The sequence below is a fragment of the Bos mutus genome, chromosome 11, assembly GCF_027580195.1.
Source record: "Bos mutus isolate GX-2022 chromosome 11, NWIPB_WYAK_1.1, whole genome shotgun sequence".
Taxonomy (NCBI): domain Eukaryota; kingdom Metazoa; phylum Chordata; class Mammalia; order Artiodactyla; family Bovidae; genus Bos; species Bos mutus.
The window spans coordinates 104,249,200-104,390,836 of NC_091627.1; the positions used below are offsets into that span (position 1 = coordinate 104,249,200).

At 51.2% G+C, this 141,637-nt stretch overlaps 3 protein-coding genes across 6 annotated transcripts; 1 reads left to right on the plus strand and 2 right to left on the minus strand.

The window, feature by feature from the left end:
* The first annotated feature begins 20,287 nt into the window (after positions 1–20,287).
* On the plus strand, positions 20,288–30,229 carry LOC102281971 (glycerol-3-phosphate acyltransferase 2, mitochondrial). Its single transcript, XM_070380038.1, is given in 21 exon segments — positions 20,288–20,350; positions 20,479–20,592; positions 21,271–21,344; positions 21,747–21,851; positions 22,097–22,225; positions 24,549–24,648; positions 25,044–25,177; positions 25,489–25,588; positions 26,245–26,364; positions 26,532–26,614; positions 26,959–27,077; positions 27,760–27,830; positions 27,903–28,161; positions 28,248–28,396; positions 28,483–28,560; positions 29,005–29,136; positions 29,210–29,276; positions 29,279–29,329; positions 29,430–29,495; positions 29,712–29,767; positions 30,095–30,229. Coding segments are annotated over 21 exon segments (2,187 nt in total). The 3' UTR covers positions 30,212–30,229.
* A 249-nt stretch (positions 30,230–30,478) lies between these two features.
* LOC102281686 (oxaloacetate tautomerase FAHD2A, mitochondrial) lies at positions 30,479–41,149 on the minus strand. Of its 3 annotated transcripts, none has more exons than XM_070380039.1 (9): positions 40,976–41,149; positions 39,723–39,788; positions 37,657–37,907; positions 36,125–36,341; positions 32,501–32,560; positions 32,134–32,296; positions 30,995–31,103; positions 30,802–30,889; positions 30,479–30,687 (listed from the first exon to the last, which is right to left on the minus strand). In XM_070380039.1, the coding sequence occupies exons 3-9, from the start codon at positions 37,899–37,901 to the stop codon at positions 30,625–30,627; spliced, it is 945 nt and encodes a 314-aa protein (XP_070236140.1). In that variant the 5' UTR covers positions 37,902–37,907; positions 39,723–39,788; positions 40,976–41,149; the 3' UTR covers positions 30,479–30,624. The 3 variants fall into 3 exon arrangements, with proteins under 3 accessions (XP_070236140.1, XP_070236141.1, XP_005891664.1); XM_070380040.1 differs by lacking the exon at positions 39,723–39,788 and adding an exon at positions 40,150–40,193; XM_005891602.3 differs by lacking the exon at positions 39,723–39,788 and having other exon boundaries at positions 40,976–41,147.
* A 12,936-nt stretch (positions 41,150–54,085) lies between these two features.
* Positions 54,086–86,505, minus strand: KCNIP3 (potassium voltage-gated channel interacting protein 3). 2 transcript variants are annotated; one of them, XM_005891601.3, is made up of 8 exons: positions 85,956–86,505; positions 69,810–69,934; positions 69,303–69,372; positions 68,969–69,039; positions 60,605–60,712; positions 59,814–59,918; positions 59,121–59,183; positions 54,086–58,554 (listed from the first exon to the last, which is right to left on the minus strand). In XM_005891601.3, exons 1-8 carry the CDS (start codon positions 86,056–86,058, stop codon positions 58,507–58,509), a joined length of 693 nt encoding a protein of 230 aa, XP_005891663.1. In that variant the 5' UTR covers positions 86,059–86,505; the 3' UTR covers positions 54,086–58,506. The 2 variants fall into 2 exon arrangements, with proteins under 2 accessions (XP_005891663.1, XP_070236142.1); XM_070380041.1 differs by lacking the exon at positions 85,956–86,505 and adding an exon at positions 72,218–72,377.
* Between the last annotated feature and the right edge of the window lie 55,132 nt (positions 86,506–141,637).

The window sequence follows — 141,637 nt, forward strand, 5'->3', positions numbered from 1 at the left end:
AGGGAGAAATCAGGAGCCCGAAGACTGAGAACCAAGGGCCCTGGGGGGCATGGAAAGGGCCCAGAAGAAACCCAGACAAAACGGAGACAGCCAGGAGGTAGGCAAGCAATTAAAGGAGGGGGCTGAGTTTTCAATTAACAGGCACCTCCGCTAGCAGTAGATAATTAACAGATTAGCAAGGCTGTTAGCGAGGCTGCTGCCAGGGAGGAGGAGTGGGCAGGTGCCTGGGCCTGGCGGGGGAGGGGGGCTGGAGGTGGGGCTCCAGGTTTCACTGGAATGACAAGGTGACTTAAGCTTCAGGAGCCCGAGGGCAGCTGGAGGGTGGGAGGGCAGAACCAGGAGGGCAGAACCGGAAGGGCAGGGGAGGGGCCATCCAACTGTCCCCCGGCCTGCAAGGGCCCTAGGTTTGCAGAAATGTCTGCCTGGGGATGGGCTAAGGAGGGGGTGGATGAGAATGTCTGGGGGTCACGATGTTGACACCCCCTTGAATTTGCACGTGGCCATGCGGCTCACAACAAGCTTGCACAGTCATCCAGGGCTTCATGATGTGGGGGTGAGAGCACAGACTGACATTAGACTCTCCTGGGTTCATCTTGCTCCCGCTTCCTAACTGAGGTGGCCTATCCGACATCCCAGCTGCTCTCCCGGACTCCTCAGCTCCTTTCTAGTTAGACAGTGTCGCACCAAAGCATCAAAGAGCCGGTGTGTGGGCCCTCTGGCCACGTCTTCCCCTGCTGGAGAGTTTGAGAAGGACTCTTCTCCAGAGGAGGCTTCCCCTGTGGCTCAGTGGTAAAGAATCTGCCTGCCAAGCAGGAGACACAAGTTCAGTCCCTGGGTTGGGAAGATCCCCTAGAGAAGGGAATGGCAACCTACTCCAGTACTCTTGCCTGGGGAACCCCCTGGACAGAGGAGCCTGGCAGGCTACAGTCCATAGGGTCCCAAAAGAGTCGGATACAACTTAGCGTCTAAGCACACATGCACGGGCTGCTCCGGAGAACAGACCCTTTATCAGCCTGAATCCCTAAGTGGCCTGTGTGGAGCAGATCCCTTGCCAGCCTCCAGGATACATCTAGTGGGAATGAGAAGCATTCTGTTACAGTATGAGATTTTACAGCTGTTTGTTACAGCAGCATAACCAAGCCTATCCTGGCTATTACACAGGGTGACCCTTACCTCCATGAGCCTCTGTTTCCTAATCCATAAAGTGAGTAAGAATGATGCTCACCATGAATGATTGTTGGGAAGTTAAGTGAGATGATATACAAGTTGGCTGAAGGATCTTCTCCATTCCTGGGTCCCTGCTGCCGCCATTTAGTCGCTAAGTCATGTCTGACTCATCTGCAACCCTATGGACTGTAGCCTGCCAGCCTCCTCTGTCCATGGGGTTCCCGAGGCAAGAATACTGGAGCAGGTTGCCATTTCCTTTTCCAGGGGATCTTCCCGACCCAGGGATCGAACCTATGTCTCCCACTTGGCAGGTGGATTTTTACCACTGAGCCGCTAGGGAAGGCCCCACACCTCCTCTGAAAAAGAGGAACATTGCCATGCACCAAGGTCAAAGGCCAGGGGCATTTGCTTGGCCCTTGCTAATGGTTGGAACTTTTCTAGTGCTGAGCAAAGAGTTTAAAGGTTGAGCCCCAGGGTGATGGGCAAGGTCCATGGGATGCAGGAGGCCTGGGGGGACCCTACCACGGGGGATCCAAGCCAGCTCCCTCCCTCTCGGCCTTCTCCAGCTCTCTTTTTTCGACAGTGTGGGGAGAGACGCTGAGGGCTGCTGCCCTTGTCCATACCTTGGGAGGGCTGGCTGGACCAGCAAGTGCTCCTGCCTGAGAGTCTAGGACCCAGACAGGCTTCCCTTGGTTCTTGAAGTCCTCAAGCCACACGTGACGCTAGTGGCCTGTCAGTAGCACAGGCTTTCCCTTTGACCCCTCTCCCACGACATCCACAGCTTCACTTCCTCTCCCAGCCATCCCCTTACTCTGCCTCTGCTCCAACAATCCCTTCAGCCTGTTTCTGAACCGGCTCCACTGTCCTCCATAGAAGAGGAGGAGGCTTGCAGTCATAGAAGCGGCTGACTGTTCACTCCGTTTATTGGCCTGTTCGCACTGTTCCTTTTTGATCTACAAGATCAAACCCATTTTTTCCCCCAATTGATCTCATTCCTCCTGGGGTTTCTGATGCTTTGTGTCCAAAACCTGAGTAACCATTTCTTCCAAATATGAAGGCTTCTCGCCCTCTCTCTGTAGTTGGCTCCATGCTCTGAGTTCATCAGATTTTTTTAAAGGCAGCTTTCCAGGCACAGGCCCTTTTAAAGTTTCCTTCCTAACCTGTGTGTGTTCCCTTGGAACTCCTCCCCCTGCCCTTAACCCAAGGAACTGTCATCCGCCCCAACAAGCAGTCACAGTCCCTCTTCTCTAGGGACTTCCTGCTCACATGACTGAGCCTACAGCTCTGGACTCTGAGATGCATAAACATAATCAGGGGGACTTTGTGTTCATGAAACATCCCCCATCAGGAGAGAACTCGCCTCTCAGTTGTCTTTCTCACAGCCATAGATCAGCAGGGGCTGGCAGTTTCCCTCTTGTCTCTCTAACAAATGAATCCCTGTGATTTGAGAGAATAGCATTGAAACATGTAGATTATCATATGTGAAATGAACTGCCAGTCCAGGTTCGGTGCATGAGACAGGGTGCTCAGGGCTGGTGCACTGGGATGACCCTGAGGGATGGGATGGGGAGGGAGGTGGGAGGGGGATTCAGGGTGGGGACACATGTACACCCATGGCTTATTCACGACAATGTATGGCAAATCCACTACAGTATTGTAAAGTAATTAGCCTCCAATTAAAATAAATTAATTAATTAAAAAAAATGAATCCCTGTTCCGGTTAATGCCCCCCACTGCCAGCCTAACAACCAGAGGAAATCCACCAGGCCTGCGTTGTCCACCACAGTAGCCACTGACCTGTGGCTTTGGGCACTTGAAATGTGGCCCCCTTCCTCTGCGTCAGGCAGGGGAGACTGCTGAGGCTAAAGTATGAGCTGAGCACCAGGGCCGGAGGGTGACAGGAAGCAGTGCTGGCCTGAGTTCCAGGTCTCCTGACCCCAAACCTGGTGGCTCCGTGGCTAGCTGTCTGCCTACCAGCCACTCTCCCCTTCCTCTCCCTCAAAGCAGAGGACGTCTGCACAACTCAGGAAGCCTGATGACAGGCGTCTCCTCTTAGCGGGGTTTCCAGGATGGCTGCTGCTTTCCTGTCAGACCCAGTGGCTCTTCAACTTTGTCCTTCACCCACCACTTAACCTTCTATATACACATATATATTTACTGTTGTTCAGTTGCCGAATTGTGTCCAACTCTTTGCAACCCCATGGACTGCAACACACCAGGCTTCGCCATCCATCACCATCTCCTGGAGTTTGCGGTGACCACCTGTGGCTTCCTGGCCTCTGGATTTCTTATTACTGCAGGAGAGAGCTCCCGAGCCCTCTTTGCTTCAGACACTGCCGTCAGGTTTCTGTTTTTCTTATGTGCAATTTGAACTGATGCTCACCCTTGTCCTCTGGGAATTTGGGTGGTGGGTGGAGATTCCCAGTAGGAAAGGATAGGGCTCAGGGACTCTCCAATCACATGGTTTTGTCCTCTCAAGTTCACAGGTGCAGATGGAGAGTTAAGGGGAACCTGGTTTTACTCAGTGCCCTGACGAGTGAGCTCTAGGATGATCCCCTCATCACAGAACATGAGAGCCCAAAGGAGGGTGGCCACCCTCAGAACCATCCGCTTCACTTTACTGATGAAGAAACTGAGCTCCATGTCAGTTCAGATATGCCTGGTTATAAGTAATTAAAGCTCAAGTAATGCAGGCTTAACTAAACAGGAGTCTATTTTACTCACATAACAAATTGATGTGGTTGCAGGACTGTCCCACAGCCCCCAAAAGTCGAAGCATGAGGATGGCAAGTCTGAGATTTTCTTAGTATTTCCCTCATGGCTGCAAGATGGCTGCCAAAGCGCCAACCATCACATTCTCATTTAATGGCAAACAAAACTGGAAAGAAGGGAGGATAGACGAGAGAAAAATGAAGGAGGCTTTTCTTACAGAAAAAAATCTCCCAGAAAGACTCTAGCAGAGTCCTCATTCTTTCTCTTTGCCTGGGAGTTGGTCATGTGGTTACTCCAGGCAAGTAGTTAACAAAGTGCAGAAACTGTGAAAATGAGTGTTAGTCGCTCAGTCGTGTTTTACTCTTTGTGACCCCATGGACTGTAGCCGACCCAGGCTCCTCTGTTTACAGAATTCTCTAGGTAAGAATACTGGACTGAGTTGCCATTCGCTTCTCCAGGAGATCTTCCTGACCCAGGGATCAAACCCAGGTCTCCTGCATTGCAGGCAGATTCTTTACCATCGGAGCCCCCAGGGAAGCCCCATAAGAGGCAAAGGTGCTCCACAACTGTTTTCACAGTCATGAGCCATCCCCTGGTTGGGCACTTTGCCACCAAGTAATATCAGAGTAGTGTCGACAGGAGAGGATGCCTGTGGATGGAGGATCAATGGGAGACCTGATGTATCCAGGGTCACAGTGACTGGTGTAGAAAACAAGACTGGAATTCCAATCTCCTTTCTACTGCTCTCTGAGTGGGAAGAACCTCTGTGTCCTGGTGCAGCAGATGCTGCTGGGGCATTAGAATTCTGTGCTACTGGGGGGAGTCCATGTAAGCCAGTTGTGGTTTTCCTGTGCCCTTTGCTGGAGACCGACCAAGAATAGGTGTGTAATGTAATTCTGGTCACTTAAGCTATAACAGAAAAGCTGCTTAGGGGATTCTGGGGAAGGTTCCCTCACTCTTAAAAAAGACATATCCAGAAAGAGGTGATCTCCTCTCCTGAATGCCATCCCCTGCTGGATGTGATGGCTGGAACTGAGGCAGCCACCTTGGGATCATGAGGGAAGCTGGTTTGAGGAGAGAGGCAGGAAGCACGAAAGGTGGGCTTGGGTCTCTGTTGCTGCCACTGCAGCACTGAGTTAAACAGCCCCAGGCTGTCCTACCTTGGGGCTTCTTTGCACAGAAGGCCCATCTCCCTTATTGTTTAAGCCCCTTTAAGGTGGGCCTTCTGTTCCTTGCAGGTGAAATCCTTCTAAAGAACCTACATGTTTCCTTCTGCTCTGTGTCCTGCCCTGGAGGAAGGTGCAGACTAGCACCAACCAGCCCCTCTGGGAAAAAGCAACGCTACCCGTTATGGGCCCACGTGGCTGGAGCTCAGCCTCTTGCATTTAGTTGCTCACCACAGCCAGAAAGAGGCTGAGAACTGCATTCAAAATCCCAGGCAGTGGGGAGGAGTGGTTTTGAAAGGGATGTTGTGGGGGCTGCATAAAAGAAGGCCGTTCCTGCCCCTCAGAACCCCCATGCTGCCCCCCACCATGCCCTGCCCAACCCAGTGTGGCCCCCAGTGACCCTGGAGACAATGCCATCAGCCACCCTCCCAGCTGCTCGTAGGCTAGGTGGGGTAGAAGGGCTGTTGGTTAAGTGCTGAAGAATTCCCAGAGTTTGGGGCTGGCCCAGAATGGGTTTTTGTAGCTAGAGTGTGACCATTCTGTCCTCGCAGCTTGCCTGGTGCAGAATGAATACAGGCCAGTTAAGTATTTTTCAGGTGACTGATTATAAAGATTTGCTTCCATGTGGACTCTCTCTTGCAATGATCCAGGACCCCATGAGGGCCACTTGTGTTGAAGTACTGAACAGGCTACCTTCTTTGGTAGAAAGAAGGGCCTAGAGGAAGGTCTCTTTCCTTCTTCCCCTCACTGTGTTGGGTCATAGTTGCAGCACGCAGGACCTTTATTGTGTCACGTCGGGCCTTCATTGCAGGATGCACGGACTCTCTAGTCATGGCTCACCATCTTAGTTGCTCCGTAGCATATGGGATCTTATTTTCCCAGCCAAGGATTGAACCTGCATCCCCTGCACCGCAAGGCGGATTCTTTCTTTTTGGCTGCCCTGGGTCTTGGTGCGCGGGCTTTTCTCTAGTTTGGCAAGTGGGGGCTACTCTAGTTGTGGCGCACTGGCTTCTCATTGCTGTGGCTTCTCTTGTTGCAGAGCATGGGCTGTAGAGCACATGGGCTTCGGTAGTTATGGCTCTTGAGCTCTAGAGCACAGGCTCAACAGTTGTGGTGAAAGAGCTTAGCTGCTCCACGGCATGTGGGATCTTTCCAAATTAGGGATCGAACCCATGTCTCCTGCATTGACAGGCGGATTCTTTACGACCGACCCACCATGGAAGCCTGCAAGGTGGATTCTTAACCACTAGACCACCATGAAAGTCCTTAGAGGAAGGTATTTCTTTCATTTATTTATTTTTTTGGAAGGTTATTTCTTGAGGCACTTTCTTTCTTGGGGGAAATGCTAGCGGGCCTGAATGTCTCTGCTCCTCTAGGACATCCACCACCAGCTGCAAATTACAGATATGATCAAACCTTCCCATGCCCAGAAACTCTGATGGTGCCCACTGCCCTGGAATGGCTGGGGAGTAGGGAACTTAATGGGGTTCTGTGAAAAGAAGAGAAGCGAAAAGCAAAGAGAAAAGGAAACATATAAACATCTGAATGCAGAGTTCCAAAGAATAGCAAGAAGAGATAAGAAAGCCTTCTTCAGCGATCAATGCAAAGAAATAGAGGAAAACAACAGAATGGGAAAGACTAGGGATCTCTTCAAGAAAATCAGGGATACCAAAGGAACATTTCATGCAAAGATGGGCTCGATAAAGGACAGAAATGGTATGGACCTAACAGAAGCAGAAGATATTAAGAAGAGATGGCAAGAATACACAGAAGAACTGTACAAAAAAGATCTTCACAACCCAGATAATCACGATGGTGTGATCACTGACCTAGAGCCAGACATCCTGGAATGTGAAGTCAAGTGGGCCTTAGAAAGCATCACTACAAACAAAGCTAGTGGAGGTGATGGAATTCCAGTTGAGCTATTCCAAATCCTGAAAGATGATGCTGTGAAAGTGCTGCACTCAATATGCCAGCAAATTTGGAAAACTCAGCAGTGGCCACAGGACTGGAAAAGGTCAGTTTTCATTCCAATCCCAAAGAAAGGCAATGCCAAAGAATGCTCAGACTACCACACAATTGCACTCATCTCACATGCTAGTAAAGTAATGCTCAAAATTCTCCAAGCCAGGCTTCAGCAATATGTGAACCATGAACTTCCTGATGTTCAAGCTGGTTTTAGAAAAGGCAGAGGAACCAGAGATCAAATTGCCAACATCCGCTGGATCATGGAAAAAGCAAGAGAGTTCCAGAAAAACATCTATTTCTGCCTTATTGACTATGCCAAAGCCTTTGACTGTGTGCATCACAATAAACTGTGGAAAATTCTGAAAGAGATGGGAATACCAGACCACCTGATCTGCCTCTTGAGAAATCTGTATGCAGGTCAGGAAGCAACAGTTAGAACTGGACATGGAACAACAGACTGGTTCCAAATAGGAAAAGGAGTATGTCAAGGCTGTATATTGTCACCCTGTTTATTTAACTTATATGCATACATCATGAGAAACGCTGGACTGGAAGAAACACAAGCTGGAATCAAGATTGCCGGGAGAAATATCAATAACCTCAGATATGCAGATGACACCACCCTTATGGCAGAAAGTGAAGAGGAACTAAAAAGCCTCTTGATGAAAGTGAAAGTGGAGAGTGAAAAAGTTGGCTTAAAGCTCAACATTCAGAAAATGAAGGTCATGGCATCCGGTCCCATCACTTCATGGCAAATAGATGGGGAAAGAGTGGAAACAGTGTCAGACTTTATTTTTCTGGGCTCCAAAATCACTGCAGATGATGACTGCAGCCATGAAATTAAAAGGCGCTTACCCCTTGGAAGGAAAGTTATGACCAACCTAGATAGCATATTCAAAAGCAGAGACATTACTTTGCCAACAAAGGTTCATCTAGTCAAGGCTATGGTTTTTCCTGTGGTCATGTATGGATGTGAGAGTTGGACTGTGAAGAAGGCTGAGTGCCAAAGAATTGATGCTTTTGAACTGTGGTGTTGGAGAAGACTCTTGAGAGTCCCTTGGACTGCAAGGCGATCCAACCAGTCCATTCTGAAGGAGATCAGCCCTGGGTGTTCTTTGGAAGGAATGATGCTAAAGCTGAAACTCCAGTACTTTGGCCACCGGATGCGAAGAGTTGACTCATTGGAAAAGACTCTGATGCTGGGAGGGATTGGGGGCAGGAGGAGAAGGGGACGACAGAGGATGAGATGGCTGGATGGCATCACCGACTCGATGGACATGAGTTTGGGTGAACTCCGGGAGTTGGTGATGGACAGGGAGGCCTGGCGTGCTGCGACTCATGGGGTGGCAAAGAGTCGGACACGACTGAGCGACTGATCTGATCTGATCTGATCTGAGGGAACTTCATGTTTTGCTGGTCCAGCTTCATGGTGCTGGGCTTTTTGCTTATGCCATTCCCCATGCCAGAATCCCCTTACTGATCCTAGACAGTTGTGCCTCTCCAGTGTGGCCATCAGAATCGTATGAATTGGTTCAGGCTTGGGCACATGATTCCTTCTGGGCCCAAGAGCATCAGCTTTGGGGATTCTGTGGGAACCTATAGGAAAAGGACACCCACACCGCTGGGTTCGTTAGCTGGAGAATATACAGCTGGTACTGCCAGGGACCATCTTTGTCCCCCAAGGGGCTCAGCCCAAAAATGAAACCAACCCAGAGGGAAGCAGATTGGAAAGGCATTAGGGGACATCCTGATGACATGATTACGGCACCTGAATCCATCTATGCCTGAAAGTTACCTCTGAACTTCTCAGTCATTTGAGTCAAGAAATTCCCTTTGTTCAAAGAAAACAAACAAACAAACAAGCAAACCCTGAAAATAAAAAAACAATTCGAGCAGGACTTTCAGGCATTCACATTGAAAGTCATTCACTGCAAATAGAAAGCCAGTGCTCCCAATCAGGCAGGTTTAACTTCTCCTTTATCACTCTCCATATGCTGCTCGCACAGCACTTACCCACTTGGGTAGCATTGGCTGTTTCTTTCTCTGCCTGCCCAACAGAACCATCCCCTTTGAAGGAGTGGACATTGCTGCTGCCTCAGCTGCCACTGGACCTCAGGGGCAGCTCATTATGCTCTCAAGTTGAGTTGAATTCCTTGGCACAACTTCATCTTTGGTCCCATAAAGCCCCTCTCTTGTTTTATTCATTCTCTTGTATCTATCGCTCTCTCATTCCCTTCCTCTGCACAGGCAGCATGCTAATGGACCTTTTTCCCCCTACTGGAACAGATCAGATCAGATCAGGTCAGTTGCTCAGTTGTGTCCAACTCTTTGAACCCCATGAATTGCAGCACGCCAGGCCTCCCTGTCCATCACCAACTCCTGGAGTTCACTCACACTCACGTCCACCAACTCAGTGATGCCATCCAGCCATCTCATCCTCTGTCGTCCCCTTCTCCTCTTGCCCTCAATCCTTCCCAGCATCAGAGTCTTTTCCAATGAGTCAACTCTTCGCATCAGGTGGCCAAAGTACTGGAGTTTCAGCTTTAGCATCATTCCTTCCAAAGAAATCCCAGGGCTAATCTCCTTCAGAATGGACTGGTTGGATCTCCTTGCAGGCCAAGGGACTCTCAAGAGTCTTCTCCAACACCACAGTTCAAAAGCATCAATTCTTCGGGCTCAGCCTTCTTCACAGTCCAACTCTCACATCCATACATGACCACAGGAAAAACCATAGCCTTGACTAGACGAACCTTTGTTGGCAAAGTAATGTCTCTGCTTTTGAATATGCTATCTAGGTTGGTCATAACTTTCCTTCCAAGGAGTAAGCGTCTTTTAATTTCATGGCTGCAGTCACCATCTGCAGTGATTTTGGAGCCCAGAAAAATAAAGTCTGACACTGTTTCCACTGTTTCCCCATCTATTTCCCATGAAGTGATGGGACTGGATGCCATGATCTTCGTTTTCTAAATTAAGCCAACTTTTTCACTCTCCTCTTTCACTTTCATCAAGAGGCCTTTTAGTTCCTCTTCACTTTCTGCCATAAGGGTGGTGTCATCTACATATCTGAGATTATTGATATTTCTCCTGGCAATCTTGATTCCAGCTTGTGTTTCTTCCAGTCCAGCATTTCTCATGATGTACTCTGCATATAAGTTAAATAAACAGGGTGACAATATACAGCCTTGACGTACTCCTTTTCCTATTTGGAACCAGTCTGTTGTTCCATGTCCAGTTCTAACTGTTGCTTCCTGACCTGCATACAGATTTCTCAAGAGGCAGATCAGGTGGTCTGGTATTCCCATCTCTTTCAGAATTTTCCACAGTTTATTGTGATCCACACAGTCAAAGGCTTTGGCATAGTCAATAAAGCAGAAATAGATGTTTTTTCGGAACTCTCTTGCTTTTTCCATGATCCAGCGGATGTTGGCAATTTGATCTCTGGTTCCTCTGCCTTTTCTAAAACCAGCTTGAACATCAGGAAGTTCATGGTTCACATATTGCTGAAGCCTGGCTTGGAGAATTTTGAGCATTACTTTGCTAGCATGTGAGATGAGCGCAATTGTGCGGTAGTTTGAGCATTCTTTGGCATTGCCTTTCTTTGGGATTGGAATGAAAACTGACCTTTTCCAGTCCTGTGGCCACTGCTGAGTTTTCCAAATTTGCTGGCATATTGAGTGCAGCACTTTCACAGCATCATCTTTCAGGATTTGGAATAGCTCAACTGGAATTCCATCACCTCCACTAGCTTTGTTCGTAGTGATGCTTTCTAAGGCCCACTTGACTTCACATTCCAGGATGTCTGGCTCTAGGTCAGTGATCACACCATCGTGATTATCTGGGTCGTGAAGATCTTTTTTGTACAGTTCTTCTGTGTATTCTTGCCATCTCTTCTTAATATCTTCTGCTTCTGTTAGGTCCATACCATTTCTGTCCTTTATCAAGCCCATCTTTGCATGAAATGTTCCTTTGGTATCTCTGATTTTCTTGAAGAGATCTCTAGTCTTTCCCATTCTGTTGTTTTCCTCTATTTCTTTGCATTGATCGCTGAAGAAGGCTTTCTTATCTCTTCTTGCTATTCTTTGAAACTCTGCATTCAGATGTTTATATCTTTCCTTTTCTCCTTTGCTTTTTGCTTCTCTTCTTTCCACAGCTATTTGTAAGACCTCCCCAGACAGTCATTCTGCTTTTTTGCATTTCTTTTCCATGGGGATGGTCTTGATCCCTGTCTCCTGTACAATGTCACGAACCTCATTCCATAGTTCATCAGGCACTCTATCTATCAGATCTAGGCCCTTAAATCTATTTCTTACTTCCACTGTAAAATCATAAGGGATTTGATTTAGGTCATACCTGAATGGTCTAGTGGTTTTCCCTACTTTCTTCCATTTAAGTCTGAATTTGGCAATAAGGAGTTCATGGTCTGAGCCACAGTCAGCTCCTGGTCTTGTTTTTGCTGACTGTATAGAGCTTCTCCATCTTTGGCTGCAAAGAATATAATCAATCTGATTTCAGTGTTGACCATCTGGTGATGTCCATGTGTAGGGTCTTCTCTTGTGTTGTTGGAAGAGGGTGTTTGTTATGACCAGTGCATTTTCTTGGCAAAACTGTGTTAGTCTTTGCCCTGCTTCATTCTGTATTCCAAGGCCAAATTTGCCTGTTACTCCAGGTGTTTCTTGACTTCCTACTTTTGCATTCCAGTCCCCTATAATGAAAAGGACATCTTTTTTGGGTGTTAGTTCCAAAAGGTCTTGTAGGTCTTCATAGAACCGTTCAACTTGAGCTTCTTCAGCGTTACTGGTTGGGGCATAGACTTGGATTACTGTGATATTGAATGGTTTGCCTTGGAAACGAACAGAGATCATTCTGTTGTTTTTGAGATTGCATCCAAGTACTGCATTTCAGACTCTTTTGTTGACCATGATGGCTACTCCATTTCTTCTGAGGGATTCCTGCCTGCAGTAGTAGATATAATGGTCATTTCAGTTTAATTCACCCATTCCAGTCCATTTTAGTTCGCTGATTTCTAGAATGTCGACATTCACTCTTGCCATCTCTTGTTTGACCACTTCCAATTTGCCTTGATTCATGGACCTGACATTCCAGGTTCCTATGCAATATTGCTCTTTACAGCATCGGACCTTGCTTCTATCACCAGTCACATCCACAGCTGGGTATTGTTTTTGCTTTGGCTCCATCCCTTCATTCTTTCTGGAGTTATTTCTCTACTCATCTCCAGTAGCATATTGGGCACCTACTGACCTGGGGAGTTCCTCTTTCAGTATCCTATCATTTTGCCTTTTTATACTGTTCATGGGGTTCTCAAGGCAAGAATACTGAAGTGGCTTGCCATTCCCTTCTCCGGTGGTATATGTTCGTGCAAAATGACTATTGTCTTTATGTGTTTTTAAATTTATGCCAATGGCAGTGTTTTGATTCTCATGTTGCTTCTTACTTTACAAACTCAGCATTGTTTTAAGGCCCATCCATGTTGCTCTGTGTGCATTTACTCTCTTCTAGCTGCCGCAGAGTTCTCCATGCTGTGAATCACTCTCATTTTTCTTTCCATTCTCCCTGAGGTGGACACCTAGTTTGCCTCCAACAACCTTTGCCTGCCCACTCCCGATCCCTGCCAAAGAACTCTGCAGTGAACATCATGACATGCATGTGTTCTGGACCTGTGTCAATTTCTTTTTCATCTATACCTGGAAATGAAATTGCATGTTGTAGGGGAGATGTACTGGGCTTCCCTGGTAGCTCAGCTTGTAAAGAATCTGCCTGCAATGCAGGAGACCCCGGTTTGACTCCTGGGTTGGAAAGATCCCCTGGAGAAGGGATAGGCTACTTACTCCAGTATTCTTGGGCTTCCCTGGTGGCTCAGATGGTAAATAATCTGCCTGCAATGCAGGTGACCTTGGTTCGATTCCTGGGTTGGGAAGATTCCCTGTAGGAGGGCATGACAACCCACTCCAGTACTCTTGCTGGAGAATCCCTGTGGACAGAGGAGCCAAATGGGCTACAGTCCATGGTGTTGCAAAGAGTTGGACACGACAGAGTGACTAAGCACAGCACAGGGGAGATGTGCTATTAACCAAAATACTTCCACAGTAGCTTCTCTCTCCAACCGTGATGAATAGCCATCCCCACATGCCCACCCGACACCACCAGTAGACTTTATGCAGCTGTGTTTGACCTGGTGTTACAGATTGCATCAGTTCTCTGCTGCCATGTAACATGTTACCACAAACTTGGTGGTTTAAAATAACATACATTTTTAATCTTGCGTTTTCTGTGGTCCATGACTTTGCTGGGTCTTCTGCTCGAGCTGCAATCAAGATAATAACCAGGCTATGTTCTCATCAGAGGCTTAACTAGAGAAAGACCTGCTTCCAGGCTGCCTCAGGTAGTGAGCAGAAACCATCAACTTGTGGTCACAGAAATCAAGGAAACTTGCTTCTTCAAGGTCAGCAGGAGAGAGAGTCTTTGATCTTTATTTCCCTCTTAAAAGAGCTTACCAGACTAGGTTCTATCCACCTAGGATAATCTCCCTGTTGGTGAACTGAAAATCAACTTATTAGGGACTTTAATTACATCAGCAAATTCCCTTCACTCTTTTCTTCCAGAGTAACCTAATCAGGGGTTGACAGTCCAACACCTTCTTTGCTATATTCTCTTAGTTAGAAGCAAGTTATGGGCCCTGACCATGCTCAAGGGAAGAGGCTCATAAACGGGCTTGGCCACTGGGGCTCATCTTAGAATTCTGCCTGCCACACAGGTATGGTGTGAGATATATATTTTTAAAAAATATTTATTTGGCTGCATCAGCTCTTAGTCGAGGCCTGCAGGATCTTTTTTTTATACAGAGATACTCTTATTTTTAAAATTTAACTAAGTAACTTATGGTTGCACTGGGTCTTTGTTGCTGCATGCAGGCTTTCCCAAGCTGTTGTGAGCGGGGGCTACTGTTCGCTGTGGTCCACGGGCTTCTCGTTTCGGTGGCTTCTCTTGTTGCGGAGCACAGGCTCTAGGGTGTGCGGGCTTCAGTAGTTGTGGTGCTTGGGCTTGTCAGTTGTGGTGCACGGGCTTAGTTGCTCCTTGGCATACGGGATCTTAGTTCCTGGATCAGGGATCAAACCCGTGTCCCCTGCATTAGTAGGCAAATTCTTAACCACTGGGCCATCAAGGAAGAACCTTCTCTCATGGCTGAGATGATAAAGAATCTGCCTGCAATGCAGGAGGCCCAGGTTTGATCCCTAGGTCAGGAAGATTCCCTGGAGAAGGGTATGGCAACCCACTCCAGTATTCTTACCTGGAAAATCCCATAGACAGGGGAGCCCCGTGGGCTATACAGTCCAGGGATCAAAAAGAGTAGGACTCCACTTAGAGACTAAAACAACAACAAATCCTTTGTCCATTTATTTTTCTTGTTAATTTGCAGGAGTTCCTTGAATATTGAGCCTCCTCCAACAGGACAAATTAATGGACAAAGGATTCGTTGTTCTTTTAGACTTAGCACATGTCTTCTCTCATTGTGTAACATATCATTTGGAACAGATGTTTTTAATTGTGACACAATATATTCCTCTCTTTATTTTTCTTTATGGACTGTGCTTTGAAGTTTTGTCTAATAAATCCTTTCTTCCCTCTGGGTCTCAAAGATGTTCCATTCATGTATTTTTTATCAATGCTATAATTTGTCTGTTCACACTGATTCTTTAATCCACCATCTTTTACGGGATAACATCATTTTTCTCTATAACGTGAGTCAGCGTTTTCCCAATAAGAACAATTCTTTCTCCACTTGCTTGAGGTGCACCTCTTATCACATACAAAGCTCCCCAATAACCGGGGATCCAACTCTGAGCTCTCCATCGTGTTCCAGTGAGTTGTCCATTCTTTCACTGAAACCATATTGGTTTTTCATTTGTTTTTAAAACAATGTCACTGTCATACATCTGAATATCTGTATAAGACAGTTTCCTGCCCAACCCGTTTCACTTAGACATCTAGAGACCTTTAATCTCTCCTCACAGATTTCAGAGCAAGTTTACACAGCTGGAATTTTCATTGCGATTATAGTGGAGTTAGAAATTAATTTAGGGAGAACTGACACAGTCGTATATTGGGCCACCCCTCCCAAGAGCATGAGCTGACTACTTGAGGGGGTGTCTTCATCCTGACTTTGTGCTCATCCAGCAATGAGCAGGCATTCAGTCCTTTGAAAAGTAAATGCTAGGGAGGAAATCCAAGGGGAGATGAGGAGTGGGCCTGGAATGTTCCTCAGCACCATGCCCTCCAGTGCTCGCCAAGTCTGACAACAGAGAGGACACGCCTGGTGACCCCACAGAGAGGCCGAGAGCCCTCCTGCCCAGACGAGTGCCGGCCTAAGTCCTCTTCTCCAGATGACGTGCAGCAGAGAAGCCCGTCTAATTCAGGGGACACTGGCCCCCAACCGTAGGGAGGCTCTTCATCCCTCTGGGTCCAGAGGCTCAGTTACATGCATCAGGATGTTCTGGGTGATGCTATCTGGCCTGAGCCTGGGGTGGGGCTCCTGAAGTCCAGTTCAGGTTGGGTGGGGCCAAGAAGACCCAAGGAGTTTCTCTGTTTCTCCCAAGGTCCCAGTCAGCCAGTCAGTCTGCACAGCAGCTGGCCCACAGGTCTCATGGCATGGGAGTTCCACATCTTTTGTGCACTGCTTGATGAGTACACTGAATTCTCGGTATCCCAGCTAAAATCCAGGCCTGAGAAGTATGCTTCTTTTAAAATGTCCAAATTGCAGCAAACTACATGAGCAAAAAACACTTCTTCCAAAGAAGCAAAATGACTGAGGAGAGACACTCTGCTGGATGACAGATCTGGTCTCTACCATCATAATCCATGCAATTTTTGGGTGTGAAGTATCTGTTCTGGGCTACTTCTGAGCATTAATTCTTCCTAAGAAGGAATGGTGGGGGCCTACTGACAACTGTGAAATTCAACTGCATAGACAGATGGTGTTCCCAGAACAAAGGGATGTTAGGGTTGAGACAGGAGTTGGATATTTACCAAACAACCACACCAATAAGCATACCAGTCACAGGGCTAGCTGACACTCAGGCACCCGATGACTGCGGTATATTCCTAATTGTGGTCTAGCATTCTAACCAACAAAGGAAAGGACACCGAGGAGGCCTGACTTGTTTTTCATGATCCAAAACTGGCTTCTGGGGATTTCTTTTCCAAGTGTCCCTAATCTGGGATTTTGCTAAAGCCTTCACGTCGATTTGGCAGCATGTGTACCCTGGGAAGGGCTTCCCAGGTGGCCCAGTAATAACTTGCCTGTTAATGCTGGAGCAGCAGGAAATGCAGGTTCAATCCCTGTGTTGGGAAGATCCCCTGGAGTAGGAAAAGGCAATCAGCTCCAGTATTCTTGCTGGGATAATCCCATGGACAGAGGACCCTCAGTCCATGGGCTCTCAAAGAGTCACACACAACTCACCACGCACTCACAAACCCTGGGAACCGTTTTCATTAGAACTTGGCAGCCCATGCATCCCCATTCTTCAAGTACCCTGGGTCTCACGGACATCTCATGCACCCGTGGAGCTCGCCTGGGAAAGTGAGCAGCACATGACCAGTACTTATTTAACTTATATGCAGAGTACATCATGAGAAATGCTGGGCTGGCAGAAGCACAAGCTGGAATCAAGATTGCCGGGAGAAATATCATTAACCTCAGATATGCAGATGACACCACCCTTATGGCAGAAAGTGAAGAGGAACTAAAAAGCCTCTTGATGAAAGTGAAAGAGGAGGGTGAAAAAGTTGGCTTAAAGCTCAACGTTCAGAAAACGAAGATCATGGCATCCGGTCCCATCACTTCATGGGAAATAGATGGGGAAACAGTGGAAACAGTGTCAGACTTTATTTTTTTAGGCTCCAAAATCACTGCAGATGGTGACTGCAGCCATGAAATTAAAAGACGCTTACTCCTTGGAAGGAAAGTTATGACCAACCTAGACAGCATATTCAAAAGCAGAGACATTACTTTGCCAACAAAAGTCCGTCTACTCAAGGCTATGGTGTTTCCAGTGGTCATGTATGGATGTGAGAGTTGGACTGTGAAGAAAGCTGAGCGCCGAAGAATTGATGCTTTTGAACTGTGGTGTTGGAGAAGACTCTTGAGAGTCCCTTGGACTGCAAGGAGATCCAACCAGTCCATTCTAAAGGAGATCAGCCCTGGGTGTTCTTTGGAAGGAACGATGCTAAAGCTGAAACTCCAGTACTTTGGCCACCTGATGCGAAGAGTTGACTCACTGGAAAAGACTCTGATGCTGGGAGGGATTGGGGGCAGGAGGAGAAGGGGACGACAGAGGATGAGATGGCTGGATGGCATCACTGACTCGATGGACGTGAGTCTGAGTGAACTCCGGGAGTTGGTGATGGACAGGGAGGCCTGGCATGCTGCGATTCATGGGGTCGCAAAGAGTCGGACACGACTGAGCGACTGAACTGAACTGAACTGAACACTCCACGGCCAGACAACCCCACACCCTAACCCACACAAGCAGCTCCGCCCACCCATATTCAGGGCCGCGAGGCCACGCAGCGTGCGTCGCGGCAGGGCGCCAGGGGCGGGGCTTCGGCCCCTGCGCGCTTTCCAATTGGCTCTCAGAGGTGCCTTTCAGACGGCGCGCAGAGGCTGCCGGCGTGCACTTCCGGCTGCTACTTTGGCGGGAGTTGGCGCCGGGTGTGAGGTAGGATTCGAGGGAGTTGCTCCCGGGCTGGGCTGGGTCGGGCCAGGCTCAGGACCGCTCAGGGGCCTTCCCGCTTTGGGTGCCAACCCGGAAGGCCTTTTTGGGGATTGGTGAGGGTTGGACAGGGGGCCGGCCCTGTGCGCCCACTGTGGGGTACGTGGTCTAAAGGGCAGCCCCTCAGAGAGCCTAGCTAAGTGTGGTCCTCCGCTTCTCGTCACCCTGGACGCAGAACCAGTGTGGCAGGACCCCTTCCTTCCGTCTAAGGGCAGCTCGGGGGACGCTCGCTGTGGGTCTGCGAGGGGCTGAGTTGAGTCCCTTCTCCTCCAACTCCAGGTGCGGGATGCAGGGTGAAGAGGTCGTGTTCAGCATGTTCTTTGTAGGGAACAGGCATACCAGGCAGGGGAACGGGTTTGGATGAGATCTTTTGATCAGGGACGCAAACTCAGATGCGCACAGGGGCCGGGCGTCAGGTGTGCCTGAGGTGGTGGTGGACGGGAGGGCGCGTGCGGCCGGGCGAGGGGCATGGGGACAGTGGCGCTGGGCTCTGGCCAGCCGAGGCCCTGTGGGGTGCGTGCCAGAGACGCCAGGTCGCTGGTTTGTGTTTGTTTTTTTTTTAACAACAGCCGCTGGAGACGCGGGTTTTGTTTTGTTTTCTTTTCTTTCTTTCTTTGTTTTGTTGTTGTTGTTTTAAAGTAACAAGCTCTCTGGCTTTTAAAAAGTGTTTATTTATTTTTAATTGATTTATGATTGACAAGCTCTCTAGTTTTAAATGTTGAGGTTAATCCGCCAAGTTGTAGAAGACTGCAGGGCCAAAGAAAGTACATCTGTGAACTGCATTTGGCCCTCTAGTGGCCAGTTTGCCGCCTCTGCTGTTGGGGTCCTGCGGGGAGGGGTGTCCAGGCGGGGAGTTGCAGACTGACAGAGAAGTCCCCATTTGGGGGGCTGGGGTGCTAGAAAGATCTATCCCCAAACTGAGCCCTGGATTGTGTGAGCTGAGTAGCTGACTTGGTTGGTGACTGGGAGTTATCCCTTGCCTTGCCTTAACATATCCTTCCCTTCCTCTGTCCCTGTAGCATTAGCCCAGATCTAGGGGGTTTAGGTTGGAGAGTGGGGGTGTTCTGAAGCTGGGGTGAAGACACCCTCCTTGCCAAGCAGGCAGGACTCCACAGACTGGAGCCTGGTCTTGGGGACTTCCTGTGCCAAGTGTTAGTGAATTGGGCTGGGAGAACATTTTCAAAGGAGGAGGTACGTTCCAGATGAGTCTAGCAGAGCTGTTCACTGGGGAATTGTGATCCTGGTACCACTTGGTCTTGTGGTTCTAAACTGCTAACTGAGGAGAAGAGGAGAGATGCAGAGGAATTCTGGGAGACGAAGTTACAGTCAGTTAACTAGCATCTCCTGGGTCCCCCCTCTGGGCAGGGCAGAAGGCTGGGCATACGAAGATGAGTGCATTGTAGCTCTTGCCTTCAGGATACTTTCAGATGATATGGGCTAACTCTGGAGGAGGCTTCTTTCCTGGCAGGCTTGGGCTGGGGGAACCAAGGAAGGGAGGAAAAACCTGGAAGGTGATGCAGAAGCATCATGGACTTAGAGCCGTGGACTTAGAATTTGGGGAGGTGATGGGAAGGGAGAATGCATTCCCAGGTAGGAGTAGGAACTGTGTAGTGAGGGTAGAGATGGTAGCAATAATTGGATCAGCCTATCCATCAGGGACATGGAGAGAGATCAGGGGAGAAGGGTTTTTAGGGCCCAGTTTCTGGACTAGGAGGGGTTTGGTGCTGTCTTATGGAAGATGGATGTTATACTGTGGTAGAAAGGAGGAGGCCGAGGCAATACCAAGTGGGATCTTCCATAGAGAGTGCTGTGTGAAAGGATACCAGTTGTGGAAAAGTGTCTTATCCCCAACCAGAAGACCATTCCTTGGGGACAGGTCTGTGTGGCATTTCTTTGAGTTCTGACCCAGAGAACGATCACCCATCCAGTACCCTCAGCCCTCATTCTTGTAATGATTGAGGGGAAAGGGGCTGTCTTCTGGTGCTGAGCAGGCCGTGGTGGCCTCGGGACAGTGGTCCTGTTCCTATTTGGCAGCCTAATGCCTCCTTCCTGCCAGTCCAGGCTTGTTCCTTCCTAGTGCACAAAAAGTGTCAGAGTCTCTAATACAGCCCCATCTGTGCTGTGAGAAGGCAGAGTGGATATCGACGATGAGACAACCCATTTTCTGAGTGCTAGCCTGAGGTAGCCCTGATCTGGACACTGTGAGATCTTTTGAGGATAGTTGGCTTCTTGGTGGGATCGGTTGGGTATTGAGGGGAAAGGCTTTGATCTGAGCCAGCCCCCAGATTCCAGCCCTGGATCAAATGACTGCTGGCTTGCATGCTGTCTGTCTGTTTTGGGGTGGGGCGTGGGGGTCACTCCAGTAACCTCTGGTTGTGGCCCAGATTCCAGTACCTCCTCCATCCTGTTTCCTCTTCCCAGGTCAGGTTCTTCTGGAGAGAGAGGAGGGGCGCAGAGGTGGCTGGTTCCCAGATGCTGTAGACCCCCATGAACACCATGGCAGAAGCCAGACTCCAAACCCAGAAGAAAAGCAGCCAGGATGGTCAGGAGGTAGCATTCCCATTCCCAGAACACCCTCTACCCTCCTGCCTCCCGTCCTGTGCCCTCACTCCTGGAGCCCACCTCCCTCTGTCAAGGACTTTTGAGTCCCCTCATCTCTCCCTGTGGCCCTTTTCCAGACCAGCCTGTGGTCCTCAGGCTTTGGGATGAAGCTGGAGGCTGTCACCCCATTCTTGGGGAAATACCGCCCCTTTGTGGGTCGCTGCTGCCAGACCTGTACCCCTAAGAGCTGGGTGAGTGACGGTCAAGCCAGGCCCTACCTTGGGAAGCTTGGTTCTGGGAGCCACAGCTGCCGCAGCCCCGGGAAACAGTTTCCTTCATGTCTTCAAGCCCAGCCCTTCCCTAGCCTGTTGTCTCAGGGGAGTGGGTGCACTAGTGCTTGTTGGTTGGTGGTTTGGGCCTGCTCCTGGCTTCTGGCTCCCAGGCCTGGGAGAGTTGGGTGGGGAGGTACAGAGGGATCTGAGAGGCCAGAGGGCTGGGGTCTGAGCATGCCTGCACTCAGAGCGGAGGGCCTGGAGACACTGTCCACTCAGAGTCGGCGAGCACTCGGCACATGCCTGGGGCCTTTGTAGGTCCGTGCTGGGGCTGGTGGGACTCAGGGTTCTTGTGGAGATCCAGGCTACATGTTCCCTGCTGTTGGTGAGAGAACTTCTCAGAGATGATATGCTACTCTCCAAGAGGGTGATTCTGTAGAGGATGCAGCCCTTTCCTTTTGACCATGGAGCCCTCTCTCCTAAGTGAACTTCAGGATCTGAGGTCAGACATCTTTTGGGAACTGCAGTGCTATAATCCATCTCTCGGTAGACTGTAGAGCCCATCAGGGAAAGACTGCAGAAGACAGAGCAGGAGCTTTCCTTTGCCGGTTTGCAAAGGCCGCCCCCAAGCACATGCTCTCTACCCCTTTCCGGCAGGAGTCCCTCTTCCACAGAAGCATAATGGACCTCGGCTTCTGCAATGTGATCCTGGTGAAGGAGGAGAACACCAGGTAGTCCGAGCTGGGGGTGGTGCCGGGTGGTGCGTAGGGCCCTTGGGTACAGGGCTGCTGGGGCCCTGCTTTGTGTTATCATTTTCTTCTTTTGATGGGACAAGAATGGACTGTGCCCTCTGCTCCAGACCCACAGGTGAGGACAGGCAGGCTTGGAGTTTCCCTCAGCTCCTTTTGTGAGCTTTCAAGCCCCGAACCTGTACCCTGTTCCCTGGGGAGAGGGGATAGGAATGGGCCACAGGTGGGCAGGTGCTTCCTCTTCCTGCTCCATAAGCCAAGCTCAGGTGTTCCCAGTCCACAGGACTAGGATGTGATCCCTTCCTGATGGAATACCCTCTGTGGGCCCTAGTTGGGGTGGGGGCCTCTGAGACATCTACCCCCTGTTCTGGGGGCTGTGCCCAGGTTTCGGGGCTGGCTGGTTCGGAGGCTCTGCTATTTCTTGTGGTCACTGGAGCAGCACATACCACCCTGCCAGGATGCCTCACAGAAGATCATGGAAAGCACTGGGTGAGGAGGCAGGGACTGGGATCTGGTTGGTACTTCTGGGATCCTTAAAGGGATGACAAAGGCTCTAGGCGGGGCTGGTTGAAAGGACTGGTTTCGAGAGTGTTAGCTTGGTCAGGGACCCTTTTTTAAAGAGGGAGGGTGAAGGCTGGAGGCTGTGCCCTGGGGACTACGGGGCTGAGGGAAGTGACCTTAGGCCTGCTTCAGCCCTATACTGCAACCACCACCTCCCCTGCCCTCCACCACAGGGTGCAGAATGTCATCTCAGGGAGGGCCCCGGGAGGGGCTGGGGAAGGCCAGGTGCCCAGCCACGTGAGGAAAGAGGTACAGCGCATCTTGGGCCACATCCAGGCCCCGCCCCGCCCCTTCCTGCTCAGGTAACTCTGCTGAAGGGCGCCCTGAGCTGGGGCCTCTGCTCTTAGGGAGAGAGCATTGGCTGGGCTTGGGGAAAGACTAGACTCCCCTCCTGGGGGAGCTGGGTGGTGTATTTACCAGACAGCCTGGAAGAGCCCTGATCTGGACACTAAGAATTTTGAACACAGCTGGCTCCTTCAGGGGACCAGTTGGGGAAGGGGGAGGGGCTTTGATCTGAGCCAGCTCCCAGATTCCAGTCCGTGTTCTCACCACTGCTGGCCTGTGTGTATCTGTCCTGAGAGGGTGGGGGCTTAGGGGGATCATCTCAGGAATGCCTGGTTGTGACCTGGACTTCAGTGCCTCCTCTGCCCCTCCACCTTCCCCCAGGTCAGGCTCCGGTGGAGAGAGGAGACCGGGGTCCCCATCTGTAGGCCTGCCCACTCACTCACACATACCCACCACTGTCACCACCTGCTTCCTTCCACACATGTCCTGCACAGGGTGCAGCTCCTCTTAGATGCAGAGCAAGCCTCTGGGGAAGTGGAGGTGGCACATGCTTGCAAGAAGGACAGAACAAGGGCTAGGACTGAGAAAACCTGAAGGCGGGGAAGAGACCTGTAAGCCAGGGACAGAAGGGGGAATTGAGCCAGCCTCAGGGAAGTGAGGATGTCAGGGAGCAGTTCTCCCAGAGGGAACAGCATGAGCTGTGGCTGCAGGAAAAGGCCAGGTTTGTTCAAGAAGCTGATGTGGTTGGAAGCTGGCAAGTGAGGGAGTGAGTTGTTGGAAACAAAATCGAGAAGTAGAAGGGAGCAGATATGCAGAGCGGTATACAAGATGTTTGGATTTGATTTCTAAGTGCAATGAAAACCAATGGAAAGGTTTTAGACAGAGAGTGACAGCAAGGTTAATTGAGGTCAAGAATAGAGAACAGGTCCTCTGGGGAGGCTGGTTTGTTAGTCTAGGTGAGATGATGGGGGGTGGGGATGGCAGTAGAACTTGGGAAAATGGATGGAGAAACCAAAGTGAAATGAACAGGACTCACTGATGTAGAGGAGGGTTGGAATGGGGCCAGTGGAGGGAAAGGGGGCGCTGCAGGGGGCTGGGCATCTGGCTGAGCGCCTGGCGGTGTGGTTGGAGGGGAGGAGGCAGGCTTGGGGGGGGGTGAGTTTGGCCCACAAAAGGTGTTTTGGACATAAAAGTTTTCTGACACCTGACATAGTGGTGGAGACACTGAGGCAGCTGCTTATATATTAATATATGAATTCGGAGCACAGAAAACAGGTTGAGACCAGGAATGTGCATTTGCAGATCTTTAGCACATAGGCGATACTTAGAGCCAGGGAGGAGTGAGTCACTGAGGGAAAAGGGTACAGGGCAGCACATGCGAGGCTCAGCCGTCCTGAAAGTGCTGAAGGGTCAAGTGAACAGGAACAGGAAGTAGGGGTTGTTGGTGACCTGTGACCAGCCTTCCACGTGACCATTCTTTGGCTTTGTCACGACTTCCAGTTCCTTGACCTGAGCACCTTACACCAGCCATCAGCCCACCTCCTGTCTTTCCTGCCCTCCAGGCCTAGCTTAGATTCCAGGGCCCCGGGTGACAGAAGTGTCCTTGGGAGGGAGTCACTGGGCACAACCCAGTTGTGTTTAAACCTAGCCACCTGCCTTCTCTGCATCGAAGCAGCCGAATGTCCCTGGAGAGACGCACAGTGGGTAGATGTGCTTCCTTTTTAAGTGTGAGTCTCAGAGGGGCACAGCGCGCTCTCCAAGGCTCTGATCTGGACTGCTGCTTCTCTGACTCGCGCGCTGTGTCCTGATCGCACCTCGTGGAGAAACAGGAGCCATCTGATGAGGACATGCCACGTGTCCTCCGTGTCTCCATGCTGCCTGCATCTATGCCCTCTCCCGCTTAAAGCCAGTCCTCTCATCAGGCTCTGGACGTCCCCTCCCCAGACTTTGCCCCTTCGTTGTCCCCTCTCCTTCTTACATCACTAACCCCTCCCTTTTAGTCCACTTGCCTCAGCAGTTTGCAAAGACAAGGCTGGTTATGCCTGGAGAGAGTCTTGGCTCTCTGATCTCCTTTGGGATGCATGGGGGCACAGACGTGCTCTGAGGCAGTGGCCCATGACGTCTTCCTAGGGGAGTATCAGCACCTTGCAGGTGTGTGCTCTGCTGTCAGGCCCACCTTCCAGTCCCAGCACCCCCACTTCTTAGCTTTCTCTCCTACCCAGCAGCTTCTGCAACCAGTCTGAACCTCACTTTCCTTTTCTGTAAAATGAGGACAGTAGTAGTGCCTGCTTTAGAGGAGTTCTGGGCGGCCCATACCTCAGACTGGGCACTGCTCTGCAGGCTGTTTAGCTGGGCACTGCTGCGGTTCCTGAACTGCCTCTTCCTGAACGTGCAGCTGTACAGGGGCCAGATGAAGATGGTCCAGAAGGCCTCCCAGGCAGTAAGGCCCGCCTTCACTGGGATGGGGATGGGGTGGGATGGTGGGGACAGGAGCAGAGGCTAGGCCAAGCCCTAAGTCGGGACCAGCCCTGTCAGCTGGGTGGGAAAAATGCACTGCTCTTTGATGACCTTGTCTTCGTGTCTCACGGTCCTGCTCCCTAGAGGCTTCCTCTAACGGCTTTTCATCATGTCTTAACAACCATTACGTCAATGCATTACCTTAAAAGTTGTTGACAGAGCTCCTCCGCTTTTGGGAAATGTGCTCAGAAAGCCTGCTCAGCCGAACCCTCCCTCCCTCTGGGACTGCCCTGGGTCTGGAGGTGCTAGGTTTCGGCTGCCTGCATCTTCAGGGCGGGGGTGTGGCTTGGCACTTCCCTCTGGCTCTCCCTGGAGCAGGGCTCGCCGCTCGTCTTCCTCTCTACCCACAAGTCAGTCCTGGATGGCATCCTGCTGCCCTTTGTGCTGCTCTCCCAGGGCGTGGGCGTGCTCCGTGTGGCTTGGGACCCCCGCACCTGTTCCCCCCTCCTCAGGTAAAAGGCTTGTGCCCTTGGATGTACAGCGGCGAGGTCCCCAGACTGGGATAGAGGTGTGGGGGAGGGAGGTGGTGTTGCCAGCATCAGCTCCCCAGAGGGTCTCTTCCTGGCCCCTCTGCTCTCAGCATATTGTGCAGCCCAGCCTGTGGGGCTCAGATGGAGGGTCAGCTGTGGGCTCTAGGGCCATGCCTGGCCTCAGGGTGTTGAGGCAGGACCCAGGCTGGCCCTGAGGGGGCCACGGCTCTCACTAGCCTCCTGCTTGGTCCCATCTCCTGAGCACCTTACCACCTCTGCCCTGTGCCCCACAGAGCTCTGCTGAAGAAACTTGGGGGGCTTTTTCTGCCCCCAGAGGCCAACCTCTCCCCGGACAGCCCTGAGGGGGTTCTTGCAAGGGCTGTGGTCCATGCGGTGAGTGCTGTGCCCCCAGTGGTGGTTTATGGGGCCAGGCAAGGGAACAGGGGCCTTAGCTGTTCTGGTTTTGACACCTGCCTCCCTCCACCCACTTGCAGACTGTGGAGCAGCTGCTGGCCAGCAGGCAGCCCCTGCTCATCTTCCTGGAGGAGCCCCCTGGGGTTCGGGGGCCTCGGCTGTCAGCCCTGGGCCTGTCCTGGCTGGGCCTGGTGGTGCAGGGGGTCCAGGCAGGCATCGTCCCAGACACTCTGCTTGTGCCGGTGGCTGTCACCTATGACCTGGTTCCAGAGGCACCCCATGATACATGCCACGTAAGACCTTCCTGCCCTGGGTCCCCAAGTGGATACCATCTCCAGAGAGGAGGCACAGTTTTGTATCCTGTGACTGAGGCCCCTCGGGGCTGGGGTTCAGGGGGGAGTGCAAAGCAATTCTACCCCTATGGTCATTATCCTGTGGCACCCACCAAGGCTGTAACAGTCATCTTCTCATTTCATTCCCAAAAGACCTTGCTAGGGAAGGATTTCTCCTGTTTCACAGACAAGAACAAGCCTGGAGAGGTCACGGTCATGTGCCAGGTTGAGCCTAAGATGAAGTAGAGCAGAAAGCATGCCCCAGGCAAGCCAGCTCCCTCATTGCCTTCCTCCTCCCTGCAGGCCTTGGCCCCACTGGGGCTGTGGACAGGTGTTCTGGCTGTTCTGCGGAGCCTGCGACGCTGGGGCTGTGGCCGCCGAGTCTGTGTCCGTGTGCATTTGGCCCAGCCCTTCTCCCTGCAGGTGTGAGCCCTGTTGGGCAAGGCTGGGCATACCTGTGGTCCATTCTAGGGCTTCTGGCAGCCTGGCCCTCAGGCCACTGCAAGGACAGCCTGGCATACTTCAGATGGGCTGTATGTAGGCTTCCAGGTGGGCCAGGGAAGACCACCTGACAGCCTTGTCCTGGGCAGGAATACATCATCAATGCCAGAAGCTGCTGGGGCAGCAGGCAGACCCTGGAGCAGCTGCTGCAGCCCATCGTGCTGGGCCAGTGGTAAGGGCAGAGGAGTATGAGGGTTTTGGGCAAGGAAGGCAGCTCTCAGACCCCGGCTGAGTGTGAGCTGGCACCCCCTCCTCTCCTGACCACAGACACATCAGCAGCCCCAGCCTTCCCTCACCAGCTAATCTTTGTCATCTCAAACCATCCAGGTGCCCCCCACCCCGCCTGTAAGTTGGGTGTGGGTTATGGCACACCAGCCTGGAAAGCACTAAGGGTACACGGGCCCGCTCTTGCAGGGACGGGAAACACCCTCACCTTTGTATTTGGAAAGCTCTGGGTGCCCCGTGGTTGTCTGTACGCTTGGTCCCCTCATCCTGTGGCCTATGTCTCTATTCTAGTACGGCTGTCCCCGACACTGAGAAGGAGCAGGAGTGGACACCTGTGACCGGACCCCTTCTGGCCCTCAGGGAGGAGGACCAGCTGTTGGTCAGGAGGCTGAGCTGGCACGTCCTGAATGGTGAGGGGCCCTCGGTCTGGCCTCTGGGGGAGGCTCCTGAGCATTGTGTTCTCCAAGTTGGCCAGTGGGTCAGGGCCCTCCGTTCCAGGTGGGTTTCTGCACCTGCCCCCTCCTGTGGGCCCACTTGGGGCACATGAAGAGTGGAGCCTGTCCCTGTCTTTGCCCCTGAGGAGGGGGCAGCCAGGGGGAACATGAGCCACTAGGTCAGAGCACACAAGCAAGCAGCTGCCCGGCCCACTGCACTTTGAGGTGACATTCGCTGAACTGAATAATGTATGTCAGGGGCTTAACAGGTACCTGGAACAGAGGGGGCTTTTAACAGCATAGTTACCATCTTCTCAAGTGTGTCTGCCGTGGCAGAGACTGTGGGTTCGTGGGTAGCACCATGGGGTTGCAAAGAGACATGACTGAGCGACTAAGCACAGCACAGGCCTACAGGAGGCAGGGAGGGTCTCGGAGCTCCCAGCCTGGGTTGCAGCATATATTTGATGTCAATTCTCCACCAGGGAGAGTGGCATGCAGGGACCAGGCCTGCTGTGCCCTTCCCAGGGTGGAGTTGTGTGGGAGTGTGTATGTGGCTGCTGGCAGGGACGTGTGTTCTTGGCTGGGAAGACTTGCCCAGTGACAGGGACGGGGCTGCTGGGCCTCGGCCCTGACCAGCATCCCCAACCTCTGGCTCCAGCCAGCGTGGCGAGCTCCGCGGTGATGAGCACGGCCATCATGGCGACGCTGCTGCTGTTCAAGCACCAGAAGGTAGGGCCCAGGGTGCTAAGGGCCCAGGGGAGGAGCCCCGGCCCTTGGCTCAGTCCCCCTCTGCCCACCCAGGGCGTGTTCCTGTCGCAGCTCCTGGGGGAGTTCTCCTGGCTGACAGAGGAGACACTGCTGCGTGGCTTTGACGTGGGCTTCTCGGGGCAGCTGCGGTGCCTGGTGCAGCACACGCTGAGCCTGCTGCGGCCACACGTGGCCCTGCTGCGCATCCAGCAGGGGGACTTGCTGGTGGTTCCGCGCCCTGGCCCAGGCCTCACGTCCCTGGCACGCCTGAGCGCCGAGCTGCTGCCCACTTTCCTGAGCGAGGCTGTGGGTGGTGAGTCCCCAGGGCTTGCGGTGGGTGGAACACGTAAGGGTGAGGGGCACTGCACGCCTCCTCATGTCCGCCGCCTCCTCCCCCAGCCTGTGCTGTGCGAGGGCTGCTGGCAGGCAGGGTGCCGCCCGAGGGCCCCTGGGAACTGCAGGGCGTCGAGCTGCTGAGCCAGAAGGAGCTGTACTGCCAGATCCTGCTGCTGCTACACTTGCTGCCACAGGACCTGCTGCTGCTGCAGGTCAGGCCTCCCCGCCTGCCCCAGCCCTGTGGCAGCAGGTCTGGTCAGGCTTGCCTGAGCTCACACTGGTGCCTGTCGCCCCTCAGCCCTGCCAGTCTTGCTACTGCTACTGTCAGGAGGTGCTGGACCGTCTCATCCAGTGTGGGCTCCTCGTGGCTGAGGAGGTAGGAAGGGGGCTGCAGACAGAAGGCCCTGCCTGGAGCCCGGCTCCTCTGCCCTGTGTGGGGGTGGGGGAGGGCAGCCCGGCCCCAGCTGAATAGACGCCTGGGTCCTGCCGCCGCCACACTCCACCTTGGGGTGTCACCACGCCTGCACTGGACCCGTGCGTGCCTGTACTGGCAGAACTTGACAGGCGCACCTCTGGGGGCTTCTGCAGACCCCCTGCCCTCCACATCTCTTGTCCACAGGGGCTGTGGCCCCTGTGGTAGGTGCTCCTGTCCTCTCAGCAGCTGTCACCGTCTGGCGTGGCCTGGGGCATCCTCCTCGGCCCCCCAGGTCTGCGTCTGGTTTCACCTCCCGGCATCTGGATGGCCATGTACCCCGTTGGGGGGCCTCGAGACTGGCCCTTGGCCAGCCTGACAGGGCCCCGTGGTTCTCCCGGCCCTCAGACCCCGGGCTCCCAGCCAGCCTGTGACACAGGGAGGCAGCGTTTGAGTGCGAGACTGCTGTGGAAACTGAGCGGGGACTTCACCGACAGCGACAGCGACGACTTCGAGGAGGCGGAGGGCCGCTACTTCAGGGTGCGTGGGGCGCCACTGGGGAGGGCGGGGGAGGCGGTGGGAGCCGCCCTCACCCTGGCCTGTCCCCTTACAGCTCAGCCAGCAGTCGCGCTGCCCCGACTTCTTTCTCTTCCTCTGCCGCCTGCTCAGCCCAGTGCTGAAGGCTTTGCGCAGGCTGCCGCCTTCCTCCACCGAGGACGGCTCCCGGATACGGGTGAGGCCCGCACACCGTGCCATCCTAAGGAGAGGCCGAATACGGTGCGGGGTGAGCTCTGCCTGCGTGGGGCCCAGGTCTCAGACTCTCTCCCTCACAGAGTCCGGCTACACGGAGCAGTTGTTCCAGTTCTTACGGGCCACAGCCCAGGAGGAAGGGCTCTTCGGTGAGTCCCAGCAGCCAGCCCAGGCCCCGGGAGGCAGGCTGCTGGCTGCTGCCCCCTAGTGGGCAATGAAAGCCCAAGGTCAGGAGTACTGGCTGCAGTGTAGAGGCCTTTGGGTCCAGCTTGAGTCCTCTCCTTGGGTTGTTCCCTCTTTAAAGAGAAGAGAAGCTGTGCCAGGGGACTGTCGCCACCTACAGCCTTCACTTCTCTTTCATCCAGAGTGTGCGGACCCAAATCTTGCCATCAGTGCCATCTGGACCTTCAGAGACTTGGGGGTGAGAGGGGCCAGTCTCTCCATCCTCCTGTCCCCCTGCCTCCCACCCCCATACCCTGACAGAGCTGCTGAGGGGAGCTGGCTGTACCCACTCGGGGATTTACCCAGGGTTTCCCAAGAGCAGGCGTGCAGACAGTAGCTGGGGAAGGTAGGACAGTTTTCCTGCTCCTCTGTCTCCCTGACCACTGGCTCATCCTGCTCCCAGGTGGGGTATCAGGATGTTTGAGAGGCAGCATTTGACCTCAGACACTAAGGCTTAGGGGGTCAGTTTTCCAGGGGAGGGGCCCAGCGCCCATGTGAGCACTCAGAGCCCTTCTCTGCGGCTCAGGTGCTGCAGCAGACGCCCGGCCCCACAGGCCCCATGCTCCACCTGTCCCCTGCCTTCGCCAGCCGGGATAGCCAGGAAAAGCTGGGACAGTTCATCCGGCAGTTCATCTGTAGCTAGAACGGTGGGGAGGAGCCCATGTCGAGACTTTTCAGCCCTGGACCGCAGCCCTGCCCTGAGGCAGAAGACTTATTAGCTGGACTGTCAAATTTTTGCGGTTTGACTATGCCTTGTTTTCTGCATCTTTTGCTGCAATAAACTAGAGGACTGGATGAGTCCCCTGTGCCCAGGCTCAGCACTGTTTCTCTGGTGTGATCATGTGTATGTATCTGCTCTCCTTCCCCACTGGGTGGGAATGCCCTCTCACTCCTGGAAACACATCCTAAAGGAAGATAAAAAGAAGTTTATTGAGGAGGTGAGCACCATCTCCTCTCCCTCTACCTGAAGAGAAGTCTCGAAGGGGCTGGCACCGGGCCTCTTGCCATGTTGGGCTCCGTGGGAACAAATGCCCCTTCTGCTTGCAGCAGAAGGCATCACACCACCTTGTTGATGATGACACCCAGTTCTTCAATCTCACACTGGACTTCATCGCCTTTCTGCAATAGAGTGGGCCATGAGGCTGTCAGGCCTGAGGTGTGGCGTGCACATGTCTGCACATAGTCTGAGCCAACGCCACCAGGCCTCTGCCTTTCCTCACTCAGCCAACCTACCTTGAGGAAGACAGGAGGCTTCCTGAACACACCCACACCTGGGGGCGTCCCGGTCAGGATGATGTCCCCTGGGTAAAGAGTGACGAACCTAGAGGCAGAAGGGCCAGGTGAGGTCAGGGGCTGGGGTGCCACAGCCTGGCATGGGGGGTAAAGCCCCCAGGTGGTGGTTGGGGCCAGGCTCCGCCCCACTTACTGGGAGACCCAGGCTATCAGCTCTTCTGTCTTAAACACCATCTGGTTGGTATTGCTGCTCTGCATCACTTCCCCATTCACTCGGCAGCAGATCTTTAGGTTGTGTGGGTCTGAAACGCAAAAACGACATATTTGGGATTCTCCCTTCCGACCCCCAACCCCCTCCTGACAACCAGGAAACGAGAGCACAGGTGGCCTTGTAACTTGCCAGGCAGAGGCTTGTCTGCTGGCTCCCCACCCTGGAGTCTGTGTGGACTCTGGCCTGCCCAGGCCTCCCTGTGCCCACCACCCAGCAGAGCGCCCACCAGTGGTCACTGGGTGGGTTAATGAGGGGGTGTTCCAGACTCCAGGGGCTGAGAACAGTGGCTGGGTTTTGCCTTAAAAAACAGATTCTATCTGCAGCAGAGGCTGACTGGGTGATATAAAGCCACAGGGTAACAGCCTGAGCAGTAGTGAAGACTCCTGCACCTGATGGCTGACCTGTAAATGTGTCCTGGGTAACCAGCACTTTCGTCCTAACTTCCTGGTGTTTCACACATTCACAAGCGCGCCCCCAGGAGCACAGTGTACTTTCACTGATGACTGACTACCCAGGGCGCCGTGAGGCTGAATTACACAGACAACTCCTGCCCGGGGCTGTGCTGTCCTCTTCACCCCCGTCTTTTCTCCAGGCTCCCACTGTGCCCTTGCTGCTTGAAGCTGCTGCCACCAGGCTACACGGTGGCTGGGTGAGGCCCTGGGGGTTAGCTCCCATCTCCTTCACTAAAGAAAGGGCCGGGGACTCGGGAACAGCTGTTCTCTGTGATGCTCCAAGGCCATCTCTGCTTCCTTCCAACGTAAGGACTCTCCCAGATGGTGGCAGCCAGAGGAAGCCTGACCCAGCCGTCAGGAGAGAGCCCTACCCTGTAATTCACGTCCTGAGTGCACAGTCACCGCCTCTGCTGCTGTAGGCCTCTACAGTGGGGACGGGGAGGGAGGCCAGTGGAGAGATCTGCTCTAATCCAACCGTCAACGAAAGGGCAGCTGGGGACGGGCCCTCGGCGGGCCACGCCCCTCACTCCCCTACTGGAAAGTGGCTTCGCTGACATATCTATGCAGGAGGAAGGAGAGAAGCTGCCCAGCGGGCCGTCAGAGACCTACCTGCCACGCTGTCCTTGGTCACCAAGGCAGGGCCCAGAGGGCAGAAGGTGTCAAAGGTTTTCCCCAGCAACCACTGCTTTCCATTGCGTCTCATCTGCCAGTCACGGGCACTCACGTCGTGTGCCACAGTGAAGCCAGCCACATGGGCCATGGCATCTGTAGCCTGTTGGGGGCAGGGGATTTGGCCAGATTGGAGGTTAGCTCATGGTGACACCAAGCCCTATCACAAAGGGTCTCAAAGCCTTGATCCCATGTTAGTGGCTGGAGGTAGCCAGAGGTGGTGGTGGGTGAGGGGCAAGGCAGTGTCAGGAGCGGGTAGATGCCAACCACTTCGCAGTGCCAGGATAGCCGGCCCTCTCTCCCTCACCTTGATGTACTTGCCTCTCTTTCCGATGACCACGGCCAGCTCCACTTCCCAGTCCACCTCCTGTGGGCGGGAAAAGGGCAGTAAGCTGCCTGGCTCCGGGCCCCGTTATTCCGCTAAGGGGCTCCTGCCACGGGGCCAGGCCTCTGAACGGTGGGGTGGCTGCCGGGCCGTGTGTGGAAGACCACAACCCTAGGGGAGGGCCCGCAGGGGAGGTGTTGCGTGTGGACCGTAGCCTCGGGGCAGTGGAGGCAGCACCGCTGCAGGCAGGCAGAGTGGCTCCAGTGACTGCAGAGGAGCAATCTGGTGGGGGTGGGGGGTTTACCAAAATCACTCTTGATACTTCCAAAAAAGGATAAATACCGAGTAACAATAGCGAACCCTACTTGTTTGCCAGACACTATTCTAAGTGCTTTAATGCACTAACTCACTCAAATAAGATCAACATGCCAAAATAAATGTGGGCCAAAGGTTGAATAAGCAGTTTACAAAAATAAATACACAGGGCCACAAAAAGGAAAACATGCTCAGCCCGTTCCATAATCAGCAAAGCGCAAATATATAGTAGATACAAGTTAGCCATGCAAACTGACTTTTCTAATAGTAACAACCGTGAACACAAAAAAGAACTGGATTCCTCGGGAAACGGCCAAGTCCATGTCGGTGATGAGAGTACGAGACAAGCATGGAACTGCTTCGCCGTAGGAAGGAAGTGCTCAGAAAGTGCTGTGGGTGGGGGCCATCCGAAAGCCGCCCCCTGACCAAACAGATCCTCTGAGTATCAGAAAGAATGTCCATGATGGACTATGGACTATGACATATTGGATAAAAGTAAAAGTCAGGAATTTACAGTGATAACGGGACAGGGGTAAAACAAAGAGCCAAGCAGTGTTTCTCCACAGAATACCAGCTAATAAAAGTAGAAGGCATGACAGAAAGAAAAAGTCACCTTTTTCTAACCCTTACTGCAGTAATGGATTCAGGGAAGGGTGACCAGATGATCCCTGGAAGAGAACTTGTGGGGCAAATAAGATAGTCATGTGGCTTCAGTGACTCTTCTGCAGACTGTTTACCAGTTACCACAGTGAAAGGCACCTTACCACGGAGAGGTCACGTGAGCATCAAGGAAACTAGGCGATCAAACTTCAGGACCACCCGACACTGGACGTGATGCAAGCACGCGCCTGCTGCCTCAGCAATGTCGGTGTCCTGCCCCATCCCCCGCTCTCAGACTGAAACCTAAACCCCAGTGTGAGGGCATGAGGTGTGAGGGCACGAGAGGTGCTTAGGTGACGAGGGCAGAGCCCCCATGAGGAAAGCGGTGTTAGAGAGCTCACTTCCATAACCCAAGACACGGTGAAGAGACACTCACCTGTGGACAGAAAGGGAGCCCTCACCAGGCACATAATCTGTTGGTGCCCTGATCTTGGACTTCCCAGCCTCCAGAATTTCAAGAACTCAAGTGTTGTTTTATAAGTCACCCATTCTACAGTATTTTGTTACAGCAGCCTGAACAGATTAAGCTGTGTAGAACTCTACAAAAATGTTTAACCTGAATCTAATCATGACGAACTGACCAGACAAATCCAGAGTGTGAGACACGCTATGAGACAATGTGCCTGATTTCTTCAAAAAGTCTGTCATGAAAGGTAAAAAAGGGTAGGGAGAAAAACTGCTGAGATCAGGGGTCAGCAAGCTGAGGCCCACAGGCCAAATCCTTGCTTGTCTGCTGTCTGTGTTCCTGTAAATGACGTTTTCCTGGACACAGCCATGTTCCTCCATGGACCATCCAGGCTGCTTCCACACAGCAGCGGCCAAGCTGAGCTGCCACTACAGACACTGCTGGGCGCTCAGAGCCGAGCACTCACTATTAACTGGCCCTCTGAGAAAAAGTCTGTGAATCCCTGTTCTAGACAAAAGGCACTAAGAGATACAACCAAAAACAATGTGTGACCCTGACTGATCCTGGACCAACTCCAAAAATCAAAACGGGACCCAAGTTAAAAGTCACCTTTGGAGGCAACGGGTAATATTCCCAGTTGGACTATGTATTAGCTATGGTTAATATTAACTTTCTTAGCTGTGGTAATGGTATTGTGGTCATGTAGGACACTGTCCTTATTCCCAGGAGACGTATGCTGAAGTTTCTATGAGTGAACTTTCTTTTTTGCTGACAAAGCAACAGACTTTACTGGGAAGGGGCGCCTGGGTGGAGAGCCGGAGGGTAAGGAAACCAGGGGCAGGACTGCTCTGCTACATGACTTGCAATTATGAGTGAACCGGCTCAACGTCTACAATTTACTTTGTAAAGTTCCTTCTACTAACCCCCCTTTAAACAGTGTGTGTGGCTGTGGGGCAGGAGGGAAGGAAAGCAGCAGAGAAGCGGGAAAGCAGGGCGGGAAGGCAGAGAGAGAAAAGCAAAGACGGCAAAATGCACGTGGTGACTCCAGGTCAAGACTCTGGGCAGTCGCTGCGTGTTTTTCCCCCAACTTTTCTATAATTTTCAAAGTATTTCTAAACTAAAAATTTTAAAGTACTAGTACGGGTACATACACTGCTGGTGGATATGTAAACTGCTTTTGCAGCCGAAGGTCACTCTGGCTAATTTTTGAAACCCTGCCTATACTCTGACAAAGACACTCACATTCTAAGAGTTAATTTAAAGGAAATAACCACACATTGATGGATGTGCAAAGTCTCTTCTATAATGATATTCACTGCAACATTATAAAAGCTAAAAACTGGAAACAACCTATTTAGCAATATGAGGACTATTGAATGAATTATCGCCACTGACACAAGAGAAAACTAAGCAGTGACCTAAAAACCATTGGGGAGAATATTTAATGGCATGAAAAATGTCCTTGATGGGGAACTTAAGTAAATGGTAGGCATATGCGCAGTATAAAGAGACAGAAACAGAAAAACCCTAGGGATTATGAGTGGAATAATAAAGGGAAGTGATACAAATGAACTTAATTACAAAACAGAGACTCACTGGCTAGAATGAATTGACGGTTGCTGGGACGGGGGGAAGGGATGGTTAGGGAGTTCGGGATGAACATGTACACACTGCTGTATTTAAGATGGATAACCACCAAGGTCAGACCTTTTGTACAGCACAGGGAACTCTGCCCAATGTCATGTGAGCCTGGATGGGAGGGGCATTTGCAGGAGAATGGACACGTGTATGTGTACGGCTGAGTCCCTCTGCTGCTCACCTGAAACCATCACAACATGGTTAATTGGCTATTCCCCCAAAACACAAGTTCAAAAGGAAAAAAAATTCTGGGAAGATATATAGTAAAACAAATGTTGCAAGCCCTGCACAGTGGGGACATGTGTAGCTTTTCATTTCTTTATGTATTTATGTAATTTTGAAAATTATGAAATTTATAATTTCTTTACATATTTTATTTTCTATAAAGCAAGTATATTACTTTTATAATCAAACAGGAAAACAATTAATGTCTTTTTCTCCCCCAGGAGCTGTCTTATCACTGTATAACACCCTGGAGTTTCTGTTTAATGCGCTACTGAGCAGCAGGTGGTTCCCTCAGGCTGGACGCTGAGCACCTGTGATGGCCCCAGGGACTCGGGGTGGGGGACTGGAGGGCGGGCACCCACCTGGCTCTCAGGCGGAAGGATGATGTTGTCATAGGGCCCCACAATCGCGCTGGCGAACTTGCTGAAGATGATGGGCTCCTTGGGCACAGGCACGTTCTGTTCTCTGCAGTGGTCTGCATAGTTCATGCCCACGCACACCACCTTGTCTGGCCGAGTGACTGGGGCCAGGAACGTCACCTCTGACCGTGGGAGGACTGGCAACTGGGTGGCCAGTGCTCTGCAAAGACCAGAACAGGAGAGAGGGGTTTTCTGGGGATATCCTGCAGCTGCTACCACGCTTTGCTTTTTAAAACATACTTTCTAGATCAACCATCAGAGTCAGCATTGAAAATCAAGCCCAGCTATTGCCCCTTGATATGAGAGCACTGCTTATGCTCATCCAGTGTTGATTTCCGATCCCCCATGAGGTAATACGGGCTTTCGCAGGTGCCTCAGTGGTAAAGAATCCACCTGCCAATGCAGGAGACGAGGGTTCAATCCCTGGGTTGGGAAGATCCCCTGGAGAAGGAAATGGCAACCCACTCTGGTATTCTTGCCTGAAAATCCCATGGACAGAGGGGCCTGGTGAGCTACAGTCTGTGGGGTCGCAAAAAATCTGATACTACTTAGCGACTAAATAACAACATAATACAGAAATACATAATAATTTCCATGTAAGTGAATTCAAAGGGTGCAAATGGGGGTAAGGGAAAGCTCTGTCTTCCACCCCTTCTCCTAGTCACCCCACTCCCTCCCCATAGACAAGTGCTGTGTCCTGTATGGATCTTCACAGTCACTCTGTGTATACTCTTCTCCCATCTTTTTTACGCCAATGACAGCATGTTATATACATCTTTTAAAAAATATGTATTTTAGAGATCTTACCATATAAAGTCTACTAGCTTCCTCTTTTTTGTACAGTTGTATATTACTGCACAGTAGATACACCCAATTCTCTAATAAAGGACAGGGAAGGAGTTTCTAATCTTGCAAGAATATGAAAGTAGGGGGAAAATACTGTTACCAACACTGTGTGCTGTCAAACATCCGTATTTATATAAGCTTAACAGGCGAAAATGACATCTCAGAGTGTTTTTAGCTTTTTAACTTAGTTTTTAATTTCCTGTGTGTCAGCGTCTTTAGACCAGATACCATAGGGCTCCTGGGTTCAGGGAGGCACCTACCTAATCCAACTCAAACCCAAGAACTGTCTTTAAGAACATCTTTTCAGTCCTCTTAGGGCCCCAGGTGCCAACCCCTCCAGCAAGCAGGCCTTAGCCCCCTCGGGAAGGCAGTGGGGCAGAGTAGAATCCTGCCCCCTCACCAAGTATGTGGCCTTGGGAAGGCCAGTCATCCTCCCTGGGGCCCCTGTAAACTGAGGCTATTGACACACAAGACTCCTAAGGCTCTTTGCTAAGAGAGAGGAAGCCTGCATTACCCTGATCCTTTGCAAAAGAATTACCCAGGTTCTGTTTCCCAGGGCGGGGACGGGGTGGTGAGGAGCGAGGGAGAACGGGGCAGCTAAGGCAGGGTCGTGCTGCCTGCTGACTTACCTTCTCACCGCTGACAGAGTGGCTTCTCCCTGCTCCAGGAACTCCACCATCGTCTTGGGCAGTGTGGGCTCAAAGGCGTTGAGGTCGATGACACCCCTGCCATTCCCTGACTCCAGGCCCAGGTGGGGTCCCGCTAGGTGGGGTGCCTGGAACTGCACCAATCTCATGTTTCTGGAGGGCTGAAAGGGCCACCTCTGCGCCTGCAGCACAGTCGTGAGCAACCTCCTGCCACTGGACCCCAGCATCAGCTCCTATGGGGAGAAAGTGGGTCCTGAGGACAGAGGGCCTGAGACCATCGCTGGGGCTCCCAAAGCTTCTCGAGCTGCAGCCCAAGGCTTTTCGCCCCATCAGCTTTTCCCGGCACACGGCATGGGAAGTGGTCCAGATTTTAAGTTATTTCACCGTGTATTGCTCACCATGTATTGGTCATGTTTTGCTCAATTCTGGGCCTGTAATGAAACGCTGAGACAGTGAAGGACCAGGAAGCCTGGCATGCTGCAGTTCATGGGGTCTCAGAGAGTCAGGCACGACTTAGCAACTGATCAACAACAATGAAACACTTCTAGAGAGGCAACTCCTGCATGCCAGCCACTAAGCCAGGTCCCCAGGATTCCAGTCTTCCTTCACCCAGTGCCCCTCACAGCTTAGGCTGTACCTGGCACCGCTGAGGCAAACCATGCAGGTCAGACGCGCTCAGCCCTGCCGTCCTGCCTGCAGGGAAGGCTGATGTTAGCAACTGATGTGGTCAAGTAGGATTCAGCAATTGAGACCACTTCTGGGAAGACTGCGGAAAAGGCAATGGCACCCCACTCCAGTACTTTTGCCTGGAAAATCCCATGGACAGAGAAGCCTGGTAGGCTGCAGTCCATGGGGTAGCTAGAGTCAGACACGACTGAGCAACTTCACTTTCACGTATTAGCAAAGGAAATGGCAACCCATTCCAGTGTTCTTGCCTGGAGAATCCCAGGGATAGGGGAGCCTGGTGGGCTGCCGTCTATGGGGTCGCACAGAGTCGGACACGACTGAAGTGACTTAGCAGCAGCAGCTGGGAAGATTGAGGGCCCTGCCTTTGTCGAGTTTCTTGAGGAAGTGTGGGCTAGGCTAAAATGAATAGGTCTAGGAATTCATTAAAGGGGGGCCCACCATGAGCAAGAGACCGCAGGTGAAACAGGCTCCACTCAAAGACAAGCTGACAGAAGCAATTTTTTTTTAATGTCAATTTGATCCTGTTACCCTCCTATTTGGGCTTCCCAGATGGTGCTATGGTAAAGAATCCGCCTGCCAATGCAGGAGACGCAAGAGACACAGGTTTGATTCCTGAGTCAGGAAAATCCCCTAGAGTAGGAAATGGCAACCCGCTTCAGTATTCTTGCCTGGGAAATCCCATGGCTAGAGGAGCCTGGCAGGCTACAGTCCATGGGGTCGCAATGAGTTGGATATGACTGAGCAAATAAGCACGCATGCATGGGGGAGAGTACAGGCTGCCTGGGGAGAGACTGCAGGCAGAGTTCAGGGGCCAAGCCTGACAGGGGCCCTCTCCTCTCTGGGTCCCTGGGCCATGACTATCTCTTTCACTACTGGGTGCGTGATGCCTAGTACTGTGCCTGCCACGCAGCAGGCTCTCAGCTAGTCTCAGCTGAAAGAAGGAATGTCAGAGCAGGGAAAGCTGCTCTACTTGGGAAAGCTTGGTGATTATCCATCTCAGGAGGAGGTGCCATCCCTCCTCAAATCACTGAGAAAGTATCAACAAGGCTCAGGTCCCATCTTGAGTTCTAGGCTCCACTCAAAGACAAAACCTGTTCTCTTCTTTTTTTGTTTCTAAGTCTGGCCTCTGTTCCCAAAGTCCCTCCTCTTCATGGCTCCTTGCTTTCAAAAGCAGCCCTTTATGCCTGGGCTTCCCAGGTGGTAACCCGGTAAAGAACCTGCCTGCCAATGCAGGGAATGCAGGAGACACGGGTTCAATCCCTGGGTCAGGAAAATACCTTGGAGGGGGGCATGGCATGGTGGTGACCCGGTAAAGAACCTGTCTGCAAATGCAGGGGAAGAAAGAGACATGGGTTCAATACCTGAGTCACCAAGATCTCCTGGAGGAAGGCATGGCAACCCACTCCAGTATTCTTGCCTGGAGAATCCTATGGACAGAGGAGCCTGGTGGGCTACAGCCCATGGGATCACAAAGAGTCAGATACAACTGAAGAGACTTAGCATGCATTATGCTCAGGCACTTGGAGGTAATCCCAGACTCCTGGTTCTCTGATGATTCGGTCTGCCTTGATAAGTTAGAGACTGATTAGATCCAGGTCACTTGTTCTGATTGCTCACTGTGCTGGCTGATGAGTTTAGCCAGAAAACCAGGAGTTTAAAACCTCCTACCCTCCTACCTTACACAAGCACCAACCATGCCACGGGCAAGGGCTGTTCAAGCTACAGTGTTAGCACTGAGATACTTCACACACTAAGATTAAACCGATCCCACTGAATGCCAGGTCTTACCTTAAGTGCTTTACCTGCAATGTCTGATTTAATTCTCCTGACAACTGTGGAAGGCAGGGTCTGTTGGTCTCATTTCACAGATAAAAAATCTACAGTAAAGTGCTGGGACTTGAATCCAGGTCCAGGTGACACTGGAGTTCTTGATTTGGGTTAACGTGTCCTCGTGTCCTCGGGGTGTTAAGCACGGGACACTTTAGCCCAGGGGTATTGATGAGAAATAGGAACCTCCAACAGGAGATCGGGAGGCTCAGGGACGCCCTGCAAGCCTTCAGCCATGCTCCGGGAAATTTGATCTGCTGGCTACTGCCTCGGGGAGAGGGCTTGTCACCTGCTCTCCCAGATAACCACAGGCTGACCTTCCCACGCGACAGACCCTTGCAGGTTCTCATTTCGTTCTATAGCAATCCCTCCAGGCAGAGAGCCTCATTTCACAGAAGAGGGGTTGAGGCTTAAGGTGAAGTCACCAGCCAAGGTACCAGAAAGTGGCCCCGCTGCTTCTGTGGGAATCAATGAGCCACAGTGCCTGAGCTCAATCCAGCTCCGTAAAAGGGTCCTTAAGCAAAAAGGCTGGGACCTGGGGCGTCATAAGCCTGCGAAACAAAGGTTTGCGCCCGGGATCGCGTGCTACTATTCACTCGTCTGGGCCCCTGCGTGGGTCTCCCAGTTTCCCTGTATGCCTAGCTCAGTGGGCGCTCAGAAAGGCCCGCCCACCCCACCAGAGTGCTCGGAGAGGCGGGGCAGCAGCGTTCAGTCCTGCCCATCCCGGGAGGCCGGGAGGGAGGCTGAGGCCCAGCGTGCCCCGCCATCCGGCCCAGATCTAACCTACCTGGAGCCCTGCGCTGTCGGGATAGGACTCGCGGGCCCGAGACCACGACCACCCGGCGCCTGAGCGCAGGTACTGAGCTCGTGAGACAGCTACCAGCCTAGAGTTCTAACAAGGGGGTGAGCCGAGGGGCTCCCCTAAATAAGACGTCAGCGGAGGCGGGCGCGCTCTCGTGGCGTCACGGGGACAACGGCCAATAGCAGGGCGTCTAGTTCGATGCCGGAAGCACGTTGCGGAGGGGGCGGGCCCAGCGCTGACGGGTAGGTGGTCTCTTACTTGCTTCTGCAGGCCTGCTGGCGCAGACTCTATACGCCGGGCGCTACGTTCCCGGAGGCACTCGCTCTTGGGACGCCCTGCGCTTGCAGGAACCTGAAAGTGGGTGCTTCCTGAAATTTTGCGCCCTGGGCCCGCCTGAGGCCCTGCATCTGGACCAGCCCTGCTCTGATCTTTGAGCAAAACGCGGTGGAGACCAAATTATGGCGCGCTGGTTGACAAAGACAAGCCTTCCGATTGTGCAAGATCAGTGAAGAGAGGAGGGATGTTTGTACCCATTTCACATCTGGGCAACCTGAGGCCGGAAGTGTTTTACTCAAGATGTCATATTGACCCCAAGTGCAGCCTTTTACATCTTTTTACAGCCCTGTCTTCATATGGGCTGCACACAGGGTAGTGGGAGGCATAACCTCCATTATTAGAAAACAGGTATTCTAGTGGAGAGGTGGTTTAATTAAACAAACAATCTTACTTTCCAGGCCTCTGGCATATGGAGACATAGGAGAGGGTCTGGGCTAGAGTCCCAGCACTTAATCAAGGAGCCATCACGGGCTTTATTTGCCCTAGGAAGGAGTTTGACCCTTATCTAATCTCACAGGAGGCCACTGGAATGTCCTCAGAGGGAGTGGGTTGCATTTGAGAAGTTTTGTTCAGGCCACTCCTGAACAAGGAAAGGTGTCTGGGTAAGAGTGATGCAGCCGAGAACAGTGGTGACTTGGTGTGCGGCAGAGATAGTGAAAGTTCTGAGATGTTGAGAAGGCAGAACTGACAGCCCTCAATGATGACAGGAGGTGGGATTAAAGGGGAAAGAAGTGTAAGGCTGACTCCTAGGTCTCTGGCCTGGTAGATGGCAGTGCCATTCACCAAGACACGGGTTCCAGGGAAGCAATGTGTCTGGGGAGAGGATGGTGAGCTCAGTTTTGGGTGGGTTGTATTTAATGTGTCTGTCTATGGGGTCTCACAGAGTTGGACATGACTGAGGCGACTTAGCAGCAGCAGCAGCAGGGTATTAAAGGGGGTCTGGAGCTTCAGCTTTTGTCTGGCTTGAAGATGCAGGTCAGCATGCATGCATGCTAAGTCACTTCAGTCGTGTCCGACTCTGTGCGACCCCATGGACAGCAGCCCATATAAATGGAACATGGCGAGTGAGTGTCATGGGTGGGGGGTGGGGGTGGGGGGATGTGCTAAAGAGAACCTAGCATAACCCCCAGTCAGGAGACCCACCATGTAAGGATGAGCCAGAGAGATGGAACGGAAACAGTGAGACATGGGAACTCGTAACTTCAAAAGTTAAGTAGAAAAAGGGAATGTAATTCTACTAATGTAAACTGCAATGTCTGAGATGACAAATACCCTACAAGGCAGAGTCAACGTTGCAGAAAAGAAGATTGGTGAATTTGAAAACAGCACTAGCTTTTGGGCTGGTGCCTCCATCTTCTGGTAATTCGCCAAAATGACCAACACAAAGGGAATGAGGAGAAACTAATGTTCTAGGCCTTTTAGAAAACACGGCCACATGCGTGTGAATCTACAAGAAAGGGCACTGCTCAAAAAGGGAAGCCCCCGACTGCGCCCACAGCAGAACTGAGTCTGCAGTGTATCCCTGCATGCTGCCAGCATTGTAGGAAACAAACAAAGGCAAGATTCTTGCCAAGAAAATTAATGTACATATTGAGGATGTTCAGCACTCTAGGAGCTGAGATAGCTTCCTGAAAAACGTATGAAGGAAAAAAATAGAAGCACAAAGTCAGTGGGACTTCCCTGGCAGTTCACTATTTAAAACTCTGCTCTTCTACTGCAGAGGGTTTGATTCTTGGTTGAGTAATGAAAATCCTGCATGCTGCCCGATGCAACCAAAAAATATTAAAATTATTTTTTAAAATATGCCAGCAGATCTTAGGTCTAGTGAGGTGTTTTTTTTTTTTTTTTTTTAAGACCATTAGGAAAGACCATTTCTCTGGGAGAAATCCAAACAGCTTAATATATGTGTAATTGGACCCAAAGTAGAGGAGAGGGAAGGGGGAACAGAAAGAAAATATTTGAAGACGTAATGACCAAGACTTTTCTAAACGTGATGAAAACTGTAAACCCACTATACAAGAACTCAACAACCCTCAAACACAAGACACACGAGGAAAATGACGTCATGGCAGAGCATAAGCAAGTTAGTCCATATTAGTGAGAAACAGAAAAATTGAAAAGCAGCCAGAGGACTTCTATGTCCAGAAAAATGGAGAAGCATTTGTCTTTATTCCTCCTGCTAAGTACAACTAAAAACCTACACAAAGCAATCATAAGACTCTGAAAAAAGATGAACAGGCAGGCCGGCGCGGGGTCTGCAGAGCCATGAGGTGATACAGCAGTGAATTCTCTGGGCTGTTTTTTCTCATATATCCATTCTTGGTGCTGAGAAAGCTGGCAACTGGAAATGCCAACTGGTGCAGACACAAAAATCCCCAAGAAAATCCTGCTCTCTTTAGTCAAAGGACCCGGAAAGGGACAGTCTTGCAAAACAGAAAATTTAGACAATAACTGTTGTGGTCCCATGCCCACTAGCACAGGCGGAGTAGGAAGCCTGGATTTTCACCCTTGCCAGCCTGTAATGAAGTGCCTCAGCCCTTCCCCCATGTCAGAGTGGTGAGCAGGGTGGGTCAGAGAAGGGCAGGTGGGGAGCCTGAACTGTCCTCCCTGCTGGGTAGTAACAAGGTCACCCTCCACAGTGGAGGCCATGTGAGGAGCTGGACTTCCCACTATAACAATGATCCTTGGGTGTCATGGAGGCTGACTTAATGAAAATGAAAAATAACATATCAAAATTTGTGGGACTCTGCTAAGACAGTATTCGGAAGGAAATGTATAACTCTAAATTCTTATTTTAGAAAAGAAAATTCTCAAACCAGTAAGCTTAGCTCCTCCTGGGGGTATGTGTTAAGCCTCTTTAGCCATGTCTGACTCTTTGTGACCCCGTGGACTGTAGCCCACCAGACTTCTCTGTCCTTGGAATTCTCCAGGGAAGAATACTGGGGTGGGTTGCCATGTCCTTCTCCAGGGGATCTTCCAAACCCAGGGATCGAACCTAGGTCTCCCACATTGCAGGTGGATTCTTTACCATCTGAGCCACAAGGGAAGCCCATCTGCCATGACTAAATGGGCCTTATCCAAGAATGCAAAGCTAATTCAATAACCTTGGTAAAAGTTTCATAGACATTCCACCAAACGCATAATAAAAGAAAAGAAAAAGATCGATGAAATGGGCTTAAAAGCTTCTGCTCTGCAAAAGGATGCTATAAGTATGAAAGAAAAAGCAACCAATTGGGAAAAAAGATTTGCAAACTACATATCTGACAAAGAACTCAGACCTAGGATATACAAAGAATGCTCAAAAGTCAACAGAGAGAGGCCTCCCTAGTGGTCCAGTCGTTAAGAATCAACTTGGCAATATAAAGGACACAGGAAGCACCCACATGCCACGGCGTGTGCCACAGCTACTGAGGCTGAGCTCTAGAGCTTGTGAGCCTCAACTGTTGAGCCTGTGTGCTGCAACCACTGAAGCCCACGGGCCTAGAGCCTGTGGTCGGCAGCAAGAGAAGTCACTGCAGGGACTTGCACGCCGCAAGGAAGGGTAGCCCCTGCTCGCTGCAGCGAGAGAGAGTCCATGTGCAGCGATGGAGACCCAGCCCAGCTAAAAAGTAAACTACATGTATTTAAAAAAAGATCTAAAAAGAAATCAACAGAGAAGAAGGCCGATATAAGTAGAACATGAGTAAATGACATGAAGAGATGTCTCACTGAAGCAGCTATCCGATGGCACATGATCACGTGAAACATGTCTGGCATCGCAGGAGGTTCCGGGATTCACACTGAGACCAGAATGAGACGTCACTGCAAAATTATTAGAGCCGCTAAAATAAAAAATAGTGACAATCTCACAAGCTGGAGAGGATGTAGATAACTGGATCTCTTATACATTGTTGGCGGGAATGTAAAATGTCAGAGCCAGTCTAGAAAATTGTTTGACTATTTCTTAAAAAAAATAGAGAGGCAGTTATGGTGTAGCCCAGCAACTGTACTGTGGGCCTTATGCCTGTACATGGTTATTCATGGAAGTGGTATTTGTAGCAGCTGAAAGCATAGAAACAAACAAAATGCTTCACAGTGGGTCAGACACAATGTGGTACATCCATGTGGAATCCCATATCTCAATAAAAAGGAGGTCTTTATTTATCAATGTATGTGCATTGCTTTTATAGGGCTTCCCAGGTGGCTCAGTGGTAAAAAAGAATCTGCCTGCCAGTGCAGGAGACACAGGAGACCTGAGTTTGATCCCTGGATTGGGAAGATCCTCTGGAGAAGGAAATGGCAACCCACTCCAGGATTCTTGCCTGGAGAATCCCATGAACAGAGGAGCTGGGCGGACTACCATCCATGAAGTCACAAAAGAGTCAGACACGACTGAGCAACTGAGTCAGCACAGTTTTTAGACAGTGCTCCTGCACACTTTCTAGACTACAGTGCAATGTAGCGACTTTACGTGTGCTGGGAAGACAAGAAATTTACGTGCCGTGGCCCACGATTCCAGGCTCTGGCTGCATCCGCCTGGCCCCTAATTCTGGGCAGGAGTGTCTCCCGCCCCACAGCCCTTTACCTGACTCACTCCTACTCATCTATCAGAGAAAAAATAATCAGTCGATCTAAGAAAGAGATGGAAGTTTTTATTTGAGCCAAACTGAGAATTATAACCTGGGATCAGCATCTCAGGAGAAAATGCCTTTCCATTCCTTACACCCTCCTTCCACTGAAAATGCACTTCCCATTTTCCTTGCATATTGAAATGTTTCCCTGATTATTTTAGTAATTTTAGTTACATACATTATAATTCTTAACCTTTAATCTCTAGTAACAAACCAAGAAGTAATGGTGAACCAGATGTCATATTAGGATTTCCTGCTTGGTGCTTATGAATATGTTTTATAACCTCTGGAAACATACACCTTCTCATAGAATTTCTTTCCTCACTGTGATACAATGAGTGGTGGGCTTTGCATTATTTCTAGAGCTACACCTCTTGTTCTATAAAGACTAGACTTGTAAGACAAGGACAGTTGTTTTTATTTCTTTTTTTAATTATGAAATGATATTTCTTTTTGGCCATGCCATGCAGCATGTGGGATCTTAGTTCCCTGGCAAGGGATCAAACCCGTGCCCCCTGCAGTGGAAGCTGCCTCAGTTCAGTTCAGTCAGTTGCGACTCTCTGCGACCCCATGGACTGCAGCATGCCAGGCCTCCGTGTTCATCGCCAGCTCCCGGAGTTTATGGCCTCCTCAATGACAGCAAATTCACCTGTGTTGGGATGTTTTACTTACCCTCATTTAGCCTAAGGGAAAACCCGCCCCTACTCCCCCCAAAATTCCTATCAGGCTCCAAACATCACATGTGGTCAGTTTATTCAGATCAGTGGCCTCTCATTTGGGTAATCCATTTACAAACACTTTTGAGGATCCTCCCTGAGTTTAAGAATTCCTTTAACTGTGGTCCTCAGTTGGCCTTTATCTGAACAGCCTTGCTTACAATCTCAGGTGGTTCCATTTCTAAAGGTAATCATTTAATAGTGTCTTCTGAGTGGAAAGGAGATTCAGACTGAAGATGACTGGAGCGAGTGCTCTAATAAAGGAAGACAGAGGGGAGCAGTAGAGAGTTTTGTTGTTCCCGTTTAGTTGCTAAGTCCTGCCTGACTTCTTGCGACCCCGTGGACGGAGCCCTGGCTCCTCTGTCCATGTGATTTCCCAGGCAAGAATACTGGAGTGAATTGCCATTTCCTTCTCCAGGGGATCTTCCTGACCCAGGAATCAAACCCGAGTCTCCTGCATTGCGGGCAGATTCTTTACCGCTGAGCCATCAGGGAAGCCCCAGATAATGTTGTAAGTACCTTTTAGACCATTGCTCTTTCATTAGCCTCCTACAGAAACCTTTCAGTGAGGCTATTTTGGAATTTTGAAGGTTTTTCGGGCTTCTGAATACCAGTTGTAAAAGGTGCCAAAAGAAAAGGTACAATAGTTTAAGATGAGAGCTCTCTAAAAAACTGTACCAATTTAGATATTTCTCCACTTCAAAGGATCCAAGGAGCTAGCCCTAAAGTATTTGTCCTTGCAACCTGCTCCAGTATTCTTGCCTAGGAAATCCCATGGACAGAGGAGTCTGGTGGGCCGCTGTCCATGGGGTCACAGAGTCGGACACACACAAAACCTAATTTTAGAAAAATGAAAAACGCTTACCACTGCTGTTTCCAGTAGACCCTGCAGGCACAGATCCAGAAGACTGCTGGCTTTAACTGTGAACTCAAAACTGTTTTGGGGCGCCCAAAACAATTGGCAATTTTAGGGCCCAGTTTCCTGTAGTTTCCAATTAAGTTCTTGCAAGCATATATAAACCCAGCGACCCTCCCAGAGGTGGTGGTTTACACAGGAGCTGTCTGCCCTTTGAGGCACAATTTCCCAGTATGAATTCTGTGGCCTAATTCGGAAGAGAGTTATGATCCGAACAACTTTCTGAGGGCAGTTCCTGTGCTGCTTCTGAGCCTAGCTCCCCAAGGAGTTACTCTTCAGCTCGACTCTTTCCCATGGCATGCCATGGCCTATTGTTGCCAGAGCTGCTCCAGGTCTTTGCTCAGACCCGCCAACCCCTGCCTTTAGCAGGAGTTCATGTAAATATTTGGAAAAATATTTATTTATGTGGCTGCACCGGGTCTTGGTTGCGGCATGTAGGATCTCGTTTCCTGACCAGATATTAAACCCAGGCCCCCTGCATTGGAGGCTCAGAGCCTTAGCCATCAGACCACCAGAGAAGTCCCTAAAGTAAATCTTTAAAGGATCCAGAGAGAAGAAAGGAAGATAGATACAAACAAACAAAAACCCAGATGGAACCAGCTGCAACCAAAATGGTGATGAATCCGACCTCCAGCAGACCTCGAGTCTCATTATATGCTGATTTTGTGCTGTGCTGTGCTGTGCTTAGTCGCTCAGTCATGTCCGAATCTTTGGGACTGCGTGGACTGTAGCCCACCAGGCCCCTCTGTCTGTGGGATGGATTCTCTTGGCAAGAATACTGGAGTGGATTGCCATGCCCTCCTCCAGGGGATCCTCCCAACCCAGGGATTGAACCCAGGTCTCCCACATTGCAGGCAGATTCTTCACCATCTGAGCCACCAGGGAAGCCCAAGAATACTGGAGTGGGTAGCCTATCCCTTCCCCAGGGGATCTTCCCGACCCAGGAATTGAACCAGGGTCTCCTGCATTGCAGGCAGATTCTTTACCAGCTGAGCTACCAGGGAAGCCCATGTGTTGATTTTACTACATGTTAAGTGATACACCTGCTGGTGGCCGAGACCTGACATTAAGGATCAAAAAAGGATAAAACGTGTTTCCCACTCCCTCGGGAAAACCGCCTCTTCCTGGTGTAGACTAATGCATACACCTCCCCATCGTAGGCCTCATTCCTCCTCCCTTTGTTTTTACTTTTTAAAATCAAATCCCGAGAAGTTATCAGTGAGCTCGTTCCCGTTTCTGCAGTCACTGGCCATCGCGTGCAGCTTGTGCTGTGTAAATCTCCACTATGTGTATGTGCTCGGTTGTGTCAGACTCTTTTCGACCCCACAGACTGTAGCTGCCAGGCTCCATGGAATTTTCCAGGCAAGAATACTGGAGTGGGTTGCCATTTCCTATTCCAGGGGATCTTCCCAACCCAGGGATCAAAACTGTGTCTCCTGTATTGCAGGTGGATTCTTTACCACTGAGCCACTTGGGAAGCCCAGATCTTAGCTTAGATTTCGTTATTCATCTACTTAAACCCTAAGGGGAAAAGAACCCTCCCCCACAGCTCCTTGCAAAAGCAGAGAGCCTTGGCTGGGCTAGGGTGTGGGCAGAGCCCCTGTGGCTTACTTCAATGACTCCGTGACAGCCTAAAACCATCATGGCTGCTCAGAACGCTAGGTTACCAGCCCTTCTCTCCTCCCTGGATGAGCAGCATTTACTTAACGATTGTACTGCTGCTAAGTCACTTCAGTCGTGTCTGACTCTGTGCGACCCCACAGACAGCAGCCCACCAGGCTCCTCCGTCCCTGGGATCCTCCAGGCAAGAACACTGGAGTGGGTCGCCATTTCCTTCTCCAATGCATAAAAGTCAAAAGTGAAAGTGAAGTTGCTCAGTTGTGTCTGACTCTTAGCGACCCCATGGACTGCAGCCCACCAGGCTCCTCCATCCATAGGATTTTCCAGGCAAGAGTACTGGAGTGGGGTGCCATTGCCTTCTCCAAACGATTGTACTGGGTCTCCCTCATTCTTCAGAGTTGAATAATTCAGCTTCTCGTTTCACTAGCACAAGTTTTGTTCAGATGTTTTATCAACTCATTTTTTTGTGATTTAAGTCAGTTTTAACAAAAATCCAGCCACCCGTGTTTCCCGGGGCATCTTACCCAACCACCCTAGGTCCTGCTGAAGAAATGTACTGGTGTCCCTTGAGACTCCAAGTCTTGAGTGAGGCAGCTCAAAATGTTCAGGATTCTCACTCAAACAGTGAAATCCATATATCAGGAGAACTCTCGGGAACACCTGAAGAGTACCGAGAAGCTGGTGGGGATCTCTGGGCTGTGCTGGTTCCCTTCTGGGTGGACTCCAGGGGGCCCTCTGGATGGCCAATATCCTGCTGGTTATATCACGCATGTCAATGAAAACATTCCTCAGCCCAGCCAAGAAAGAAAATGGAAAGTTTTATTCAGGCCAAATGGAGAATTATAACCTGGGAACAGCTCCTCAGAAAGTTCTGAGAACCATTCCACTCATTACAAGGCAAGGCACAGTTATGCAAGTTTTTTGAGTCAGAGGGCTGGACATTAAATGATATATTATTGACAGTTTACACCGTCCAGACCTAAGTGTCACTGTGGCCCCTTACAAGATCAAAAATTCATGCTTTCGAACTGTGGTGTTGGAGAAGGCTCTTGAGAGGCCCTTGGACTGCAAGGAGATCCAACCAGTCCATCCTAAAGGAAATCAGTCTTGAATATTCATTGGAAAAACTGATGCTTTGGCCACCTGATGCGAAGAACTGACTCATTGGAAGGGCCCCTGATGCTGGGAAAGATTGAGGGCAGGAAAAGAAGGGGGCAGTGGAGGATGAGATGGGACGGCATCACCGACTCAAGTGACATGAGTCTGAGCAAGATCTGGGAGATGGTGAAGAACATGGAAGCCTGGTACGCTGCAGTCCATCGGGTCACAAAGAGTGGGGACATGAGTTAGCAGCTAAACAACAGCAATATCAGGAAGGAATGCTATCTTTTGAGAAGTTGTCTTGGGGTTAGGAAAGTGTGGCTCAGCCCGGCTGAGATGCCCTAAGGCTGCCGGCCAGCAGAAGTGTTTCAAAGAGACTTTGACCCTGGTGCCGGGAGAGCTGGCCCCTGACCCTGCAGGCTCGGGGCCTGAGACCTGCCACCCCGCCCACCCGGGCTCTCTGCCATGGCCTCCTTCCCTGTGCCGCTGGGTGCAGTGGTTTTACTGGCTGATCCCCACCCCCTGTGCCTCCCGCAGTGCCAGTGCTGGGCGGGGCTCCAGGCCTAAACGCTTGCAAGGTGGCAGGCAGCCTGGCAGGGGAGACAGGGCTGGGCATGTTGGCTCCAGGGCCCACTGGAGTTTTGGAAGCACCTTCACCACCCGCAGCTGAGCCTGACATGAGGGGCTGTAGCAGTGGAGAACTTTTCAGCTGAAAGTGCCTGTCAACCCACTTTTTTTTTTTTTAACTGGCTTTGTGGGGAGGCTGGAGCTCTTACGAGTGAAGGGTCTAGAGACTGAGGGGGGCACTTGCTTAAGGTGCAGTTTGCTTTTGAGCTCAAGGGCTGACCCGTCCCCCTAACCCTGCAATCTTCTCCTCTTCACCCCTCCCTTCCACGCCCTCCATTCCCGCCTCCATTCCCGCAGCTCCTAACAGTGGCAAAATGGCCGCCACAGCCCTAGGGCTCACCTCCCGGCTTCGGTGAGGGAACAGTGTCTTTCCCAAGCATTCCCAGCAGCAGAGGTCTCACTGGGGCCTTGTCAGCTTTCCCTTGGAAGGGGTGCCCCCCACTCCCGCCCCAGAGTTGTGGGGGTAGCTAATGCACCAGCTGGCTTGGGCTGGCCTTGGAGGTCAGGTGAACTCCAAGACTGCACAGATAGAGAGCGGAGGGGGGTCCCCAGGCAAGACTGAGGGGCGTGGCCAGGAGAAGAGGGCGTGTCTGCGGAGGCTGAAGACTGATGTCCAATCGGCTGGTCTTCACTGCCCCCAGACACCCACGTCAGCAGGAGGGAAGTTCCCAAAGGCGTTTTCTTGCCAGGGGAACAGAGGGGTCATGTCGGGGAGGGATGGATGGGCAAAGATCATGCATCCACAGGGGTTCAAGAGAGGTGAACCCTGTGCCTAGGACGAGGTGTAAGAGCAAAGGCAGGTAGGGCAGTGGCAGGCGAGTTAGAGGGAAGCTGGGCTTTCCTGCTGGAGGAACAGACAGAATAAAAAGGCGTACAGTGAGACTTGCAGGGTGGTCCAGTGGCCAAGACGTCATGCTTCCAATGCTGGGGACATGGGTTCGATCTCTGGTCAGGGAATTAAGATCCTGCATGCCACACGGCTAGGCCAAAAAAAAAAAAAAAAAAAAAAGGCACATAGCAGTTGGCAAGGAGCCCAGTTCTAAGACTGGCAGCCCTTCCTAGTCAGGGCAGCTGTCAAGGGGACAGTTTTAGGTTGGATGGAGCCCTGACTGGTGTCATCACCACCCAAGAGAGGGCTGTGCTTGAGAGGCCCTGAATATCTTCTAGGGCCACACTGGGCCTTCCTGCCCGGCCCACTCCCCTTACACTGTCCCTCCTCTGGGACCTCTCAGCTCTGGTTTACCACTAGGTCATGTCTGGCTCTTGTGACCCGATGTGGACTGTAGCCCGCGAGGCTCCTCTGTCCATGGGATTTCCCAGGCAAGAATACTGGAGTGGGTAGCCATTCCCTTCTCCAGGGATCTTCCGGACCCAGGGATCATACCCTTGTCTCCTGCACTGCAGGCAGATTTTTTACCCACTGAGCCACTCAAGAAGCACGGGCTAAGCTCTGGCCACAAGCTAAGCGGTTTCTCCCAGGCCCCCTCATCTTGGCCAGGATGACTTCCGTTCTGGCCACAAGCACCACTCCTGATGCATCGGGCCCCACCTATACCCCACTCTCCTCTCCAGTTTCTGAACCCCGAAAAGCTCATCCTGCAGGCAGCTCGAGCCTGTACTTTCTCTGTGCGCCCAGCGGCTTCAGACAAAGTCCTGTGCTCTGAGCTGACCACGTGACATCAGAGCTGGCTGGGCCTGCCGCTCCCCTCACCCAAAGGGCCAGGGCCCCTGTGAGTCGGCCGGAGGGCTGGCAGCTGTGTCCATGGCCTTGGGGGCTTGCCTAAGGTGGAAATTTGATGGGGGCAGTGAAAAGAACAGGGACCATGTTAGGATGACAAAACCTGGCTCAGGGAGGGCCTATATGAAGTCTCAGAGTCCTCCTGACTCAGTGGCATGGCTCTGGTCTGGACTGTGTTCATGAGGGAAGATGGACAGACGAGGGAATAAAGGTTTCCAAGCACTGTGAGCAGACGGTCCGAATACCGCACTGATGAGTGCATGCTCAGTTGCTCAGTCATGTCCAACTCTTTGCAACCCCACCAGGCTCCTCTGTCCATGGGATTCTCCAGGCAGGAATACTGGAGTGGGTTGCCATTTCCTCCTCCAGGGGATCTTCCCGACCCAGGGATTGAACCTGTGTCTCCTGTGGCTCCTGCACAGCAGGTGTTTTTTCTTACTGCTGAGCCATCGGGGATGCCCCATTACTCTGTGGCAGGCTCCTCAACTTCTCGCCTGGAATCTGTTTCCTCTTGTTTTATTCACAGGTCTATGGGAGGCCCCAGCGCCCTGCAGTCCTCTGCGGCAAGCTTGGTTCCCAGCCTATAGCTTCCCTCATGGCCCGAATCACTGCCTTGGGCATTTCTGCCTTCGGTGACCCCACAGACTCGAGTTTCCTGAAGGCAGAGCCTGTGGCTTGTCCACTGTGGTCTCCTCACAACACGGCCCACACCCGGTGTGTGGATAGCATTGACTAGAGGGAGGATAATGCCTCCTTTTGTGTGGACCTGGGAACTTGGAACTTGGAAGGAGCAGGGAAGAAGGTCACAGGGACCTCCCTGCCTGGTGGACAGGAATCCCACCCGAACAGACACTTGGGGTCTCAGACAGCCCAGTGTTTCTCCTGCAGTGCTATCTCCTGCTCAGCCTTCTAGACTTCCCCTGGGACGGGAGTGAGTGCGCTCTTCAAGCTTCTTTTCAGGATTTTCAAAAGCCTTGGGACTTCCTTGGCTGGCCCAGTGGTTAAGACCCTGAATTTCCATTGCAGGAGGCATGGGTTTGATCCCTGTTGGAGAACTAAGATCCTTCATGCCGGGCAGCCAAAAAAAAAAAAAAAAAAAAAGAGAGAGAGAGAGAGAGGAGAGAAAAGGGGAGGTGGGGAGCCTAATAGGTTAAGTCTAGCCTGACTAATCCAAATGTACACTGTGCTTTGGGTTGGAACGAAGTCAGCTCTGTGTGGTAACAGTTATGCAGTCTCATGAGAGTTATGTGTCCTAGTTAATAAAATAGGGCCGATAGTATGTCTTGCTCCCAGCACCCAGTGGAGAAAGGCTGGCATATGAAACTGTCTTCAGGATCTTAAAAGAAATGACAAGTAGCTTCCCTTCCAAGAAGCTTCCCAGGGGACCTGAGAGCAGGAAATCAGTGGAGGCAGGTGTGTGGTGCTGTCGCCCCCTGGTGGTAGATTGGAAGCATAGCACTTGGAACCAGAGGTGATGGACAGAAGCAGGGGAAGGGGGCCACAGAGGATGAGATGGTTGGATGGCATCACCAACTCAATGGACATGAGTTTGAGCAGCTCTGGGAGATGGTAAGAGACAGGGAAGCCTGGCATGCTGCAGTCCATGGGGTCGCAAAGAGTCAAACTCCACAGCGACTGAACAAATGGACAGAGAAGGACTTGGCTCAGTGGTAAAGAATCCGCCTGCCAAAGCAGGAGACTTGGTTTCAATCGCTGGGTTGGGAAGATCACCAGGAGAAGGAAATGGCAACTCCCTCCAGTATTCTTGCCTGGAGAATCCCATGGACAAAGGAGCCTGGGGGGCTGCAATCCATGGGTCGCAAAGAGTCGGACACGACTGAGCAAATAAACGCATTCACACACAAAACCACAGATGGAGGAGGAAGAGGAACCACAGACCTTCTAAATCACAGACTGGTCATTGCCCTGGAAAGTTGTGCTGCAGAGCTGGGTGGAGGAAGGGTATGGGTGCCTTACTCAATGCCTGTGGCCCTTTCCCCTCCCATTCTATAAAGGTTTGTGAGTCAAGCAGGGACATGGGATGCTAAGTGCTGGCTCAGGACCCTGGGCAGGTCAGCATGGCCACGCAGTGAGTGGTGGCAGAAGGGGGGGACACTGATGGCTCTGTCTGCCTGCCCTTCCTTAGCTGGCTGACTCCTAAATGGGCCTTGGGGTTACCAGGGAAACTGAGGACCATCACAGATTCATTTGCAGCCCCTGGAAACTTCTGAAATGTCTGTACTTCCTCTGGTGGTTTATTGGTATGAGTCACTCTCTGATAGAAAGGGAAAAAAATGCATGAAAACTTCATTTTCATGAAAACTTTTTCGGTAGGACAAGAAGGAAGGATGCTCATGTTTATAACTGTGTGTGTGTGCTCAGTTGTGTACAACTCTCTGCCACCCCAGGCTCCTCTGTCCATGGGATTCTCCAGGCATGAAGACTGGAGCAGGTTGCCATTTCCTTCTCCAGGGGATCTTCCCGACCCAGGGACTGAACCCGAGTGTCCTGTGGCTTCTGCACTGGAAGGTAAAGTCTTAACCGCTGGGCCACCAGGGAAGTTCCAGAGGATTGTTTTTCTGCTCATTTTACAGATAATGTAACTGAGGCTCAGCCAGGTAAACTGACAGGCTTAAGAGAGAATAGAAAGCCCCAGAATCAAAGCGTGGGCCGCGTGCTTTAGAGACGTGGGCCTTGGAGACACGGCACAGCTCGCTGAGCTCTGTGGGCGACCATGAAGTGGGCACCTCAGTGCTTACACCTGGCCTGGAGCCCCCTGCCTGGGTCCAAGCCCGGGCTCCACTCTTCAATGGCTGAGGGTTGTCTTAACAGCTTCCCCATCTGTGCCCAAAAGGCTGTGGCCAGGGCAGGTGCACTCAGTGCAGGGACCAGCCTGTGCAGCAGCAAGACAGCCCATCCTAGGCAGCAAGGTCAGGGCTCCCCTGCCTGGATGGTATCCGGACCCTGGGAGTCCGGTAGCCTGCAGCCTTTGGTGTGTCTGGTGGTAGGACGGGGCTCCTACCAAATCGAGTCAGCCAAATCGGGTGACTCATGGAGGATGAGGTCTGTGTTCACAGTGGAGGTGACGTCACATGGCTTGGGGTCTGGCCCTTGAAGCGCTGCCAGACGCTCAGAACCTCCATCCCTGAGTTGGGGCTTCCCTGGTGGCTCAGACAGTAAAGAATCTGCCTCCAATGCAGGAGACCTGGCTTTGATCCCTGGAGAAGGGCATGGCAACCCACTCCAGTATTCTTGCCTGGAGAATCCCATGGACAGAGGAGTCTGGTGGGCCATAGTCCGTGGGGTTGCAGAGAGTTGGATACAACTGAGCGACTCACACTTGCATTTTTGACTTCTTTCACTTTTCCTCCCCGAAGCTTCTCATTGCCCTTCTCCTGGCATAATCCGCACTGAGTTTAGATTTTTGAAACTAAAACCAAGAAAGGGAGATGTCTTCAGGCAAATTCTGGTTCTGCCCTGTGACCTGCACCCTCTAGCCAAGGGGATATGCAGAAATGACTTCTTGGAGCTGGAAGAAAAAAACCTGTGAACGAAACACAATGGCACCTCAAGGAGTTACGCTACCCCACGGCTCTGTATATAGGCTGGAGGGCTGGAGCATCTCACAGAGGCTTCCGAACCGTGGGCCTTTCTTCCTGACTCTGCTTTCAGTGACCGTACGCTGGGATCTTGGACAATTCAGGGAATGTTAAACATTTACCAGCTCATCTCTGGGCAGCAGCCTTGGCTAACAGCAGCAGGGATGGGAGAGGCTGGACGAAGAGTCAGGATAAAGCCACCAAGAATCGCTCTCCTTTGTCAGGTTTATTTTATTAAAATATACAGGACTGAATACTGGTGGGCGCTGAGAACAGGCACCACTCTCCTCGGCCGCGCCAAAGGGAGACACTTCTGCCATGCAGACATGCGGCCAGCCCGCGTCCCAGCATGGGAGGCAGACCCCTCCGGGGGCATGTGCAGCCCAAGGCCAAGGTGGGGAGGGCAGAGCGTGGCGGCGGTGACCCTCTGCTTTGGCCTCAGGCCCTCAGAAGCAAAGCCTCGCCAGCGGGGAGGGCTGGGCTGAGGGCCGGGAGTGGGGGCTGAGAGAAGATCCCTGAGCCAGGGAACGCTGATGCCCTCCTCCCTGGGGAGGGGGAGGGCCCCAGTCAGACTGGAGGTGGGGTGTCAGTGCAACTCCAAGGGGGTCGCCCATGTGTGGCGCCCAGGGGTCCCCGTGGCTGAGCCAGCCCATCTCCACGGCCTCGGCCGCCCGGTCCCCGCTCATCTTCAGGCCAGGTCCGGGCAGAGACCGGGGGCAGCAGCCGATGGAATGTATGACCGGGAATGTTCTGGGACTGCCGTGCTGCCTGAGGCTGCGCCCCTCCCGGGCGGCCTGGGCCAGAGGGAGCAGCCCCGCTCCCGCTCCCGCCGGCTTCTGGTGACCTGCCCCTCGGCCCCGCGCCCCTTAGCGGCGCTGGGCTCCGGCCGACGTCTGCCTCTGTCCTCAGGGCAGTACCCGGCCAAGCAGAATCCCTGGGGTTTGTGCTTTTGAATGTTGGTGAGCTGGGCTGGGCTCGGAGAGTTGGGGGTGGGGTGGGGGGGGCCTCAAGCCACCCCCACACACACACTGCTCAGAGGCACAGAACTGACTCCCCACAGAACCCCGGGGGCCTCCTGATGCGGGCTGGTGGGGCCCAAGCCTCAGCCCACCTGGAGGGCCTTGCCTTGGAAAGCAGACAGTCTCTGGCTCTCCTCATGGGCTGCAGCCTGAGCTTCTGGGGGCACTTGTGCTTTGCGCATGGGGTTGGGTGAGCCTGTGTGTGGAGGGGCGGCCACATGGCTCCAGGACCCTAACCACGAAGAGGGGAGCTCATCCAAGCTGGGGGCGGGGAGGCAAGGGAGATGGGGGCCAACAGGAGAGAGAAGCCCCTTCCCAGGCCTGCTTGGCCCCCCTGGGCTCCCTGGCTGCTAGGCCCTGAGCCCTGGGACCTCTTCTCAGGACCCCTGAATGACGACCTGGGTGGCTGAGGGCTGTGGGCAGCTCCTCCTGTTGTGCCCTCACTGAGCCAGCTGGAGCGAGGGAGGCGGCCTTGGCAGAGAGGTCCCGTCAGATTCCCACCAAGAACCCCAGTCCCTAGACTGGAAGCCCCCTTACTGGGTGGAGAACAGTGCCCGCTGGTGTGTCCCCACTGGGGCTCACACAAGCTCAGTGGACGGTGGGTGTCCTGACACCAGGGAAGCGTTTTCAGGAGCAGCAGGCTCTAAGTGCCACCTCTTTCCTGGTCCGAATTCCCTTGACCCTGCGCTGCCCCTCTGGGGTCCTGAGCTGAGGGCCATTCTGGAAGGGTCGTCGGTGGGCAGGGAGTAGCTGGGGGACAAGCAGGTCAGCACAGCCCCCGGGGCCTGACATGTGAGTGTAGTGGAAAAGAGGGGTGGCAGAAGGGAGGGGCGGGCAAGTGGGCTCACAGGGCTGGGGCCTTAGCTTTGCAGGCTGGACCCTCATCTGTGGATGACCCAGCAGCCAGCGGCCTGAAGATGCCTCTCTTTCAGCTGTCCACCCAAGAGGCCTGGGAGTGGGGTGCTGGGAGCTGTGTGGCACGTGTTCCCTGGACTCAGCTCCCAGCCAGACCCAGCCCCTCTCTCATCTCTGTCCCCCCACCTGCCAGCCCAGATGAAGGGTGTGTGTGTGTGGGGGGGTGTTTGTGTGTGTGTGGAGCAAACTATTCACTTTGTGCAAATATATTAGAAAAAAGTTTCTCATGGAGGTTGCTCCCGGCAGGACTGAGGTTTCTTTGGGGGCAGAGGTGGCGACAGCCACTCAGGGATCCCCCCACCTTCCCCATGCACAAGTCCTAGATGACGTTCTCGAACAGCTGCATGGAGCTCATGATGTTCTCGTCCTGCGTGGAGAGAGAGGACCAGAGGCCTGGTCAGCCCTGGGCGGCGCCCATCTCCAGCCTCACCGTGCTCAAAGTCTCATTAGGGACCTGCGACCCTCCGAGGACTCTGCCCATCTCATTGGATGAAGGAGGAGCTGGTGATGTAGAGCTTGTGTCCAGCTCCAGGGTCTGATGGCCAGTCCGTCTGGGAGATGTTAACCCACTGATAGACAACTGCCACCCACCCAGATGCAGCCAGGGCAGCTGAGGGGAGGGAGGCAGGTGGAGGCCCAGCGTCCTGTCCCCTGAAAGCGCTCTGCAGAGGATGTTTAGCCGCGATGCCAGGGGGGGACTCCAGGCTCCTTCCCACTGCGTGACCCGGTCCTCAGGGCCCCGTGTCTGTCCCCTCTGACGGGGGCCACTGAGGGGGGCTGCGGAACGTGGCCTGGCTAGGCTGTGGGCTGGCAGGAGCGGGCAGGGCAGGAGTGAGCACTGGTGAAACAGTGCAAGTGGACGTCGGAAGTCTGCGCTGAGGAGGGGACTGGCTGGGCCGGGACGCAGGGGTTCCGAGCCTTGATGCTGCCTACCTTCTGACAGGTCTCCAGGAACTCGTCGATGGTCACCACCCCATCCTGATTCCGGTCCATTTTCTGCAACTCAAGCCATGCCCTCAGTGAGGCTGTGTCCCGCTGGGGCTGCCCCCTGCCCTAGGCCTGAGGAATGGCGCTGGGCGGGCGTGTGCCCTCCACCCCAACCCGTCCCCTTGGCCCCCTCCCTGGGATGCAGACCACACAAAGTGCCCTTTCAAGCCGCCTCCACCACACCACCAACCACTCTGGTATCTCCCCAGCCTGCGCCCAACCTCAGCCACCTCCCGGCAGGCACCCCCATGCTCACGGACCCCCGTCATCTCCCTGACAGACAGCTGGGAAGGTGGAGTGGCTGAAGGCCCTCAGGAGCGGGAGATGGAGGCTCAGTCCCCCTAGGCCCCACGGACACAGAGCAGTGACCTCAACACCCTCCCCTCGGAGAGAAGCCCCTGGTGGAGATGGGGTGGCAGGGGGTGGGAGAAGCTCTGGCCGGGGGGTGTCGGCTGACTCAGAATCCATGAGCCCGTCTGCTCTGAGATGAGGTTCAGCAGATGAGGGGCAAAGGGATGGTTTTAATTCTTTCAGCCAGCCAGATGAGGAAGGGAAGTTGCGCCTCCCATGGGAGCAGCGGGCCCTGAGAGCAGAAGCCCCTTCCTTCCTCTTCTGGCGGCCTCTTCCCCGCGCGCTCACCTGGAAGAACCTCTCCACGTGCTCCAGGGGCGCGTCCTCTCGCAGAATAGGGTAGGTATGGCGGCCCATCATGTCATAGATGGACTTCATGATGGCCAGCATCTCCTGCGGGGGGAGTGAGGGGAGGGCGGAGGGGCTGGCATGAACCTGGCTGCCAGGTGGGTGAGCGGGCGAGGCTGTACGGGCCAAAGAGAGATAGGCTCAGCCCCATCCAGTCCACCCAGCGCAAGCTTCTGACTCTCCAGGGCATCTGGAGATAGGTTTTTATGTGCAAACTCTAGAATTTGTTCCAGCCAAACACTCTTTTTTGTATATGAAATATTTCTTTTTTTGTATATGAACTATTTCTTACACACCAGAAAGAGTGTTTGGGCCAAACAAAACTGGACTGTGGGCCCGCTGACACCCTACCTTAAGGGACCACACTGCCCTCCCTTGATTGCTGGGAACCAAGGCCAGCTCTCCCACCCCTGCCTCCAGCTTTTCCACTTGGGTCTCCCACATGACCTCGCAGAAAGAAACAGTGATCGGGGACCTTGTTGACGGGGATGGAGATGTGTGGTGAGGGGCACACAAGCTCCACGCTCTGCACACCCAGGTGTCCAGGCCGAGAGCCTGGCAGAGGAGTTCCTGGCCACTGTCCCCTCCGAGGGCGGGCTGGGCGCTCTGTCTTTGGACAGGGAGGGGAAACGGGAAATGAGGGCAGCGAGAGAGAGGAGGAAAGAGGTTGGGGGTGTGGAGCAGTGGAGCGGGCAGCCAGGCTACGCTCAGCTCCCCAGGCAGCCCCGTACCTCTTTGGTGATGTAGCCATCCTTGTTAATGTCGTAGAGGTTAAAGGCCCACTTGAGTTTCTCATGGACTGTTCCTCGCAGCAGGATGGAGAGACCAACCACAAAGTCCTGTGGGGAAAGGGCGGGGGTGACAGCCGAGGCCCCAGATTCTATTTCCAGTTTGCCCTGAGGCTTCCACTAAAGTGCCCATCTGTATAGGTGAGGCGCCTCCATCACAGACCGGGTGGACGGTGCCCCTCAGGTGAATACAATGTGAGTGTGTGTGTGTGCGTGCGCGCGTGCGTGTGTGTGGTGGGGATGGCATGGTGGCTGGTGTTGATCGTCTCAAAGAAAAGACATTCAAATGTATGACTTTTTTTTTTTTTTGAGAAGCTTTGAGATCTCAGTTCCCTGACCAGGTATGAAGCTCAGGCCCGCAGCGCTGAAGGCGTGCAGTTCTAACCATGGGGGCACCAGGGAATTCGACCCATCTGATGCATTGCCGCTGACAGAGAAGGCCTGAGGGCGCTCCTTTCGTGAAGAGGGCACACTAGTCACATTACCAAGTGTCTGCGTGCCAAAGTGCTTAAAAAGCTACACCTTAAAGACTAAACCAACAGCTCCGGGGCCCCGCTGCACCTGTGCGCAGTCACGTCTGAGATGGGACAGGTTATTACTAGCGTGACAAGACATGAACGTTCAAATGGCTTTTGTGTGAAAACTTCAACTGTTTTGTTGGAGCATTTGGTGGAAAGCAATTCTTTCCTGTCACTTCCAGAAGGTTCGAAGTTAACGCCCTTCCTGCCCCACGGGGTCTCCCAGGCTGCTCTGAAAGAAGGGAGCTGAGAGGGGCTGTCCTGAAGGTGGGAAGTGGGGGACGGTGGACTGTGAAGGGACAGGCCCTGCTCCAAGGGGCCTGGTCCCCGCTCAAATTTTAATGTTTATTTTTGGCTGCACCACATGCCTTGTGGGATCTTAATTTCCCCAACCAGGGGTCAGATCCGGGCCCTAGCACTGGAAGTGTCAACCACTGGACCAACAGGACCTCATTCAAATTTTGATTTTCTGGATGAGAGGAAGCCTGTATCATGAAAAAGAAAGACTAAGGAAAACTGAGAAAAGCAGTTTTGAAGAAACAAAAATTATTCCAGGACCAAAAAATAAAAATTCACAGAAACTATTAGATTCAGGGATTAGACATCTGGCATCCTTACAATAAGAATGGCTTCCCTGGTGGCTCAGTGGGAAAGAATCCACCTGCAACACAAGAGATATGGGTTTGATCCCTGTGTCGGGAAGACCCCCTGTAGGATGAAATGGCAACCCACTCCAGTAGAGGAGCCTGGTGGGCTACAATCCATGGGGTCTCAAAAGAGTTGGACATGACTTAGGGACTAAATAACAAGAACAACAATAAGAATAGGGTGCTATTAAAAAGGAATACTTGATGTCAACTACAAATTGGCACTTGCCATCCATCTCTCCAAGGATTAAATCATGTGCTGCCACAGCTGCTGATTTTCAACACCCGCTGAAAAGAGTTCAGGGTGGAGAGCAGGAATGAGGCACTCTGTGCTCTGGGAAAAACTGGTGGGACAGGTCTTCAGACAGTTAGGTGTATTTTCAGGAGCCAGTTTTATGAGTCTGACTCTTGTATCTCCTTATTTCTAGAAAAGCACTAAAATCCTTCATGGTGACTGCTCCTTGTGACTAGCAGAAATTGAAAGTGTTAATCACTCAGTCGTGTCTGGTTCTTTGCAGCCCCAAGGACTGTAGCCTGCCAGGCTCCTCTGTCCATGGGATTTCCCAGGCAAGAATACTGGAGTGGGTAGCCATTCCCTTCTCCAGGGATATTTCAAAGCCAGGGATAGAACCTGGGTCTCCTGCATTGCAGGCAGATTCTTTACCATCTGAGCCACCAGGGAAGCCCGTGACTATCAGAAACCTTCTGCAAAAAATATGTGCTTGATTGCGTGTACTCCCCCTTCACCAAAATCACATATATGCTGACCCACATCAGAAACATCAACAACCTCAGATGTGTGGATTATACCACTCTAATGGCAGAAAGCGAAGAGAAACTAAAGAGCCTCTTGATGAGGGTGAAGCAGGAGAGTGAAAGAGCCAGCTTAAGACTGAATAATTTTTAAAAATTAAGATCATGGCATCCGGCCCCATTACCGCATGGCAAATAGAGGGGGAAAAGGTGGACAGAGTGACAGATTTCCTCTTTTGGGGCTCCAAAATCACCGTGGACGGTGACTGCAGCCATGAAATCAGAAGACGATTGTTTCTTGGCAGGAAAATGATGACAACATAGACAGTGTGCTGAAAAGCAGAGACATTACCCTGCCGATAAAGGTCAGTATAGTCAAGGCTATACTGGAGAAGGCAGTGGCACCCCACTCCAGTACTCTTGCCTGGAAAATCCCATGGATGGAAGAGCCTGGTAGGCTACAGTCCATGGGGTCGCAAAGAGTCGGACACGACTGAGCGACTTCACTTTCACTTTCAGTCAAGGCTATGGTCTTCCCAGTGGTCATGTACAGTTGTGACAGCTAGGCAGTAAAGAAAGCAGAATGCCAAAGAACCAATGCTTTTGAACTGTGGTGCTGGAGAAGACTCCTGAAAGTCCTTTGGACAGCAAGGACATCAAACCAGTCAATCTTAAGGGAGATCAACCCTGAATGTTCACTGGAAGGACTGATGCTGAAACTCCAGTGTTTTAGTCATCCGATTGGAACAGACAACTCTTTGGAAAAGTCCCTGACGCAGGAAAAGATCGAGGGCAGAAGGAGAAGAGGGTGTCAGAGGATGAGACGGCTGGACAGCATCACTGATGCAGTAAACACGAACTTGGGCAAATTCTGGGAGATGGTGAGGGACAGGGAGGCTTGGTGTGCTGCAGGCCATGGGGTCACGAAGAGTGAGACACTGGGCGACTGAACACCACCACCACCACCTCTTACCTCTTTGGAGCAGCTTTTCAGAGTTATCTCAAGTGCTGCTTCCTTGGCTATAGTCCTCATTTTTGTCCCCAAATGAAACTTAACTCACAACTCTCAGGTTGTAGTTTTGTTGTTGTTGTTTTTTTTTTATGAGAAGCTCATGACTCAGTGTCTGCCAATGCAGATGTGTGTTCGAGCCCTGGGTTGGGAAGATACCCAGGTGAAGGAAATGGCAACCCACTCCAGTATTCTTGCCTGGAGAATTCCATGGACAGGGAAGCCTGGAAGGCTATAGTCCATGGGGTTGCCAAGAGTCAGATATGACTTGGCGATTTAACAACAACTCAGGTTGTGTGTTTATTTATTTTTTTTCAAGTCGGCACTGGGAACAAGAAAGAGCTCTTGGGAATTAAAAATGAGAAAAGAAAATGACAGACTCAGAAGAAGGGTTAGAAAAGCACGTGGAATCTTCCATAAAGCAGCCTGAAAAGGCCAAACTGGAAAAGAGAAGAGAAAAGCAGATAACGAGCAGTCCACTCCAGAGGGACTGAAACTCGACCAGCAGGAGTTCCAGGAAGAGGCTGAGGAAATGGAGGGGGCGTGCCCACGAGGGGATGAAGGGGAAGGCTGTGATTGTCCAGGTACTGCCAAGGACCTAACAATGAGGGCAAACAGCCCGAGGTGTGGCTGGGCCATCACAAGCCATTTCAGAAAACGGGTGCAGTGACAGGATCCTATGAGCTTCCAGAGAGAAGAACAAAACCAAACCGAAACTACAACAATCACCAAATCAGGTCCTGTCCACAGGACCAGGAATCAACAGGAAACAGCTTCTGCCGGAGCTCCGGTTCCACACAACAGGTCAAAAAGAGTGAGAACGGAATGACTCCCCTGGTGGTCCACAGGTTAAGTCTCTGCCCTGCAATGCTGGGGTCACAGACTCGATCCATGGTCAGGGAACTAGGATCCTATATGTTGCAGAGCAACTAAGCCCACGTGCCACAGCTGAGACGGGCCAAATAAATAAAATTTAAAAACAAACAGAAAGACGGAGGACAGAACAAAGGTACTCGCAGGTGTCTAAGGCTCAGAAATGACCTCCCAGGCAGCCTTTTGCAGAAAATTCCTGGAAGATATGCTTTTGAAAGGAGCTTCCCTGGTGGCTCAGCGGTCAAGAATCTGCCTGCAATCCAGGAGACGAGGGTTTGATCAGGAAAATCCCCTGGAGGAAGGTATGGCAACTCACTCCAGTATTCTGGCCTGGGAAATCCCATGGACAGAGGAGCCTGGTGGACTACAGTCCATGGGGTCACAGTCGTGCTTCAGACACGACCAAAGCAAATGAGCACAGCACCTCCCATGCTTTTGCAGAAAAAGTAAAGCAAGGAAGAAGATGAAGGAGTCCAGAACCAGGAGACCCAATCCAGGAGAGAGGAGAACAGGTCCACAGAGGACAATCAGCACCACGATGATGGAGCTAGTCAGAGGCTAGGGAGATGTTCATTGAGACGACAGGAAAAGAGTCAAGGGTGAATTACTGGTAAGGTCACAGTTCACTTCAGTTCAGTCGCTCAATCGTGTCCGAGTCTCTGCGACCGCACGGACACCAGGCTTCCCTGTCCATCACCAATTCCCGGAACTTGCTTAAACTCACATCCATCCAGTCGGTGATGCCAGACACCAGCCAAATGACTATTAACTGTAGGCAAAAGAAAAATCTGTGCAGGCAAGGGAAACGTAATCACAGTTCACTGACAGGCTCACCTGGGGAACAAATTCCCGTCAGGAGAAAACCAAGAGAAAGCCAGGGGATGGGCAAGGTGTGTGTGAGTGCGCGGGAGACCCAACTCCTCACTCGTGCAGAGCCAAGGGACGGCGTCTCAACTGGGCACTTGAGAAGCCGCAATAAAAGGACACCATCAGGCAGCAAGGACACAAACAGGGAGAGTCAGCCCAAACAAAGGAGGCGTGTCTGCGGGTGGCAATGCTGTTTTTCAAAGCACACCCTGTAAGTCTACTGGAGCCTGAAAGTCTCGTGTGTATGGTGAAGAAAATGAACGGTGTTGTATTTCTTTCACTTTTTTGAGATTTAGATACATATATTTAAGTAACATATACATACTTTGATATTATTTTGGTCCACTGAGTATACATATTTTAACAAAAGATAAGAAATCTGGGCTTCCTTGGTAGCTCGGTGGTGAAGAATCCATCTGCCAGGGCGGGAGACGCGGGTTCAACCCCTGGTCTAGGAAGATCCCACAGGCCAATGAGCAGCTAAACCCGTGCCCTACAACTACTGAGGCTGTGCTCTAGCGCCCAGGAAGTAACTCCTGAGCCTGCGCACTAGAGCCCAGGAACCGCAACTCCTGAGCCTGCGCACTAGAGCCCAGGGACCACAATTCCTGAGCCTGCGCTAGAGCCCAGGAACCGCAGCTACTGAGCCTGCGCACTAGAGCCCAGGAACCGCAACTACTGAGCCTGCGCTAGAGCCCAGGAACCACAGCTACTGAGCCTGCGCTCTAGAGCCCAGGAACCGCAACTCTTGAGCCTGCGCTAGAGCCCAGGAACCACAGCTACTGAGCCTGCGCTCTAGAGCCCAGGAACCGCAACTACTGAGCCTGCGCTAGAGCCCAGGAACCACAGCTACTGAGCCTGCGCTCTAGAGCCCAGGAACCGCAACTCTTGAGCCTGCGCTAGAGCCCAGGAACCACAGCTACTGAGCCTGCGCTCTAGAGCCCAGGGACCGCAACTACTGAGCCCATTTGCAACCATTATTGAAGCCCAGGAGCCTAGAGCCCGTCTTCTGAAACAAGTGAAGCCTCTGCGGTAAAAAACCTATGGACTGCAGTTAGAGAGTAGCCCCTGCTTGCCACAGCTAGAGAAAAGTCTGCACAGCAGTGAAGACCCAGCACAGCCAAAAAAATCCATATAATCCCATTAAGCACACATATGATTGAGGTATACTTACTACATCAAAAGTTGGTGTTTATAAGTTACAGGTATTTAGTACTTTCCAGAGTGCTCTTTTAATTAAAAAAATATTTTAAAACCATTTCAAACATCAGTTCATTTTCCCAGTGCAAAAGAAGTCAACTCTGTTGTTCAGTCTCTAAGTCATGTTCGACTCTTTTCAATCCCAAGAGCTGCAACACGCCAGGCTTTCCCATCCTTCACCACCTCCTGGATATTGCTCAAACCCATGTCCATTGAGTTGGTGATGCCATCCAACCATCTCACCCTCTGTCGCCCCCTTCTCCTCGTGCCCTCAATTTTTCTCAGCATCAGGGTCTTTTCCAATGAGTCAGCTCTTTGCATCAGGTGGCCAAAGGATTGGAGCTTCAGCTTCAGCATCAGTCCTTCCAATGAATATTTGGGGTTGATTTCCTTTAGGATTGACTGGTTTGATCTCCTTGCAGTCCAAGGGACTCTCAAGAGTCTTCTCCAGCACCACAGTTCCAAAGCATCAATTCTTCAGCGCTCAGTCTTCTTTATGGTCCAACTCTCACATCTGCACATGACTACCGGAAAAACCATAGCTTTGACTATACAGACCTTTGTCCACAAAGTGATGTCTCTGCTTTTTGAGATGCTGTCTAGGTTTGCCATAGCTACCATATCAATAAATTCTAGTTAACATGTGTCTTATCTCAAGAATATACAAAAGGATTTGAATCGTTGTAAATATTAATTAGCAGATCTGACTTTCTGGTTTCTTTGTTTTGTTTTAAAATATTCATATATTTATTTTTATTTTTGGCTGCATTGGGTCTTAGTTGCCCCACAGCAAGTGAGATCTTAGTTTCTTGACCAGGGATCGAACCCACGTCTCCTGCACTGGAAGCTGGATTCTTAACCACTGGACAACCAAGGAAGCCCCCTGACTTTCGGTTTTAAGGGCACGTTGAGAGGTTTGGTCTGAGGCAGCGAGGTGGGCTGAATGTCCCCCCACCCCACCCCCTCCAGATTATTCCTGACCATAGGGGTCCCCACTGTGGTGCACCCAGGATTAGGCCCTGACCAGTGGAAGGTCCCTGAGAGGTAGACTCCAAAAAGGCTTCCTAGAGCAGAGCTCTGATATCAAGATCCTGCAGGTGAACAAGGAAGACGGTCCTCAAGGTAAACAAACTTCCCTGGAAGGAACCTGAGAAATTAATTTCATGCCAGAGATGCACAACCTTCTGAGACGGTGCCTAGCAGAAGGGGATCAGCACCCGCACCCCCAACAAAGATCCACCATCGACCACGTCCAAGGGACCACAGTGAGAGCAGGGACCACAGGAGCTTGACAGAGGCCTTCCTGACAGCCGGCACTGTGCCAGGGCCTCGCTAAGCGGTCTGGTCATCTGACTCCTGAACAAGAGACACCCTCATCAAAGCCCTGCTTGGGTGGGCCACACAGCTGCTTCTGGCACTTCACTCCCAGGAGCCTCAGGTGCCTCTCACAGGACACGCAAGAACCTGGTCATGGTGGAGGCGGGGGTGGGACCAGGGAGAAGAGTGAATGCTCCCTATTGACTCCTTTGGACCGACTCTAATTTTACCCTGTGCAGGCAGAACTGAAAACAGAAAAGCCGAAAACACTGTGAGCTCACAGGCACACTACAGGCGTGGTCCAGGGAGGGTGGGGCCCCTGTGGGCACAGAGCTGGCGATGCCCTTGGGCCGCCCCGCCCGGGCCTGATGTCAGTGAGCCGGGCTGGATGCAAGCATAAAGGGAAGCTGAGCGGAATCTCGGGTTATTACCCCGGCTGGTCCAGGGGCTTTCTCTCTCACTTTCCGGTCAGCTGCCCTTGGCCTTGGAAGCCGAGCTGGGTGGTTATTGATTAAGCCTGGCTCTCAGCAAGGTTTTCCTCTCCAAAGAGGTTTCAGCTTTTTGCCTGCAGCTATTTTTAGGGGCCTGGGCTCCGCGGTTGGGGCCTCTCTCAACTGATGCCGTGTGGCCGGGTGTCAGTGGGGCCCACGTGCTGCCTGCTCAGAGCCCAGGCAGGGCCCTCCTGGGGGCAGGCGGCTGCTTTCCCAGTGGTGGGGAGCACGAGGCTGGCTCACACTGTGGCTGGGACAACCCCCAAGCCTGTTCAGGCAGGGATGCTCTGCCTGTTTGGGGGCAAAGGGATAAATTCTGGGCACAGACCTCTAGTTAACCTTGCTCCCTTTTTCAAATACAAATTTCCATTGGATCATTACCACCTCGGTGCACCTTGGCTTGGCAGGGCTGGAAGGAAAGGCTGGGAATAGGATGGCCAGACAGCAAACTCGAATTACCCTGACTTCAGTCAGGCCCAGGGCCAGCCCCACGAGTCCGTGTGTTCCCTGGGTGACACGCTGGGCCGCTGACACCAGGGTCACGTCTGAGCCTCTGGATGGCCCCGAGGGGGTGGTACCGTGTCTGGGAGATGCAGGAGCCAGGCATGCGGGAGCGGTTGACAGGGACCTACCTCAAAGCGGATGGCCCCATTCCCATCGGCGTCGAAGGCGTTGAAGAGGAAGTGTGCGTAGGTGGTGGCATCTAGGGAGACCGAGGGCAAGGCTGGGGTGTCCAGGCCGCCCGGCCGCCCAGGTCCCAACCCCACGCTGCTCCACTGGGCATTCCCACCGCGTCCCGGGCTGGAGTCCGCCCTTCCTACTGGGTGGAGGCAGCACCAGGCAAGGAATGGTGGGGAGGATGTGGGGGGGCTGAGGGTCCTCTCCCTATAAAAGGGAAGCCCACACTCTGGAGGGCGGCCACAGGGAAGTGGGGACTTCGGGAGGAATCGTGGACCTTGGACTCACCTCCCTGAGGGAAGAACTGTGAGTAAATGAGTTTGAACGTGTCTTCGTCCACCAGGCCTGTGGGGCACTCCTGCAGGAGGAAGGGACTCCTCTCAGTGACCCCAGCCACCCTGCCCTGCACCCCGACTCCAGGGGGCCTGGCCTCTCTCTTCCCTCTGGCCAATGCCTGCTGCGCAAGGCACTGCTGGGCTCCCCCAGCCCCAGGCAGGGGAAAGCCCAGTGGAGTGGGCATCATGGGAGGGGCAGGCGGGAGGGGTGGCAGGACCCTCATGCTAGGTTGGTCTGTCCCCATGGTCCTCCACTGCACCAGTGCTGAGATACTCATAAGGGAAGGGCCCTGGCCCTCCCCCCAGGCAGCTGTCCCACAGAACACGAGCCCCATAAAGACCCTGGGGTATGCACTGTGCTACGGGGAATTTCCAGAAGTTGTGCCAGCACCCTGGAGCCAGCAAAGGGGAGCCGGGGGGTCAGGGCCAAGCCTGGGGGTGGGGGATGTGGGGCACTCACGTTCTTGAAGCCCCTGTAGAGGCTCTGCAGCTCCTTCTTGGTGAACTTGGTCTGTGCCTGCAGCTGGTCAAGCCCCTCTGGCTGGTGGCGCACTGCGGACAGCTCCAGCTCACTGTCGCTGCTGTCTGGGGGGACACAGACCCAGGAGGTGGGACACGTGGCCCTGGCCCCTCTTTCCAGTGTGGGTGCCCGGCTCTGGGTGGAAGTAAGGAGTGGGGAGACTCTCCTTGTGTGACTACCAGGTACGGCTGCCCAGGCTGTGCACTGCACAAATGGACCGGTTGCCGCTCAACAGCACACTCAGGTGTGCCTCCTGGTCTCTCTGCTGCCCTGCTCCTCACACACAATGGGCCCTCCCTGCTGGGCTCACCTGGAGCATGCCCACCCTCTCAGCCATATGGTGGGATGGGGGTGGAAACGCACTAAACAAGGGGAGGTGGAAAGGAAACAGAGACAAGTTACAGGGCACCTTGATCTTTAAGACCCAATTCCTGGACCACCTCCTCCATGCAGCCCTCCCAAATTTCCCCCAGGAATGGGAAGGGCACCCCTCTTGGCTCATCACATTGCTGCTTGGCTGCATTTCGTGTATGGGCTTAATTCACATTTGAGTAGAAAGTAAAATTTCAAGTTCTCTGTCTGTAGGGTGGGGACCAGATCTTTTATTTAATCACAACACATCAAAATGGACAGCAGGGTCACACGGACACGGATTAGAAAGAAGAAACCCAAACCATCTCTATTTACAGATGACATAATTATCCATGTAGATAGTTTCAAAGAACATACAAAAAAATCCTCTAATAAATGAGCTTAGCAAGGTCACAGGATACCAAGTCAATACAAAAATCAATCACAGTTCTATAGAAGACCTGTATGCAGCAACAGAGACCCAGTGTAGCCAAAAACAAATAAATATATAATTTCAAAAAATGGTCCATATTAAAAAAAATCAGTTACATTTCTATTGATCAACAATGTACCATTGGAAACCAAAATTCTAAAAAATTTGCTATATTAATTACAATCACCCATCTCATAAGTGAAGTAGGGAAAATAGATTAAAATATTAAAAAATACAAATAATGAAATATAAAATGATAATAAACAATAAAAATAATATAAAATGTAAAAATAAATAGGTAAAACAATCTAACAAAACATGCACATAATCTGTATATTGAAAACTACAATAGGCGGATAAAAGAAATCACAGAAGATTTAAATAGGTAATGAGACACACTGTGCCCATGGATTGAAAGGCTCAGCATAATAAAGACGTCAAATATCTTCAAAATGATTTACAGATTTAACATAATTCCAGTAAAAACCCCAGGACAATTTTTTTTTTTTGTAGATATAGACACACTGATTCTAAAACTTATGTGGAAAAGCAAAACAAATAGATTAGATAAAAGAAAAAAGTGGTAGAAATCAGTCCATCTGATTTCAAGACCTTATACAACTATAATCAAGAATGTGTGGTGTTGGAGAAAAGACAGACACAGATCAGTGGAGCAAAACAGAGAACCCAGAAACACATCCACATAAATATGACTGAGAGGATTTTCCACAAATGTGCAAAAGCAATTCAGTGGAAAAAGTTTAATTTTTTTCAACAAATGGTGCGAGAAAAATTGGACATCCACGTACTCAAAAAATGAACTTTGACCTAAATCTTATTTCTTATACAAAAATTAACTCAAAATGGAGCACAGATTTAAAAGTCAGATGTAAAACTATAAAACTTTTAGAAAAAAATAGGAGAAAGTCTTTACGGCCTGGATTTAGGCAAAGAGTTCTTAGGCATGGCACCAACAGAATGACTTAGAAAACACTGAAAACCTGTACTTAAGAAAAGTTTTGCTCTGTAAGAGACATTGTTAAATAGAAAGGGAAACTACAGATCTGCACATTGAACTTCTAACAAAGGATGTTCAGAATATATAAAGAACTCTCAAAATTTATCAGTAAGAAAAAGTACAACTCAAATTAATATTAATAAATGGGTAAAAAAAAAAAAAACCTGATCAAACACTTCACCATAGAGGATATACAGATGGCAAATAAGCATGAGAAAGATGTTTAACACCGTATTTAATTAAATAAATACAAATTAGAGCCACGATGAAACACCACTGCACGCCAGTACGAATCATGTGCTAAGTCGCTTCAGTCGTGTGACTACAGCCCACCAGGCTCCTCTGTCCATGGGATTCCCCAGCCAAGAATACTGGAGTGGTTGCCTTGCCCTCCTCCAGGGGATCTTCCCAACCCAGGGACTGAGCCCGTGTCTCTTATGTCTCCTGCACTGGCAGGCGGGTTCTTTCACTGAAAATACAGAAAACAAAACTCCCCTGACCCTACTTTCCTCTCAAGCTGTTGCTCTTTTCTCTCCTTAAACTCACCGTCTTCACTTCCTCTCCTCTTAGTCTCCCTTGATCCTACTCCTCTGGGGCCTGTGCCCCACCACTCCAAGCAGACTGCTTTTCTTAGATCACCAGTGATCTCCATATCGCTAATCCAGGGATCAGCACAGTCATCTTGACTCCTCAGTCATACAAGGACAACATGAGAATGAAAAGCATAGTGACTACACGGATGAACTTTCAGGATATTATGCTAAGCGAAGACGTCTAGAAAGACGAATACTGTACGATTTCAGTTATATGTGGAACCTAGAAAAGCCACACTCACAGGAACTGAGAGTAGGCTGGTGGTTGCCAGGAAACAGAGGGTAGGGGGTGGTGAGATGTTGGTCAAAGGGTACCAGCTTCCAAGTATAAGACGAATACGTTCTGGGGGATCTAAACTACAGTATGGTGACTACAGGCAGCAATACTGTACCGTACCCTTGAAAGTTGCTAAGGGGTAGATCTTTTAAAATTATTTTTTAAATTAAGTAATTAATTAACTATTGGCGGCACTGAGTCTTAGTTTTGGTGTGGGCTTCAGTAGTTGCAATGCATAGACTCAGTTGTTCCGAAAGGCATGTGGGATCTTAGTTCCCTGACCAGGGATCAAACCTGTGTCCCTTGCATTGCAAGGTGGATTCGTAACCACTGGGGAGCAGATCTCCAATGTTCTCACCACCACCACAATAACAAAAAAATGAGGTGATGGATGCATCAGTTATCTTTATTGTAGGTGATCTTTATATAAGCTTACACAATGTTAGGTATTGCTGCTGCTGCTGCTAAGTCGCTTCAGTCGTGTCCGACTCTGTGCAACCCCAGAGACGGCAGCCCACCCGTCCATGGGGTTCTCCAGGCAAGAACACTGGAGTGGGTTGCCATTTCCTTCTCCAATGCATGAAAGTGAAAAGTGAAAGTGAAGTCGCTCAGTCGTATCCGACTCTTAGCGACCCCATGGACTGCAGCCTACCAGGCTCCTCCGTCCATGTGATTTTCCAGGCAGGAGTACTGGAGTGGGATGCCATTGCCTTCTCCTGTTAGGTGTTAATTATAGCTTAATACAGCTGGAAAAACAAACAAATGAACAAAAAGAAAATTATGTGCCCATTTCACTTTTGAACATAGATGCAAAATCTTAAAGCACGTTAGGTAACTTAATCCAACTGAATTAAAAAAAAAAAGTACACCAGGATCAAAAAGGTTTTATCTGTAAGAGTGTAAGGAGAGAAAATCATATGAAAATCCTAATACAGAAAAAGCATTTGATAAACATCCACATCTATTTATAATTAAAATAAACAAGCAAAAACTCTTAGCAAACTAGGAACTTTATAAGGGAACTTTGTAAACTTGATGTGGCTTATATTTGTAAAACAAATATTTCTTTACAGAAAATATTAGGTTTAATGGCAAAGGGTCACAAACATTCTCTTTAAGATTTGGGACAAGCCAAGGCTGGCCACAGTTACCACTAATTGATGTCTGGCCAATACTCTAAGGCAATTTTGAAAAAGGAAACAAACAAACAAACAAAAAAACCCCAGACAGTGTAAGAGTTGGGAAGTATAAGATAAAATTAACACTGTTTATAGATGACACGGTCCCTACACGGACCAAAGGAATCAATATACATGAGAGTTCAGTATATGCTGCCAGATGTAAGATTAATTCATGAAAATCAATAGCAATTTTCTACACCAGTAATAACCACCTAGAAAATACAATAAAAATAACATTCATAATAGAAATAAAAACTAAAAAGTATCTAAGTATTAACCAAAACTCAAAGAACCTCTATAAAGAAAGATAATCTAAATAAACAAGACATTCCATCTTAGATATGATTATAATAACATTATAAAGATGTTATTTCTCCTGCGATAAATTATAAATTCAACACCATCTCAATAAAAAACCCAGTTGGATTTTTGAGGACTTTGATAAATTTGCTCTGAAATGTATAATAAAGAATTTAAAAATCCATAAGCCTGGTGGGCTGCCGTCTATGGGGTCGCACAGAGTCGGACACGACTGAAGCGACTTAGCAGCAGCAGCAAGAATCTAGAAAGGAAGAGTAAAGAGAGAGTTTTCCCTATTATATACTAAAGCATTTATAATCACTGTAATACAAATTGTCTACAAGAATAGACAGACACACTAAAAACAGACCAGAGAGCTCAGAAAGAGGCTGAGGTGTAGCGGGGCCTTCCCAGAAGCTTTGGGGAAAGGCCAGTTGTTTAGTATAATAGACGGTGTCAGGAAAACTGACTCATCATATAAAGAAAATAAATCATAAAGAAAATAAATACCATGTGCAAAAGCGAGCTCCAGATTAACTAAAGATAACACGTGAACAGTGAGCTCTACAGTTCAAATAAAATGTAGGGCTTTCCTGGTGACCCAGTGGTTAAGAATCTGCCTGCCAACGGAGGGGACATGTGTTTGATCCCTGGTCTGGGAAGATCCCACATACCACATGCCCCGGAGCAACTAAGCTTGTGTGCCACAACTCTTGAGCCAAAGTTCTAGAGCCCGCAAGTTGCAAGTAGAGAGTGGCCCTTGCTTGCTGCAACTAGAGAAGCCCGCTTCCAGCAAGAAAGTAGCTGCAGCAGCCTTCTAGCGCAGCCAAACATAAATAAAACTTTACAATAAATAAAAATAAAATGTAAAACAGTATCTTGCCAACCTAAAGGTGGGGGGAGATTTCTTAAAACTTCAAACCAGAAAGGACGAAAATTGATGAACTCCATGACATCAAAGGACATCTGCTCAACAAAGGGCACCATGATGGCGAGGGGTGCTCGACACAGTGGGAGGAGACAGCAGGCAATATTTACAGCTGACGGAAGAAGAAGGTCTAGAATTGATAAACGTCGGAAAAGGAGACCAGAGACATCAATAAGGACAGGAAGACAGCACAACCTCCTCAGCAAACAGGAAATGCGAATTACGATGAGAAGTCCACACCTTCTGATTGACAAGAAACAAGAATGATGAAATGAGGGTCACAGGAGAGGACATAGATCAATGGTCATTTTTAAACATGCTGGTGACTGTGTACATTGGTACAACCACTGTGGAAAACCACTTGCATTTTCACATCTGCATACCTTAGAAAAGGCAACCCACTCCAGTGTTCTTGCCTGGAGAATCCCCTGGGCAGATGAGCCTGGCAGGCTACAGTTCATGGGATCGCAAAGAGTCAGACATGGCTGCACACACACAGCAAACTTTAGGGCACAGTAATCCTCCCTGGGGTACACGTGCCAGAGAAAACCATTGCCCAGGGGTCCCTGGAGCACTCCACAGTAATGATGGCCTGAATCAACCAAATGTCCATGGACAACAGAGCAGATAAATAGATTGTGCCCCCACCGGAGGAAAGATTACACTGCAGTGAAAAATGAATGACCTATAACACAGAGCAGTGTGGGTAAGTCTTAGAAACAGTGTAGCTGAAAAAACAGTCCTAGGAGACCATGATTCTATTTTGTTTTTTTGGTATAAAATTCAAAACCAAGGGGAATTCCCTCCTGGTCCAGTAGTTAGGACTCCACATTTATATATATATATATCCATCCTTACATACGTGTTTAATGTGTTATGTTAATGTTCTTGGTCGCTCAGTTGTGCTCGACTCTTTGTGACTCCATGGACTGTAGCCCACCAGGTTCCTCTGTCCATGGGATTTTACAAGTAAGAGTACTGGAGGGGGTTGCCGTGCCCTCCTATGGGGGGTATTCCTGACCGAGGGATTGAACCTGAGTCTCCTGGGTCTTCTGCATTGCAGATGGATTCTTTACCCGCCAAGTCATCGGGGAAGCCAATAATGCATTTAGTATAGGTTAATTAAAATATTTAAAAGTAATTAGAGTCCCCAGACCAAGAGAGGGGAGAGAGAGAAAACACCTTTGGTCGGAATGAACTGTTGGTGACTTGGAAAATAAGCACAGCAATCCCAGGAGAAATGGTTAAAGGATATACACAGGAAATTGACAGATAAGGAAACAGGAAAAGCTAATAAACATGCACATTGGTGTTCAGAATCATGAGTATGAAAAACGCATCTGAGAATGATTAGAAAGAAAAAGTTACACCCAATGAACCTGCAAAATCAGCAAGTTCCTTACAGAGTCAAGCCTCAGTCAGGAAATGTGGGCTAACTTCTTCCTGAGCTCTGGACTCACCTGCCTGCTTACCACCTGCAAGTGGAAATCCAGGAGGTCCTTAGATGGACCAAACCCAAACTGAGCTCCTAATCTCCCCCTGCAAACGCACTCCACCCACAGCCTTCCCCAGCTCAGTTGATGGCAACTCCACCCTGTGGCTGCTCTCACCAAAAGCCTGGGCACAGACCTTCCTCCCAGCCCCCAGCTCCCACGCAAACCCTGCCAGCGCTCCCCTCAACCTGCACCCGCCTCTGAGCCCCCCTCCCACCTCCACTGGTCCTCCCCCGTAAACCATCTCTTCTGCCTTGCCTTCCGGCTTCTGCCCTGCATCCTGCTGGTCTATTTATTTTACAAATAGGGCTGGAGGAAGCTGCTGAAAACATTATCCTCAGGTCCCTCTCTGTGCAACAGCCTCCCCCAGGCTCTGAGTATAAACACAGAAGTCCGTAAATGGCCAATAACTGTGCTCCCTGCCCCCCAGCTGCTTCGCCACTCCCTGGATTCAGCATGCTGCCCCTCTAGCCGCTCAAACCCACCAGGCGCACTCCGTTGCTGTCCTCTGGCTTGAATGCTCTTCCTCAGAATCCACACTTCCTGCTTTCCTCTGCTTGACTGTTACCTCCTCCAGGGTGTCATGCGCCCCGCCATTCCTGTCTTCCCTCGTCTCTGTTTTCCTTTCTTCATTTGGCCATGACTTTCTGGCATATACATATTTCTCTGTTTACTGGTGTGATGGACAGAATTTTGTCTCTTTCCACAACTCATATGTTTTGGTTTTGCTTCAATTGCACTATTATTGCATGCATGCGTGTCTGACCCTTTGCAACCCCATGGACTTCAGCCCTCCAGGCTCCCTTGTCCATTAGATTTTCCAGGCAAGAACACTGCGGGCTGCTATTTCTACTTCAGGGGATCTTCCCAACCCAGGGATCAAATCCCAGTTTCCCATGTTCCCCGCGTTGGCAGGCAGATTCTTTACTGCTAAGCCATTATGGAAGCCCAATTTAAAAAGAAATTATTAATTTTTGTCTGTGCTGGGTCTTCTATGCTGTTCCCCTCAGCAGCAATGAAGTTGGGGCAAGGCGGGGCTACTCTCCAGTTGGGGTGTGCAGGCTTCAGCAGGCACAGCCCACGGGTTCAACAGTTGCAGCTCCTGGGCTTTAAGGCACAGGATCAGTGGTTGTGGTGCATGGACTCAGTTGCTCCTAGGCATGTGGGATCCTCCCCTGACCAGGGATTGAACTGGCATCTCCTGCACTGGTAGGTGGATTCTGTATCAGTGAGCCACCAGGAAAGCACTTCCCCCTCCACCTACAACTCACATGTTGAAGCCCTAATCCCCAGTGTGATAAAAGCTCTTTAGGAGGTAATTAAGGTTAAATGCCAAAAAAAGAGAGAAAAGAAATGCAAAAAAGCAAAATGGCTGTCTGAGGAGGCCTTACAAATAGTTGTGAAAAGAAGAGAAGTGAAAAGCAGAGGAGAAAAGGAAAGATACAGCCATTTGAATGCAGAGTTCCAAAGAATAGCAAGGAGAGATAAGAAAGCCTTCCTCAGCGATCAATGCAAAGAAATAGAGGAAAATAACAGAATGGGAAACACTAGCGATCTCTTCAAGAAAATTAGAGATACCAAGGGAACATTTCATGCAAAGATGGGCACAATAAAGGACAGAAATGGTATGGACCTAACAGAAGCAGAAGATATTAAGAAGTGGCAAGAATACACAGAAGAACTGTACAAAAAAGATCTTCACGACCCAGATAATCACGATGGTGTGATCACTCACCCTCATTTAGAGCCAGACATCCTGGAATGTGAAGTCAAGTGGGGCTTAGGAAGCATTACTACGAATAAAGCTAGTGGAGGTGATGGAATTCCAGTTGAGGTATTTCAAATCCTAAAATATGATGTTGTGAAAGTATTGCACTCAATATGCCAGCAAATTTGGAAAACTCAGCAGTGGCCACAGGACTGGAAAAGGTCAGTTTTCATTCCAATCCCAAAGAAAGGCAATGCCAAAGAATGTTCAAACTACCACACAATTGCACTCATCTCACACGCTAGTAAAGTAATGCTCAAAATTCTCCAAGCCAGGCTTCAGCAATACGTGAACCGTGAACTTCCAGATGTTCAAGCTGGTTTTAGAAAAGGCAGAGGAACCAGAGATCAAATTGCCAACATTCGCTGGATCATTGAAAAAGCAAGAGAGTTCCAGAAAAAACATCCATTTCTGCTTTACTGACTATGCCAAAGCCTTTGATTGTGTGGATCACAATAAACCGTGGAAAATTCTAAAGGAGGTGGGTATACCAAACCACCTGATCTGCCTCTTGAGAAACCTGTATGCAGGTCAGGAAGCAACAGTTAGAACTGGACATGGAACAACAGACTGGTTCCAAATAGGAAAAGGAGTACTTCAAGGCTGTATATTGTCACCCTGCTTATTTAACTTATATGCAGAGTACATCATGAGAAACGCTGGGCTGGAAGAAACACAAGCTGGAATCAAGATTGCGGGGAGAAATATCAATAACCTCAGATATGCAGATGACACCACCCTTATGGCAGAAAGAGCCTCTTGATGAACATGAAAGAGAAGAGTGAAAAAGTTGGCTTACAGCTCAACATTCAGAAAATGAAGATCATGGCATCCAGTCCCATCACTTCATGGCAAATAGATGGGGAAACAGTGGAAACAGTGGGCTTCAAAATCACTGCAGATGGTGACTGCAGCCATGAAATTATTACTCCTTGGAAGAAAAGTTATGACCAACCTAGACAGCATATTAAAAAGCAGAGACATTATTTTGTCAACAAAGGTCTGTCTAGTCAAGGCTATGGTTTTTCCAGTGGTCATGTATGGATGGGAGAGTCAGACTATAAAGAAAGCTGAGTGCCGAAGAATTGATGCTTTTGAACTGTGGTGTTGGAGAAGACTCTTGAGAGTCCCTTGGACTGCAAGGAGATCCAACCAGTTCATCCTAAAGGAGATCAATTCTGGGTGTTCATTGGAAGGACTGATGTTGAAGCTGAAACTCCAATACTTTGGCCACCTGATGCGAAGAGCTGACTCATCTGAAAAGACCCTGATGCTGGGAAAGATTGAGGGCAAGAGAAGAAGGGGACAACAGAGGGTGAGATGGTTGGATGGCATCACCGACTCGATGGACATGGGTTTGGGTGGACTGCGGGAGTTGGTGACGGACAGAGAGCCTTGGTGTGCTGCGGTTCATGGGGTTGCAAAGAGTCAGACATGACTGAGCGACTGAACTGAACTGAAGGTTAAATGAAATCCTAATAAAGGTGGGGTCCTAATCCAAAGGATTTGGTGACCTTATAAGAGGAGGAAGAGTGATTTCCTTTCCAAAAGGAAGGGAAGGAAAAGCCATGTGAGGACACAGCAAGAAGGTGACCGTCTACGTGAGAAGAGAGGCCTCATCAGCAACCAACTCTGCTGGCACCTTGCTGGGGACTTCCAGCCTCCAGAATTGTGGGAAAATACATTTCTGTTGTTTAAAGGCCTGGTCTGTGATTTTCTACTAGGGCTTCCCTGGTGGCTCAGATGGTAAAGAATCCACCTGCAATGCAAGAGACCCAGAACTGATCCCTGGGTCAGGAAGATCCCCTGGAGGAGGACATGGCAACCCACTCCAGTGTTCTTGTCTGGAGAATCCCATGGACAGAGGAGCCTGAAGGGCTACAGTCCACGTTATGGCAGCTCAAGGAGAACAAGCCAGGTGGCCCTCCTGTCTGCTCACAGCTCACCCAGTCTGGAACAAAGCCCCCACGCAGTGTGGGAGGTGCCCTGTAACACATGCTGGGTCGGATCCCTCACAGATGTTTTCTTGGGTGGGTCCATGAATTACTGACTGGGATGTCAACTTTTTTTTTAATTTGGCTGTGCTAGGTCTTAGCTGCAGTGTGTGGGATACTCTAGTTGTGACACATGGGATCTAGCTCCCCGACCAGGGGTCAAACCTGGCCCCCTGCATTGGGAAGCGAGAAGTCTTAGCCACTGGACCATCAGGGAAGTCCCTTGGGTGTCAATTTTAATGTCTCCAGGCTGGGCCTATCTCTTGAAGCAACGTTCCCTGTTGCTTACACCTGTTGGGCAGGGATGGGTGAGGAATCAGAGAGAAGCGATATTCCAAGAATCAGGTGCAATGACAGCAGGGTCAAAGGGTACCCCCGGCAGGGGGTCCAGGGTATGCCAAGAGGTATGTGGGCATGAGAACCACCTAAGAGCCAAAGAGTGGGAAGGGCGTGTCTGATCTCCATTCCAGAATGGCCTCTCTGGTCTCGGGTGTCCAACAAAGTGACACAGAGAGGAGAGACTGGCGAGAAGTGTCAAGAAGGAAGAAGCCACTGGCCCTGGCTGCCAAGTAGACCAGGGCAAGGTGGTCCTGGGCCCTAACAGCCACCTGCACTGCTTTCCTCACCACGCTGAGTAGCCTTGTTCGGCAAAACCATGAAGCTAACTTGCCTCTACAGTCTCCCTGGTGCTCAGCCCTCCCCTTCCCTCTCCAAGGGCTAGTCTGGGATCATCCCCTCTCCATCAGGTATTCGTGATAAGCAGGGCATCAGCAATACGGATTTCACCTCTTTATCAAACAAGCATTTTGTCAAAGGCATGAAAGCATAAGGCTTTAAAAGAAAATTGTTTTATGATTGAATATTCCATGGTTGTTTGTGCTAGTGGTAAAGAACCTGGCTGACAATGCAGGAGATGTAAGAGATGTGGGTTCAATCCCTGGGCCAGGAAGATCTCCTGGAGGAGGGTGTAGCAACCTACTCTAGTTTCTTCCCTGGAGACTCCCATGGACACAGGAGCCTGGCAGGCTATAATCCATAGAGTTGCAAAAAGTCAGATACGACTGAAGCAACACAGCATGCATGCAAAGTCGTACCATGGTCTGACAGGTTACAGACCAGGCTTTCTTCCCACTGAGTAAAAGCCTTAGTCCCTGTACCGTGTCCCCAACTCAACACAGCCCTCTCCGCGCAAGACCCGCCTGCAGGGGCGAGGGAAGGGTGGCTCCGAGTTTTCAGTCTTTTGAGGTAAGGTCACAAGGTACTGGGCGAGGGGCAGCCCTGTGCATGACTCCCCCCACCTGGCTGCCCTTACACCCCCCTGAGGCTCTGCACTACGATGCTTCCTCTGCCAGCCAGTATGCGGCTTCACTCCCCTTTGCAGCTAAGCTCCAAGCTGCTCTGTCCACACTTGCTGGTTCCAATCCCTCCTGAACCCAGAGGTTGATCAGCCTGCCCTTGGCGCTGCAGCGCATTCCTGCAGTGAATGAATATAACCAGCCCAAGTCTTGGAACATGTCGGAAGCACCATGGAGACACTGGCTCTCCCAACAGGCAGACCAAACCCTGGAGGAGGCTGTCTCCACGTGGGCACTCCCCATCCTTCCCCTCCGCTCTGTTCTCCTTACCCGTCTGTACTCAGGCCCCCACAAGCCACCGGCTCTGTCCCCACCCCGACCAGAGGGACCTCCCCTCCAAGGGTGTCTCCCAGGGCCACCCTACAGGGAGGGCCAAGACCCTGCACATCTTGTGTTCCAGGCCTGGTATACAATGGGTGTCCCGTAAGTATGGCTGAAAATGGCCTATGATTTACCCAGACTCCACACCTGACGTGTGGCAGGCAGTGCTGGGCACACCCTGGGGCCACAAGTGTATGGACACAGTGCTTGCAGCCTTTGGAGAGGTCACTGTAAGTGGGGACAGGGATCTAGAAAATTCCAGGACAGTGTCATCTAATACAATCCCAGGGGCAGGGATCCAGAAGGGCCAGGGGGAGTTCCCAGGGGGGAGATGGTGCTTTTAATCCCATTCCCCACTTACAGATGAAGAAGTGGAGCTCAGACAGGAATAGTGATTTCCCCAAGTTAATGTCAGCATGTCAGGGACCACGTCAGAGCTGAAAGGCAGCTCTCCTAGCCCCTGGCCAGTGCTCCTTCTAGAACAAGGTTTCTCAACTTTACCACTGACATTTGGGTCTGAGCATTCTTTTTAAAAAAAATTTTTTTTTTTACTTTGTGGCCACACTTCTTGCTATGTGGGATCTCAGCTCCCTGAGCAGGGTCTGAACCCGCACCCCCTGCACTGGGGGAATGGAGTCTTGGCCACTGGACCTCCGGGGAAGCCCCTGGGCCTGAGCATTCTTTGTGGGGAGGGGCTGCCAGGGCCTGCGTGATGTTTAGTGGCATCCCTGGCCTCTACCCACTTGATCCCACTGGTACCCTTCCCATTAATTGTGGCAATCCAGAACGCCTCCAGACATCACCAAACATCCACTGAGGAGCAAAGCTGCTCTCAGTGGAGAGCTACTAGTTAGAGCTCGCAAAATGTGGACTGAGATAAGAGAGGCAGCAGCCCCAGTCAAGCCCTGGGCCACAGATGTGGACGACAGTCTGGTGTCAGGGCCAGGCCAGCCTTACCAATGAGCAACCAGCTTACCGGTCCAGGCTCACTTTTCACCAGGGTGTCCACACTTATGAGATCCCTTAGATTTGTGTCGGGTCGGGAACTTTTTCAAAGTGCTTCAGCTCACCACACCCCTGGGAGGTGTACAGGGGGAGATATTCTATCAGTATCCTCATTTTCTTGTTCTTGCTTAGTTCTAAGCCATGTCGGACTCTTTGCGACCCCATGGACTGTAGCCTGCCAGGCTCCTCTGTCCATGGGATTTCCCAGGCCAGAATACGGAAGTGCATCGCCATTTCCTTCTCCAGGGGATCTTCCCGACCCAAGGATCAAACCCGCATCTCCTGCACTGCAGGCAGGTTCTTTACCACTGAGCAACCTGGGAATCTGGGACACTGAGGCTTGAGAAGGTTTGATGTACCAAAGTCACCCAGTGAGCTAGCGGCCAAGCTAGGCTGGGACTCCCCGCCAACGGAGTCGCCTAGAGACAGAGACTGGTAGGACAGAGAGGAAGGTCTTTCAACTTCTGCATCTTCTTCTAGAAGCCCGTGTCCCCAGAACTCAAATCCATTAGTTCCTAACAATCCCCAGGGGCACCATAACTCTGGTCTCTTACAGATGAGAACTAAGGAGGCTCAAAGAGGACAAAAGACAACATCCAATCAAATGCACGTCTTCTTGGAGGGGTGCCCTCTTCTCTCAGTGCCAGCTCACATCCAGGCTGGGGCCCAAGGGCCTAGGCTCCTCACAGCCCATGACAGTCCCTTAGACACTGCCTGGCCAATGGGCCCTTCCAGGCACTTAGCTGGCATCATTGCCATCAACACGGACCATCTGGTACTCAGAATTCCCTTCCTCTGATGCAGGAAGAGGTGGCTGATCTGAGTGAGAGAATGTTTTCAACCGTGACTCAATTCTGCTATTAAGAGTAATCATCCTCTAATTACTGGTGATAGCCATGGTTCACAAAGTTTGTGTATTTACTACATACCAAGAATGATCCTGAGGGCATCAAAGCCTTTACTCAACTAGTTCAAAGTCTGCTGCAGTCCTACGGGGCAGGCATTATTATTGGCCCCACTTTATAGACAGGCCAAGGCTCAACCAGGTTAAGCCAGTATGTGTCGGTGATAGGAGATCCGAGCTCAGGGATCTCTGGCTGATTCTGAGGCTCCGTGTGCCTCCCACCGCGTCAAGACCCCAGAAGTCAGAAGGCATGAGTGGACAGGTATACCAGAAAAGACAAACTTATTAGAGACGGAAGTGGGTTTCTCAGCAAGTCGAATAAACCACCTGTGCTCTTGCACGTCCGATCCACCTTGTAAACAAATCCCTTCTTAGAAATCGCAAAGGTAAACTTCAAGTTCCTAGAACCACAAGAGTGATGGGCTCCCTAAGAAGAATGTGTCGTGTCAATAACAAGTAGAGCGAGGCTGGCTGGTGGTCCCAGAAGGGCCCAGGAAATGGAGGAAGACTAAAGGAGGGGCCTCAGATTCCCGAGTACCAAATCCCCCCTGCCTACGATGGACTCCAGGTGGGGAAAGGATGGGGGATGGGGGTGCAGTAGTGCACGCAGGAGGCATGGGCTCTGAGGGCACCGCTGGGTGAGATGCCCCCTACTCTGCCTGTATTTCCCATGGAGGTGCCTGTCACAGACTCTCCCTGCCAGGGCCAGTATCCATCCAGCCAAGTGCAGGCCCAGTTTAGGCAATTATCTTCCCAGGGAAAGTCGCTCAGTCGCTCCAACTCTTTCTGACTCCATGGATTGTAGCCCGCCAGGCTCCTCTGTCCATGGGTTTCTCCAGGCAAGAATACTGGAGTGGGTTGCCATTCCCTTCTTCAGGGGATCTTCCTGGCCCAGAGACTGAACCTGGGTCCCCTGCATTGCAGGCAGATTCTTTACCATCTGAGCCACCAGGGAAGCCTACCTTCCCCAGCTACAATGTAAAGTTCAAGATGGGGCCTCTGAGAACCCCCTTCAGCAAGCCCCTTCTCTCGGGGTCTCCTGAACTCACCTTGAAAGGTGTGATGTGGCTCAGTGCCTTCTGAAGGTCACACGGCCACGGGCTTCAGGCAACAAGTCAGACCTGGGCCTGGCCTCCTGGCCCCGGGCCCCATCCTGCCCTCAGCAGGGGATTGGGGGGCACATCCCTAGGCCAGAGGGTGTGCTGGACAGTTCAGAGGCAAGGGCAGTTTCTCGCTCCTCCCCTCCCTGAGCCTCTGGGTTTTAGTCCCAGGAGCTGGAGCCTGGCAAGGTCAGCAGAGTGCTGAGCCAGGCAGGATGCCCATCCTCCCCTGAGGACCGCAGGGGCGCACAGGTGACGGAAAGAAGACCGGCCAGCCCCTTCCCCACAGTCCAGAGGGACAGGACACAGACGATAAGTTACAGCCCTGGTGGGTCAAGGTCCCCCTTCACAATGGATGTGCCCTGGAGGGGCTTCCTCTCCTAACCTGCCCAGAGGTGGGTGGGAGGTACTGCGTCCGGAAGCAACTCTTAAGGGTACCTACGTGTCAGGGGTCTCCGGGACACCGTCAGCGTCTGATTTAAGAGTTTGTCTGTCTCCTCGGTTAATATTTATTGGGACGAAAACAGTGGCGCCTGAGGGTTGGTTACCCATTCCTGAGTCTTGCGTGGGGAAAGGGGACTGGATGTGGGCTACGGGTGAAGGGCCGGCCTCATCACGAGACAGAGGTTTTGTGTTACTCGTTGCTGCAGTCAGACGCCCTGGGCTGAGGGTCGTCCCTGCTGTCTTCACCCTCTGCCACCTCCCACCGCCGGGCGCCAAGCTCACCGGGGGCGGCTCGGACCAGCGGGCCTAGGACAGCCGGGGATGCCAGCTCAAGGCTTCTCCCGGGATCTCGCTTACACCCATCTCGAACACCGCGGCTGCACCCACTCTGGGGCTTTTCAGTCTGAGCCCTCTATGCGCCCTTAGATCCAGACCAGCTCTCGGGAGCCAGGAGGGGGCGGTGGCCGAGACGGGCAGGGCCGCGGAGCACAGCGTCCCCGAGGGCCGCTCCTCGCCGGGTGGACCTGGGTACCCGCACCCCGGAGCGCAAGTGCTGCTCTCTCCCCTCTGACCGCCGGCCCCCGGCGCAGGGCCGCCAAGGGGCGGGTGGCCACGCGTTACCTTCCATGGACATGGGCTCCAGGATGCCGAACTGCTTGAGGACGGCGATGAACAGCAGTACCACCACGGCCATGGCGCACAGCTCCATGCCCTGGATGCCCATGGCGGCCCGTGCTGCCTGGGGCCGGGGCGTGCCCCTCGCCCTCACGCTGCCTCCGGAGGCACCGGGGCCGGTGCTGCCCGCCCGGCCTCTAGGGGAGACCGCGGCTCACATGCCCCTGGCAGGCGGGGCTGCAGTCGTCGGCGGGGCCGGGGCCCCGCAGAGGGCGGCGGCGGCAGCGAGCTGGGGCCGGCCCGGAGGTCGGATGCGGAGCTGCGACAGAGCCGGAGCGCAACTTTCCGAGTCAGCCGGCAAACTTCGAGGCGCGGCGGCGGCGCGGAGCACAGCTCGCGTGGCCGGCTCTGGCCAGAGGCGCCTCCATGCCCGGAGCGGGCGCCGCGCCTCTTTCGGCCCCTCTCCAGCCCCAAGGGCTCCAGGGCACGGGGGCGCGGCGGCGGCGGCGGCGGCGGCGGCGGGGTCCCCAGCGCTCCCGGTCGCCCCAGCCTCCATCGCGGCTCCCCGCGCGCTCATTGGCCTAGGCGCGGCGACCACCAGGGGAGGAGTCCCCTGCGGGCTCCCCTCCCACCACCCCCCACACACACCGTGCGCGCCAGACCGGGAAGGGGCGGAGGGAGGTGGCCCCGCCCCGCACGGGCCAGCCCGCAGACGGTGCCTGGCGCAGAGCCGGCGCTACCCAGCCAGCCCCCGCGTGACCGAGCGGTCCGCGGTTTTAGAATCGCTCGTGCAGGGTGGGGCTGTGTGGCTGGGGAGGGGGCCGGGGCCGGAAGGGAGCACCAGCGCCACTCCCCGGGGGAAGTCGGGGCTCCACTCTCCCGATGGAGGGGCGCGGAGCCTGGCCACCGCCGCTCTTCGCCCGGCGGGCCAGGACACAGCTGGCCTTCGGAGGATCCGGGAAGCCCTCTCTCCCCAGGGTATTTCCCACAACCATCAATCCACGGCCGGAGATTGAACTTGGCCCTGGTCTGGCTTCCGTGCAGAAATGGAAAAGTTGGTACTCAAAGTTCTCGAGTTCATGCGCTCGAGGCTTTTTAGGAGGGAGTTGGGCTTTGGCATTAGAGTCTACTAAACTGAGTTCAAGTCTTGACTTTGCTGCGTGACCTTGGTCGAGTCAGGGACTTGCAGCCTCCTCCTCCTCGTCCACAAAGAGGGGCTGGTGCCTGCCTTTCCGGCTGTGGGAAAGAGCCGAACGGATGTCAAGTGCTACGCGCGGGCAGTTCGAGGGAGTGCTAAATCGTTTGTGGATCGCTTTCTTCCTGCCCGGGGACACAGAGTAGGAAAGGAAAGCCGCTCAAAGGAAGGTGAAAGAAAGGGGAGAGGTGGGGGCGTGGCAGGGCGGAGCCCGGAATCCTCCTAGCCCCCAAACTCCGGGACTTGGGGGCCGAAGCCGTGACTCTCTGCTGCCCTCCGGCGGGCGCTGCGCGCGTGGTGCACTCACCGGCCCAGGGCTCCGAGCGCGGCCACGGTGTGCTGCTGTGAACACTAAGTTCTGCTGTTCTCTGGTTTCTTAGTGGAGGGGGAAATCCAGCCCCGGACCACGCCCGTGAAAGTGAGCCCTGTTTGGACCTAGGGCTTGAACAATAGCGGCTCCCATTTATGGAGCCTCTGCTACCCGCTCTTTCATTCAACAAATACTGAGCGTGTACTGCGCTCTAGGTGCAGAGGGGTGTGGCGTGGCGGAAAACCGCAGCGTGCACAGCCAAGGGCCCTGCTGGAACTGCAGGCGAGCCGAGCCTTTAGGTTTACTTGTAATCCTTAAAGGCTCCCCCAGTGGGTATTCCTCTTCTCCCACTTCACAGGTGAGAAAACTGAGACCTAGAGAGTGGATTATGGAAGGGGATACAAGTGCACCCGAGGCCTGCTGAATTCCAGAGCAGATGTTGTCCTAGGACAGGGCACTGCTTCTGGTGGAAACTGAAGCAGAACCTGGCGTCTCTCTCTGTCTGTGCAGTTCAACGTCACTGTTTAACACAGGTGGGTAAAAGACTGAGTTATTGGAGATATTTTTAAAGAACTGTAAATCCGCAGCGTTCAATTCCACTTAAGTGGGCATGTGGTGAGTCTCCGCTGACCAAAAGCAAGAGGTCTTAATGGTTCTGTTGGAACCCACGAATTGCTTGTGAATAGTCTAGAAAGGTTAAAAAGCCTCCTGCCATCTAATTTACACACTTCAGTGCTGAGCAAAGTGTAGCCTTTTTCCCAGCTAGTTAGCCAGTCCTCACTCAATAGCCTGGTTAAGAGCCCAGTGGCATGAAACCTCCCTAAGCCTATTCCTCATCCATAAAAGGGGTTTCCTTGGTAGCTCAGAGAATACAGAAAATGCTTGCAAGGTAGGAGATCTCCTGGAGAAGGAAATGGCAACCCACTCCAATATTCTTGCCTGGAGAATTCCATGGACAGAGGAGCCTGGCGGGCTACAGTCCATGGGGTCCCAAAGAGTTGACTGAGTGACTAAGCACTCTCACATGCATTCATAAAAGGGGTGGTGGTGGTGATGGTCCAGAACCTACAGAGGCCTGTAAAGAATTGGATAATACAAGGCCTGGCATCTGTCGCAGGCTCTGATGGCCCATGTTCTCCGAGCAGGGTGCTAGACCTAAGATAGACGGAGGGCAGGGGGCAGAGAAGAGAGCAAGCAAAGGAAGCCGTCTCGGGGTGAGGGGGGTTCCTCCTGAGCTGCCCCGACTCTGCTTCCTGCCTCAGTTTCCCCTGGTGCTGCCAAACACCTCCCCCATGAAAGTTTCAGTGACTACCCATAAATACTGAGCTAGAAACCAGACATCGATCCCTGGCTATGCAGCGTAAAATATTAACGACGCCTAAGTGGGTACCAGGGCTGAGAGGAGAATGTCCGCTTGCTTGGCATTAGCAGCCCAGGCCAGGGGCCTAATGGATGGGAAGCTGACTGCCCTGCTCGCTCACTAGCCTGGGGCCTGCCAGCTTGGGGGCCTACCCAGGCCCACTGAGGCTGTGCCAGCAGCACTCTCAGAGCCCACTTGCCCAGGACCTGGAGCGGGGAGCTGGCAGACAACCCTCCCAAGTCCCATACATCCTCGCCACACCCATGAAGGGCCAGGCTAGGCCTGGCTGTTTCCAGCTGTCTCTGGCTCCCCTCCCAAGGGGGCATTTGCTCTGGCACTCATTCACCCCTCCTCACCCCCTAAAGGCCTCAGGGGGCAGGAAGCAAGTTGGGTGTTGGCTGTGCTCCCTGACACCCGCTCTCTGCCTTAGGGGAGGGGCAGGCTCAGGGGAGGAGTGCAAACAGAGAAATCTCTGCAGGGCAGGGCCGCAGAGGTAGGGACTCCAGGGGCTGCTGGCTCTTCCTCAGGAGACAGGGGAAGGCGGGCGAGGGGTGGGGGTGGCTGAACCCTCACTGGAGACCTCACAGGTGGTATGGGAGGCCCCAGAGGGACTGGTCTAATTTAGAATGTTTCAGAGACCCAGCTGCTTTGGGGCTGGGTGGGGTACCCTCTAAACCTAGGCTTGCACCTCGCACCTGAGGTCATAGTCTTCCTTTGGCCTGGAATATTTTTTTTAACTTTTAATTTGGAGCGTAGCCAATTGACAATGTGAAAGTTTCCACCGGACAGCAAAGGGACTCAGCCACACATACACACGCATGCATTCGCCCTCAAACTCCCCTCCCATCCAGGCTGCCACATGACATTAAGCAGAGTTCCCTGTGCTGCACAGCAGGTGCCTGGAATATCTTTGGTGCCAGTCCACTTCTACAACCAGGAAGCCACCCTGGAACCCTGCACTAACCCTCTGCATGAACCCTGTGTCCTTCGAACCCCCAAGGCCTCTGCTGCCTGGGCTACACCTTCCGTGCTGCGTGCTGGCCATCAGCCCCGACACTTCCCACGTCATCCGTGGTCATCTTTTCTCACCAGCTGCCCCGCCCACCCCTGTGAGCTCAGACCCTGTCAGCTTGGCCAGCATTCACTGGGCGCTGCCTGCTTACTGTTCCTGACCGCCTAGCTGCCCAAGGATTTCAAGAGGCCTTTCAACTCTTAAGGGAGAGATTGGGACGGACACATGCTGTTCAAGAGACCCATTTCCTGCAGACAGCCCAGCAAGTTGTTCCTGTCCCAATTCTCTGGAGGGCAGGCCTTCCTTGGTTCTAGTGCATTCTATTGGGCAGAACGGGCATCATGCAATTTAGTCATCCTTCTCATATTTCATAACAGCCGGACGAGAATGCCCAGGAATGGAATTCCACAGCCAAAGAAATGCCTCTAAGATTCCTCCCTGTGATGTCCCAGGGCTCCTGCAATGCAGTGCAGCCAAAGCTGATCACGCAATCTCACCCCAAACCAGTCCCCCTCAAGCTCTCTGTCACAGCTGCTCAGGCCCAAACCCTGGCTCTTAGACTGGGCTCTGCCTGTCCCCTCTCCGGCCCAGTCTGTCACTCAGCCCTGGCACCGTGCCTCTTTCTCCTCCATCTCTGCTCCTGGTTGCCACCAGCCTGGCCATACCATCGTCCCTTTCTCCTGGACTCCTGACTCTGCCCTCCAAGCAGGGCTCCACCTCCTCCACTCTGCCCTCCTGCCTCTGCTCAGCAGCCAGAGTGATCATCTCAAGGTGAACATCAGGTCCTTCTCTTGCTTGAAACCTCCAGTGGCTCTCTGACTCAACCCTGGTTGTGTCTGCCTGCTCTGTATTCCTCCCTCTGATTTGGTAGCAGCACCCTGATTTCTGGCAGGCAATTTCAGAGGTTTGGGGACATGACTGGTCCGTCGACAATGATTCTTCTCCAACTCCAGAATGCAGCTGCACCGCCATGCGACTGGCTCAGGGACGGGCACCACATGGGGGCCAGGGTGATGACAGGCCTCCGTGGGCCTGGCCCTGGGACGGGAGGGACGCTGTCTCTCTTACAATGACAGAGAGTGGGCCGTCCTGCCGCCATCTGAGGACAGCAAGTCTGAGGATGTAGTCACTTCATGAGCAAACAGAGCAAAGGGCGGAGAGAAAGAGACTGAGTCCCACTGACATTGTTGTGTGCCTGGATCCAGCTGTCCCTGATGGCACATCCAAACCTATTTCTTCCAGTTAGAGGAGCCAATAAATCCCCCTATTGTTGCTTAAGCTGATGTGATCTGGGTTGCTGTCCCTCGCGACCAAGATGTTCCTGATGAATGAATTCTCCACGACTCACAGACCAAAGATCAAAATCCCTAACAAGCCCCATGCGAGCTGCTGGCATCTCTGAGCACTTACTACCACCAGGCACTTCAGTATAACTCATCTCCCTCATTCCTCACAGATTCCGATCTCTTGACAAGAGGAAGACATTAAAGCAGAGAGTGGTTGATGCTTTGTTGAAGGGCACACAGCTGATAAACCACAGTGTTAGGATTTGAACCCAAGCAGTCAGCTCCACAGCCTGTGACTTTTAAAAAAGTATTTATTTATTTGGCTGCACAGGGTCCTAGCCACAGTGTACAGCCTTCTGGGGATCTTAGTTCCCCAGCCAGGGATCAAACTTGCATGCGAAGGCAAATTCTTAACCACTGAACCACCAGGGAAGTTCTCAGAGCCTGCGATTGTAATTCAGCACCACCTTATCCCTCTAGACCCATAAGGTCAGGCTCCTCCACCTCTCCTTGGCTCACATGACCCCACCCGCGCCCGCAGCTGCCAGGACTCTCCCATCTCCAGGTTTTTGTGCAGGCTCTTCCCTGAGCCGCAGTGCCCTCCCTCCTCCTCTTCTTCACCCACCCTAGTCGTTCTTTGAGTCTCAGCTTCATGTCTTGTCTACAGAGGGGACTCTCCTGGCCTCCTCCCCCTTGTTAGTCTCTACATTAAGCTGAGGCTGGTCATGTGAACCAGGGCCAAGTCCCTATTTGGAACCCTGACCTGTTGGCAGACTTGGCCAAGGCGTTACACCTCTCCGAGCCTTCCTTTCCTTCTTGCAAAATGGGGTCACTTGATGACATTTACCTGCCTGTCACACTGAGCTGTGAGCATCTGACAAGCTGACGGATGTGAAAGCATCCTGAGACACACGTGAAGGGCCCGAAGGAGCTTCTTTAGGCCCACGGAGGGAGCGATGGAGAGGGGTCCAGTGCCCAAGCCCTCCAATCGAACAGACCCATGGGACTGCACAGAACCGATTCACATAATCTCTGTCCCAGCCCAACTGCAGATGGAATGGGAGAGATTCATGGCCACAGGTAATAGAAAATCTTCATTCATTAGCTTAAACCACAAGGAACTGTATCATGTCAAACACAGGAAGTCCAGTAGGAGGCTGGCTCCAGGGACAGGCAGCTCAGATTCAACAATACCTTTAAAGGTACTGGTTTCTTGTATCTATCTACACTGCAAGCCACAGAGTGTCTATCTTATCCACAGCAGACTGACCTCATGATCACAAGATGGATGCCTAGTTCCGGACATCACACCCTGGCATATCCTGGAAAATATTAAGGGACCATCTCTTCCTGTGTCTCTTACTTATAGCAGGGAAGACTTTTCTGTTAAACTTCTCATGAACAATCCCTCGTGTTTGATCGGCTGGAATTGTTTCACATGCCATCCCTAAACCAGTTGCTAGCAAGAAGAGTGAGAACACCAGTGTAGCAGAGACTGCTGCAGAAGCCTTAAGACAGTGAGTGGCCCTCTCTAAACAGGGAGAAGGTAAGGAGTGTATTGAGACAAACAAGCAACACTGCACAAAAACCTTCTGTTTACAGTACCTAGGCCCAAGATCCAAGGTCTTACCCATCTGCCTGCTGAGTAAAGAGACATTAAATAAAGAGAATCAATTTCCTCCAATGCAGAGTTTTAAAAAGGCTTCAGAATGTGTTTCATCGGCCCCTACTGATAGGCCTCTCTGTGGGTGGGGCTTAGATAAGTCAATGATGTAAGTATTTCTTGAGCCCTCACCCTGTAGATGGTCCCGGTGAGTGTTTTGCAGAGGAATTGGCTTCTTTTAAAAAAATATATTTTATTTGTTTATTTACTTATTTATTTGACTGGGTCTTAGTTGCAACATCAGGTGGCCAAAGTATTGGAGCTTCAGCTTCAGCATCAGTCCTTCCAATGAATGTTCAGGGTTGATTTCTTTTAGGATTGACTGGTTTGATCTCCTTGCTGTCCAACAGACTCTTAAGAGTCATCTTCGGCAACATAATTCAAAGTCAGGTTGCATCGGTTCAAATCGTGGCTTCTCCACTTATTAGCCATGTGATCTTAGGCAAGTAACTTAGCCTCAATTTGATTCAGTTTCTGCAACCATAAGTGGGAATGGTGATATCTATATCAAGTGAGTATGAGGGTAAAATAAGCACATGTAAAACACTTAGAACAGTGTCTTTTGCCCATCTGAGGGCTGTAGCTTTTGTTGTTATTACAGAAAAGGATTTATTGCACATCCTTGGCTCAGAGGCCAAGGAGGAATATGGGTGAGCTTGAATACGTCTGTGTTTTTAACTATACAAATGCCACTATCTCTCTCAACTCCCTTGAGAGCAGAAAAGGAAGTTCCAATCATAATGGAATAGCTGGCATCAGACCTCTCTTACCATGGAAAACAACTGGGAAAAAAATGTAAAACAACTCTGTGCGGGCATTGGACAGCAATTAACACAGGATAATGGTCCTTGAGAGACAGAATCACATTAAATGATTCCCACATTCATTTCATCTTTATCCCTGAGCATATTTTCCAAAATGCAGTAAAACCTCCCAGTAATAGTGGTCACACTGGGTAGAGGAAAAAGAAATCAGAGTTCAGAACTGCTTAAGTGGCTGTGATTTAAGGCGGGCAGGGATCTGGAGAGAAGGAAGCCACAGTGCAGCATCAGCCCCCAAAATCTATATGAAACTCTCCCCTGGCCCTCAGTTCAGGTTGTACATGAACAGGGAACGTCAAGAGGACTTGCTGAAAATAGCTGCTGGGAAGACTGATTGCTGGACAGAGATTTCAGAGGTCACACAGCTCCAGGGAAATACTGAGGTTCATGCCCAGCCAAAACGGAGGACACAGGTGAACCCTGTGCTCTCCTTTGAGATCACGAAAGCCACACTTCGGAATTAAGACCATGCCTTAAGAAAACAGCTACACTCTATAAATAAGGGGGAAAGCTGAAACAGACCTGCCTTAACAAAGCCAAAAAGTAAGCTTTGACAGAATTAGTGTGATTTGCCAGGAATTTAACTGCCTGCCAAAACAAAGCTTAACACTCTCTACAGGAAGAGAAACTAATCCAGAGGGTCCACAGCATCTCATTTACAGTGTTTGCCTCGCAATGAAAGACTGTTGAACATAAGAAGGAAAAGGTGGCCGATCACGGAGTCAACAGAAACAGAAGCCAGAGGTGCCCCAGATGCTGGGGTTAGCAGATGTGCGTGAGTGCCCAGTCGCTTCAGTCATGTCTGACTGTTTGTGACCCCAGGGACTGTAGCCCACCAGGCTCCTCTGTTCATGAGGATTCTCCAGGCAAGAATACCAGAGTGGGTTGCTATGCCCTCTCCAGGGGATCCTCCTGACCCAGTGATTGAACCCACACCTCCTACATCTCCTTCGTTGGCAGGTGAGTTTTTTTTTTTTACCACTCGTGCCACCTGGGAGGCCCGGGGTTAGCAGATAAGAACTTCAAAATAACTATACTTAATATTTTTATACATGGAAAAAGAAATGGATGAGATGAATGAAAAGATGAAGTTTAAATTTTAACAGAGAATTGGGATCTTGTGTCAGGGCTTGGTAAAGGAAGCAGAACCACCATCAGTGATATGGAGTAAGGGCTTAATTATAAGAATGAGTCCTTACACAACTGTGGCAGCTGGGGAAGAGGTCTATGGAAGGTGGTCCGTCTGCCTGTCCTTGAAGTTGCTGTAGGTCAGCAGATTCCAGAAGACAGGAAAAAAAAAAACCTGGACATGAAGTGAAGGTGAGAACAAATTGGAATCCACATCTGCCTCTCACTGCCTCCAACCCTGACAACACAGGGGACCCATAGGAGCTGATCCCATCTGCCAAACAGCTGCACATGGCTCAGTATTCAACAGAAAGTGAAAAGTCGTACCAAGAAACAAGAAAATACAGCTCATATTCAGGGGAGGAAAACAAAACAGTCAAAAGAAACTGTCTCTGGGCTTCGCTGGTGGCTCAGTGGTAAAGAATCCATCTGCCAATCCAGGAGACATGGGTTTGATCCCTGATCTAGGAGGATCCCACGGAGCACATGCCACGGAGCAGCTAAGCCCGTGCGCCACAGCTCTTGAGCCTGGAATCCGCAACTACTGAACGCAGGTGTCGCAATTACTGACGAGCAAGTGCCCTGGAGCCCGTGGCTCTGCCACGTGAGAAGCCTGCACAGCAACTAGAGAGCAGCCCCCGCTCGCCTCAGTAGAGAAAAGCCCCTGCAGTAACGAAGACCCAGCACGGTCAAAAATAAATAATAAAAACATTATCAAAAAGAGGAAGAAACTGTCTCTGAGTATCATAGGATGCCAGATTCAGCGGACAAAGACGTCAAAGTATATTCAAAGAACTTATGGAAACCCTATTTTAAAAATTGAAGGAAAATATGACTGATGACTTAGTGGATGGAGAATCTCAATAAAGTGAAAGAAAATATAAAAGAACCAGATGGAAATTCTGGAGATTAAAAGTCAAGTAACTGAAATTTAAAATTCATTACAGGGATTCACTAGCAGATTTGAACTGGCAGAAGAATCAGTAACGTTGAAGACAGATTGATAGGAATTACGGAAACAAAAGAACAGAGAGAAAAATGAAGAGTCTCAGATACTTGTGGACAAATATTAAACCCACCAACATATATGTGATGAGAGTCCCAGAAGAACTGGAAAAAGGAGCAGAAAAAATATTTGGAGAAATAATAGCCCGAAGTTCCCCAGTTTAACAAAAAACATAAACCTACGTATCCAAGAAGCTCAAATAATCCAAAATATACTCATGAAGATATTCACACCTGTACACATCATTGTTGAATGGAATACAAAGAAAAAAATCTCAGAAGCAGCAAGAGAAAATGGACATATCATATACAGATGACAATATGAATTTAAGCTGATTTCCCATCAAAATTATGGAGGCTGGGAGAAAGGGATAGTTAGGGCGTTTGGGATGAACAGGTACACACTGCTATATTTCAAGTGAATAACCAACAATGACCTACCGTATAGCACAGGGAACTCTGTTCAATGTTGTGTACCTGGATGGGACAGGAGTTTGGGGAGAGTGGATACATGTGTATGTATGGCTGAATCTATCATTGTTCACCTGAAACTTACCACATTGTTAATTGGCTATTGTTGTTCAGTTGCTAAGTTGTGTCTACTACCCTGATACAAAATGAGATTTTTTAAAATGGGTGCTGGAAAGCAGTGGAATGACATAATTAAGGTGCTGAAAGAAAACATAAATTATCATCCAAGAATTCTTTATTCAGAAAAAAACTATCCTTCACAAGGGCTTCCCTGGTGGGTCAGACGGGAAGGAATCTGCCTGCAATGCAGGAGACTGGGATTTGATCCCTGGGTGGGGAAGATCCCCTAGAGAAGGGAATGGCTACCCATTCCAGTATTCTTGCCTGGAGAATTCCATGGACAGAGGAGCCTGGCGGGCTACAGTCCATGGGGTTGCAAAGAATTGACTGAACAACTTTCACTTTTCATCTTTCAAAAATGAAGATAAAGACATTCACAGATAAATATAAAGGATTCATTACTACGAGAACTGCCTAATGAGAAATACATAAGAAAGTCCTTCAGGTTGAAAGAAAATAATTCAAATCCACAGAAGGAAACAAAGGGTGCCAGAAATAGTAATTATGTGGATAAATTTAAAATATTGTATAAATATATTTTTAAAAATTTCTACTCTTAAGTTCTTTAAAAGATATAAGTTTGCATAAACCAATAATTATAACACTGTATGTTTTGGCTTATAACAATATATGGATATAACATATGTGATGATAAAAAAAAGAAGAGAGAAAAAGAAAACATATTGGAGGAAAGTTTTTATATTTTATTGAAACTAATTTAATATTACTCTAAGATAAACTGTGATAAGTTAAAATGTATACTGTAATCCCTAGAAGATCCACTAAGCAAGTAACTCAAAATAATAGTTTTGAAAATCAACAGGGGAATTTAAATGGTACACTAAAAAACATTTGTTTTACACACCAGGGGGCAGTAAAGGAGGAAGAGAACAAAAAAGTGACACTTAGAAAACAAGTAGTAAAATCACAGATTAAATACATCTGTAACAATAATTATAGTAAATGTGAATGAACTAAAAATGAATGGGAAAAAAAACTGGAAAGAATATAAGGAAGATGTGGGCAAAGGACAAAGGTGAAAAAGACTAACAAATGTGTAAACAGAGTCCCAAAATAAGAGGAGAGAGAAAAAGGGACAGAATTAAAATCTGAAGAAATAATGGCAGAAAATTTCCCCAAACTGATGAAAGATATTACACCACAGTTTCAACAAGCTCAACAAAACCCAGGCGGAATAAATACAAAGAACACCACAGTTAGGCATGTCATGGTCAAACTGCTGAAAACCAGCAGTAAAGAGAACACTTTAAAGGCATCCAGATGAAAAAAAGACATCCAGTGGATGGGGAGGAATGAGTACAACTGATGGCAGATTTTGCAACAAAAACCACAGAAGCCAGAATACAGTGGAACAACATTATTTTCCAAAGTACTCTAGGAGGAACAATGGGCCAATCTATAATTATAATTATAGACCAAAAAAATAATGTCCTTCAAAATGAAGGATTAAGACATTAAGACAGATTAAGACATTCAGAGCTTAAACCCGAGGGAGTTCTTCATTTAGACATGTTACTCAAGGAGTACTGAAGAGATGAAGCTCCCCATCGTGGGACCAGCTGCTAGCAGCAAGTCTTTGCCCACCACAGGAGTCTCTGGGATCTCTCAGCACCTTGGCCAGAATCAAGGCCAGTGGTCTCCGGAAGGAAGAACTTCATGCGGCTTAGTTAAGTGGTTCTAGGTCCCATGGTTCTCATGGCCTGGAAAGACTTGGAAAGCATGGGAGAACTGAGAAACCCGACCAAGTGCACACATCTCCAATGTCACCATGCTGGGGGAACCCTCACTGCCTGTTTGAGGGGAAAATGGTCTTTTGATTGCCCATTGACCTGCTTGATTCCCCCTTGGTCAGAAGGAGAGGATCTCTCTTCATGCTTCCATCCCTGTGCAAGGCTTATCCAAATTCCCATCTATTGCCCCAGGGGTTTCAGAGTCTAGTAATACTGAATGGATGGGACACTGAAAGAGGAACTCCCCAGGTCAGTAGGTGCCCAATATGCTACTGGATATCAGTGGAGAAATAACTCCAGAAAAATGGAGGGATGGAGCCAAAGCAAAAAGAATACCCAGCTGTGGATGTGACTGGTGATAGAAGCAAGGTCCGATGCTGTCAAGAGCAATATTGCATAGGAACCTGGAATGTCAGGTCCATGAATCAAGGCAAATTGGAAGTGGTCAAACAGGAGATGGCAAGAGTGAACGTCGACATTCTAGGAATCAGTGAACTGAAATGGACTGGAATGGGTGAATTTAACTCAGATGACCATTATATCTACTACTGCGGGCAGGAATCCCTCAGAAGAAATGGAGTAGCCACCATGGTCAACAAAAGAGTCTGAAATGCAGTACTTGGATGCAATCTCAAAAACGACAGAATGATCTCTGTTTGTTTCCAAGGCAAACCATTCAATATCACAGTAATCCAAGTCTATGCCCCAACCAGTAACGCTGAAGAAGCTGAAGTTGAATGGCTCTATGAAGACCTACAAGACCTTTTAGAACTAACACCCAAAAAAGATGTCCTTTTCATTGTAGGGGACTGGAATGCAAAAGTAGGAAGTCAAGAAACACCTGTACTAATAGGCAAATTTGGCCTTGGCATATGGAATGAAGCAGGGCAAAGGCTAATAGAGTTTCGCCAAGAGAATGCACTGGTCATACCAAACACCCTCTTCCAACAACACAAAACTCTATACATGCACGTCATCAGATGGTCAACACCAAAATCAGATTGATTATATTCTTTGCAGCCAAAAATGGAGAAGCTCTATACAGTCAGCAAAAACAAGACTGGGAGCTGACTGTGGCTCAGATCATGAACTCCTTATTGCCAAATTCAGACTTAAATTGAAGAAAGTAGGGAAAACCACATCACCATTCAGGTATAACCTACATCAAATCCCTTATGATTATAAAGTGGAAATGAGAAATAGATTTAACGGCCTAGATCTGATAGATAGAGTGCCTGATGAACTATGGATGGAGGTTCATGACGCTGTACAGGAGACAGGGATCAAGACCATCCCCATGGAAAAGAAATGCAAAAAAGCAAAATGGCTGTCTGAGGAGGCCTTACAAATAGCTGTGAAAAGAAGAGAAGCAAAAAGCAAACGAGAAATGGAAAGATATAAACATCTGAATGCAGAGTTCCAAAGAATAGCAAGGAGAGATAAGAAAGCCTTCCTCAGTGATCAATGCAAAGAAATAGAGGAAAACAACAGAATGGGAAAGACTAGAGAACTCTTCAAGAAAATGAGAGATACCAAGGGAACACTTCATGCAAAAATGGGCTCGATAAAGAACAGAAATGGTATGGACCTAACAGAAGCAGAAGATATTAAGAAGAGGTGGCAAGAATATGCAGAAGAACTGTACAAAAAAGATCTTCACGACCCAGATAATCACGATGGTGTGATCACTCACCTAGAGCCAGACATCCTGGAATGTGAAGTCAAGTGGGCCTTAGAAAGCATCACTACGAACAAAGTTAATGGATGTGATGGAATTCCAATTGAGCTATTTCAAATCCTGAAAGATGATGCTGTGAAAGTGCTGCACTCAATATGTCAGCAAATTTGGAAAACTCAGTAGTGGCCACAGGACTGGAAAAGGTCAGTTTTCATTGCAATCCCAAAGAAAGGCAATGCCAAAGAATGCTCAAACTACCGCACAATTGCACTCATCTCACACGCTAGTAAAGTAATGCTTAAAATTCTCCAAGCCAAGCTTCAGCAACACGTGAACCATGAACTTCCAGATGTTCAAGCTGGTTTTAGAAAAGGCAGAGGAACCAGAGATCAAATTGCCAACACATGCTGGATCATCAAAAAAGCAAGAGAATTCCAGAAAAACATCTATTTCTGCTTTATTGACTATGCCAAAGCCTTTGACTGTGTGGATCACAATAAACTGTGGAAAATTCTGAAAGAGAGGGGAATACCAGACCACCTGACCTGCCTGTTGAGAAATCTGTTTGCAGGTCAGGAAGCAACAGTTAGAACCAGACATGGAAAAACAGACTGGTTCCAAATAGTAAAAGGAGTACATCAAGGCTGTATATTGTCACTGTGCTTATTTAACTTATATGCAGAGTACATCATGAGAAACACTGGGCTGGAAGAAGCACAAGCTGGAATCAAGATTGCCAGGAGAAATGTCAATAACGTCAGATATGCAGATGACACCACTCTTATGGCAGAAAGTGAAGAGGAACTAAAGAGCCTCTTGATGAAAGTGAAAGAGGAGAGTGAAAAAGTTGGCTTAAAGCTCAACATTCAGAAAACTAAAATCATGGCACCTGGTCCCATCACTTCATGGGAAATAGGTGGGGAACCAGAGGAAACAGTGGCTGACTTTATTTTTGGGGGCTCCAAAATCACTGCTGATGGTGATTGCAGCCATGAAATTAAAAGATGTTTACTCCTTGGAAGAAAAGTTATGACCAACCTAGATAGCATATTAAAAAGCAGAGGCATCACTTTGTCAACAAAGGTCCATCTAGTTAAGGCTATCGTTTTTTCCAGTAGTCATGTATGGATGTGAGAGTTGGATTATAAAGAAAGCTGAGTGTTGAAGAATTGATGCTTTTGAACTGTGGTGTTGGAGAAGGCTCTTGAGAGTCCCTTGGACTGCAAGGAGATCCAACCAGTCCATTCTAAAGGAGATCAGTCCTGGGTGTTCATTGGAAAGACTGATGTTGAAGCTGAAACTCCAATACTTTGGCCACCTGATGCGAAGAGTTGACTCATTGGAAAAGACTCTGATGCTAGGAGGGATTGGGGACAGGAGGTGAAGGGGACGACAGAGGATGAGATGGCTGGATGGCATCACTGACTCAATGGACATGAGTTTGGGTGAACTCTGGGAGTTGGTGCTGGACAGGGAGCCCTGGCATGCTGCGGTTCACGGGGTTGCAAAGAGCCAGGCACGACTGAGAGACTGAACTGAACTGAATACTGAATGAGTGATGGAATGCTGAAGGGCATCATGCTCTCAGGGCCCCTCATCCTACTCACTGGTCCACTGTGATGGAGAGTTCCTGTTCTCTCCCTCAGTTGGAGGACTTTTCACCTCTTCTTGTGTCTTTTCTTAACCTTACCCAGCTCCATCCCAGGGGAACCAAACAGCTCCAAAATGACAGGACCAGATAAGGAGAGCCGTAGTTCTCAGCAATGTCACTTCAGACTCTTAAAGGTTTGGTTTTGTTTTGCTTTGCTTGTTTGTTTGTTTCTGGCTTTTTAAAACTTAATATCTTAAAAAAAAAAAAAAAAAAAAAAAGAATGAACTGACTTGGCTGCCTCTGGTCTAAGTTGAGGCATGTGGGACCTAGTTCCCTGACCAGGGACTGAACCCAGGCCACCTGCATTGGGAGTGTGGAGGCTTAGCCACTGGATACCCAGGAAGACTTGAAACCCTTGGAGTTTATAGAATGTCCACCATGTTGACTTGTGAGTTTCTTTGGGTCCATTTCTGTTTCTCGGCTGACCTTGGCTTTCCCACCTCTCTCTGTTGGCAAGAGGAGAGCGTGATGGTGAGTCAGGAGTTCTAGGGTTGTGCAGCCTATGTCACGTTGCTTTCCACCTCTTTGGGCCTCAGTCGTTCATCTCCAAAGTGGGGAAAGCATTCTTTAATCCCAGGGACACCCCCTCATATGTTGTCATGAGACTCAGGGGCATCCATGCATGCGAGAGCGCTCTGAGCAATGAGGGGCTCTATGGACATACTCGCCAGTGCTGCAGTATTTTAATGCAGCGCTGAATCAAGGCTGAGTCTCCGCACACAAAAGGTGCCCAGGAAGAATCGCTGTCCAACTTGGAGTCTGCTTGCTACCCCTGGCATTCGCCCTAGTCACAGGGGGTCATCAATCCTCATGTTTTATGACAATGCAGCTAAGTGCTCTCAAATCACATCGTTGTTGCTGATCTGTAAAGATGTCTGGACGTAAGTATTTCTTTGTTGGAACTCGAGCCAGGGGCCCAAGGATGTCCTGGGGAATTTCCACCCGGCACGCTGTTTACTTGGCCTCCGTGGCGGCCTCTGGCAGCTCAGGGAGGTATGTTATTACAAATGCCCTGGTCAGCTGGATACAGATGAATGACTTGGGAATCAAAACCTTGGGATGGAAAACAGCAGGGGAGAAGCCAGAGCTCCAGACAGGGTGCCGGGGCTGGAAGTCCAGGATCTGAGTCCCATCTTTGTCTCCAGCCTATGGTCTCAAGCTGTCCATCCTCCTCCCTGAGTTCAATGGAGGGAGGGAATTGGGTAATAATTGTAATAGCAGCATCTTCATCAATTGAGTGCATCTATTGAGCGCCGGTCTCCTAGGCACTGACATGTGTGTGCTGAGTCGCTCAGTCATGTCCGACTCTCTGTGGACCCACGGATGGCAGCCCGCCAGGCTTCTCTGTCCATGGGATTCTCCAGGTAAGAATACTGGAGTGGGTTACCATGCCCTCCTCCAGGGCGTCTTCCTGACCCAGGGATCAAACCGATACTGCTTGTGTCTCCTACATCAGGTTCTTTACCACTAGTGCTACCTGGGAAGCCCCAGGCATGGGCATTCATAATAGCACGTCATCCTCCACATCCCTATTAGCAGCCCCAGTCACAACTGCAAAATGGGCTGCAGACTGCCCCTCCCCCCGGTCTCCAAGAGCGTCAAGAGTCTAACCTGAACAGGCGCTCTGAGAAGGCTCCTGGAAACATCCAACTCTGTCTCAGAGTGCTGGACTGGCTGAGGGCAGCTACTTGTTTCTATTTTATTTATTAAATAATTTTTTTTGGACCACACTGCACAGCATTTGAGATCTTAGTTCTCTGACCAGGGATCGAACATGTGCCCCCTGCACTGGAAGCGCAGAGTCTTAACCACTGGACCACCAGGCAAGTCCCTGAGGATGAGTACCTGTGAGGCCCTCACAGAGGAGAGTCAGGGACCAGAGGAGGAGAATGGTTTTGATTCTTCCTTCAGTCTGGAGAGTCATAAGAGTTCAGAATAGAAGAGGCCTAGGTTCATTCACGCATTACGCACTCAACATGTATTTTATTTTGTACTTTGTGTCTGGAAGATACAGCGGTAAATGTGGCAGACACGGCCACTGGCCCCAAGGAGCTGACATTCTCGAGGGGAGACAGACAGTGAAACAGTTGTGACAGAGAAGTAAGGACTGTGATGGGAGAAATACGTCAGAGGAGCTCCCGGCTTGGATGCAAGGTCCAGACCAGCTTTCCCAGAGGGAAGGTCTAAAGGCAGGGAGGGTGTGTGGAGGATTCAGGGTGATAGGCCAGGCTATGAAGCTTGGGGCAGAAGGGTGGGCGGTGTGTGGGACTGAAGGTGAGCTGGTATCATGATCAGAGGGAGCATGGCCCAGGGAGGCAGGGCCGCAGGGGCCCAAGGCCAAGCCTGAATTGGGACAGGGCTTCATTTCTAGGGCAATGGAGCGTCTGGTGTGTTTTGGTTTATTTCCTCTATAGTAACCACTGCCGCATGTGCCATACTCATGAAATGAAAGTGTCAGTCACTCAATCGTGTCCGACTCTTTGTGACCCCATGGACTGTAGCTCCTCTGTCTGTGGGATTTTCCAGGAAAGAATACGGGAGTGGATTGCCATTTCCTCCTCCAGGGGATCTTCCTGACCCAGGGGTTGAACCCACATCTCTTATATCTCCTGTGCTGGCAGGCAGGTTCTTTACCACTAGCACCACCTGGGAAGCCCGAATGAAGTATAATCTTGAAAAATTGTGAATCTCTGTATTATACACCTGTAACTTATATAAAAAGCTGCATGGTGCAGGAGCATCTGAGAGGAGCTACCCCAGGTCAAAGGTCAGGAGCAGGGCCATGAGGAGATAATCCACGTCCAAGGTAAGGAGCAGCGGCTGCGCTTTGCTGGATCAGCCGTGAAGAGATACCCCACGTCCAAGGTAAGAGAAACCCCAGTAAGACAGTAGGTGCTGAGAGAGGGCATCAGAGGGCAGACACACTGAAACCATAATCACAGAAAACTAGCCAATCTAATCACACGGACTACAGCCTTGTCTAACTCAATGAAACTAAGCCATGCCGTGTGGGGCCACCCAAGACGGATGGGTCATGGTGGAGAGGTCTGACAGAATGTGGTCCACTGGAGAAGGGAATGGCAAACCACTTCAGTATTCTTGCCTCGAGAACCCCATGAACAGTATGAAAAGGCAAAATGATAGGATACTGAAAGATGAACTCCCTAGGTGGGTAGGTGCCCAATATGCTACTGGAGATCAGTGGAGAAATAACTCCAGAAAGAATGAAGAGACAGAGCCAAAGCGAAAACAACACCCAGTTGTAGATGTGACTGGTGATAGAAGCAAGGTCTGATGCTGTAAAGAGCAATATTGCATAGGAACCTGGAATGTCAGGTCCATGAATCAAAGCAAATTGGAAGTGGTTAAACAGGAGATGGCAAGAGTGAACGTCAACATTCTAGGAATCGGCGAACTAAAATGGACCAGAATGGGTGAATTTAACTCAGATGACCATTATATCTACTACTGTGGGCAGGAATCCCTTAGAAGAAATGGAGTAGCCATCATGGTCAACAAAAGAGTCCAAAATGCAGTACTTGGATGCAATCTCAAAAATGACAGAATGATCTTTGTTCATTTCCAAGGCAAACCATTCAATATCGTGGTAATCCAAGTCTATGCCCCAACCAGTAATGCTGAAGAAGCTGAACGGTTCTATGAAGACCTACAAGACCTTTTAGAACTACCACTCAAAAAAGATGTCCTTTTCATTATAGGGGACTGGAATGCAAAAGTAGGAAGTCAAGAGACACCTGGAATAGCAGACAGATTTGGCCTTGGAGTACAGAATGAAGCGGGGCAAAGGCTACTAGAGTTTTGCCAAGAGAATGCAGTGGTCAGCAAACACCCTCTTCCAACAACACAAGAGAAGACCCTACACATGGACATCACCAGATGGTCAACACCAAAATCAGATTGATTATATTATTTGCAGCCAAAGATGGAGAAGCTCTCTACAGTCAGCAAAAATAAGACTGGGAGCTGACTGTGGCTCAGATCATGAACTCCTTATTGCCAAATTCAGACTTAAATTGAAGAAAGTAGGGAAAACCACATCACCATTCAGGTATGACCTAAATCAAATCCCTTATAATTATACAGTAGAAGTGAGAAATAGATTTAAGGGACTAGATCCGATATAGTGCCTGATGAACTATGGATGGAGGTTCGTGACATTGTACAGGAGACAGGGATCAAGACCATCCCCAAGAAAAAGAAATGCAAAAAAGCAAAATGGCTGTCTTAGGAGGCCTCACAAATAGCTGTGAAAAGAAGAGAAGCAAAAAGCAAAGGAGAAAAGGAAAGATATAAGCATCTGAATGCAGAGTTCCAAAGAATAGCAAGGAGAGATAAGAAAGCCTTCCTCAGTGATCAGTGCAAAGAAATAGAGGAAAACAACAGAATGGGAAAGACTAGAGATCTCTTCAAGAAAATGAGAGATACCAAGGGAACATTTCATGCAAAAATGGGCTTGATAAAGGACAGAAATAGTATGGACCTAACAGAAGCAGACAATATTAAGAAGAGGTGGCAAAAATACACAGAAGAACTGTACAAAAAAGATCTCCATGACCGAGATAATCACGATGGTGTGATCACTGACCTAGAGCCAGACCTCCTGGAATGTGAAGTCAAGTGGGCCTTAGGAAGCATCACTACAAACAAAGCTAATGGATGTGATGGAATTCCAGTTGAGCTATTTCAAATCCTAAAAGATGATGCTGTGAAAGTGCTGCACTCAGTATGCCAGCAAATTTGGAAAACTCAGCAGTGGCCACAGGACTGGAAAAGATCAGTTTTCATTGCAATCCCAAAGAAAGGCAATGCCAAAGAATGCTCAAACTACCGCACAATTGCATTCATCTCACACACTAGTAAAGTAATGCTCAAAATTCTACAAGCCAGGCTTCAGCAATATGTGAACCATGAACTTCCAGATGTTCAAGCTGGTTTTAGAAAAGGCAGAAGAACCAGAGATCAAATTGCCAACATCTTCTGGATCATCAAAAAAGCAAGAGAGTTCCGGAAAAACATCTATTTCTGCTTTATTGACTATGCCAAAGCCTTTGACTGTGTGGATCACAATAAACTGTGGAAAATTCTGAAAGAGAGGGGAATACCAGACCACCTGACCTGCCTGTTGAGAAACCTGTTTGCAGGTCAGGAAGCAATAGTTAGAACCAGACATGGAACAACAGACTGGTTCCAAATAGGAAAAGGAGTATGTCAAGGCTGTATATTGTCACCCTGCTTATTTAACTTATATGCAGAGTACATCATGAGAAACACTGGGCTGGAAGAAGCACAAGCTGGAATCAAGATTGCCAGGAGAAATATCAATAACCTCAGATATGCAGTTGACACCACCCTTATGGCAGAAAGTGAAGAAGAACTAAAGAGCCTCTTGATGAAATTGAAAGAGGAGAATGAAAAAGTTGGCTTAAAGTTCAACATTCAAATGTATTCTTTTTAATGGCTGAGTAATACTCCATTGTGTATATGTACCACAGCTTTCTTATCCATTCATCTGCTGATGGACATCTAGGTTGCTTCCATGTCCTGGCTATTATAAACAGTGCTGCGATGAACATTGGGGTACACGTGTCTCTTTCCCTTCTGGTTTCCTCAGTGTGTATGCCCAGCAGTGGGATTGCTGGATCATAAGGCAGTTCTATTTCCAGTTTTTTAAGGAATCTCCACACTGTTCTCCATAGAGGCTGTACTAGTTTGCATTCCCACCAACAGTGTAAGAGGGTTCCCTTTTCTCTGCACCCTCTCCAGCATTTATTGCTTGTAGACTTTTGGATCGCAGCCATTCTGACTGGCGTGAAATGGTACCTCATAGTGGTTTTGATTTGCGTTTCTCTGATAATGAGTGATGTTGAGCATCTTTTCATGTGTTTGTTAGCCATCTACATGTCTTATTTGGAGAAATGTCTATTTAGTTCTTTGGCCCATTTTTTGATTGGGTCATTTATTTTTCTGGAGTTGAGCTCTAGGAGTTGCTTGTATATTTTTGAGATTAGTTGTTTGTCAGTTGCTTCATTTGCTATTATTTTCTCCCATTCTGAAGGCTGCCTTTTCACCTTGCTAATAGTTTCCTTTGATGTGCAGAAGCTTTTAAGTTTAATTAGGCCCCATTTGTTTATTTTTGCTTTTGAGGGTGGGAAGATTTGGGAGTATGGCATTGAAACATGTATAATATCATGTATGAAACGAGTTGCCAGTCCAGGTTCGATGCACGATACTGGATGCTTGGGGCTAGTGCACTGGGATGACCCAGAGGGATTGTATGGGGAGGGAGGAGGGAGGAGGGTTCAGGATGGGGAACACATGTATACCTGTGGCGGATTCATTTTGATATTTGGCAAAACTAATACAATTTGTAAAGTTTAAAAATAAAATAAATTAAAAAATATATATATATAAAAAAGAAAGTGTTATCAAAAAAAAAAAAAAGTTCAACATTCAGAAAACTAAGATCATGGCATCCAGTCCCATCACTTCATGGGAAATAGGTGGGGAAACAGAGGAAACAGTGGCTGACTTTATTTTTGGGGCACCAAAATCACTGCGGATGGTGATTGCAGCCATGAAATTAAAAGACGCTTACTCCTTGGAAGGAAAGCTATGACCAACATAGACAGCATATTAAAAAAGCAGAGACATTACTTTGCCAACAAAGGTCTGTCTAGTCCAGGCTATGGTTTTTTCCAGTAGTCATGTATGGATGTGAGAGTTGGACTATAAAGAAAGCTGAGCACTGAAGAATTGATGCTTTTGAACTGTGGTGTTGGAGAAGACTCTTGAGAGTCGCTTGGACTGCAAGGAGATCCAACCAGTCCATTCTAAAGGAGATCAGTCCTGGGTGTTCATTGGAAGGATTGATGTTGAAGCTGAAACTCCAATACTTTGGCCACCTGATGCGAAGAGCTGACTCATTTGAAAAGACCCTGATGAAAGACCCTGGGAAAGATTGAGGGCAGGAGGAGAAGGGGACGACAGAGGATGAGATGGTTGGATGGCATCACCGACTCAATGGACATGAGTTTTTGGTAGACTCTGGGAGTTGGTGATGGACAGGGAGGCCTGGCGTGCTGAGATTCATGGGGTTGCAAAGAGTTGGACACGACTGAGCGACTGAACTGAACTGAGCTTATATAATACAGTAAATGAACTAACTTCAATTAAACAATGCTATTTGGCAGAAGCTTGATGGGGCGTGGGGAGCACACACAGCCCTCTGCCCCCACAGCAGCAGGAGGGATGGTCTCTGGGTGTCTCCTGCTGTACCCCAATGTCCAGGGCTCAAGAATGGGGTGCAGGAAAAAAAAAGAATGGGGTGCAGGGCTGCCCAAGGTTTCACTGAAGCCAGCATCATAGCCTCTTCTCATCTCTCATGTGTTTACCAAAAGAACAGCACTGGAGTCCAGATTGCTAAACTGTGTTAGACATTGAGTGTGTACAGCCGCCCATCGTCTGCTGAAGCAGCAAGTGGAGGATTTAGTGACAGAATTCACGGGAGAAAGGATGTGTCATGTTTGTACAACCTTACGCCTTAGGAGCAGTTCCACAGCTCTCATTTCCTGTGGCCCCTAAACCCTGGAAGACATCCAGGGATATCAAGGATGTAATTATGATTCCCATTTAACAGATAGGAAAAGCGAGGCCTGGTGGGTTGGGAGGGTAGGGTAGTGGCACAAAATGTCTTCCCAACCATCACACACACAAAAAAAGAGGCAGAGAGGTGTTGAGAACCCAAGTCTGACTGATTCCAAGGCCAGCCAGGGCTCTTAGCCCCCACACTGCTTTCAAAATATAAAGAGTGCATCACTTTGTTAAACCGCCTCCACCTAGCGCTTCTCGAATGCGTTTGCAACGGAACCCTTTTTCATGGAACACATATTAATATCCCGTGGTCCATACTTGGAGGAACTGTTCTCCCATATAAGCTTCTAGGAAGTAACCAGCGTGTTTGAGTGTAAGCCCAAGTCTGGAGTCAGGCAGACCCAGAGCAAATTCTAGTTCCAGCTATGGGGCTCTGGAAAAGTCCCTTTCCCATCTCCTCTGGGGTCCTCACTGCATTGTTGAAAAGATTAAATGAAATGACACTCATAATTTTTCTATTAATATTTCCTCCTCTCTGTTCTGCCAATACCTGCTTTCTGGAACTCCTTTTAGGTGAAAGTTGGAACTCCTGGAAATTGAACTCTTAGCCGGAGAATTGAACTCTCTTCCATGATCTTATTTTGTTTCATATTTTCATGGTCTTATGTTTCATATTTTCATCTCTTCGCTTTTTAGTATATATCACTTGAAAAAAATTCTAGGCTATATTGCCTTGCTTTTCAGGGTAATCATTCTGCTATTCAACCCATCTATAGTATTTTCTGCTGCTGCTAAGTCACTTCAGTCGTGTCCGACTCTGTGCGACCCCATAGAGGGCAGCCTACCAGGCTCCCCCGTCCCTGGGATTCTCCAGGCAAGAACACTGGAGTGGGTTGCCATTTCCTTCTCCAATGCATGAAAGTGAGAAGTGAAAGGGAAGTCGCTCAGTCGTGTCTGACTCCTAGCGACCCCAAGGACTGCAGCCTACCAGGTTCCCCCATCCATTGGATTTTCCAAGCAAGAGTACTGGAGTGGGGTGCCGTTGCGTTTCAGCAATTATAGTTTCACTTCCAAGACTGTTGATTCTTTTGTATGCAGACAATGTCTTCTTGGGTCTCTGAGAATATTCATTATACTCATTCTGTTGTACACTTTTCTTTTGTCTTAGTAACTGCTGATTTGGGAGTCTTTATTTCATTGAGCTTGAGAACCTCCCCGGTGGCTCAGGGGTAAAGAACCCGCCTGCCAATGCGGGAGACATAAGTGATGCAGGTTCAATCCCTGGGTTGGGAAGATCCCCTGGAGGAGGGCATGGCAACCCATTCCAGTATTCTTGCCTGGAGAATCCCAAGGACAGAGGAGTGGTGGGCTATAGTCCGTAGGGTCACAAAGAGTCGGACACGACTGAATGACTGAGCATGCACGCATTTCATTGAGCTTAATGCCTCCCTTCAATGTCGTTGGTTTTTCTCACATGCTGAGCCTGTGACCAAATCTGCTTGTCAAGTGCATGTGGACCCGGCCCTGCGGGGGCAGCAGGGGGAGGGGTGGGCAGGGCATGGGGTTCACCCATGTCCTGTTTTCTGGGACCAGGATGTCTGTGCCCGTCGCCCCGGGCACTGCTCTCAGGACCTCATGCCTGCACTTGGCTCTGGTCTGCTGTGACCACCTCTGCACACAGTTGGGAGGGGCGAGGGGGGTTGCTAGAAGCCGCCAGGCCTGTAAGTCAGTTTCTCTGTTCCAGACCTGGGGCCACTCATTGTCAGAAGATCTGGGAAGGGCTCTCATTGCCCCAGTCTGGGCCTGGTGCTCGCCCTGCCCTGGGGAGTTTTCCCTCCATGACTGGCTGCTGGATCATGGGTCCACCTCTAGACCCACAAGCCTGTAAACAGCTGGGCGCCTCACCTTGATCAGTGGGTAGAACAAAATGAAGGTCTGGGACACAGATAAGTGCTTTTCAGGACAGAATAAACAGTTGATCCCTTCTGCAGATGCCAGGGGCCAAGCTCAGGGGGTGGGCACAGGAGCCAGAGACCCTTAAATCTTGGTGTTCATGCTTGGCTTGCCCTGGACAACTTCCGTCCAGCCTTTTGATTTTAAAATCCCATCTTTGTGGGGCTTCCCTGGTGACTCGGTAAAGAATCTGCCCACAATGCAGGAAATGTGGGTTTGACCCCTGGGTTGGGAAGATCCCCTGGAGATGGAAATGGCGGAGCACTCCAGTACTCTTGCCTGGGGGTAATCCCATGGACACAGGAGCCTGGCGGGCTACAGTCCACGGGGTCACAAAGAGTCAGACACATCCAAGCACACAGACACAGACTCTAGCAGGGGGACTTCCTTCGTGGTCCAGTGGCGAAGACTCCACACTCCCAACACAGGGGACATGAGTTCGATCCCTGGTCAGGGAACTAAGATCCCACATATTGCAGCTAAGAGTTCGCATGACACAAGTAAAGATCTTGAATGCCTCAACTAAGACCCTGCACAGCAAAATTAATTAAAAGACAAAAAAATCTCTAGAGGAATTTGACTTGTCCAGTTCCCTGTTGTGTATTATGTTTCCAGAGCTCAGGACAGCACCTGGTGGACAAACACAAGGACGTGCAGAGTGAAAATACAACTGGGTGCTCGTAGCCTGGCCTGGGACTGGAGGGCAGGGTGCCTGGAAGTTTACATAGGACCAACCCAGAGACCTCACGGGGATGGGGAACCCTGGCCTGTGGTTCCCTGGCAGCCGCGGGTGCTGACCTAGGACAGACCATCATCCCGGGGTCCCTCGTTGCTCCCCTCGCCGTGGAGTTCACCCCAGTCAGGCCTGGCTCGGTAAGACGCTCTGCTTGAGGGGGTGGGCAACTCTTCCCTAGCACTTCTGTGTCAGCCTGGCTGGACCTCGAGGAATGTGGGAAGTGGGGCTCAGAGTGGTGGGGCAGTTATTTGGCTGCATTGCACAGCATGTGGGATCTTAGTTTCCCGACCAGGGATCAAACCTGTGCCCCCTGCATTGCAAGCGCAGTCTTAACCACTGGACCCCCAGGAAAGCCCAGAATGGGGCTTTTAGTATCCGCTGGTCACCCAGATAGGCAGTGCTGGGACCCAGTCCACACAGGCCACATGAGACCTTGGCAGCACCCCCGCCCGTCTCCCCTTATGGAGATGGCCCCCAGAGGGCGCCAGAGAGCACCGCCAGCCAAGAAGCCCAGGGATGCCTGGCACCCAGGAGGCGCCGTAGCAGTGATCAGGCTCCACCTGCGCCCCGCAGTCCAAGCCAGAGGCCCATCCAGGGGCCCAGGCAGGGTGGCCTCCCCCGTCACCCCAAGATGCCCGTGTCCTCCCCCCTCCCTCCCGTTCCTCGGAGACTGCGGGGCGTTGGCCACACCTTCCGGTTCCTGCCGCCTCTCAGCCGGGCATCTCGGCTGCTCCAGGTGCCCCTCCCTGTTGGACAGCAGTCGGAGCAGGGGAGCACGGAACCCACCGGGCCCGGGTCCCTCCTGAAGTGATCACAGGCCAAGCAGGGGGCCGGGGCTGCAGCAGAAACGGAGTGAGGGACCCCCGCCGCGGGCAGGGAGGGCCATAGGAGGACCAGAGAGGGGAGGAAGCCCTGAGTTGGCATTTTCGGGTTTGCGTTTGGAGACAATTAGGAGCTGAATTATTAAAGATGTGTGAGAGGAGAGGCTGGTTTTAAGAAAGCATGAGTAAGCAGGACTCTCTCACAGCAGAGCACAGGGTCGAAGGCGATCAATCGTCATAATGGCTGTAAATATTTACTTGGCTTAATTGTGAATGTGTGTGCCAACCCTGTGCTTAACGCAGGGGTCCCTGCTCGACAGACCGCCATCAGGCTGCCCAGAGAAAAGCAGCTTCAGCCCCACCCCTCAGAGCCTGGCCAGCCCTGCGTGAGGGGCCCCCATGCCATAGGCTCCCCAGGGCCATGGGCTCTGAAGTGTCCTCCTAGCTTGCTCACATCTCATGGGCTGCTCAGCCTCTGGACCTCTGACTCATCTGTGAAATGGGTTGATGGGGTCCACCTCAGGGCACACAAGCCCTCCCAGTGCAGTGTCTGGAGTTGGCGGGCGGAGGGATCTGGCTTTTAATAAGTGCAAGTCCCGTTGGCCTTGGGGCCCAGTGGTCTGGAGGTGGAGGCCTGTATGGGATGCTTAGGGCTCTGGTCTAACAGGATGCTTGCTTAGTTAAAATATAGGATCAGCTTAAGTCTCAGAAGTGGGATGCTCTTAACAGGAGTCCCATAAATGCGAGATGGGGCTGCTGTGGGGCTGCCCTGCAGCCTTGATGTGGGAGCCAGCATGTTGATGACGCACTCTGTGTACTGGGCACTCTGGGCTGAGTGCTGCTTATTATTTAATCTTCACGGCAGCCCAGAAAGGAGAGTTTGTCTATCTTTACCCCCCATTTTACAGGTGAGGAAACTGAGGCTCAGAGAGGTGGAATGACTTGCCCAAGGTCACAAAGCTGGTAAGTGGCAGAGCCAGAACTAGAGTCTAGGTCCCTCTCACCCTTTCTAGGAACCCCGGGGCTGTGCTGAGACCTACCCATTCTCTGTGCTCTTCTCCTCTACCGTGGTGCCCCCTTGTCCTTCCACCAGACACTAAGAGGTGCCCGGCCCCAGCCAGCTGCCCGCATGCCTGAGGGCATATCTAGAGGTCACAGTTGACAGGGGGCCCGGATTCTGTCTGCTCCTCTGCCAGGCACATTCTGCCCAGCAGCCCCTGCACTCAGATCCATGCTAGAAGGGGGATGCATGGGCCAGGCTGTCCCATGGGGCACTCACTGATCTCTAAGGACCCCCTAGGGGCTCCTCTGGAGGCCCAGTGGCTAAGACTCCCCACTTCCACTGCAGGGGGCCTGGGTTCCATCCCTGGTCGTGGAACTAAGATCCCTCATGCTACACAGTGCGGCAAAAAATTAAAATAAAATAAGGACCCTCTCATCACAGGCTGAGGCTGTTGCTGCAAGACAGGGCCTGGTCTCTTCTCTGGAAACACAGGTGTGTTGAAGCCCACAAGGGCTATGGAAGACATGTAGATGGTGAGCACGCACACACAAGCTCACACACACACACTTTCACACACATACACATACACACACACAGGTTCAAACACACATACACATACTCTTACACACACGCATGTTCACACACACAGGTTCATGCACACACACACTCTTACACACAAACACTTGCACACACATGCAGCTGAGACAGCACGTGGTGGTTCCCGGTCTCCCTGCAGACTCATCTCCACCACCTCCGAGTCCTGTGTTTGGAAAGAGCTGAGCCCACACCGCATCCAATGCCCTCCTCGGAGACAGGACACTAGCATCCCCGAATCCCTGTATTTCCTGAGAGGGACACTGAGGCTGAGACAGCCTCATGGAGTAGAGGACAGAGCACAGTCCTGGGAGCTCCCAGACCTAGACCTTGGGCAGCTCACCTTTCTCTTTCCAGACTGTTTCCATTTGTGCCCCAGGTCTGGGGGAGGGGTGGGGCCTGCTCTTGGATTCCCTTCCCAGGCCCAGGGAAGATGGGGGAGGGAGGATTCTGAGATCCTCGTGGAGGGCGAGGATAAACTGCACCCAGACCCTTGCCTCTGACCCCACAGCCACCCAGACGGTGCAGGGAACCCGGAGCTCCAGGCTTGTCCAGCACAGAGGGTATGCTCACATCTCCACGACTCAGGCCTGATCCTGAACGCCCAACCACGGCAGGTTTCCAGGAGTGTTTGTGGGGAGATGTCGGGGCGGGGGAGCCCTGTGTGGTGGGGGGAGGCCAGAAGGAAAATCTTCTCCAGCTCCTCTCCCCTCCCACGGCCTCAAACCCTGCTCAATACTGTGCCGGGCACAGCAGGTGCTTTGTGGATGTGATACAGAGTAAGGAGACAAAGTGGGCAGTTAGTCAAGCCCACCAGGGGATGGTGAGTAGAAAGAAACACTGGACACCCTGTAAGCTAATGATTACTCAAGAAAGTAGAAAAATGGGACACGCCTGTAAGTTAATGATGGCTCAAGAAAGCAGGCTTGCTTAGCACAAAACCATGCAACCGAAGCAGGAGACGTGCCCTAAACAATGAAACAATGGTGGCTTAAGACCCACATCTGCCCAGTAAGCTCAGTAAGTCAGTGACCCCTGGGACATGCTCTCTGCACACACACAAAACAATAATTTGTGGACCTAGCTTGACCACACAGGGACAAGAAAACTCTCCCGCTCCAGTGGCTCAGGAGTAAAGAAACTGCCTGCAAAGCAGACTTGCTGGAGACGTAGGTTCAATGCCTGGGCCAGGAAGATCTCCAGGAGAAGGAAATGGCAATCCACTCTAGTGTTCTTGCCTGGAGAATCCCATGGACAGAGGAGCCTGGTGGGCTACAGTCCCATAGGGTCACGAAGAGTCAAACACAACTCAGGGACTAAACAACTCAAGAAAAAGAAGTTCTTCTCCCTCTTCCTGACTTTCCCTTTGATTATAAAACTGTAGTCAGGTAAGGTCTCAGGGCATGGCACTCCCTCGCCCGCCCACCTGTAAGCCTCACAAGCGTCCTATTCTGATAAAACGCTTCTCATCTTTCACTTTACCTCTTGCTGAATTTTTTCTGGCCTGAGACATAAAGGACTATGGTACCAGAGCTCTTTGGAGCCCCCAAAATGATACCTAATGGTTTCACTTAGAGGTTTCCCCCACCCCACATCTGGGCTTCCCAGACGGCACAGTGGTAAAGAACCTGCCTGCCAATGCAGGAGACACAAAAGATGCAGGTTTGATCATCGTTGTTCGGGAATGTGACCACAACAGGGAAGATCCCCTGGAGGAGGAAACAGCAGCCCACTCCAGTATTCCTGTCTGGGAGAATCCCATGGACAGAGGAGCCTGGAGGGCTACAGTCTGTGGGGTTGCACAGAGTCGGCTGAGTACGCACACAAGGCAAGGCGCCCTCCGCCCAGCACAAAAGCACGACTCCTGTCTGAGCCTCGTCCCTTATCCACAGGGGAGGACAGCTAAAGAAGGCCTGCGCTCACAGGGACATTCACCCTGCTTTTCTGGGGCCTCCGGGGGTTACCTGAGAGGGCAGCACCTCCACCAGGCACACAGAACCCTAGGGACCGAGGCAGCGCTTAACAGGTGGCAGCAGGGGAGGGGAGGCCCATTGGTGAGAGGACCCCAGCCTGTCCTGGGCTTAGCTCAGAGCATCAGCAGACAGGAGGTGTCCTGGAAGAGAGGTGTCAGCCCAGGGAGCCCCAGATCCCATGTCTCTAACCCCCAAAGGTGCGAAATGCTGGGTAGGCAGGGAGAGTTATGTCAGAAAATGCAGACTATGCTCAGACTCTCAGTCATGTCCGACTCTCTGCGACCCCATGGACTGTAGCCCGCTAGGCTCCTCTGTCAATGAGATTTCCCAGGCAAGAATACTAGAGTGGGTTGCCATTTCCTCCTCCAGGGGATCTTCCTGACCCAGGATCGAACCTGGGTCTCTTGCACTGCAGGCAGATTCTTTACCATCTCGGCCACCAGAAAATGCAGAGCTGGTGATTTCAGATTAAAACAGTCCTGCTTGAATCTAGAAAGATGGTACTGGTGAGTCTATTTGCAGGGCAGCAGTGGAGAGGCAAGCGTGGAGAACAGACTGTGGACACAGTGGGGGAAGCAGAGGGGGACGGGTGGAGAGAGGAGCATGAAGCATACACGCTACCACACGTAAAACAGAGAGCCTGTGGGAGTTTGCCGTGTGACTCAGGGAGCTCAAACTGGGGCTCTCTGACAACCTAGTCTGGTGGGCTGGGGTGGGAGGAGGGAGGCAGGTTCAAGGGGGAAGGGACATATGTATACCTGTGGCTGATTCATATTGATGTATGGCAGAAACCAAGAGAATACTGTAAAGCAGTTATCCTCCAATTAACAAAAAAAGGTCCAGCTTGGTGGACAGCTTGGTCACTGCTGCCCTCTGGTGGAAGACAGGGGAATGCCTGTCAAGAGAGCCGCAGGCAACGAGCGGGGGAGGCATTCGCGGGCGTGTGGTCAGGCCCACAGGCACTAGTGGCTCGCCCGTGCTTGTCTGTCCGGGAGCCCCAGGCACAGTCACCAGGGTTCTGCCTTTCTCCTGAACCACCCCAAGTGCCGCAAAAACATTTCCTCCCATCCTGGCGCATCTGGAAGCTATTCTTTCCCCACCCCCACCCCGCCCCATCCCAAATCACCCCCAATCCTACTCCGCCCCAGAGGGCAGGGAATTGGGTCCCACAGCAGCAGAGATGCCCTGCTACACACACACACCCCATGCTGGGGTAGGTGTCTGGCACAGGACCCCTGGGGCCCCTGTGTCTGGGCAGGTGGCTCCCCAACGCCTTCCTGGGGGTCCCCCCAGAGCACCTTTCCAGTCAGTGCCCAGGGAGCCCTTCCTCTGCGTCCCACCCAGCCTCTCCTTCCTATTCTGAAGTGGCCGTTTGGAGGCAGGCAGTGGGGAGGCCAGGCGGGTAGAGCCTTGAGCAGAGGTGGGGTCCAGCAGCAGCCTATTATATCAGTTGGGAGAATCCCAACCTCTTGGCAAATGCTAAGGAAGAGTGAGGTGCTCAAGGTTGACTTGTAATGAACTTTAACTCATTAGCAAGGCCCTGGGGAGAGGCTTGGCAGATGCTCTGAATGGTGGAAGGACCCAGAGCCTTTCAGGGCCCAGAAAGAGCGTCTAAGAAGAAACCAGGAAGGAGTAGGCAGTGGCTTTAAAGGCAGGAGTCTTAGATAGATCCCACGCTCCCAGGCCTCTCTACCTGGCTAAAGGGGATGGGGACAAATCACAGATTTTAGAGCTGGTACTTGGCCTCGAAAACTGCCTTCTCCAGCTCTAATTTCACAGATAAGGAAACCGAGGCCCAGAAAGAAGGAACTCCGGCTCAGAGTCATGCAGTACATCCCCAACATCACCAGCCGTGCCCCTAAAATCACAGGGGACAGCATTACCCTCACTGACCCTTTACAGAGTCTGGTAGAACCCTCAAAACCACCCTTTGTTGTACCCACTCAATGGGCGAGGAGATTAAGGCTCACAGAGGCCAAGCAACTTCCCCAAGGCCACGCACCAACGTAAGGTAAGCCAGTTCAGGAGACCACTCTGGTGTCAGGTGGAGAAGGTAAACAGTCACACCACTGGTGCAGAGATTTCCCCATGCATGTGACAACAACCTTCTCCTTTTATCTTTTTACTTTTCACAGTCTAATTATGGTATGTGTGGTATGAACGTCTATTAATTTGAGTTAGGAGCACTCCACCAACAGGGGCTGGGGGCTGGGTTTTATAAAGAAGAGGCTGAAGCAGGACAAGGAAGTTATTTGATTGGCTGAAGTGGTCATCTTATTTGGGAACGCCTAATCAGCTGTTTGTGATTGGTTGTTCTCAAGTTCGATTTTCTCGAGTTCAAGTACATTGACTGACTAAGGTTTTGGCTTGCTTCCGTAGGCTAGCAAGGCATTAGAGGCACCTCGGTGCGATGGCCTCTTGTTTAAATATCTCACACAGCTCATGCTGGTGGGCTGGCGTGGCGCTGCCTGCTTGCCTGTGCCTGCGTTTGCCTTTTCACAGCTCCGGTGTCAGAGGTGCAATTCGAATGAGACACCCCGGCCCCCACCTACAGCCCTGGGAGCAACAAGCAACCAGGCACAGCCACCACGTGCTGACCCCTTTACACTTGCTGTTCCCTCACTACCCTTGAAGGTCACGGGCAAGTCCTTGCATAACTGAGCTCCACAGTTTTTGCGTTACGAGCTCTGACTCTCTCTGAGCATTTCCTTTACCAGACTGGGTCCCGAGGTACACTGGGGCCAAACAAAACATGATGAATTCCTCTGACTTCCACCGGAGTGCGTCAGACCTAAGCTGGACCTGAGGTGGGCTTCCCTGGTAAAGGATGGTAACGGATCCGCCTGCAATGCAGGAGACCCAGGTTGGATCCGTGGATCGGGAAGAGCCTCTGGAGAAGGGAATGGCTACCCACGAGGCCTGAGGTGTATAAAATTTTGTTTGAAGGGAAGGAGAGGAAGGAGAAAATGGGTTCCTCTGAGTCTAAAGAGTCTGGGCCTCCTCCATCTGGATAACCAACTGTTATAACTGGGTATAACAATGACAGGCCCAGAATCCACGTTTGTCTGGACAAGCGCATGAACCTAACCAAAGATAATCTTGAATTACAGTGGCCACAGTGGAGAACTTTTAACCTAGATGAACTTGTCCACTTACAAAACGGCCCTAGGGAAAATCGGTCCCAAACTTCTCCAAAACAATGAGATGCATTTTTTTTTTTAATTGATGTGCAGAAGTTTCTAAGACAAAATGAATCAAAATCGTCTCTTTTAAAGAGTTCAATACTGCCAGGAATATTTCCTGTGTGTCCCAGCTAAAACCTGAAGATAAGATATTGGAAATGACTTTTTCTTTAAGAGACTTCCCTGGTGGATAAGGATCCCCTTGCCAACGCAGTGGGATACGGGTGTGGTCCCTGGTCTGGGAAGACTGCATATGCCGTGGAGCAACTAAGCCCACCCGCCACAGTTACTGAGCCCGTGTGCTGTGCTACTGAGTCTCGTGCCCTAGAGTCCGTGCTCCACCAGCAACAGAAGTCACCGCGACGAGAAGGCCGTGCCCTGCGATGAAGCGTGGCCCCTGCTCACAGCAACTAATTAATTAATTTTTATTTTTGGCTGCCCTGGGTCTTCATTGCTGCGAGAGAAAGCCCCCAGGGCAGCCAAAAAGAAAAATTAATTTATTAATTTTTAAAAATTGTTGTTTAAAAAAGAGAAAAGAAGAGCTGTATGGTCAGAAGTTGGCTGGATTAGAGACTGATATTCAGGGCCGATGGGAACTTTTTGAGGCCTTCCTACCCAAGCTAAAATAGAACTATACATACAGAGGGAAAGACAGCAATCTGAAGCCTTTGTGGAACAATGCATTGAAATGTTCCAAAGATACAAGCAGCTCTAAATCCAAAATACAGAAATTTTTAAATTTCCATCTTAGTGGGAAATCTTCTCCCTGGTATAAAGAAGCAAACTGGATGGGTGGATTCAGCCCTTGACATTATTATTCAGGCAGCAATGCAATTCTTTGAGGAACTGCAAACAACGGCTCTGGCCTTTCAAGTTGCGTCTTTACAAGAACAGAAAAGCAGCTTCAGAAGCAGTTCAAAGCTCACCCGGTCTTTTTACCAATCCCCAGGGAGAAGAACACCGAGCACCAGGAACCAGCTCCAGGGAGGGACTGAAAACACTTCTGCTTATTGCATCTCCTTCTGTTGGCGTCTCCAGGGGAAACAGCCCTGGATGGGATGCTTTACTTACATGGAGAAGAGACCAAGCTAGATGTATTATGATGGTGGAGACTGGCCCCCACGGCCCGCCTCTCCTGGCACCTGGCACAGGGCAGCTGACCTGTGAGCACCCCTCTCATGCCACGGTGGAAGAATTCTGCCCCCTCCCCGCAGAGGACGGGTAAAACAGTGAGTGGCCAGCTGCCGTCGAATGCACGAGCCTTAAAAAAAATAGTCGCTCAGTCGTGTCTGACTCTACGGCCCCATGGACTGTGGCCCACCAGGCTCCTCTGTACATGGAATTCTCCAGGCAAGCATACTGGAGCAGGTTGCCATTTCTGTCCCGACTCAGGGATCAAAACCAGGTCTCTTGTACTGCAGACAGATTCTTTAAGAAGAGACAAAGGAACACTCAAAAAATTAGGCAAGGAGGGATTTTTCCATACAAGGTGAAAAGCCCAGCACAGAATGTGAGACCTCTTTTTTTTTTTTTAATTACTTATTTGACTGCACTGGGTCTCAGTTGTGGCCTGCGGGCTCTAGTTCCCAGCGCAGGGATCAGACTTGGGCCCCCCGCGTTGGGAGCTCGGACTTTCAGGCACTGGACGACCAGGGAAGTCCCTGTGTGGGCCTTATATCTCTTGGTAAAAAAGTGTTCCAGGCCCAAGGCGCATTCTCACGCGGCCGAGTGAGAGCATCAAAAGACGGCATATGAGGCTGCCCTCCCACCAACGAAGGTAAAATACTGAAACATTTATTACTGAACACGGGTTTACATATTTTTGGCCTCTTATTACAGAAGGATGAAAGATATTTGGGTCTGTTAATAAACATGTTTTGTGCCACACTGGAAACTTCACTGTGGACAATATGCTTCTAGAAATTATGAAATGTATTAATAAGTTTGCCAATCTACAGAATGCTGGCATAGTAGTCCATAATTGCTAATTTCTTAGTTTCACTAGAAACTAAGGTTTCTAAGGGTTAAGAAATCTAATCAGTATATGTAAACGAAACTATGAGAAATGATAAGAGAAATGACTGTATACAATAAAAGTAGGATGTGTTTTGGGTAAGAAAAGGTATAAAAGGGGGAAATGCATTTTTAAGGGAAAAAAGTTATTTTGTTTTCAAGTAGGATAACTGGTTGTTTTAGAATGAGAAATTGTGTAAGATTTCTAGAGATCTGATATGACCTGGCATAATATAATCATAATTCTAGTTATGATCTTAAAATGTTGTATGTCACAGACAGAATAAAAATTCCTTGTCAACTGCATTATAAAGAAATCTCATCAGCTATTTAGCCATGGTCACTTTTAAGTCTTTTGACGTTTACAGACAGTGATGGTTTTACTCTGATGCTTTTGCAAAAATGCTTCCTCTTCAAAGAGATTTATGGAAAGAATTCTTACAGGTACAGATTTCTGATAACTTGAAGATCATAATAGCACTGCACTAAATCAGAATGTTCAGAACGCTGCTGGAGAAAACTGACGAATTCACAAAACTACTGACCGAAGGTCAAGCATTAATCAGGAATTAATTGCATGGTATTAGGGGACTGTAAATTGGTACAGACACTTTGGAAAACAATATGGAGATTCCTCAAAAAACTAAAAATAGATTTGCCATTCAGTTCAGTTCAGTAACTCAGTCATGTCTGACTCTTTGCGACCCCATGGATTGCAGCACGCCAGGCCTCCCTGTCTATCACCAACTCCCAGAGTTTACTCAAACTCATGTCCATTGAGTCGGTGATGCCATCCAACCATCTCATCCTCTGTAGTCCCCTTTTCTTTCTGCCTTCAATCTTTCCCAGCATCAGGGTCTTTTCAAATGAGTCAGCTCTTCACATCAGGTGGCCAAAGTATTTGAGTTTCAGCTTCAACATCAGTCCTTCCAATGAACACCCAGGACCCGTCTCCTTTAGGATGGACTGGTTGGGTCTCCTTGCAGTCCAAGGGACTCTCAAGAGTCTTCTCCAACACCACAGTTCAAAAGCACCAATTCTTCGGCACTCAGCTTTCTTTATAGTCCAACTCTCACATCCATACATGACCACTGGAAAAACCATAGCCTTGACTAGATGGACCTTTGCTGGCAAAGTAATGTCTCTGCTTTTTAATATGCTGTCTAGGTTGGTCATAACTTTTCTTCCAAGGAGTAAGCATCTTTTAATTTCATGGCAACAGTCACTATTTGTAGTGATTTTGGAGCCCCCCAAAATAAAGTCTGTCACTATTTCCACTGTTTCTCCACCTATTTGCCATGAAGTGATGAGACTGGATGCCATAATCTTAATTTTCTGAATGTTGAGCTTTAAGCCAACTTTTTCACTCTCCTCTTTTACTTTCATCAGGAGGCTCTTTAGTTCTTCTTCACTTTCTGCTGTTCTTCTGACAGTTTCTAAGGGTGGTTCTTCTGACACTTTCTAAGGGTGGTGTCAACTGCCTGAGGTTATTGATATTTCTCCCAGCAATCTTGATTCCAACTTGTGCTTCCTCCAGCCCAGTGTTTCTCATGATGTACTCTGCATATAAGTTAAATAAGCAGGGTGACAATATACAGCCAGTCTGTTGTTCCATGTCCAGTTCTAACTGTTGCTTCTTGACCTGCATACACATTTCTCAAGAAGCAGGTCAGGTGGTCTGGTATTCCCATCTCTTTCAGAATTTTCCACAGTTTATTGTGATCCACACAGTCAAAGGCTTTGGCACAGTCAATAAAGCAGAAATAGATGTTTTTCTGGAACTCTCTTGCCTTTTCAATGATCCAGCAGATGTAGGCAATTTGCTCTCTGCCATATGTTCCAGAGTTGCCATATGATCCAGCAATCCCACTCATAGGCATATATCCAAAGAAAACTCTAATTTGAAAAGATGCATGCACCTCAGTGTTCACAGCAGGAGTATTTGCAATAGCCAAGCATGGAAACAACTTACATGTCCATCAACAGGTGAATGGATAAAGAAGATCACACAATGGGATAATACTCAGCTTTATAGCTGAAAGAAGGAAATAATGCCATTTGCCCCAACATAGATGGCCCTAGAGATCATCATATTAAGTGAAGTAAGTCAGAAAGAGAAAGACAAATGCCATATGATATCACCAATATGTGGAATCTAAAATATGACACAAATGAGCTCATCTATGAAAAAGAAACAGACTCAGAGACATAGAGAACAGACGTAAGGTTGCCAAAGGGGAGGTAGGGTAAGGGTGGATGGACTGGGAGTTTGGAGTTAGCAGATGCAAATTATTATACATAGGGTGCATAAACAACAAGATCCTACTGTATAGCACAGGGAGCTGCATTCAGTATGCCATAATAAACCATAATGGAAAAGGAAAGGAATTAATTACATGAGGATGGAAGTGCTGATGGGAGCAATTATAATTTTACAACTTTGGTTGAGAAACTGCTGATTTTTTTTAATAATTTGTTTTCCAGATTAAAAGAACCCTGTTTCTCCTTTCTTTTAAGTAATCTATATCACAGAAATTTGGTAAAGTATACTTTTGTAAACAAAAATGGCATATATTTATCCTTTTCTCTCTACCTGATCTCTTCAGAATTTAGAAACGTATTGAATATTCTTAATTAATATAGGTATATATATATATATATATATATATATATATACACACACAAGGGAATAATACTCAGCCATAAAAAATAATGAAATAATGCCATTTGTACCAACATAGATGGCCCTAGAGATGATCATACTAAGTGAAGTAAGTCAGAAAGAGAAAGACAAATACCGTATGATATCACCTATATGTTGAATCTAAAATATGACACAAATGAGTTCATCTATGAAAAATAAATAGACTCACACACATAGAGAACAGATTTATGGTTGCCAAAGGGGCAACTGTTTAACTGAACTGACCTCTTCTCAGGACTAAGAGACTGGTTCGGTGAGATGCAGCCAACTACCAACTCAGTCTAGACTGTAAGACTTCTGGGATAAACTTAAAAGGTGAGGAATGAGGGGTAGGAAACTATGCCCCTTCCAAATATGCCTCTTTGACTTAGGGGTTATTTTGAGCCAATAAAGTGGTTTCAGATAATAGTACTGCTTTAAATTACCTGCTGGCTGAACAAGGAGGAATCTGTGCCATAGCAATGACCTCCTGGTGCACTTGGGTCAACAACTCTGGTATAAAAGAAACTCAAATACAAGAATTGAAAAAATAAGCCACTGGGCTAAAAAAAAGGCTGATGCCTTTTCGGGTACATTATTTGATTTACTTGATACCAACTGATTTGGCCTAAATAAGAAGTATATTCAGACTTTTGGTATTAACCTCTTGACAGTCACCACTGGAGTCTCCCTGGTGGGCTGTGTGCTCTCAGGGGTCTTAAATACGAGTCTGAGTTCCTGAGCAGTACATCAGATGGTCTCACTGAGCTTGGAGTGACAGAAACACGGTGGACAATGAGATGAAGAGCAGAAACAACTCTCCGTGGCCAACAGCAAAACCTAGGAGGTGCAGGATGAGGCGCATCACCTGAGGGCCACTGAGAATGACAGGAATTACAAACCGAAAATTTTTTATTTACTTTTTTTTTCTGGCCACACATGGCTTGTGGGATTTTGGTTCCCCGACCAGGGATCAAATCTGGGCCTTCAGCAGTGAAAGCACCCAGTCCTAACCACTGGACCATCAAGGAATTCCCAGTAATACCAAGTTGTTGGTCAATCTCTTATGCAGGAGAGGATGACCAAAAGGGAGGAATTGTTAAAGCAACTGAACAAGAGGCCAGGGACTTCCCTGGTGGGCCAGTGGTTGAGAATCTGCCTTGCAATGCAGAGCATGCTGGTTCGGTCTCTAGCTGGGGATCTAAGATCCCACAGGCTTCGGAGCAGCTAAGCCCGTGTGCCACGACTAGAGAGTTCCTGCACCCGGTGAAAGATTCCGTGTGCTGTGACAAAGACTCGGTGCAACCAAATACATAAATAAGTTAATTAAACAAACAAACAAGAGGCCATTGGACTGAGGTGGCTTTGATGCCTTGGTAGCTCATGCAAGCAAACCAAAACCTAAAAAGCCAGAGTGAACGCACCTGAATCCAAGAAAAGGCAGCTTACGAGCAACCAATCACAGACAGACAACTAAGACAATGGCTTAAGCTGCAGCCAATCAGCTTCTTTGCTTTGCTTCTGGCTCTTTATAAAAAACCTCCCCACTGGCTCTCTTCACGGGTATGCTCCCAACAACCTGGCTTCCCAGGGGGCTCAGTGGTAAAGAGTCTGTCTGCAATGAGACACGGTTTCCATCCCTCGGTCAGGAAGATCCCCTGGAGAAGGAAATGGCAGCCCAGTCCAGTATTCTTGCTTGGAAAACTCCATAGACAGAGGAATCTGGTGGGCTACAGTCCAGGGGGTCGCAAAGGGCTGGACGCGACTGAGCGACTAAGCACAGCACAGCAACACCTTTGGTTTGCTGCTGCCGCACTCAAATAAATTTGTGAAATGTTGAATGTCCTTTCACCTTGTAACAGCCACAAGTGGCAGAGCTAAGGTTCTTTGTTGTTTAAACATTGTTTTCAAAATATAGAAATAAAACCCAAGAGCATGGCTGATCTCCTGGGCCCTGCTGGGGCACTGTCCAGTGCCTGCGGGGCACCTGACTGGCCAGGGGAGCAGAACTAAGCGGTGAAGAGGCCCGGACGTTTCACAAGCCTGTAAAGCTGAGAAGACGCGATGGCATCCTCTCCTCTCTTGGGGAGAAGATAACCGCACAGGTGGTGGCTTCCGCCCTGAATCTTTCTTAGTTTCATGCCTGAGCAATAACATGTCCATGTTTCTTTTATTTCCAGCCCCTCTAAAAATCTGTTTCTTTTTTGCTTTGTCACTCTGCTGGTTGCCTCATTAAGGACTTCAGTAGGACCTGACACATGCTGTCTATTTGTAGAATGATATTTTTAACACATTGAGAAGGATGCTTTGACAATTCAAGCCAGCAGTGCCCACCTTTGTCTGTAACCTGGGGCCTCTGCTGCCTCATTCTGGAGCCCAAGCCCTCTCTCCTGGCCCCTCCTGGCCTCTGCCCCGTCCCTGCCTTGTCCCTGGGAGCCCTGGGCCTGGGCACCTGCGGCAAGGTGTGATAAAAGGCCCAGAAGTTGAGGCCCTCCCCATCTTGGTGTGGATTCCACATTTGACATGCAGGTATTAAGTGTGACTTTTCCTGTTGGGTTTGGGCAGAGGTCAGCAAGGCCAAGACCAGTTCTGCAGGTCACATGAGGGGACTGAGAAACTGACTCTGTGACTCACCCTCTTGGCCCCACCAGAGGGCAGAGAAGAAAAAGGCTGGCGAGGCGAAGGGAGGGAAGGTCCTGGAAAGGCCGGCTGGTGTGCTGGGGCGTCTTCCCTCCACCCCTCTCCCCGTCCAGGGGGCCTTTGGTCTCTGTCCAGTTGAAGGGCTTCTGGGAAGCCTGTAGGCATCTGGGCATGTGTCCCCGGAGTCTGGGGGATGCAGGGCCAGGCGGGTGTGACTCACACCTGGAGGAGGTTAGGTGATGGTCCTGGCTACACTGGCCAGAGGCAGGCAGGAAGACGGCAGGGACCTGGACACCTATGCAGCGACAGTCATGGAGGCAGAGGGCACGTTTCTGCAGGGTCACTCAGACCCTGTGGAAGAGAACTAGGGGTCTGTCCTCCTCCAAGAAACACTGCCTGGTGAGGGGAAGTCTCAAAACTTGGGAGTCGAGGCTAAGCAGCTGCTGGGTGGTGGCACTGACCTGGCCACCGCTCTGAGCCAGAGCATTGCAGAGGAAGAGCAAAGATGCTCAGAGGTGCCCGTGCCCTGCCCTCCTGCTCCAACCTGAAGCCTGAGACGAGTCAGAAGAAGGGATTCTGGGGTGAATGACAGTCTGGAGCTACAAGGCTTCTCGGAGCACCCACTAACACCTGAAAGATGACCACTGGAGGAGCACAACCTTTTATGCAAAGGGCTGGAAAGAGCAACTGCACAGAGCAACTGAAAGAGTCAGAGGTGACAAAGAATCACGCTTCCTTCAGATTGTTTTGCAAGTTGAAGTCAAGTACTTGTGTTTTACCAGTTGCCCCTGGCTTAACTCCCCGCTCCCTGCCCCGAGGCAGCCCCTCCCACCCCAGCTAGGCTGTGAATCCCAGAACCAGCAGCCTCCAGAATTGGAAAGGGCTCAGACGGAGACAAGCATCCCAGCCTCTGACTGATGTCAGAAGAGGGATCCGAGGCCTGGAGGCAGACTGCAGTCTTCGGTGACAGAGGCCCGCAGTATCCTCCTTCCCTTTCTAGAAAGACTGAGACAGAGGGAGCGAGAGAAAGCAGCCCTGAACCTGCCAAGGTATCAGGCAGGTAAAAAGATTTAGAAAAGATGCCTGAAGCCACCAGCAATGAAGACGCCCATGGACTGAAGCTTCACTGAGCAAGGGTGCCCCCTGGCCCTCGCGGCAGCCCTGTGGAGCAGGTGTTGTTCCGTCCACTCTGGTTAGTGAGGAGGGGGTGCGCGGTGGCCAGGAGAGACGCTCCAGGTCACCAACCAGCAGCAGCGAGTGGGAGCAGCTAGCAGTTTAGTTGCTAAGTCGTGTCCGACTCTTGCGACCCCAAAGACTGTAGCCCGCCAGGCTTCTCTGACCATGGGATTCTCCAGGCAAGAATACTGGAGTGGGGTGCCATTTTCTTCTCCAGGGGATCTTCCAGACCCAGGAAGCAAACCTGGGTCTCCACTGCCAAAGACTTGGTGACTCCAGGCACCTCCTTCTGCCCCTGGGTCCACCCCCAAGACGTCTGTCTTCAAGGACCAACATCTTCAAAGTTTTGTCCTCCTCGAAAATAACAACAGCCTAGAGAGGGGAAGTCTAGCAACTGGGAGGCAGGAATTAGCGGCATTGTGAACAGAGATGGGGTGGGAAGTGGCGGGGAGCGGGAGGGGGGGTGCAAAATTCCCTTCTTTTGAAAAGCTGGGGAGTGACCCTGGGCTCCCATTCCTGACAACAGCACTAGCCCGAATGCTCCCTGGAAGCCCCTAAGGTTGCAACCGGCCCCCTCCTTAAATGCATACTCCCATCTGAGCTCCCTCTGCAAACCTTCACTGTATCAGAAGCCTGCCTTTATGCATTTATTTGGCTGTACCCGTCTTCCATCTTTGTTGTGGCATGCAGAATCTTTAGTTGCAGCTTGCGGGCTCTAGTTCCCTGACCAGGGATCGAACTCGAGCCCCCTGCACTGGGAGGGGAGAGTCTTAGCCAATGGACCACCAGGGTATTCTCAGAATCGTCTCTTCTATTCCAAGAGTTTTATTACTGCTTTTGAAATTTTAAACCATTATTATTTGACTGATTTTTGAGACGATGGATTATATATTCAATTTTCAATTTTTATCCTTAAAACATCATTCGTGAGTTTGACAAGTACTTGGTGCACCAGGCTCTGCGCCCCTCCAGCACTTTCCACACACAGGCCTTTACACAGGCTGGCTCGTTTTCTCTCATCTATGCTGCAGATGTCATATCAGTCTTTGATGCAGGAGCAGAGGAGTCTCCAGAAAGGGAGGGACAAGAGGAGAAGACCCCAGCAATGAGTCGGTGTGTACAAGGCAGGTAGGTCGGCCAGAGAGCGCCAGCTCCCTCCCGCCTGGGAGGTACCTGAGTCCATGAGCCCTGCAGAGGAAGCCCCCTCCCACCGGCTTTCCTCCCCAGGCCGACGGGTGGGGAAACCCCGGCTTGGTACTCACTGCCCACCTGTCACAGGACAGGACTCTAAGGCTGGGGTGCCTTCCTGTTCTGCTTTCAGGACCACCTCCACCCCCCATCAGCCCTGCCCCATTCCTGGAGGGCACGGTTTTAAGCCCCAAGCCTGCCCCTTCCGGCACCCTGGTCCCCAGTCCAGCCCAGGCAGTCCTCACCTTGAGCCAGGTTCCCCGAGATGAAGCGGAAGAAGACGCTGATGATGTCACCCAGGTGCGTTGTGCAGCCCTGCTGGCACTCCTGCAGCCTCAGGGCAGGGTGCCGAGCTGGGCCAGGGGTCTCCCCGCGCCCCGCCATCCCGGGACCTGGTCCAGGGACCCCTTGTTCTGCCCAGCCCGCCAGCCTCTCTGTCCCCTCTCTGCCTGCCTCTCCCCAGCCTGAAGGCGCTCAGAGCGCGCTCTCTCTCCTCTGTCTCCCGATCTCAGTGCCCATCCTGTGGGTCTCAGTCGCCCCTCTGTGTCTCAGCCTCTCCGCCCTGTCCTGTCCTCCTCGTGCTCTGTCTTCCCCTCCCTGCTCTGGCCTTTCCCAGGACCGCCTGCCCCCCAGCCAGCCCTTTACCTTGCACCTGACCCTGGCTCCTCAGTACCTGGGTGCTCCCTCTCCCAGGAGACAGAAGGGCTCCTGCAGCTTCCTGGGCTGGGAGGGTGTGAGGGCAGGGTGGGCCCTATTCCTGAGTTCCGCCACCACTGGGGGAGGTGCCTTTGTGTGATTTTCAACTGAGGGTGTGATCACACTGCAAAGGGGCCCTATCCAGGTCGCGGGACTTCTAGACAGCCAGAAAGGGAACTTCCCTGCCCCCGCCCGAGTCCCCACGTGGAAGGCTCAGGGGCCAGGGACCCTGGGCAGAGCTGGGGGAAGGGTGGGAACCTGACCTTTGGCTAGCTCTTCCCCTCTGACCTGTGCTCACTGACCCCAGCCCCAAGCCCTGCTGGCACCTCTGCGGAGTAGAGAAAGGGGAGGTGGGAAGGGATCCTTGTTGCTGACGACCCTGGCCCGCATCCTGGAGCACGCAGTGTGCACAGGCAGCTTGCTAAGGCCCATCTGGGCATCCAAACAACCCCATGCGGTGCGTGTGGCAGAGAACATCACGTCGGCATTCTCCTCTGCTTTCTAACCTACAGAATTCAGGTTGCCTTGGGGGCGCAAATGTGCTCAGGTTTTTTTTTTTTTTTAAAAGCAATCCTCACCCCTTCCCTGCAGTCAGGGTGGCTCAGTTCTGCCCAGCAAAATATAAGCATAAATCTTCCAGAGAGTTCTGTGAAAGTGCTGCTTTCCCGATGTAGGCACTCCCACTTCCTCCTTTCCCCTGATTTTTCCTTTCTCTTGTCAGGAGCAAAGCCATGATGGCTGGAGCCAGAGCAACAACTGAGGGAAAACACACACACACACACACACACAAAACTGCAGACCTTGACTCCGATATCCTCAAGCTGCTAAACCAGTGCCAGCCACTGCCTAGCCCAGGTTTCTCAGACAGGAGATACTAATACATGCTCCCGTCTAAATGAAGCCACTGTTGTTTGGGGTTGCTGTTGCATGCGAGGGCAGGCAAGTTGAAATATTCCAAGTGAAAGGCAAACTGTCACACCTTGTACTCTCAGCCAGTGAAAGAAAGTGCAGCGATTGACGGGGCTTCTCGAGTACCACCGGGAAGGGCGCGGCTCTGGCACAGCAAAGGCTGTGCAGCAGGTCCAGCCTCCGGACAAGCAGGTCTCCCCTTGGGTTGATGACCCAGCACATTCGATGGCACACAGTGTGTCTAAGAAAAGTTAGGATGCTCTGCTGGGGCCAGCGCAGGCCCCAGTAGAAGCTAGGGTTTTGAGCAAAACCAGGCTTGCTTTTTTTTTTTTTCGGCAAAAATCTCTTCTTCTTGTGACACTATTTTTGGCTCACTCCTGGGCCCTCAGTGAGATGGAATCTCTGACTGACACCAGGTAGCCCTGAGACCTCAGTTGCCTGTCAGGAGCTGAGCATTTGGGACTTCCCTGGAGGTCGAGTGATTTAAGAATCCACCTGCCAATGCAGGGGACACAGGTTCGATCCCTGGTCTGGGAAGATCCCACATGCTGCAACCAACATGCTGCCTGTGTGCTCCGCGATAAGAAAAGCCTCCATGATGAAAAGCCTGCAGACTGCAATGGAGTAGCCCCTGCCCTGCAACTAGAGAAAGCCGGAGCACAGCAACGAAGGCTGAGCACAGCCAAAAATAAACAAACATACAAATTAGTAAATAAAACCTTAAAAAAAAGTAGAGAGAGCCGAATGTCCATCTCTCCCCCAGCTCTAAAGACACATGCGTGTACAGCACTCCGCCATCACACAGGTGCTGAGTATGAGCTCAGGGTCGGGGGTCCAGAAGCCCCAGGTAGGTGCATGTTCTACACACGGGCTCAGACCGGCAGATGCTTCACTACTGGAGCACTGGGGAAGTCCTGGCGTCTCACTCTGAAACGTGACGTCGAGTATATCTTGGTCTTTCAAATGCATCAAACTTCTGTTAGCCTGTATTTATATATGCTTATGTATTACAGACAAGCTAATTTACCTTTCTGTCCCTATTCAGTTCAGTTCAGTTCAGTTCAGTCGCTCAGTCGCGTCTGACTCTTTGCGACCCCATGGACCGCAGTATGCCAGGCCTCCCTGTCCATCACCATCTCCCGGAGTTCACCCAAACCCATGTCCACTGAGTCGGTGATGCCATCCAGCCATCTCGTGCTCTGTCGTTCCCTTCTGCTCCTGCCCCCAATCCCTCCCTCCATCAGTCTTTTCCAATGAGTCAACTCTTTGTCCCTGTACCTTTCCTTTTTTGAAAGGTGTTATTATTATAATTATTATTATTATTGATGTGGACCATTTTTAAAGTCTTTGTTGAATGTGTTACGATCTTGCTTCTGTTTTTACGTTTTGGTTTTCTTGGCCAGGGAGGCATGTGGGATCTTAATCCCTCAGGCAGGGGTCGAACCTGCACCCCCTGCTTTAGAAGGCGAATTCTTAACCATTGCAGTCTGCTGTGCTGCCAGGGAAGTCCCCCCACACACACCTTTCTACTACCACTTTTTAAACCAGGGATGCTGGTGGTGGCAGTGACTTTGTGATCTTCCACGGGGTCGACAAAACCCCAGAAGAGATGAGCACCTCCCAGAGATGGCAGCAGTGGCCGAGAGCCCGGGTCTCCATCTGGGAGGCGCAGGACTGTGTCCCTTTGTGCAGGGATGGCCACACTGTCATGCAGGAGCGGCTGCAGCTCCAGGGTCCCTGCCAGAATGGGTGGGGACGGGGGCGTCCCCCACAGCAGCAGGCAGGACCCCGGCCTTTTCCCATCCAGGCCTCTTCCTCTGGTCCTCTAGAGTTTCTACAAAGTTCCCAACAGCCTAGAGCAAGTGCCTCTCTGCTTACACCAGCCCGGCTGGACCCAGGTTACTCTGTGGATGGTGTTACTATTCCAGGCTTATAGTTAAAAACACCCAGTCTCACAGGCCTCATGGGAGCCAGACTTGAGAAACAGGTTGGTCCGATTGGTGGCTCAGCTGTGTCCTTGGCGAGGCCGCCTCGCATCCTAATAGGAAGGACTTTAAGATGCTGGGGAGATAAGCAGAGCAGCTCAGAGTCCCAGCCTCTGGGTCACTGAGGATGGGCCCCCGGTATTGGGGAGGGACACACTTCTGGGCCAAGGACAGGCGCTCCTCCTGAGTGGGGTGGGGGCCATGGCCCTCTCTGTGCTGCCGGGACCTGGGTCTACCCATCTTAGAGACCACCCCTGCTGACCTGCTGCCAACCCCATGCTGAGGCTCTTCTCAGCCAGGGCTGACCCCTGGGCCGCAGCAGCCACGGGCCTGGCCCTTGTCTTCATGCACCCCAGCCTCTGAGTCCCGCACATCCTGCCATGTCACAGAGGCTCAGGACACCTGTGTGTTCCACTGAGCCAGACCCCTGCTCCAGGGTGTCCCAGAAATCGGTGTCTCAGGCACCACTTCTGCTGATGGAAACCATGCCCACCCGCCATGAGGGCACAGTGCCCTGGCCGCCTGCCCGCCTTCGGGAGGCCCTGGCCCAGGACACCCAGCCAGGCCAGGCTGAGCATGGGGACAGAGCGGTGCTGAATGGCACAGCTGGCCTCTGCACCCAGAGCCCGGGAGGCTCCCAAAGGAGCAGAGAGGCACCTTGCCTGGGCACAGCTGAGCGTTCCACGAGAGCCCTCGGAATGACCACATCAACAGTGCGTCCCGGAGGGACACGCAAAGGAGCTGTTTAGACTGTGGCGCGAGGCCTGGGAGCAATGCCCAGTGGCTAGGGGGGCAGGCTGGGGGTCTCTGCTCCTCTGCTGCCAAGAGTGGCTGCTGCCTCCATAGACCCTGAGTTACCCCCATTTCCCACAGCTCGCGAGAGAAAAGGCAGGGAGAGTGCGTCCGGGTGGGCACCCTGCCCGCAGCGCATGGAAGACGCCCCGGGTCAGAGCCCTCACTCAGCCCTGGCCCGTGTGACCCATGGACTCTTGTGACCTTCCTGAACACTTGCTCTCTAGGTTTAGTAAAACAGTGCGGCCCTCCACGCCTGCCCCACACAGCTAAGGGCACGTTTTCCGTGCCCCGCATGCCCCCTCACGGCCTGGCAGGGTGTCTGGTGAACAGGTCGCCAGGTCGCCAGGGGAATGGCAGGGCTGGGCAAAGCCCTGGTGGTGTCCTAGGCTGTGCACCCCTTCCCTGCCCCCCTGCCTCCTGGCCGAGACCAGTCATTCAGCAAACACTTCCACACAGCTCTAGAAGGAGCTGCAGGGAACAGGCCCTGCCATCTACAAACCCACCTGAGCTAAAGCTGGGACCTGTGGGTGTGGTCCCCTCTTGTGACCCTGGACACGCAGCCTGTTCCCTGGCTTGCTCTTCCGCGTGTCCACCCACAAGTAGGTGTGCAAGAGGCCTCAGTGCAGGACACTCCAGCACTGTCCTGAAGACCACCGCATGCCAGATGTTCCTCCTGGAAGGTGGAAGCTGGGGCTCAGCAGGAGAGAGTCCTGGGGCCAGGGAGACGGCTGCTGGGTGGAGAGGACCCAGGACGGAGCAAACCAGACACGGGTCACCGAGGGGCTGTGAGGTCACAGGAGGAAAAGGAGCCTGTGCTGCTGCCAAGGAGACCTTGAGAATTGGAGCCTTGAATAAATGGATAAAGAAGATGTGGAAAATATATGTGTTCACTGGAAGGACTGATGCTGAAGCTGAAGCGCCAATATTTTGGCCACTTGATGCAAAGAACTGACTTACTGTAAAAGACCCTGATGCTGGGATAGATTGAGGGCAGGAGGAGAAGGCAGCAACAGAGGATGGGAAGGTTGGATGGCATCACCGACTCAGTGGACATGAGTTTGAGCAAACTCCAGGAGACAGTGAAGGACAGGGAAGCCTGCTGTGCTGCAGTCCACCGGGTCAAAAAGAGTCAGAGATGACTTCACAAGGACACAATGGAATATTACTCAGCCGTTAAAGAGAATGACATCCTACCATCTGTGGCAACCTGGATGGACCTAGAGACTGTCATACTCAATGAAGTAAGTCAGAAATAGACAAATACCGTATGATATCACTTATATGTGGACTCTAAATACAAGGCATATGCGCTTATCTGCAAAACGGGAACAGACTCACAGAGAGAACGGACTTGTGGTGGCCGCGGCTCAGGGGCGCGACGGAGAGAGAGTCTGGGATTAGCAGATGCAAACTGTTGCTTATAGGATGGATAAACAAGGAGCTCCTACTGCACAGCACCGGGAACTGTTCAATATCCTGTGATAAACCATGATGGGAGAGAATATGGGAAGGAATGGGGAAGGCAATGGCGACCCACTCCAGTGTTCTTGCCTGGAGAATCCCAGGGACAGAGGAGCCTAGCGGGCTGCCGTCTATGGGGTCGCACAGAGTCGGACATGACTGAAGCAACTTAGTAGTAGTAGTATGGAAAGGAATATATATGTATGTATGTATGACTGAATCACTCTGCTGTGCAGCGTAAATTAACACGACATTATAAATCAACTACATTTCAATCAAATTAAAAATTTGTGCCTCCAGTGAGGTCACGTGGGGTCTGCAAGAGCAAACTCGAGTCCGCTAGGCGCATAGGACTAGCCACACGAGGGCGCCACTGCTCACGTCTGCTCCTTGTTCCTACCCTGATGGAAAACAAATTGCTTTTACTCCGCTGCAGAAAAAACAGTCCGTGAAGATGGGAGCTTCCCAGTTAAGCTGTTTGCATGAACTTTTAGTGACTTCATGTTTCTGCTCCATCGCGAGAAGTGGAGAACCCCCATGGACCTCACGCGTGTTCACAGGCTTCAGGGCCTCCACGGAGGCTGCTGTGGAGAAGAAAAAGGCCAGAGGAGGGTGGCAAAGCACCACAGATGGCAGGGGCTCTGGGAAGCAGATGAGTGTGCTGTGGAGTAGGGGTGCAAGTCAAGGACAGGGGCCTGGCCTGCACACACGGCTGACCCCCCACCGTATCAAGCCTGGGATGCTGGGGGTCATGAATGTCCCCATTTTCCAGTCAAGGAGACTGAGTCTCTGGAAATCACAGAGAGTGTCTGAGACAATGAACAAGACACAGCATTCAGGGGTCCAAGTCCGCACCTTTTCCTTAAAGTCAAATAGGCAGACTCTCAAGCACGCCTTGTGTGTATGGTCACGGGGAGTGTGCGCGATACGTGTGCCTGTGTGCGGTGTGCATGCCTGTGTGTGCCCACAGGTTTTAGTGGGTGTGTATGAGTGTGAGTGTGTGGTATGAGCACATGTGTGTGAGAGTACGGGGCTGCACCAAGTCCCTCCTGCACCACTTACTGCATCACGGACACCCAAGTGCCCCAGCAAGAGCCAGGCCGCTGTCTGTGCTGCCAACGCCCGGAGCGCAGCCTGCGGTACACGGCCAGCCCTCGGGCTGTGCAGGCAGGACTGAGGAGGCCGAAGGCCGGGCCACCTCCTCACCAGGCCCCTGTAGCGGGGCATCAGCCCCTCTTTTCACCGAGGACTCAGGAAGAGTGTAATGCTAAAGGTCCCCCAGCCGGCAAGGCTCTGAAACCCCTTTCCATCCTCCTGGCTGGGAGAACCCCAGTGAGGACCCAACACTCCCTGCCTCCCTGGGCCCCTGCCTCGAGCTCTGTGCCCCGTGGGGCATGGACACCAAGGCACAGGGACAGGCGTGAGTGAATAGAAGCCCCTCCCTGCAGAGATCCAGGCTGGGGTCCTCAGGTAGGTCTCTGAGCTCAGGACAGACACCCACCCTCTCCCCAGGGGGCCCAGCCCCTACCTGAGCCTTGCGGGGCCGCGCTGGACAGGATCCACTTGACCAGGCAGCACCGCATCAGGGCCTGCCGGGTGAGCCTCGGCCGCTGCCACTTCACGCCCTCCTTCTTGCTCAGTGGAGTGCGCCCGGGCTCCCCCAGGAGGCTGCCGTCGGACACTTTCATCACCTCCTGCAGCAGGAACAGGCAGAGAGACCGTGAGCCCTGGTTCACCAAGGGCACCTGCAGATCGTCCCCTCCAGATCCTCCTCCTCGGGGAGGTCCTTCACTCCACACAGGCCCTTACCTTCCGGGGGCGTGTGAGAGGAGCCCCCTGGCCCACTGGACGATTCCCAGGGCACCACTGCCCCCAGCGTGGGTCACCTCCTGCCCCATCTCTCAACCCTCCCCCTCTCTCTCCAAGAAGCCTCTGTCCCTGCATGGCGAGGCCACCTTGCAAGCGCAGTGTCCGCTGGTGATCCAAGCTGGAGGAGTGGGCTGAGAAGGATGTTCAAGGCCACCGTGGGGCTGGGCACCCTCTGCTCGCAGGCACGCTCCCTGCCAGCCTCGCTAGGCTGATCTGTGAACACACACTCCCTCCACACAAGCCCTGCTCATGCTTTACGATCCAGCTAACAGGGATTCCCCAGATGGTCCAGTGGTCAAGAATCTGCCTTACAACGCAGGGGACATGGGTTGAGTCCCTGGTAGGGAAACTAAGAACCCACGTGCTGCAGGGCAACTAAGCCCTTGGGCAGCAACTACTGAAGCCCGTCCATGCCCTGGAGCATGTCCTCTGCAACAAGAAGCCGCCACAATGAGAAGCCTACGCATCACAGTTAGCGAGTATTCCCCACGCGCCACACCTAGAGAAAGCCCGCACGTAGCAATGAAGAGCTCGTGCAGCCCCAAATAATAATGAATAGATTAAATAAAAATGTGAATGTGTTAGTCGCTCATTCGTGTACTCTTTTCAACCCCATGGACTGCAGTCCACCAGGCTCCTCTGTCCATGAGATTCTCCAGGCAGGCATACTGGAGTGGGGAGCCATCCCCTGCTCCAGGGGATCTTCCCCACACAGAGATAGAACCTGGGTCTCCTGCATTGCAGGCAGAGTCTTTACAGCCTGATTCACTAGGAAAGCCCAAGATAAAAATCAGTAAAACTTTAAAAAAAAGATGCAACCAGAAAGCCATCTCCTGCATGAAGCACCCTGGGCTCTACAGCTGCGGGCGTTGGGACTACCCTTGCATCCACATCTCCACCACGGAATGGACTGTGCAGTGGTGACTTGCTGGAGGAACTCCCAGCTGAGGGCAGGGTCCGTGGGCTTCTCCACGGGGCACCTGCTCTGGCACATGATGGGGCCCTTGGAAGGAGGGAGGTGAGGGTCCAGACTGGCTTATCAACCTCCCCAGCACCCCGACACAAGTCTGTATGTCAGTCAGAGATCCCAGTCCAAATCCCTCAGTGACTAAGCCCAGAGAGGGGGGTAGATCCACACTGGGCCACAGAGCAAAGTCGGGCCTCCTTGCTTCACTCTAGAGCCCTCAATATTTTTTGCATTCGTGCTCAGTCGCTCCGTCGTGTCCGTCTCTTTACGACACAAAGGACTGTAGCCCGCCAGTCTCCTCTGTCCATGGGACTCTCCAGGCAAGCATACTGGAGTGGGTTGCCGTTTCCTGCTCCAGGGGATCTTTCTGACCCAGGGATTGAACCTGGGTCTCCTGCATTGGCAGGCAGATTCTTTACCACTGAGCTACCTGGGAAGTCCCTGATTATTATTATTATAATTTTTTTACCTTGAGGCAAATAGAGGCTGCAGAAGGGCCTGACGACTTCCCTGGGAGGGGGCACGTGGATGGAACCCACCACTCTACACTGCGTAACCATCTGCAGAAACAACTCAGACAACTGGCGGATGGAGTCTTGGGGCAGGGAGCTGCGGGTGAGTTGTTGAGATGCTGGGCTGTGAGCCCCACCGAGTGTGGGTCAGGAAAGGACAGCCAGCGGGCACAGTGGACCCCGGAGCTGCAAGACTTGTTTTCCTGCATTGATAAGTGGAGCACTCTCACCTGGCCTGCCCTCCCGTAGCCCGTCATTGGCCCAGCATCCTCAGCGCCCAGGCAGGCAGCAGGGTGGCCCCTCTGGGCATCTGCTGAGTCTGACTTGTTGCCTGTGCGTCATGCCCCCTGCTCAGGATGGCTGTGCCCCAGTTGTGCCTGTCGGGTCACGGCCCCAGGTCGCCCCCAGGTTCGCTGTACTCAGTACGTGCGATCTGAGTTCCAGGCACGGGAGGAAGCAGCGCCCCCACGTGGGCCCTGGTTCTGAGTGGGTGGGCGGACTGGCCAGGATGATGGTGGTGATATCCTTCCAGGGCCATGGGATTTCACTACATTTACGCGTGCTCAGTCACTTCAGTCGTGTCCATCTCTGCAACCTCAAGGACTGTAGCCCGCCGGGTTCCTCTGTCCATGGGACTCTCCAGGCAAGAATACTGTAGTGGGTTGCCATTTCCTCCTCCAGGGGATCTTCCAGACCCAGCGATCCCACCCATGTCTCCTGTGACTCCCACATCGTAGGCAGACATTTATACGGTCCTGAAAAGTATATGAGTGTCTGAAACACATCACAAACAGATGTACATTCGGGCAAGTTCTGCAGATGCAGAGACTCCAGCACGGCCCCTGCGATGGGTGGGTTCTTGGGTACAAGGACCAGAACAATGCACCCAGGTGGATGGTAACTGGAGAGGAATCAATGGTGGGGGACCCAGGCCATTCGCAGCCTCCCCGGGACAGACAGAGCCAGGCTTGGAAGACAGACCAGAGCAAAGAGCAGGCTGACGGACAGCCAGACCTCAGTCATGGACACCCGGGGGCCAGGACAAGGACCTCTGTTGCTGCTGGCGCGGCCATCCAGGGACACTGGGCCTGGGACCCCCCACTGGTGTCACCACCCTGTGGGAGTCTCGGCTGAGTCACTGGCTCCTGGTTCAAGGTCAAGAGCAAAGGAGTCAGACTGTCCCAGCCCACGTCATATGTCTCCTCTCTGGCTGCAAGGAGAGCTGCGAAAGCAAGCTTCTGGCCTTTTGGGTTCTTGCCTGTCCTCTGTGGTGGCTTTCCTAAACTTGACGAATAAGAAAAACCCTACAAACGTCCCCGAAACTGTGGAATCTGAGCAAACGCTCAGGTGAGGAGAGGCTGGTGCGCTACCTCCTGCGGGCTCTTGTTGGCTGGGGGAGCCCTCCAGGAGCTGAGCTGGCTCATGGCCCCACGAGGGCAGTCCGTATTTGGGGCTGGGCGGTGGGCCTCCTGGTCAGCTTTCGATGAAGCAGCTGTCTAGACCCAGCAACACCCAACCACTTATCCTGACTTTTGCGATCTTTCCAGCCAGGTCCCAGCTGCCCGTCCCCCCCGTGGCTGTTGCCCCCACAGGCCGCCCCTCCAACAAACATGCTCAGCAGCCCCTCCACGCTCTTCCCTTCTCCCAGGCTTAGCCTGGCCTGCTGTCGGGGGTGGTCAGTGGTGCGCAGAGCTATAGCCGGACTGGGCTCACCATCCCAACAGGGCAGAAAGGGGCTTTGGTGAGGGTGACCGGAGGCCCCAGGTGCCAGGGATGCTGAGGGAGGCGCCCTACACATTAACACACACACACACACATACACACACACATGTGCACAGGCCCTGCTCAGGCTGACAGAGACCTTCTCCATTATTAATGATCTTATTCGGGAGAGAAAAGGCCTCAATGAATCAGGTCTTTATTTCAGCCCAGGAGGCAGGTGGGGGACGATGGGCAGCTGGCCCTTCATGATTTCATGAATTCTTTGCTGAACGCTCTGTACATGGGCTGAGTGGAGAAGGTCAGAGGGGAAACCCAAGAGGGGCTCAGAGCCTGGGCAGGAGCTGTCTGTCGGTGCCCCTGCCTCAGGACAGCACTGGGTGGCCGGCACAGGTGGCCCTCACGGAGCCCGCGGCTAGTCCTGAGGACTCTGTCTTGCAGTCAGGCCTGGGCTGTTGTGCTGAGATCCTGAGCAGGTGACCTGGGGTTCTGTCCTACCGAGACGGGGCCGTGCTGGGAGGGCCCACAGGGCGGGCCGAGAACCCCACTCCTGCACTTCTGGGCCTTAAGGCACCTCATTGTTACGACAACTGTAGGAGGTTGGCAGCACCCGCCCATTTTAAAGATGCGCAAACTAAGTCTCCCAGGTGGCTTCCCAGGTGGCCCATTGGGTAAAGAATCTGCCTACAATGCAGGAGACACAGGCTGGATCTCTGGGTCAGGAAAATCCCCTAGAGGAGGAAATGGCAACCCACTCCAGTATTCTTGCCTGGAGAGTCCCAAGGACAGAGGAGCCTGGCAGGCTACACACCCTAGGGTTGTAAAGACAGGACTGCGCGACTAAGCACAGAAGCACAAACTAAGCCTCAGATGCCTGGGGGCACGCCAGGGCCATGCTGTACTCGCGGCCTCCTGGTTCCAACTTTCAGGGGGTCTCAGCCATGGGCGGTGCTGCGCGGCTTTCTGAGGCCTTGGAAGTTGGGGAGGGACGCCTAAACCCCCCTTCCCCTACACACTCCCCCCTCCCCCTGCACACTCACCTCCCCCTGCACACCCCTCTCCCTCCCCCTGCACACTCCCCTCCCCCTGCACACTCCCCTCCCCCTGCACACCCCTCTCCCTCCCTCTGCACACTCCCCTCCCCCTGAACACCCCTCTCCCTCCCCCTGCACCCTCCCCTCCCCCTGAACACCCCTCTCCCTCCCTGAACACTCCCCTCCCCTGCACACCCCCTCCCCTGCACACCCCTCCCCTGCACACCCCTCTCCCTCCCCTGAACACTCCCCTCCCCCTGCACACCCCCTCCCCTGCACACCCTCCCTCCCCCCCTGCACACCTCCTCCCCTGCACACCCCTCTCCCCCCCCTGCACACCCCTCCCCCTGCACACCCCTCCCCCTGCACACCCCTCTCCCTCCCCCTGCACACCCCCCCCCCTGCACACCCCCCCCCCCTGCACACCCCTCTCCCTCCCCTGAACACTCCCTCCCCTGCACACCCCTCTCCCTCCCCCTGAACACTCCCCTCCCCCCCCTGCACACCCCCTCCCTGCACACCCCTCCCCCCCTGCACAATCCCTCCCCTGAACACTCCCCTCCTGTACACTTCTCCACATCTCTACCTGCATTTCCTCCCCCTCACCTGCACACCCCCCCCCCCCCCTGCACACGCCCCTCCCCACCTGTACACTCCCTCTCCCTGCACACGCCTCCCCTGTACACTTCTCTGCACCTTTACCTGCAATCCCTCCCC

Excerpts from the sequence above, each read along its gene's own strand:
- LOC102281686 (XM_070380039.1), bottom strand. The coding sequence starts at position 37,901 with ATGCTGGGGTCCAGTGGCAGGAGGTTGCTCACGACTGTGCTGCAGGCG. Across the intron at positions 32,297-32,500 it reads AGAGAGGCAAGTACATCAAG|GCTACAGATGCCATGGCCCA; the intron begins GTGAGGGAGAGA and ends TGCCCCCAACAG. Across the intron at positions 30,688-30,801 it reads AGCCTCCTGTCTTCCTCAAG|AAAGGCGATGAAGTCCAGTG; the intron begins GTAGGTTGGCTG and ends ACTCTATTGCAG.
- KCNIP3 (XM_070380041.1), bottom strand. The coding sequence starts at position 72,323 with ATGGAGATCACTGGTGATCTAAGAAAAGCAGTCTGCTTGGAGTGGTGG. Across the intron at positions 69,935-72,217 it reads GAGGAGAGGAAGTGAAGACG|ACAGCAGCGACAGTGAGCTG; the intron begins GTGAGTTTAAGG and ends GTGTCCCCCCAG. Across the intron at positions 59,919-60,604 it reads ATGGCTACATCACCAAAGAG|GAGATGCTGGCCATCATGAA; the intron begins GTACGGGGCTGC and ends CTCCCCCCGCAG.